Source organism: Pyrgilauda ruficollis, unplaced genomic scaffold (assembly GCF_017590135.1).
Source record: "Pyrgilauda ruficollis isolate IOZ18807 unplaced genomic scaffold, ASM1759013v1 scaffold65, whole genome shotgun sequence".
NCBI classification, from domain to species: Eukaryota; Metazoa; Chordata; class Aves; order Passeriformes; family Passeridae; genus Pyrgilauda; species Pyrgilauda ruficollis.
In genome coordinates, this window is record NW_024528266.1 from 3681044 (window position 1) to 3825222 (window position 144179).

At 41.9% G+C, this 144179-nt stretch overlaps 2 protein-coding genes across 2 annotated transcripts; one reads left to right on the forward strand and one right to left on the reverse strand.

The window, feature by feature from the left end:
• The first annotated feature begins 18069 nt into the window (after nucleotides 1-18069).
• On the forward strand, nucleotides 18070-21914 carry LOC121362616. The gene is made up of 8 exons (XM_041484256.1): nucleotides 18070-18143; nucleotides 18911-19005; nucleotides 19404-19458; nucleotides 19953-20056; nucleotides 20469-20523; nucleotides 21172-21223; nucleotides 21338-21438; nucleotides 21821-21914. The coding sequence occupies exons 1-8, from the start codon at nucleotides 18070-18072 to the stop codon at nucleotides 21912-21914; spliced, it is 630 nt and encodes a 209-aa protein (XP_041340190.1).
• An 11905-nt stretch (nucleotides 21915-33819) lies between these two features.
• EMCN (endomucin) lies at nucleotides 33820-87453 on the reverse strand. Its single transcript, XM_041484293.1, has 12 exons — nucleotides 87305-87453; nucleotides 70645-70704; nucleotides 68285-68386; nucleotides 67779-67886; nucleotides 60750-60872; nucleotides 54836-54868; nucleotides 52086-52157; nucleotides 50454-50549; nucleotides 48762-48786; nucleotides 47715-47776; nucleotides 36784-36846; nucleotides 33820-35542 (listed from the first exon to the last, which is right to left on the reverse strand). The coding sequence occupies exons 1-11, from the start codon at nucleotides 87363-87365 to the stop codon at nucleotides 36788-36790; spliced, it is 801 nt and encodes a 266-aa protein (XP_041340227.1). The 5' UTR covers nucleotides 87366-87453; the 3' UTR covers nucleotides 33820-35542; nucleotides 36784-36787.
• Nucleotides 87454-144179: the final 56726 nt, after the last annotated feature.

A 144179-nucleotide genomic window follows, 5' to 3' on the forward strand; every position in this document is an offset into this window, starting at 1 on the left:
AAGGCTGATGGCACCTTAGGGTTTATTTTTTCCCCTTTACTTCAAGAGGACCACTAGAAAATCAAATTATTGTGCTTTCCTTTGCTGTAGCAGAGCTTAAAGGGGAAATTAACTTGGGAGCTCATACATTGCTCACTGAATTCAGCAGGACCTTTCCTGCCAGCTTCAGTGGAAGTTCTGGAACCGGCTCTCTATCAAAGGTGACTTTGATTTTCTGCGGTTGTGTGGGCCTTTCCTCCTATTTCTCTGTGGGGAATAGCTTTGGGAGGCTTCAGAGTTCAGATTAAATATTTGCTGTAGCTAGCCCTCAGCTTAGTTTCTTCCTTGCATCATGGCTGTTCCTCTCGTTTACAGCTGGCAGCTGTAATCACTGCTGGCCTCCTCCTGCTCTACATCCTGCTGTGCTACGAGGATTTCCATTTCCACGTGGCTCATGTGTATGCTCGCCTGGGGTACCCCAATGCCCAGCACATCCTGGGACAGAGGTATTTGCAAGGTAATGTTTCTCCAGTCTGTGGATAATTTGCTGCCAGAGTGTGCATGCTTATAAGCCAGAACCACAAACGTGGCTTGGTGGTACCAACACACTGCTGGATTTTGGACACTGTATCTTCTAACCTGCCTGTGACTTTGCTACTTTGTTTCACACCCAGGAGCTGGAGTGGAAAAAAATGAGGACATGGCCATGCACTGGTTCAGGTGAGGCTCAAAAATCCCCCAAGCAATTCCTGTCATGGGAAATTGGCTTCTTCTGGGGAAAGGCTACTTGTGGTACAGGAGGAAGAAAAAGCTGGCAGTGCTTTGGGGGGAAACCTGCACTGAGCTGTCCTGTGCTGGTGGGAAGGAGGTTCATAGGTGGCAGCAGGGACAGTGGCTGCTCCTGGCTTCTCACTGTGGGTTGCACTATGCTTTGCTCCACTTTCCCCACCTGCTACTGCTGTTGTTTTTAATCAGTGGGAAGAAAGGAAGTATCTTGACACTGGGAGTGCAGAGGGATGCTGGTGCTGCTGTGTGGCTTTTTGGGGAGGTTTGAGCTGCAGGTGGGCAGCAGGAAGAATGCACAGGTGCAGGAAGGGAGTGAGCCAGGAGCTGCTGAGGCAATGGGAAATCAAGTTACAGCAGTATGTTATTTTCCTGCTCTCAGCACACTCTCCCAAGAGGCTTCTGCCACATGAGTGACACAGCCATGCCTCTGTGTGCATTTGCTGTGGTACCCATAGTGGTTATACCTGTGGTGGGAACCTGGGCTGTGTCCCCTGAAGTCCTACCATTCTTGGTGAGAAATGGGAAGGATTAAGGACAGGGAAATTTACTGTGCTACCCAAAAAGCAAGGGGAGAGAGGTAGGCATATTGGATGGTATCTCTGCCTGCCCAAGGCATAGAACAGCACTTGTCACTGGTGGATACCACCAGCTCCTGCAGATCCCACACCATCAACATGGTTTCTTTCAGCACAGAGCAGCACAGAGAGACTGATCAGCACTCACTGATCAGGACACTGATCAGCACTCAAGCTGCTGGACTTTTAGGGTTGAAAGAACTATGTGACAGCAGGAGATGTAAATCAAGGAGGAATCATTAAAGATGTCCATACCAAGAGAAATGCTGAAGCCTTCGTGCTTTTCTAAAGAAGGATATTTCCCAAATCAGGGCCTGAAATTTCAAAGGAGTCACATTTCAAAAAGTGAATTATACATAACTTTTCCCTTATTTGCTCTGTCTTGCTTTAATCTCAGCTAGCAACTAAGTACTGTGCAGCTGCTCACTGGTTTCTCCTCTCATCTCCCATTCCTGTGGGAGGAGAATTAGAAAAACGTAAAATCCGTGGGTTGAGATAATTGCAGCGTGATAATTGAAATAAAGTAAAATATAACAATAGTAACAAAAGAGAGGAATAAGCCCCAAGAAACAGAAGTGATGCACAACACAATTGCTCACCACACTCTGACCCGTGCCCAGCCTGTCCCTGACGAGCAGTCAGCAGCTCCTGACCAAGCCCCCAGTTCATACACTGACCGCAAGATGCTCCATGGGATGGAATTGCCCTTTGGCACATTCAGGTTTGCTGTCCTGGCCGTGCTCCCTCCCTGCTTCTTCTGCACCTGCTCACTGCCAGAGTGTGGGAAACTGGAAAAATCTGGATTTAGGGTAAGCACTGCTCAGCAACAGCCAAAGTATCAGTGTGTTACCAGCATTATTCTCATACCGAATCCAAAGCACTGCACGGTACCAGCTGCTAGGAAGAAAAGTGACTCAGCCAAAACCAGCTCTTACCTTGCTTGAAAACATTCAAACTCCGGTTTTCTTCCCCTGTACTTCTCTTACCATTTTCTGTGCTTGTCTCTTCCTGGCTGTAGGCAGGCTGCGGGGCAGGGCCATCCCCACTCCTCCTTCAACCTGGCGCTGGGGACACTCCGAAACATGACCGTGCCACTTGAAGAAGGGTAACCTGAGATAATCCTCTTCCTTCCTACTACAGCTTCATTCTCAGCTCCTCTTGGGGAGGGGGGGAAACCTGGTGCTGTAGGTCCTCCATGCACAAAGCCACTCCAGCATTTCTAATGCCCTCTTTTTGTACTGTCAGTAATGCAGCCCTACCTGCAGCAGGGAAATGGAAACAATGACATTTTAAAACTTGGGTGTCACAGTACCTAAAATGCCCATGGTCTGATTACATATGTTTTTCCATTATGATTTCCCAATGAAGGCAAGGGACAAGACCTGTACTGGTATAGAAAGAGCTGTTGAAGTGACGTGGATTTTTTGCTATAAAGACCTGTCTTTCTCCTTTGAGTTCCCTTTTCACTCTCCTTCCATCCAGTGGGGTCAATGAGAAGCTTTCCTGTTGACTGCCTGGGGGTTTGGTTGGAACTTCCTGGGATGAGCTTCTCTCCCTGATGTGCAAGTGCACTTTGTACACCAGTGTTCCCAGCAAGGCCCACAGATTGAGAAAACTTGCCTTGTGCTTCGTACAGCCACTGTGGCAACTTGTCCTAGGGCTAAGTGAAGCTGAAGAAACTGATCCCATCACAGTGAAACCCAGCTCTTTTTTGATTTCATGTATTGTTTCATTTTGATTGTTTTCACTGGCTTCAAGCCTGAAAATTAGAATTGAGGTTGGATAGAGCAGTTGTTCACTAAATGAAGCTAAAAAAGCATTGTTTAGACAAACCTTGTGATATGAAGCCAGTGCATTTTGTTTGAGTCTCCACTTCATATTGCATGATCAGACTCACATATTGGGTGGTATTTCAAGAACTCCAAAACCATTTCTCCTTCAATGAAGACGCGAAAATCACCAAACCTAGAACATATGTTCTCAGACCACAGGAAAAAGCAGAAGGAAAATCAGATCATTTTCTGAATAGGGGAGAGTTAACTTTACAGATGTTTTCACATTCAGTAGCTGTGTTCCTCTTAAAAAAACCTGTGTAATTAAAATTTAGCTAGGAACGAATTTAGGACTTGCTCCTATATTTTCTTGAGGAAGGTTTCATGTCCTTCAGGGAAGTGGAGAAGCTCCTCAGTGTGGCAGCAGCCCATGGGCTCCTAGAAGCTCAGCAACTTTTGGAAAATATCTTCAAGAGCAGAAACCTTCCCTGAGTGACTGCTGCAACACCAGTGCTCATCCAGCCTTGCCTTCTTCTGCCCTCAGCTACCCTGCTGAGTGTCTAGTCTTCAGGAATTTGAGTAATTCACTGCACATTACATTCACTTTGTGCTGCATCTCCATGGTCAGCAGTCATGTGCTGCTGCTCCTTCCATTTCCTTCCTGGCTTGCCCCTGAAGACCACTGGAAAGGTGAGGTGGAGGAGATCAATAGCCTTTAAAGTTGTACTGATGACAAACATTAATATTTTTGAAAAATTTCCCATCACTGTTGCACCAACTCATCTGCTAATGCTAAGTTAGATCCAAATATTGATCTGGACTTGGTGCAGTGTTGCTTGCATGTTTGTGCCACCTTTCATGCTCTGCTTAGGCATTGTGATAACTGATCAAAACTAAGGCTTTATCATTGTAAATCAGCATGACATGCACGCATGATCCATTTGTACTGGAAATGACAGTGATTTAATAGAAAATATAAATGATGCTCTCACTTAACAGCTATTGTTCCTTATCAGCATTACCATTGTCATGCCAGTTCTGGGGAAAAGTAATTCAATTTAATGGAAACTGCCTTCATTTTCAGGGTGGTCGCAGTTTAAAACCACAGTGAGCAATTGCATTTCACGGGAAGTGCACTCACTAAACAAAGACCTGCAGAGTTTTGCTAGCAATAAAATTGTTTCCCAGGGCTTTTGTTGGTGTGCACTGTTTCCTTTCTTCCTACCATGATTATGCAGCTCACTTGTTGCATAACACAAGGTCCTGCAGTCCCCTGTGTGCATGAGGCCACACTGGTTAACCTGAGAACAAGGGGCTGCCTCCGAGGGAACAAACGGGACAGCAAGTCCAAGCTTTGGTTTCTGGGAATTGCTATTGTGCTATGACTTGTAGGCAAAGGCATGTACGATTTTATCCAGGTTTCCATTTTCCTCTCCCCTCTTGGATGTCAGCCTCAGTATCTTTCTAGGTGATCCTGGCAACCCCCAGGTGGTCTAGGTGGTTCTGGGGGGCATCCTGCAGGCACAGCATGCCAGCACCCCACACACTGGAGACTGGTGGAGGCTGTGTGGTGGCCACACATTAAGGAAGGGATGGCTGGGCTTTGCCTCTTCTCCACCTGGCTGTCCCCAGGCTGGGTTCCTCAGGGCCAGCTCTCTATCCTGCTCCCAACAGGAGAGGAGAGAGAGGAGAGCTGTGGCCTGGCTGTCCTGCCTCCCTCAGCTTGTCCCTGTCAGCATGCTGCACACCAATGCTCTCTGGCACTGCAGCTGCCTGCTCCCCACACTCGTCTCCCTTCTCCTTCCCTTCTGTGCTCCCTCCCACACAGCCCTTTATTAAATCTGGTACCACAAACTGCACAAAAGAGCAGAGCTCCAGGTGAGTTTCTCTGTTTCCTGCTCAAGCAGAAAAGCAAGACACCATTTGCGAACTCAAAAAGGAGCTTATTTCCATGGTCTCTCTGGTCCATGCCCTGAGCCAGGACCCTTTGGCAGGGGAATATTTCCCTTGATGTGAGCTTGTGCAGCATCACATCTCATACCCTGCCCTTTTTTTCTCACAGAGTAAACATGTATGAGCAGTAGCTCCTGATTTAGAAACCAGACCTATGCTTTTCATCTCATAAATAGAGAGATGCACCAATTAAGTACACCAGGCATCCTTTCCAGGCCTGTGGTACCCTCCTTTCTGTGCCTGTGAGCAGGAAAACCTTGTCTTTGTGTCCTCAAAACAGCACCCAATGGGCGAGTAACATGAGGAGCTGTCTCCAAGACCCCACTGAAACCCAGAACCAGAGTCTGCTGCTATTCATCTACCCCCAAAATCACCCTCCTTGTTTTCTCCCTCCTCCCTAACCACAGCAGCCAATGTCAGAGGGACATCCAGACGTGGTTGCAGAGAGCCATATCCTGCTGCACACTTCTGCCAATCAGTGATGGCCAAACTCAGGCACCTTTCACACCTTTCCTATTGCCACTGGGCCCAGGATGACGCTGTTGGTGGCCCAGATATGACATAAGCTCAATGAGCTAAGATGTACTCACCTGGGGATGTGAGGAGCAAATACACTGAGGGCCTGGTGAGCAGGGTCATTGCATTTCACAGTAAATTGCTGAATTGCCCCTGGCTGGATGCCAGACACCCATCAAAACCCTTCTCTCACTTCTCCTCTGCAAGTGGACTGGGGAGAGAAAATATAGCTAAATGCTCATGAGTTGAGATAAGGACTGGGAGACATCACTCATCAAATACTGTCACAGGCAAAACAGACTGAACTTGGGGATATTAATTAAATCTATTACTAAAAAAAACAGAGCAGAATAATTAAAAATAAGATAAAGTTTAAAACCAGCTTCCTCCTCATCCCTCCCTCCTTCCATGGCTCTACTTCCTCTCCTCCCAGCAGTGCAGAAAGATGGGGAATGGGGGTTATGGTCAGTTCACCAGAGCTGTTTCTGCCACTGCTGCCACCTCAGGGAGAGGAGTCCTTCTGCTCCAGTGTGGGGTCCCTCCCAGAGGACATGGTTCTCCACTGACTCCTCCAACGTAGGTCACTTTTCATGAGGTACATTCTGCTCTTCTTTGGCCACAATTACAAAAAGTTATCTGTGCAATAACTTTTTTCCCCTTCTTAAATATGTTACTACAAAGGCATTACTCTCATTCCTGACTAGGCCAGCCTTAGCCAGCAGCACATATGCCTTGCAACCAGCTGGCATTGGCTCTGTCAGGCATGGGGGAAGTTTCTGGCAGCTTCTCACAGAAACCATCCCATACCCCCCCCCCACTATCAAAATATGACCACACAGGACTTAAGAAATCACCTTTTTCAGTCCCCCAGCCAAAACAGAGAGCAGGTTTTTTATGCTGATCAATTTTTTCCACCTGAGCCATGTCATTGCCCAACAACAAAATGGGCATTAGCACCAACCCCCATAAGATTCTGCAGCTACCAGGCAACAAGTCAGCCTCAAGGTTCATTTTGCCTTCACTACAGTGACAGGGTGTAATTCTTCTGTTCCCCTTATCAAAAAAAAAAAAAAAAAAAAAAAAAAAGATGTTCACTGTTTTCCTGCAATTTACAGAATTAGTGCTTGCATTTTTACCCATACACACCTCCTCTTGAAACACAGGGGTCTCCCACCCTGATTGCTGTCCATACCATTTTGTCCTGGATTTTCTTTCAGTTCATGATTTTGCGCTTGAGGCTGACAGTGCACACATTCCCCTTCCTCCTGTTTTTTCCCTTTTTCTCCCCAGACCTGCCTTGCCATGGCTTTTCTGGTAGATGTGGGCACCATGTCCCCCCTCAGGGAATGGATCCACTTGCGGGGCACTTGTCCCACACAGCACTGGCTCCCCAACTGCTGCCAGCTCTCCCTTCCTTGGCACTGCCTGTACTCAGGCAATTAGAAGGATTTTCTTTCCCAAAACACAGCTCTAATTATAATCTAATTCATCTTACTTGAAGTACAGTTTGGTAGTCTTTCCATTATGCAAATATCAATTTATTATCCTCACATTATGTTTTGACTACAGTTGTGTTGCTAATTAGAGGTAATTTAAGTGCTTTTAAAACCCCCTTTCCTCTCCATGCACCCTTACTTCCTTGCAAACCACACAGTGCAGATATTTAGCACAGAGTCAATGATGAAAACCTGCAGTTATAAGCTCTGTTTGCATCACTCTAATTGACTTTCATTATGTTAGAAACCACTTAGAAAGCATGATTTTTTCTGATTTACTTGGGATTGGAGATGGAGATATGAAAGAGGAAGGTAACTTACTCCAGCTGCATTTCTAACATTTTTCTGCCCAGACTTTCAAGTGCTTTTGGTGTGGCTGTCCCAGTAACTGACCACTCTGTTGCCTTTGGCTGTGGGGGAAAATTAGAATTATATTAATGCTAATCTAGGAGAGAAAACACATGCCTGTCATAAGAGAGAAAAAAGCTGACGCCAGGAATCTGGCTGAAAAAATCCTAAACCTCACTGTTCTGGAGGTGTTTGTGTGTCCTGTTTAGCCCCACCAGCAGAGGCACCATGAAACTGGGATAAACCCCATGATAACAGCAATTCCCATCTGCTCTGGCTGAAGGCAGTGGGAAGACTGTAGGTTTTGGTCATGGAGACTGCCCAGCTTGGTAAAGGCTGTAGAAGGTGGGCAGTGGAGATTTTTTTTGGGAGGCGGGGCAAATAAGGCAGCCATGGGGAGAAGTGTGGGAATAGGGACTAGGCAGTGGGAGTTCATGGAGGGCTAACACAGTCTGTCACTGACATCCTTAAGATCCCTACAGGATTACTCCTCCCAACCCCTTTTACATTTTACAACCCCTTTAACCACTTCTTCTATCCACTTTTCTCCTGGAGACATTTCTGTTGGCCATGTTAGGTGTGTCTGCTGCCACAGCTCAGGGCAGGGAAGGATCCTACCTGCTGTGCAGGTGGCAAAAATGTTTCTGCCTCCCAAAGCATCTCCAGGACCATCTCAGTTTTATTTGGCTAGCATGTTTTCTGGCCATAGAAGTGTTGTTTTACCAAACGTTTTGAGGAGCTCTCAGACCTTCGCAGAAAGATGACTTTTAGTAGGGGGAAGGGAGTGTGATTGCCTGTAATAAAAGCCTACCAGAATGATCAAACCCATAGATGGCTAAAGAAACTGTGCAGCTCTGGCTTTGAAGTGCTTGCTTCAGCAGTAGCTGAACATTAGGGGTCCCCAGTGGACTTTCAAAAGCTTTGTTGGGAAAAAAAAAAAAAAAGAAAAAAAAAAGACTGAAGCTTTCCTGAATTTGTCTACAATATAAATCCCAATACCCCACCCACCTACCAGGCAAGCTCTGTTGATACCAGGGGCGAAACAACAGCATTAATGCTCTGACGTAAAAAGAAGACAGCAGCCGCTGTGCTGTGCCTACAGAAACCCAGGGCTCTCAGAAAGGGCCTTTTCTTTCTGCCCAAAGTCAAGCTTCAAAGCTTCCTACTCCTTTTTGTTCTTAATTGAAAGTGCTATTGCAGTGGGAAGGGTTGTTTTTGTTGTGCCAATCCCCTTCCCCGCTTTTAGTTTATTTTCCTCAGGAGATATTATCATTCATTTGCAGAGTGAATTCAGCGTCCTGTAATGGAGACTTAATGGTTGTGGGTGGGTTTAGGGGAAGCTCTGCTGTGGCACTGCCACACTGCACCAAACCTCCTCCAGCTGGGAAAGAGCTGGGCTCTTCCCATGGGAGAGGAGCCGGCAGTGGGGTTAGGCAGATCATTTGCACTTTTTGAATCCATCAGATGTTGAAAGGGAAAGGGCCACAAGGCCTGGAAGAGTTCTGTGTCTTGGGAATCCTGCTCAAAGCCCGTGGCTGTGTCATTGGTGTGGTTCCCATCTTTGGGAAGGGAGGAGATCTTGCCTACAGTGCAGACAACTTCAAGAAAACCATTTTGTTAAACATCCCACTACTGAATAGCAGTATTTTGAGGAGACCCCCAGAAAGGGAAGACACAATGGATTTGTCTTCCTGAGGCTAAAATAAGCATTATGATAAAAGTATCCGACAAGAGCTGACAGCACTTTAAAGGGCTGTCATTGCAGTGTCCCACAGCTGACAGCTCTGTCATTCAGCTCTCAGACACTATCACATGATACTCCACATCGCTTTCACTCATGAACTGAAAAGGTACAAGTACTCTAATACTGTAATACAAGTGTCCTTAGAGTGCTAAGGATTTCTTAAGGTAAGACAGATGAAGGATGAGCTTTGCATTCCTACTCGGTTCATGCTTTGCATGGAATACTCCCTGGTGGCTGCTCCCAGAAGGATTTAGGACCTTTTGCAAAGCCATATCTGCCACACAGTGGCACAGTGGGTACTACTGGGACAGCACCTAGCAACATCCCCTCTCCATTGGCAAACTCCATTTTTTTTTTTTTTTTTTTTTTTTTAGCCTGGATGGGAAGGTGTTCATTAAAGGTGGGTGTGAGCCCTCAGGCCTCCCTGGGAGCGCAGCTTGGCACAGGGCTGAGTGCTGCAGGAGGTGCTGCAGCTCGCAAGAGCTGGCAGTGCACTGTCAGCCCCAGCGCAGCTTTGCATCACAAACCCACAGCACAAGCCCAGCCTTAGAAGCAAACCCCGACGTGTGTCTGGCCTCACCCCCTGCCCTGGATGCACAGGGAAGAAAAGCAGTACAATGCAAAAATCCAGCCCATTTCTTGGTCCACCAAGTGCCCTGGTGCATGTCCTGTAGCTCTTTTAGAAGAGCACCGTAAGATGGAGGGGCTACTGGGTTGAAACCCAGAGAAATCCCTGGGAATGGGGAGAAGGAAAAAAAGACCTTCAAAGGAAAAAAAAGGAAAAACAAACTGTAGTTCTTTTTCTCCCATCTTTACTATGCTTGCCTTCAATATGGGATTAATAAAAGGCATTGTAATATAGTCACATTGTAACCCAAAATGAGTTCACAAAAGGAATTAAGTTGTCCCTTAGGAAAAGACAAATGCCTGGGCACTGTTTGGAAACTAAAAGCAAAATTATCCTCTACAGCTGGGGTACAGCAGCAGGTGGCTATGACAGAAACAAGGGGATTCCCTCCCACCCCACTTCCAACTTTCATCTTGTCTGCCCTGGGAAGAATTGGTAGATTCTGGGAGAAGATACTCTCAGAGGTGGAAAATGTTTTCTCAGAGTTCAGAGAAAATAGATTAATTGGGATGACAGCCTCTACCTGTGCTACTTCCCATGCAATACTTCTCCAATTCCCCATAAAACAACCATTTAATTAAGGAGTGAGCTTGACAAAATTAGAATAAACTCTGCTGGAGCTTAATGATGACCAGATCCTTTTTACTGCCAGTTTTCCTCCAAAATGAATAGCAGGCTGTCATGGACTCTGCCATAGCTGACTTTCCCCTGGCTCTCCTGTTTGCCACTCACATCAATATGGCTGACTGCCTTAAGAATAGCAAAATCAGCCAAATTTCCCCGTTTCTCCTATGACTCATTCAGCACAACACTGGTTGGTACTCATTTGTTTCCCAAAATGCCTGTGTGGTGGTGTCCAAGTTATCACCAACAGCATTTTTTATGAAACACTTTTAGTAAAATGTCAGTGGCTTTGCTCAAGCTCTAATAAATATCTGCTTGAGATGAGCTGAATCCAGCAGGGACTTTACTCCAAAGTCCCAATTCAGCAACACAATTAAGTCCACACTTAAATTATTTTATATTAAATTATTTCATAAAGTGGGATGAACAAATGAGTCAGGGCCTTAGGTCTCAGCATGTTTAGCATTTCCCAGGCTGTTTGCCCAAAGCTTAGTCACAAACCAGCGGTAACAACTGTAACACAGCTCACCTTTTCCTTGATGAGGGGAAAACCCACTTGCACGCATTTTCCTTCTTACAAGACATAGGAACCAGACTAGCAAGTAGTTTCCTGTAGCCATTGAAAGATATGATTTAGGACATTTCCCCCCCCCTATATATATAATATAATGGCTGAAAAACTGTAGAATGAAAAGCCTTATGTGAACACTCCAGCATTTAGAGAAAACTGACTCAAATGTATTTTCGTCACCCAAAGGATGAGTGTTCAGCAGAGAGGGGGAGGAAAGGCCCCCCTGCCCCTGAGGACTGGCACCGCACTGCTGGTGCAGCTGGTCCTTTCCTGACTGCCTTTACACCTGGCTCTATGAGGGCAGTAAGTTTGTGAGCAAATCTCCCTTCTTTCTGATACCCCAAGGGCAAGGACCGTCTTGTCCTACTCTCTCCAGAGGATGAGGAATTTAATTCAGTGTGAGAAGACAGACGAAGGGCCACCTATCCCGGTAGCCAGCTCAAACAGCAGGATTTGTTTCTCACTTCACGGCCTGAGGGTGCACCATGCTGGTTTCTGCTCTCCAGTACTGAGCGGGCTAATGTACTTCAAACGGAAGTGGGCTCCTCCAAGCTTAGCATGGCTCTGATTGCATAGCCTCTGCAATCTTGAGTAATTATCATTGCCTAGGGCTCTCAGAGTTCAGCACAAGGACCTCTGAAATTGCAGTGCTGCAGAGGAGTCCCCTCCCCCAAAACTCCTTCTGATGGTCTCTCGTGTTTCTGACCCCAAGTGCTGCTGGGAGAGTTGGGAAGGGAAGGACAGTTCAAAGCAAGAGGGCCAGGTAAAGAAAGAAGGCCTCCTTTCTTCAGTTTCAAGGGTGTAGCACTAACACACCATTTTTTCCTGCTGCTCACAGCACATCTCCACTCCACTGTTCATGGAGTAACTCATCAAGGGAGGAGATGTGGTCCCCACTGGCTGGGACTATGAAGCACGTCCTTGGTGGTGAGCAGGATTTCACACTGCAGACACCCTCTGTTGAAAAGAAAAAGCGTAGTCTTGAGTGTCAACACAGACAAGTTCATTTCTTGAGTTTAAGGGCAGGGCTATGCCAGCAACTGCCTTCATGAAACTGGAGAGATGAGGGTGGCAGAGGAGGCTAACAATTCATGGCAGTGCAAAGATCCAGCCCCTGCAAACGACCTCCCACTTGAAGACACTGCTTGACATTAAACCCATCATGAGTGCAAAACCTGCTTGCACTGGGGGCTGGGGTGGGGGGTGAGCACATTATATTTTCTCATAGCTTGAACCACAGCTCACTGTGACTCTTTTGCAGCAGCTCTGGAAAAAAAAAAAAAAAAAAAAAAAAGGAGAATTGCTGGATATTTCAAAAACTGAAGAGAGAAGACAAAAAAAAGCAGCCACCAGCCTGGGGTTTGGGAAAAAGACCATTAGCTTGAGCTGCCAGAGAAGAGCAGAGAAACCAGCAGGGAGGCTCTGGAAAAAGCCAGCAGAGGAAAGGCCAAAAGACTGATGCTCCACAGTGGAGCTAAGGGATGGATGCCCAGGGCAAAGCCACAGAAAAGCCTCAAGGCCAGAAGGTTCAGTCCCTCTGCCACAGGAGCTGCCTTTCTCTTAGTCCTGTCCCTGTGCAGTGACAAGGCAGACTGCAGGGTTAGGAAAGCCCCTCTCCCTAAGGGCATTCCTCTGCTGCTGCCCCTCAGGGTAACCCTCACGTTCAGGTGCTGCCTGGGGAAGCACCGCAGCAGGAATCTGCAGAGCCCTCCCACTGCCAGCATCCTCCCACTGCCAGCATCCTCCCACTGCCAGCATCCTCCCCCGGCCCCTGCACGGCATGCCCGAGCTAACTCACCTCTGAGCTGCACTTGGGTGAGATGTGCTTCAGCAGCTTAAACTGTTTATTACTCCATGCTTCAGGAAGCCATTCACCACTCAGGAGGTTTACCTGGAAAGCCTACAGCACTATACTTGTGGTGAGGAAGCTGTAGTCAGTGCTGGGAGCATCCCTGTGCAAGACCCAAACATATGCAGTGGCTCTGCCACTGCAGGCAGGCTTGCCACTGTCCTGGGTACAACACTCAGGCTTCACAGACATATTGGAGTTCTGGTTTTTTACAGGGTCTCTTCCCAAAAGTCTTTAGGCAACTCGATGATTCATAAATCTTATTCCACTAAGAGCCATTGGGGTGGATGGGTGGCCAGAACAGCTCCAAAAGAATTAAAAAAAAACATTAGACCATGGTTCATTAAGCTAGTATTACTGCTCATCCAGACCAGGAAGAGAAAACTCCTTATTTTAGGCACCAAAAGGCTTTCCATGCTTTCCTGCTGGAATAACTGCAGCCACTGAGCAGTAAAATCACTTCCAGGAGAAAACACTCAAGAGTCCACAGGGATTCACAACTGTATGGAGAAACGAGTGCCTCAAAAATTTACAGGTTTTTAGAAAAATAAATGTTTGTTTTGCCTCCCTCTTAGAAAGAGAAAAATAAAAAAGGAAACATTCTGGCAAATAATTCTATTAATATTTACGTAGAACATAGGTGTGTATTTGCTCTATAGTGTGTTAGCTAGAGAACAAACCATCTGCAGCCTTCCCTCCCACAAAGAAAAAAAAAAAAAAAAAACAAACAGAAAAACTCCCATGTGCAAGCACCAAAAAGTCCTGCTAAAAGTCTCCTGAGCTAGTACAGCCCCAAGCCAAGAAGAATAAAACCACCCTACTGCTACTCCCTTGGAAGTGGTTCATATTAGCACTGGGGGTTTTGCTCCTCCCTGAAGCCACCTGTGGACAACTCCATCAGAGCTGGTGCAGCTCACCTAATCACAAGGCTGGGTTTGTTCTCCTTTATTTGGAAACCAGCTTTGCAACTGGCTTGATTGGGCCCACGTGGAGCATTGTGCTGCTTTTACTTATGTTGCTGTTTTAAAGGCAGTCACAGTGACTGACCTGTGAATGATGTTGACTGTGTCCCACTAGTCTGCCAAGGTTTCTGTGCATGTCCTTGATCCTGAGAACGGAAGTGATAGGCAGAAGTGCCCAAGGAAGAAAAGCTCAGAGATTTGCTTCTTTTTTCAATTTTTTTTTTTGCTTGTTTTAAAATAAAGTTTCTGCTTAAACCAAAGGAAAATCCCAATTTGTGGCCTGCACTCCCTGTGTACAGCAGCAAACCTGGCCCTCTTGTGCACCACTGGGCTCAGGACATGTGGCTAGCTGCAATGGAACACAAGTTTCAGGATATCTTGTTTATCTTGTGCCTTCCCCAAAAACTATTACTGATATTTTGTCAAGTCTCTACGTATTTAAGAGATTGAAGTCATTGACCATGAATTCTGACAGGCTATATAGTCTCTCTCTGTGAAGTTTTGTACTGCTGAATTAGATCAAATGCTGATGCCTTTGGGGGCAATAAAAATAATTCCAGCTTATGACATAAAATGAATTATAATTCAGAATAATTATTGGTAGAAATAATATATTGTTTAATTACAGCCATAACAGCTATTTGATTTTGAGATGAGAAGTGGTTACCATAGTGACCTAGTTCTTAGAGACAATTTTTGCCTAACACTGTATAAAACACTATATGATACCTGCCTTCACAAGAAAGCAGTTTATGAAGATGAGTTTTCCTAGTGTTAGGTCTGGGGTATGAACAAGCAGCGTAAGCTATATATGGAAAAACATTTTCCGTTTTGTTACTGCCTGAAAAGCCCTATATGCACATTTCCCTGCAAGCACACTCATAGGTGCTGCCTCAGATTCAGAGCAAGATACAAATCTTGCTCAGCCTTCAAGACCGTGTAGACTCTGTGGAGGAATTTCAAACCTCTGTGGAGTATTAGAAAAAAATGAGAGAAGAAAATCAGAGCCATATTTGTTCTGCAGAACAAGCCACGCCTACTGCCCACCGTCAGGGAGGGTAAAAAATGTTTTTACTTTAAACAGTCTTCAAGGACACATACTCTGAAATCACAGCCCTTGCTAGAGTCAAGCAAAGGCATATTTTGACACAAGGAGTGAAATGCAATCCTCAGTGAGACCAGTACAAGTTGTCATTTGTCAAGACTATCATCTTTTTGGGGCATCTTTTGGTAATCGTTGCCTGTTTCACCGCATCCCTGTGGCGGATTTAGAGAGACTGGTCTGCAGGATTGCTCTAGGAATTGCAGACCTACCCTGGTGCCAAGCTGTGTGGGAATCTGGGTGTCTGGCTGCCTCCCACCAATAACATCTCCCTGGCAGCCCCTGAGGACGATACAGCCCTTTTTTGCTTGGGTTGCCCAGTAGTGAAACCAACTTGCCCATGGGCAGGACTCCTGTGGGCAACCACGGCCAAGGTCATGGGCCTGAAGCGCTGGGCTGGTTGCTGGACCTTTGCTGCCTTGTGGAATCCAGTTATTTGTCTACCCTCAGATTAAAATAATTTTGGTTATTAAAGATGGTGAGATGGAGAGAGGCAGCACTGATCCAGCTGGGGTGGAAAATGGGTTTTGTCATGTCATTGTAGGTTTGCTTGTCATCAGTGATCACCCTGCAGTGCCTTGGTATACAATATCCCACACTATATTCACCCTTCTTAAATTACTTCATAGCCCTTGCTCTGATCCTCAGGGTAGCCCTGATTTGGGAGAGTACAGAGCTGACAACCCCTGCCCAGTGAACCCTGGCTTTCTCACTCCCTGAGGTATCTTCTCCTCAATCTCCTTTTCTCTCTAAAAATTCATGGCAAACCATAGTTAATCATGTGAAAACACCAATGCTCTAACTCCAGGTGTTTAATATACCAAGCCAGCTCAATCTGGGCTTAGTTTAGGCTGTTAGATTTTTTTTTTTTTGGAAGTTAATATATGCAAACTTCTTCCTTCCCAAAATGGAAGAGCATTGGGTGTTTCAAAATCTTGCACCTTGCTTCAAAGGTGACCCACATGGGAGGAGATGAAACAGGAACATGGTCTTTGCAGCTTCCCTGGGATGTGCAGTGAAGGGGCAGGAAGTTTCTCTCCCTCTCACCACTGAGCAATGAATATTTTCAATAGCTGCTTTAATTAAAAAGTGTTGGGCTTTACAGTAAAGGTCTCCCAGCCCCTGCTGCCACTGTCCACCAGGGATGAGGGAGATTAGAGCCTTCAAATGCTTGACTTACTAAAATCTGCCCCTCTTCCTCAGTGCTCCCCTGTCCCTTACCCATGATGATACATTTTTGCTAAAATCCATCCAGTGCTGCCCCAAAACACACATGGTGCTGAGTCCACTCAGATAACCTCAGCTGCACCTGGAGCATGACTGGACAGGCTCTCTGCTTTAACACATGGGATCTCTCAGACTCCTGTAAATCCACTTCATCTCAGTTTAAACACTTTTGCTTTCCAAAAACATTGGGTCCAAAGGGCAGAGGATTAGATAAGAAAAATACTAAAGGAGATTTAACACCTCATATGCTAAGATGCTAAAGCAATTCCAAATATGCAATTAATTAATAAATAAAGTGTATGAGAAATGATGTGGATGTGATGACCAGAGCAAGACTTTGCTTCAATTCCCAGACACAAGACTCAAAATATTGGGAAAGTCATCCCCACCCATTCTTAAACACTCAGCACGTTGCAAATTACCTAAAAGCAACAACTGTAATAACTGAAAATTTGTTGTAAAAAATTATCTTTCTCATGTAAAGCATGAGCTGAAAATGCTCTTATTCAGCATTGGATGAATTTCCATGCCTCTTCCCACACCAGAGAGCACCCAATAGGACCAGGTGCCGAGGAACATCCCTGCATCTGGCAGGGCTAAGATGGATTCCCTGCTGCTCTCAGGAGCCCCAGCCCAGTCAAGAGGTCCAGTGGCACCATGTCTAGAAGGAAAACCAATTATTAATTCAGCTTTTTTTTTGCTGTTTCATCTTTCATAGCAGAGCAGGGCCTTAGGAGGAAGGTACTATTTCTGGGAGCACAGCAAAACTCCTCAATCCTGTTGTGAACTGCTGTCAGGGGAATAGCTGAACACCTGAAAATGTCAAGACCTCAGAGACTTGAAATAAGGATCTGAACGGTTAGATCCTTTTAACAGTTTAGGAAATAAAAACCCCAGAAACGTCCAGTTTTATTTTAGTTGCTATTTACTGGGGTTAAAAAGAGCAAGCTTTCTGATAACTGTTTTGGTTTGTTACTGAGCTCAATACACTGGCTGCTGGTGTGAGAGGAGCTGTGTAGCAAAGGTCCTCAAGTGCTGCTCAAAGACCTGCATGTGTGTTCTGATGAGCTGGCAGTCACTGCAGCTGCCACAGTGTAGGGTGGCAAGCTGAGTTTGGGATCTCCCAAACTGGATGAAGATGAGAAAAAACTGTCATTGGCTGTGGCCCATCCTTCAGGGGAACATGTACAGCATGATACTTTAAAATTAGGATCCCCTCTATGATTACAGTTTTGGTGGGGCTTTGTTTTCCCTGTGTACTAAACATTCCCCTATATGAAATGAATCATCTGTTGATGTGAACCTCCTGTAATCTGTTGTCATCCAACAGAAGTTATGAGGAGCGCAGCTGCTCTTCCTCTTGTTTTGCCCCTTCAGAGGGACAGGGCTGGCAGTGCTCCCTGTGGACTGTTGAGGGAAAAGCTTGAGTGAAATGTTGGACACATTCCTGATAAAAAGAGACCTAGAACACAGTAAATGCAACCTCAGCCTATTCCACAGTGGCAGACCATTTCATTCCTCTGCAATCTCTGATCTTGACTCTAATGTTCTCTTTTCAACTTTTGAAGAAGTCATAGATCTCACAGGTGAAGATAGCATCAATCTCACACGTGAAGACACTATCGATCTCACACGTGAAGATGACATCATCGATCTCACACGTGAAGACGACATCATCGATCTCACACGTGAAGACAACATCATCGATCTCACACGTGAAGATGACACTATCGATCTCACAGGCAAAGACAACATCATTGATCTCACACGTGAAGATGACACTATCGATCTCACAGGCAAAGACAACATCATTGATCTCACACGTGAAGATGACATCATCGATCTCACACGTGAAGACGACATCATTGATCTCACACGTGAAGATGACACTATCGATCTCACAGGCAAAGACGACATCATTGATCTCACACGTGAAGATGACATCATTGATCTCACTGGTGAATCTTCTGAGCCTGAAGTCATCACTATCAGTGATGATGAGTCTCCTTTGGTAAGTAGTGACTGGCACACTCCTCTCAATTTTGCATTCAAATTAGTTTCTCTTGAGGTCCTGGGCCTGTCTTCTGGCATCTATCTCTTTGAGCATTACTTGCAGAGAGTGGAAGAATAATCTAAAAGAGCTTGTTGCTTCAGTGATTTAAAGAAAAAGCAACGGAGAGGACAGGAAGTCTTTGACTTCCCAAATAAGAAGTGTTTTCACTGAAACATCAGTTTAAGGTGCTCTTATCACTGAGGTGTCAAGTGCAACTGCAGCTGACTGGGGTACAAACTAGTTGTATTTTTATTACTCCAAGGAGTCTTTAAAAATGTAACTTTTTTTTTTTCTTTCCATTTTTCCTGCTATTTGAAAGAATAGCCCTTGATCCAGCCCACAGCGTAGTTTATTCCCTCAGTTTTGGGATGTCACTGCTGCCATGCAGAGCAGAATATGCAGCAGGCATAACATAAAGGGTACCTCCTGACAGCATTATTCTTGAGCCTTTGCAAAGGAAAGCCTCAAACTTTACAACAGAACCTGCATGACCCAGTTCCAGTTCCACCAAAAACAGGAGTGGGTTTGGATTTGGGGTTCTTTCATCAGCAACTTTTAATCAAATACAAAATATTTTTGGATACCACAGTGCATTTGCCAGTTTGGGGGTAAGAGAGGGAAAGAAACAGCTCCAGGCCCAAATGCAATTAGGAAACTGAAATGGAGGAGCAGGGAGCAGACTGTTCAGGTGGTTCCTAAGTGCCTCCATTTCTACCCCACTGCAGGACAGGGAGCAGAGCCAGCAGCAGCCACATCTTTTCAGAGCATCACCTGAGTCACTGGCAATGGATGATGGAGAAGAACCAAGCGATAGTGATGAGTATGTGACAGATAAACTAACTCTCTAAAATCTAATTTCTGATACATAGCAGAAGGAGATTTTGCCAAGCTTTTGGGTTCTGCTTGATTCTGTGCCAAAACTTCAGAATTGGAATAGAGTGGCCTGACAGAAGTAATTTTAAAAAAGCCAACCAAAAAAGCAAAAAAAAAATCTAGTAGAAACCATTCTTCTCTGTGCATGAAGCCATTACTGAATGTTTCTTCAGCATGGCTTGAAATGCTTGCTGTATGTAAAAGCTCTGGGAATGATTGTTTTGCTGGACTGAGATATTGCTAAATCAAAATCAACATTTTGTTTGATGATAACTCTTGGTGCCCAGGAAATAAATGGCTCCATGTTTAAATGACTGCATGTTCTCCTGCTTCTGTTCTCTCTAGTGATTGGCTACGATTTGATTTCAATCGTCGATTTTGGTCAGATGAGGACTCAGAGGTGAGGGTCCACATGTTCTTGTCCTTTCTGGTTTGTGGGAGGGAAGGGGACAAAAGGGGAGCTGCACAACTCAGTTGTTCTATGTCGTGCCACGGGCAGCTGGCTGGAAGCACAGCCCTTGCTGGGAAGTTCCAACTTGCCCATCCCTCAAGTCCCTCCTTGGTGGTGTCCATAGAGGGAGAAGCCCTTGCCAGGCTGACACTGGCAGATCTCTGTGTTCCTTGTAGTTCTAGCATTGAGTAGCAAATTGCACATATTCCAAGTCCAGTTTTCCTGGTGCCAATAGAGCAGCAAACTGGAATTCTTTACTCCCAATGCTTGTTGTGATTTCCATTCTTCAGCACCTTATACTGAGTGTTTATGGATATCACATTTGAATTTTCCCTTTTGAGGGAGAAAAGGGAAAGAAACAGCTCTAGGCCCAAATCCAGTTAGGGAGCTGGAACAGGAGAGGAATGTGTTCCTAATCTGTTTCCATTTCTACTCCATTGCAGGACAGGGAGCAGAACCAGCAGCACCCACATGTTTCCAGTGCAGCAGGGAATTCAGCTGATCTGCTGGCAAGGGATGATGAAGAGGAGCCAAGGGATGTTGATGGGTATGCAAGAGAGAAAGTGTCTCTCTAAACTCTGATTTCTGATATATGGTAAAACCAATATTTTGCCAAGATTTTGGGTTCTTCTTGATTCTGTGCAAAACATTTCAGACCTGGAATAAAGTGGTCGGTCTGGAAAAGTAGTAATAAAAAAAAAAAAAAAGAAGAAAAACCCAACCTGCAAAATCCAGCAAAATCCTTTCTCCTCTGTTCATAAAGCCATTTAGCAGAATGGCTTCGCACATGCTGAAATTCTTGCAGTACATACAAGTTCTTGGAATGATTGTGTTGCTAGGATGGGATATTGCAAAATCAGAATAAAAAAATATTTCAGTAACAGAGTTTGTGTACTGGTAACTCTTGGTTTGCAATGAAATTAATGGCTGCATATTCTTTCTGGTTCTGTTCTCTCTAGTGCACGGCCAGCAAGTCCTGCCAGTTGTCCACTTGAGGAGGATGAGGACTCAGAGGTGAGGATCCACATGTTGATTTATTCATCCAGCATGAAGTGTTTAGAGCTGGACAGCAGAATTTGCTCTTTTGGGGGAGAATGAGGGAAAGAAACAGCTTCAGGCCAAATTGTATTAGGGAACTGAAACAAGGGAGCAAGGAGGAAGGTGTTGAGGTGGTTCCTAGGTGCCTCCATTTCTATCTCACTGCAGGAAGAGGAGCTCCCATCCTTTCTCAGCATAGCAGGGAATTCAGCTGAGGTACCTGCAAGGAATACTGAAGAGGAACCAAGAGATAATCAAGGGTATGGGAGAGAGAAACTGTCTCTTTAATTTCTGATATATGGTAAACCAAATTTTTCACTAAGCTTTTGGGTTCTGCTTGATTCTGTGTCAAAACATCAGACCTGGAATACAGTGTGCTAAAGAGAAGTAATGAAAAAACCAAGCAGCAAAATTCTTCTCTGTGCATGAAGACATCGTTAAATGTTTCTTAAATAAGGCTTGAGATATACTGAAATACTTGCAGTACATAAAAGCTATGAGAATGATTGTGTTGTTGTGTTGGGATGTTGTTAAATCAGAATAGGGAATGTTTCAATTTCTGACAGACTTGGTGCCCAGTGAAGTTAATGCTGCGTGTACTTCTGGTTCTGTTCTCTTTAGCAGATGGCCAGACAGTGTATACGTTTCTCGATTTTGGATGCATTATTACTCAGAGGTAAGGACCCACACCTCCAGCCCAAGTCCACTTAGGGAACTGAAAGAGGGGGAGCATGGAAGAGGGTGTTCAAGTGGTTTCTAAGTTGCCTCCATTTCTACTCCAATGCAACAGTGGTGGTATTTGCGGCGCCAGCCACATTTCGTCAGAGCAGAAGATAATTCAGCTATGCTAGTGATGGGAAACAATGAAGAGGAAGCAAGAGATAATGATGAGTACGTAATAGAAAATGTCTCTTCAAAGTCTAATCTTTACTATACAGTAGAAACATTTTTTTTCCCAAGCTTTTGGGGTCTACTTGATTCTGTGTGAAAAAATTTAATTTGGCATATAGTGGCCTGTCTGGCAGAGAACAAACTAACTTAAGAAAAGCGAACACCAAAGTCCAGAAGAAACCTTACTGCTCTCTTCAACAATATTGAATGCTTTTTAGAGAATGACCTGAGTTGCACTGCAGTACATAAAAGTTTTTTGAATGATTGTGTTACTAAGTTGGGATGTTGCTAAATCAGAATAGAGGATGTTTCAATCACTTACAGTTTATGTATCGATAACCCTTGATGGACAGTGGAATTAATGGCTGTATGTTCTTTCTAGCTCTCTTCCCTCTAGTGCACGGCCAGCAGGTCCTGCCAGTCCTCCAACTAGTGAGGATGAGGACTCAGAGGTGGGAATCCACATGTTCTCATAGTTTCTACTTTGTGGGAGGGGAGGGGACAACTCAGTTGCTTTAGGTGGGTGCCACGGGCAGCTGGCTGGAAGCACAGCCCTTGCTGGGAAGCTCCAACTTGCCCATCCTTCCAAACCCCTCCTTGGAGGTGGCCATAGAGGGAGAAGCCCTCTGGCAGAGGGCTCTGGCACTGGCAGAGCTATGTGTTCCTTGTAGTTCTAGCATTGACTGACAGATTGCACATATTCCAAGTCCAGTTTTCCTGGTGCCAATAGAGCAGCAAACTGGAATTCTTTACTCCCAATGCCTGTTGTGGTTTCCATTCTTCAGCAGCAGTTCACCTTATTCTGAGTGTTTATGGATATCACATTTGAATTTTCCATTTTGAGGGAGAAAAAGGGAAAGAAACAGCTCCAGGCCAAATCCAGTTAGGGAACAGAAATAGGGCGGGAGGGAGGAGGGTGTTCAGGTGGTTCCAAAGCTGCCTCTATTTCTACCCCGTTGCAGTAGTGAGAAGAGAATCAGCAGCACCCACTTCTTTGTCATCCAGGGCAGCAGCTCTTTGTGCTACTGCTTTGAATGTTCCTAGCTAAACACAGAGGGTGATAGCCTACCCTGCCTCACCTCCCTGCTGTAACTGCTTTCTGAGCTGAGGTTTGTGTGCAGCACCCCGGGGCTCACCAAATCTAATTGTATCTTCTTTTCTCTCCCTTTCCATGTATGTTGATGGAAGTTTCTTGAAGGTGAGTTGATGTTTTACAATTGGTAATGGAATTGTCCTAAACATTATATATATTATATATTTTTTTTTAAAGAAACTCAAGCAGCAGGGATTGAAGGTGCCTTTAGTGAAAGGCAAAGGACAGTGCTTTAATAGAGCAAGAGAGCAAATGTTTTGTGTTGGTCTGTAGCAGAATAGTCACAATGTCTGGAAGGGTTCAACCTTATCATTTGGGAAAGTAGTTTGTTTAAGATTGTTTTTAACCCAGCTGAATAGAGTCCATTTAAAATAGGAACCATTGCTGACTATTTATATAACTCATTTCAAGGGTAGCTTCAGGAAGAGAGAGAATAACAGATCTAACTTCTGAAAATTAAATTACAGTGCGTGAACAAGAAAGGAGAAATGTTACACTGAACAGACGTGAACAGGTGCATGGCTCTGGTAATGGAACAGGAGCTAATGATGCACCTGTGGCTGATTCAGCCCCTGCAGGACGGGGAGCGGAGGAGGAGAACACTGAAAGTTCAAAGTATGTATGGCTCATGCCCTTCCAAACACAGAATTTTGTGCCTTTCTTTCTTTTCTGTGTAGGACTAAGTTATACTGCTATGCCTGGTTTATCTTTGAGGCCTTCCCATACTCTCCCATGCTGCATGATGGTCAAATGATACCATTTGCATTTTGGGAGAAAAAGGCAGCCCAGAGCAGATGTACAACTTTGCACAGAGCCTTAGAGATGAGTGTGAGGGTATGGCAAGGAAGGGGGATTGGTCACAGGCCATAGCTCAGTATTGCATTTGCTTTTTCTGACAAGCTCTACTAGTGATGTTAGATAAGGAAATGCTTCCATTGTTATCAGTGGGGCTAGGCATCATGGAACTGGCAGGCAGCAGCTGGGCAAATTCCAGCAGAAATTCCCTGCTGGAATGGTGCCAGCTGGTTGCCTTTCTCCTGGAGCTGGAGCCCTTCTTCCCAAGGCAGAATTGCACACAGGCAGTTGTGGAGGTCATGCTTTTATGGCCAGCGCTGGAGGTCACAAGCCCTGATTTGTTTGCTTCTGTGATGGAGATCTTGCAGTTCAAGTTGAGTGCCTGCACAGTGAAATCCCCATTCTTCAGAGAAACTGGAAAGTTCTGCTGTAGGAGCACTTCATCAGGATAAGAAAGATGCAATTCGTTAGACTGATTAAATTAAAGTAGCTGTCTGTGTCACTAGGGAAGAAAAAGAACATGAGAATGATGGTATAAGGTTTTCGAAAGTGGTTTTTTGGGGTAGGTGAGGAAAGACACAGTTTTAATATAACTGGTGTGCTTTGAGCACACCTTTTGTAAAGGCAATATAGGAGAGAACTTCAATATGGAACTTCTAGGTGTCAGGTCTTAAATGTGCCATTAAAGGGCTTCTACTATTCTAAACCATGATGCATTTTGCCAATGAATTTGTAGATGTTTAAGTTTTGGCTGTTAAGTCTGTAGGTGAACAAATCCCAGCCCTTGGTTTATATAAAAAAGGAATATTTTGTTCCTTCAGTCTCAAGTTTCTCAGTGACTGAATGTAACTGATCTGTTTCGGTAAAGGCTGAAACAGCTCAGTGCTGCAGCATTTAAAATTGACCAAAGGCTCCTTCCCAGGGCTGGATCTTGCCAGAGCCATGTTACTTTGTAGTTTAGAACTGGCTCCTGGAATGAATATTCTGGGGTGAAGAGTTGCCAGAGGACAGCTGGGTGCTGTAGTTATAAAGCTGCTGTGACTGATGACCTGCTGGAAGTCAAGGTTGCCATACACAAACTGGCCAGTGCTAGAGACTGCTGTTTCTTCAAATCCCAGAGCAGGGTGACTGGCAGCACCTTTGTCCTGGTGAAAACCAAGACACCCTCTCCCTCAGGGCAGGGAGACCCCAAATCCTCATTAAATGCAGTAAACAGAGACTTAAAGACAGCAGGGTTCTTCAAAGGAAATGTGTCATGGCTAGTCAGTGCAGTTGCATGATTATGTGAGATTTTATGTATCAATAACCATTGAAGTGTGGTGATCTTATCAGCTGCATGTTCTTTCTAGCTCTGCTTCCACTGGTGCTCAGCAAGGAGTTGTCATTAGGTGTCCCATTTGCATGGAATTTTACTCAGAGGTAAGGATCCACCTGTTGTTGTCCGTTCTGCTTTGTGGGAGGAGGAAGCCAGAAGGGGAGCTGCACAAGTCAGTTGGATGATGTGGGATGCTGTGGGCAGCTGGCTGGAAGCACAGCCCTTGCTGTGATTCTCCACAAGTCACTCCTTGGTGGTGAATGTAGAGGGAGAAGCCCTTGCCAAGATGGCACTCGCAGATCTGTGGGTCTCTCATTATTCTAACTGATTCCAGATGCTCTAAGTCTCCTTTGCCTGGTGCCAATAGAGCAGCAAACTCAAATTCTTTCCTCCCAATACATGTTGTGATTTTCTTTCTTCCAGATTATGCAACGTGGACGACAGATTATGTCAACCATGTGTGGCCATGTCTTCTGCAGCAGATGCATCCCTATTGCCCTTGAGGCTATGCACATGTGCCCAACCTGCAGAATGGAACTCAGTCCAGAACAATACCATCCCATTTATTTATGAGTGCTTCTGTTTCTCAGGACAGACTTAGATGGATCTTGGAGAATAGGCGATATAGAGACTTATTTCTTCATATATGTAGTTCTTCCTTTATATAGTTTCATTTTTGCTGAATTCAATTTCAATAAAGTTTTGATTGATTTAAATATAGTGTGTCTGCTCTTCTGTGTTGCACTGTGCTGATAGACAGAGATGTTGTCTAACAGGTGGAAATAAGGCTCTTGGTTGGAGCAGTCAGAAGCTCGTTCTTTTCATCTCCCTGCAGTCATTGATTTGGGGGCAATGTGCTAAAGCCACAAGCTTTGTAGTTCTTGTGGCCAGTGTGTGTGTTGTACTGGGAAAAAGAAACAGGGCCTGCTTGGGGTGAGAGGGATTCCATTTCTCAGGGCAGACTCTGGTGGACGCTTTGGTGAAAATGTCATGATTTCAGTGCTCTGAAGATTGAAAGAACAGCAAGTTGTTCACAGATGCAAAGAAAACAGTTTTCTTTGAGAATAACTTGTAGGTATCCAGACAGCTTGTTTACGGTCCAAGCTGCTCCATTATGTTGTGGTTAAAGCATTCCATTGATGACTGCCAGCTGATGAGAGAAACACCGCCAGCTTCTCTGAAGCTCTTCACCCTTCTAAACAGCCTGTAAGCTTAAGGGCAATCAGAAGAATATAGATGTGTAGACTGCTGTGTTCAACAGAGCCCGCAAAACAGAAGGCAGAAGTAAGTAGTCAGGTAAAGAAACAAAGCAACTGCCATGAGCATCACCATCATAATCATCATTGTCATCACCATCATCATTTACCTTTCCCACTGCAAAAGCAAATTGTCTCCAGAGGGAGCGATGAGCTAGTAGCAGCTCCTAGACTCAGGGTGCTGTCGTGGGCTGGCAGCAAGTGGCCCCATCCACCACAGGGAGTTACATGGGACATGGCCAGTGGATGCCAATGGCACGTACCTGTCCATATGTTTGTGCTGAAGGCACAAATCTTTAACCACCTGCAGGGCTAAGCAAGACCTTCACTTCCCAAGCTCTGGTTTCAGTGCTGGTGAACAACTCCACCTGCCAGCTGGCCATGGTACTTCACAGCTCAAGAGCTGCTGAAATATCCTTCCCTGCATGAGAGCCCTGCCTAAGGCCTCGTCATTCATTTCCCCTTGAAAAATTCTTCTGTTTCATCAGTGGAGTTTTCACTTCCTGGGGATGGAAACCCCAAGGAAAAATAAACCATCATGGACTTCGCTACCTACCCACCACCACTGCGTGTGGTGCAGTCAGGGTTCATCTAAGGGCATTTGCAATCAGAATGCTGAATTTCTTGCTGCTTGAGGAGAAAGAAAATCAAGAAATATGTTTATTTTGTTACACTGATATTTCCAGTCTCTCTGGATTAAAAGATTAAAACTTACTGCAAGTTGTCCAATACAAAAAGCACTGCTTCCTTTTGTAAAGCAACTTTTTAACAGGTATTTTTAGGATAGGAATTCTTTAGTTCTCTATTGCAGTTTATGGATTTCATATGTTGTATATTTGGGAAGCTGTGCTTTTACTTTTCCCAACAGATCCAAACCACTGCTTTGATTTGTTTGCTTGTTTTACACCTGCTCCAGAAGTTTTCACTATTTCTCTAGTAATTTGCTATGTTGTGCTGGACATTGCAAGTCAGCTTAGCTAAAAGCAGACCAGTTTGGATTAATATGCAAGATGAAAGCAAATGGCAAGCAAAAGGAGTGGTTGACGAGGCACTGATGCTCTGAGGTGGCAAGAGGCAGTTTTGGAGGCTGATGTAACAAGTTTGCCACCTAAATATTTCTGGCAAGGCACCTGCTGTCACATAGCTTCAGGTAAGCCATGAAACCATGGAGGGGTGAATAATTAAAAAGTTAGCTTAAATTTAAATAAAAACAACAACAAAAAACACCAGGATGAGTTAACATTATCCCAATATTAGCTTCTAAAAAGATGATTGGCCCTTGCAATTTCCCTTGGTTTCTATTTCACCTTCAGGACTTCAGGCCTGAAATGTGTTTTCCTGGGCATGAAACCTGCAGAGCAAAACAGGAGTGAGCCTTGGATGGCTGCTGTCCCTGTCCCCACCAAAAGCATGTGCCATGCCTTGGCAAGGTGAAGCTCTTTCATTCTTGTTTTTCCCCCCTTGGTAATGTGGGAATAATATCACTCATTTTCTCTTAGAAAACACAGACTCCAAGTATTCATGTGCTCCATTGCAAAGAGCTGTCTAAAAGCTGTGAGATTATTTGATCCATAATAGTTAGGGTTTCTTCTTCCCTGAACACCACCTTGAATACCTAAAATTCTTTCTCCGGTACTTATGGTCATTAACTTTTCTTTATTTTGCTCTACCAGATATGTTGTTTATACTCTACACTGATTCCTGCTGCTTCCAACACACAGGGGCAAAATAACTAATTTAATATGTCAGACACAGCTACGGAAAATAAAAACCGTGTGTGCCTAATGACTGAGGCTCAGCTAAAGTTAGTGCATTGTCTCTGCACTGCAGCTGAATCCTAATGATTCTGTTCCTTAAACTGGCACAGTAAACTAGCACATTAGGTGTCCTCATTTAATGAGGAGGGAAATAAAAAAATCTGGAATATTTTCAACCAAACATTTCTGGATCTAGAAGTCACCTCCATTCTGCAATCCGTGGCAAGGCTCAGAAAACTGCAGTTGTTTCAAACAAGTGTTTTTCCAAGTGCAAGAAAACAAGACTCATTCTCTCCTCTTCAGATACACACCTCTGCCTTGCAGTCCCTAAGAGACAGCTGCAATATTATCAGATCACCTGGTGCAGTTCAGGAAAATAGAAGATGACATGCTTTAATTTTATTCTCCCAGAGGATGCACAGGTACATAAATTCACACCTGCTTGCCCCAGGGATGCAAGAACCCCACTGACATTTTCAGTGTCAGGATTCCTCCTTCTTATACTTTGGATTTAATTTAAGATCTGTGTGGAGGTAGAAAGCTGAATATGTGCACAAAGCACCACCACAGCTGACTCAGCTCTGCTTTGTTGAAAAGGGCAGTTTTTAACAAAGCCACGTGGAGAAAGGCAGGGATGTGTTTTCCAGAATACAGATGACACAGGAATGACTCCTGTGCAAATTCCTCCAAGGAGTATATGGTGCACACCCCACCAAGAGGACAATCCCTAAACAGCTCATTCATCACTGATCGGTAGGCACAGGGAAAAAAATGCTTTGAAAGCCCAGAAAGCAGAGATGCAGCCTATTGGCACTTTTCATTTATCAAAACCCATCCCTTATCTTTGCTCCCAAGACACTGCATGATGGAGCAGACTGACCCCTCCCTACCTGCCCAGCTCCTGTTTATGTTTCTCATTCCACATTTCTCCATCCAGGGAAAAGAATTCCATCAGCTTCACTGTGTTGTAGGTCCTGTGCATGCTATAGCTTCAGGCCAGCAAATTTCCAAAGAACTGCTAAAATGATGTTTAAAAGAAGTCCAAAAATTATGAGGTGTGAGGATCTGTTTGAAGGGGCAAGCATCACTCCAGATTACAGCTAGTACAGGTTTTGAGGCTGGGCACTGGGAACAGGGAGTTGGGCACCAACCTTGAACACTGAGCTTAAAAAGGAGTTTTGAACTCTCTGTTTTTAAGTACAGAGCTCGATGCTGGCTGTGTAGAAGGAGCCAGGTGTGCCCATCACAAAAGGCTCTTCTCAGCATGCAGACACCTTCATGGCTGTGTGGGGGCAGCAGACACAGTCTGGAGAGACGTAGATATTTTCCCCCTTGGAACAACGTGGTTTATAGAAAAGGCAAAACCAGAGTGCCTGAGGGAGCAGAGGAAAGCAGCACATCTCAAAAGGGAAGGAACATGGCTACAGGACAATAACAATTTTTCCCACTCAGTGAGACCCATCAACATCCCGTGCCAAGGACCAGGAATTGAAATGTACTGGGCAGATGAGGGGCTTGTATCCAGTAGGTGCTTTCCCTCCCAGCCTGCCTCCTGCTCCCCCTTCCATCAGCAGGGGCTCTGAACTGCAAGGGGGGAGCGTTTAGACATTTCTATAGCTGACCTCTGAAATTTGACCTGCAAGTCCAATGCAAAGACCTGATGGTCAGCAGAGCAGCTCCAGTACCCACAATCACCTCCTCTCTGCTCTTTCCATCAGGTGTGTGCTCCAATGCAGTCAGCTGCTAAATCCCAGGGAAAAAACATCTCCCTCCAATTACTTTTTTTCTAGTATCACCTCTTTGCTGAGCTTCCTAGTACTGAGTCTTCTTTGGAAATTTGCACGTGGGAGTCGTGAAGATAGGACTGAAAGTGAGCGTGATCAGACTGGCTGGCACGGCACACCTGCAGCCACAGCCTGACCTGCAGCACACAGCACTTACCATACTCTGAGGGCTGAAGGTCTGATATAGTGTTCTCCCTCAAATGGTTTTTTCTTGGGTTGAGGTGAGCAGCAGAGTTCAGCTCTGGCTCTGAACTCCTCCAAGTTATGTGGATTTCATGCTCTTCTCCACTCTTCCTTCCTCACTTTGCCAGCTAAATTCAGACAAGGTGCCTGTTTGCATAAGAGCTGTCAAAAGAATAACTTACAAGTACAGCAGCTAGAAAAGTCCTGAAGTGTAAAGCTGGCAGCCCCCAAAGACCTGCAGGGACTATCCAATCCATCTGGTGCTCCAGGGTGCAGAGCAAACAGGCTTTTGATTAGTTCATAACCGCAGCATATGCAAAAGGCTCAATTATTGCTTCTTAAAAAGCCCAAATTATCTCCTGGAGTTGGAGACTGACAGCCACACAGTCTCCACAGCGTTATGCATGACTGAATTTTTGCTGGCTTATTCTCTGCTGTTCTGTACTGCCTGTAATTGCATTGCATTTTAACTATTTAGCATCGTCAGAACTTCAGCCCCAGGGGCAGCGGAGGTGGTGAGAGCTCAATACATCAAATTACTACCCAAAGAGCAAGCAGACAAAAAGCAGAGCAGGGAGGGAGGGAAACAGACAAATGAGCCACATTCATTAGAAAAACAGCAGCCCTGACCAGGGAAGCGTCCTACTGATGTAATGAGAAAGGTGAAAGTTGTTAATAATAATAAAGAACACAGTAACACAGTTGCTTTTCTATCAGAAAGCACCAAATCTGGAGAAAATAAATGCTCTGTGGAAAGCAGAGGTGAAAACTGATGAAATGCTCCTTGCCCACATAGCCCTTTCTTTCTTCCCAGTTTAGTTTAGTGTATTTTTTCTATGGTAGTGAGTTCTGTAGCTGCTCTGTTTAGTGCTGCTCCCTTGAGCGCTGTGTTGTGGCCCCAAAAGCTGGCATTGCTGCTACAGAAGCCCTGCCATGTGAGGCAGTGAAGCACTTTCCCACAGGAGGTTTATGTTTCACCCTTGGCCAGCCAGAGGTCCTGAGTGCTGCTCCTCTCTGGAATTTTGCCACCTGTGAGGGTCCTGAAATGTAATAGAGCTCTCGGTGGGTTTGCCCTGCACCTCAAAGGCACCTCAGTAGCTTTGACCTCAAGTAACTGACTAAGCTCTGTGCAGCTTAACACCCTGAAACTACAGGACACTGTTCCAAGGAACAGGCCCAGCACAACGCAGGGGCCACCACAATACAGCCACAGAATGAACGGTTACCTGTGGATGCCTGAAGAACAGCATCAGAGCTGCCCACCATGGCACGGGGTCCCCAGGACACAGCAGGACCTGCTGGGTGTCCCTTGTAGGCCACCAGCAGGCTGCTCATGGGTCTTTGTCCTGCCTACCTGCAAAGCCATGGGAGGAGAAGATCACAGAATAATTTGTGTTGGAAGTGACCTCTAAGGTCTAGTCCAACCCTCAAGATCAAGGCAAAGAGAGAGGCACATCAACAGGCACACCCAGTGATGCCAGCAATAGAGGTGGTTGTGGCAGCAGAGAGGTGTCTGTCCCTGTCCCAGTGCAGCATGACAGGGAAGTGTCTCTGCTGTGGCTGTCCACCCAGGGAATGTGTAAAGTGGATGCGAGGGAGCTGAGAAGATCCTCCAGCTGTCTATGCTGAAAATTTTGAGGGTATTGACATTTCATGTCAGCTGCATTCACCAGGGTTAATTAAAGTCTGTGTTTTATAGATTGCCCTTGGCCATAAGCAGAAAAGCTGCCTCAATTGGAAATCAATAGAGTAATCTTTAAGCTCTTTTATTTTATTAGATATAGGGTTCTAATTTGAAGAAATTGAGAAGCCATAATTAATGGTGCCAGAAAGGTCCTGAGATATATGTTTAAAGCTTCCTGAGGAGAGTGCTTTGCTGTAGGCAGTGTGCTGGAGCATACCACTGAGGCTGGGGAACGCTCTGGTGAGTGAGCTCCCAGGAGCACTGCAGAAATCAATAGCCAGCACTCTGCCCAAAAATTGAAGGGAAGGCTGTGATGGCAGTGCTGCCACCACAAGGCAAAGCAGAAAACCCAAATACTGGGCTACTGACAACCAAGGAGTGTCACAGATGCTGCCGATGGCCTCCCTGTCCCGAGCCAGAGAGACTGATGTGCTTTATGCCTTTCTCTAAGTCTACTGTACACTGGTATGCAGTGAAATAATTTGCCCCTCTTCAGCAGGGATGGAGTCATTCCAAAACCACAGACGCCTCTGGGGGTTTTGGAAGGTGAAGTATCCTGACAGTGCTACCGCTCTCCCTTGCAACAGCCTTGCCAGCAGGCCATACAACTTTCCCACAACAAACAGACCAAGGAATATTTTTCATTTAAACAGCTTTCTAAGCAGTGCCTGTAAAATAATTCTGTCCACAGACAATGGAGTGTCAAGGGCCAGAATGATTCCTGTGATCCAATAAGCAAAATAAACCCCAAAAGACTGGCCCATTCATGAGCAGCCACCATGAGGCCCTCAGCCAAACGTGTGAGAAGGCTAATAAGCTGCTTGTGCTTGAAAAGCCCTTAATGCCTACCTTTTCAACTTTACCTTTTAAAAATCATTATTTTCAACTTTTCTACATTGTTTTTCTCATTTATAGACCTTTTCCCGGTAAACAGTGATGAAAGTATTTTTCTTTCTGTGAGTCAAATAACTTACTTGATAAAGCATCTTAGAGTAGAAAGCCAATTGTCAGTAGACTGTGGCACACCTTTTTTTGTCCTTCATTGACTATTTTTCTTCGGTGCCCACTTGTCTTGTTTGGGACTGCGTCCAAAATCCCTTGCATGCTGCAATTGGTCACTCCCAAAATATTGCAAATCTTTTTACTGAGCCGGGTTAGACTCTGGGAAGAGCTCAGGGAAATTTTCTGTGCTTGAAGGCAGTGACTTGCCTTCTCAAGTTAAGCCTGAGATAAGCAGTGCTGAAAACACTTTCTCCTGGCAAACTTGAGCCCTGCACACTTTGCTGGCAGTGATTAATGATACCCCAAAGTCTTTGCCAGCCAAATATGTTCTGTAGTCTTGGATTGTAACACGTAGATCAGAATCATATACTCGACCTACAAACTTGTTTAACAAGTAACTCATGAGCTGAACTAATTTGTAAGCAGATCCAGTTTAATTACATTTCTGTGGGCATGTTCATTCCACAGTGAAGTGGATGTCATTCACTTCTTTAGCAAATTAGGACACAAAATTTGAAGAACATTAAATTTAGATGGGACTGTCCACAGAAGATTTAGTCAAACTTTGGTAAGAAGACTTTTACAAATGTAGATCCATTTTCCTAGTATTCTCATATAGACAAATCTCACAATGGAGGATCAACTTAAACTTTTGGGATTTTTTTTTTTTTAACATACTAGTGACTAGAAAAACTCTGGTGGCACTTTTAGACACGTATTAATATTGGAGCTGTTGAGCCAGACAACCTGAAAGGATTTTTAATTTCTTTTTCATCTACCTAAGCCATTGCATGTAACTTCTTTTAATACTGAGTTCTCTCTGCAGACTGTTCATCACCTCCCATTAAAGGCAATTCCAGCATCTCCAACTCTGCAGAAGAAAAGCACCCCAAATATTCTTCCAAATCCTTTCTGCGCTTTACAGATATCCTTCAAGCAAAGCCGTATTCTCTCCTTCATACAAACATCAATTTCCTTGTGATTCTTAACAAGAATGGAAGTTCATATTGTCTCCCTTTACCACAAGTTTTGTCATTTCAGGAGTTAAGAGGATCTCAGGCTCTTATTTCTGCTGTCCAGTGAACTCACCTCTTTTACTTCAAACACACTCAGCACCAGCCAGTCTCTTTGAGAAATGTTTCCCAGCCTTCCGATGAGTGCTTAGTTGTCTGCCATGCCCCTTATCATGAAGAGCCCAAACATCTTTCCTGTTTTTTTGTTTTTCACTTTTCCAGTATCAGGATTTGCAGAGAGGCCTGTCCTCTCCCCATCACTGATTATAATGAGGAGGAGTTTCCACTTGCCACCTCCAGCATGCCTTCTGCAAGGTTTCACGGAGCCCCTGCCACCACCATGCCCAGAATATCTAATGTCTGCTCTCCAGGCTGGTCATAAAGGGTTCACCTCATTCTGTGAAACAGGAATGCAGAGTAATGGACAATAGCTGTGCTAGACATGTGCAATGGATTGCACTTCTGCAAACAGAAAAGGATAGCTACTTAATAAAGATAATAAATTTTAATAGGCAGTAATTTTTTTTTTCTTGACACAACATGGTAGTTTATGAACAGATTTTGAACAAAACCACAAACAGATATTTCATAATATTTCTCTGCTTTTCTCTACTGTCCTTTCACTATGATACAATACACTACAAAATACCTTAGGTTTTTAAACAACATGAAAATCCACAATGACTGCTTTTTTTTGAAGGAAACCTCATCAGTCAGGAACCAGAATAGTTGCAGATGCCAACTGCATATTTTAGATGGCCTGACCTTTCCAAAGTAGGCATCCAAGACTTCTCTGCTCCTGAGGAACACAAGTGATCCAGGAATACCTGAATGAACCATCTAAGTTCAGCTGCAGCATGGACACTTGTTAGTTTCCCATCTTTTATTGAGCTTCACCAAAAGTCTCTCATGGTGCCACTAAGAAAGAAGATTATCAGACCCACCAAAGCGGAAGCAAGAGCAACAGCCAAGCACAGGGAAAGAAACACTTTTCAGATTTGTCTATAGACATGAAGTAAAAAATCTGCTCAATCTCTCACTATCATGCTAGGCAAGTTTTAATATTTCAGAGAAGTAAATAGGAGAGAAAAGTTCCTCAAAAGCATTGTATGAATAGGTATCAAAACTTAGATGATTGTCCCGGATCTTGGCCCTGCACTTAGACCACCAGTTGTCTTCTTTCCATTTCCCAATTAGAAAAGGTAATTCTTGGAATGCTACAGTCAGTGGATTGAGACTGAGGAGATGCTCACAGTAATACAACTTTCAAACATTTATAGCTCTAGAAAGGTCGGATACGTGCAGGCAGAAGCACTACTTGATATTTTGGAACTGCCAGCTCTGTCCAGATTAAGAGTGTCCGTAATTAGCACTTGAAACACTCTTTGAACTTCCAGAATTATTCAATAACCTGTAGGAATCCCATGCATTACTCAGAACACAGGGAAGAAGGTTCCTCTGTGAAATTGCTTACCTTGCTGATTCCCACTGTGTGCCCCAGGCTATATGGGAGTCATATCTGCAGCACACATAATCCAATTAGCCAAGGAACAAGTGAAAACCAGCTATTGCCTGCTGCATTGCAAGGATTATGTTCAGTAATTTACAGAATTTCACAGAGCCTCAGTGCAAGGTATATTCCTCCCTTCACAGAAAAGAAGCACACACTTCAGCGTCTCAGCCAGGCATCCCACCCTGTAAACACTTATGACAAGCAAAGCATGTGCTACAGTGAGGAGTCATGTAAATCACTGAATTAATTTTCATAGTGGCTGTTTGCCCAGTCCTGTTTCAAGGGTCTGGTCTTGTTTGTATTCTGCTACATACAACTAAAATATCCCTAGGTATCATAAGTTCAACAAAGTATGCTGACATATTCCTTCCTGTGTGTGCAGAAAACATTTTTAGTAGCTACTATGCAAACATCACCAAATTTTTACATCATCTTCATTCATCTTGCTTTTACATTCTCTTCAACCTTGTTTCCCTGCTTTTACTATATGTGAAAATAATAAATATACGTGGTATACCAGTTATTAAGCCATCAAAAATTACATGTCATTCCAGAAGGGAAAGGAGATGCTTGAGATTTAGAAGTCAAAACCTGGTCATTAACACAAGTGTTCTGATGGTAAAAAGCTTCAGCTTCTCCACATTTCCCATTGAAACACAACTTTGGTGAGATGCTCCTGCATATTGTGATAAAACAGGCTGCTTCACATCTGAAATGACAAGAGCATCTCAAGATTATTATAGGTAAGGTTGTTCAGGAACATAAGAGTAAGCTAAAATGGAAGACAGAATAAATCCAGTATGGGACAGACAATATGGATTAAATTTATTGTCCAGGCCCTTGTCCTGGGTCCACACAAATTGAACCATTTCTGGGTTTTAGTAATGTAGGCAAAACTGTATTGTATAGGCAAAACTGCTGCTCTAATTCAAGGAACAAAGGAGGTCATTTTGTCCTTACTATTGGCATTGGAAAGCTTGGTCTCTACCTAGGGGAAATGAGAATAGGTCAAAACTATCAAAGATGTTCTTCACATTTCTGGTCAACCAGGCATTCTCAGTGGAATCTGGTGAGACCCATTCTAGAGGGGCTTTATTCTACAGCACTGGTGGGAGTCTGGGCTTCACCAGAGCCTCTGTCGGGTCCATCCCACGCGTGCTGTGACACCCAGCTCCTCAGGACATCCTTGTCCCCTGCCTCCTGCTCCACCCTGGTGACACAGGGCCCTTCCACAGCTGCTTCCTTCTCCCACCCTCAGCAAAGGACCATAGTTCTCCACAGCTCTCCACAAATGAGAAAAGCAGCTCCATGGGAAGTGGATATTGTGGTGCCTGAGAAAGCTTCATATACATAGGAAAATTCAACACCCACATCAATAACTGTATTTCAGAGTGCTCTGATGGTCTCTGCCCTCTCATACATAAAAATAGCACTTGCTATAATTTAACCACCTAGGATTTCAAGCCATAATAAACCACCTCAATAAAACTCCTGGCTTTTGCATGAAGTGAAAAAGATTCAGATTTTTGATGAAAAAAAAATGATTAAAAAATTCTAGGTACCAAATTTCTTTTTTAAAATAGGTATCTGCCCTTAAAAATCTATTATTTCTCACACAAACAGAAAAAAAAAAAAAAATCACCCAGGGGTTTACATCCAGGAAATGCTGAACAGTTAAAGTCACATGCTCTTCCCTATAAAGCTGTGTGAGTTGGCAGCTTCTTCAGCCCCTCAGTTTGCCTGTGAATCTGGTCACAATGGGGTGCTCCAGCTGAGCTTTGTTTAAGCCATTTTTCCTTGAGGCTGCTGCCAACTAAAGTAATTTCTCTTTTTGGCTTGCATTTTTAACCCTTTTTTTTAGTTACATGGCACAATACTGAGACTAAAAAGTATTAAAAGGATTAACAAACACTAATGTTACAGGATGGAAAACAAAGGCTATAAACTTACATATTTATTGCTGAGATGTGAAGAGTTGCCGAGTTTTATTCTTCCCGTGAGATGAGTGCTCTCCTAAGAAACAGAAAATACATTTGCATCAGATAAACATGGAAATGAGTCTAGCAGGAACACATCACTGACCAGTGTACAAACCATCCAGACTCCTTGTCAGATTTACTTCACAGCAAAAACTGTCCACAAAATAGATTTTTACCACTCTTCCTATTTTATAGATTATTTCCCCTGTGATTTGCTCATTAAGGCTGGGTGACTACCACAAAGTATTTTCCAAGACAATTCTCAAGGGGGTTGAAGAGGAATAAGAGTTTAATTAATTTATAGCTATGATCAGAACACTGAATTATAAAAACAAGAAGATAGAACTATAAAATTAATTTTTGCCAGTAACACTGACATCAGCTCAATTCCTCCAAAGCAGAAGGATGAACATTTAAGAACTTGACACAGTTCTCAATATTTCTTCCCTGGAGGAGCCAGAGCCACATGGAAACAGGCAGGAGGGCAGAAAAACCCAAATATCTCCTTCTGCCTCCTTGCTCACCTGCAGGAGACAATTTAATTCCTCATGCCCACATGAGAGGCAAGGAAGTGATATATTACACTCCAGGAGAAGGGAATATGTACTCAAAACTTACAAATTATCAATGGCCTAGGGTTTCAAATTGTAATACAAATTAGGATTATGAAAAAAATTCACTGATTAGGCATTTAAATAATTAGCAGCCAAATTAAACAGTTGCACTCCTGAAGCGAATGGAAAAGACTTATCAATAGTTTTCAGACAGCTTTGCTTCACAGCAAAAAAAGGCTCTTTAATTTAGTGCAGCTTTTTGAAGATGAGTAGAAGATTTGGTATCTGCTAAAAATTGTTCAACAATAGTGACCTGGAATGGTGTTCACTTCCCAAGTGTTCAATTTTGGAAAAAAAAAATTAAAATAATTTTGAAGTGTTGCTAACATGGAGTTTCAGGAGCTCTTATAATGTCAAATTTCAGGTAGGGCAAAGGAAAGCACAAGTTTCTGCTAGGAAAAAACTGGAACATCTTAACAAGACATATTTTTGGTAGGTGAAACATTTTTGCTAGATAAAAATCTTGTACTGAAAAGTTAAAATAAATTGAACCAGTTCAAATATTGCACAGTTTTAGACCAGCAAAGGAATTAGATTTTCAAGAACTCTGTTTTTTAAAAATTTTTATTTTTCCTTGTGCATGTTTCTACTTTCCTTCTTTAATATACAAAAATAGAAGATTAAATAGGGGACAGAAGAGAGAAATCGGCAAAACTGTTTAAAAAAGAAGGTGTTGGAGAAATGAATTGTGAAATATATTATGATGCAGAAAATAAAATCCAATAGCAGTAATAAATATCATACATTGTTATCAGTTCCACTCTCAGCTGGCTGTTCTGCAGACAGATTTACATGGAAGCACCCCAGGAAAATAACATGTCTAAGGGCAGGCTCCAGAGTAACTCAGCTCCCTGGATAACATCCCATTTGTGCCAATAGACCGTGGATCAGAGTATGGAGTGGGTGAGCAGACTGCTTGAGAGGCACCTGCCAACAGTGGCCCGGCCAGAGGGGTGACTCTGCCCTTCTGCAGACCCTGGGACCGCAGCACACACACACTCACACGCCCTATCCAGATGTCCTGGTGCTAAACCCCTTATCCCTGGAACAGTGAACTGCCCCCAGGTATTGCCTGGGGCAATGTACCCCTACAACAGCAGTGTCTGCTGAGGGATGGATGCAAGCACTGCAGTTGCTTTGCCACTGCACTTCCAGGAGGGCAGGAGCCTGCAAGCCTTGGGAAACAAAAGGAAGTTATGGCTATCCCATAGTTGCAAAAGTGCCTGAAGATAATTGCATGGTAAGGTCTGTAATGGTTAGTGCCAGCCAAAATTCAGTGATGAAGAGACAATGATGATGCACTGGAGAAAGAGGGGTCACAGATGCTCTCTGTTCATGAGATAAAAGAGTAGTGGGTGGGTTTAGATACAGGGCTGCAGTACACCTGGAGACTGCACAGAGAAGTGTCCAGATCCATTTTGGAGTTCAATGGTTCAGCAGTTAGATATTCTGCTGAATACCCAGTTGCAGCTCAAAGGGCAAACCAAGAAGAACATTCAGGTTAGCTGCAAGTAAGAAGACATTTATTTGATCTCAAAACAGCCTTAACTGACACAAATAGATTCCAAGACTGGGATTCCAAGAGGCAAACTTGTCCCCAAACCATCACCCACCAAAACAAATGGACTGAACCTTGCCTCCCATAAGGGAAATGGAAAACAAGTACTTGTGTTTAGTAGTTTGTTAGAACAGATGGCATTTTAATAGATTGAAGAAATCATTTCACACTGAATTTTTTTCTGATAGAGAAAATACAGTGTGCAGTGGAGGTGCTCAGTCCAGATACATTGCAAGGCCTGGAATGCTGTCACAGGATCATAGAATTGTTTGGTTTGGAAAAGACCTTTAAGATCATCAAGTCCACCTGTCAACCCAGCAACATCTCCATGTTCACCACTGAACCATGCCCTCAAGTGCCACATCCACACATTTTTTGACCACTTCCAGTAATGATGACTTTACCATTGTCCTAGACATGCTGTTCCAATGCTTAAAAACCCTTTTTGTGAAGAAATATTCCCTAATATCCAGTCTAAATTCCCTTGGCACAACCTGAGGTTATCATTGAAAGAGAAAGGCTATAGTTCTACAAAATATACCAACAAGAGCAAAATATACCAACAAAAGCAACATCATCAATAAAAAACTGGGATTTTATTTATTCTGGATTATGCACTTAGAGAAGGCTGACACACAAACTCTATTGTTATGCACCAAGAGATGGAAGATATCAGGAGAAACTTGAACCATCAGCTTCTCATGATATAGGTATTCAGTATCTTGCATAAGGTACTAGTTGATCCAATCTGATGGCTGCTATGGCAATACATTTCCAAAAGGGAATAAAATCTTGAAATCGGAGGACAGAGTTGAACAAACACTCCAGAAAGGAGATGTGGTCAATCAAAAAATGAAATTGAAGAGAAACAGAAGAATTGAAATTTCAAATGAAAAAACCAAAATCCCCTGATATGACGTGAAAACAAGGAAAGCCAATGGGATGACCTGAAATGCAGGAATATGGCCCAAAGCTTGCTCAATTGATCCTCATTGAAATTGCAAGATTTCATTGCCTTTCCTGAAAGGAAGAATTGAAAAATCCAGAAAATTTGAAATGGAGTGACTACAACTAATTGTACTGAGATGAAATATGGTGCAGGGAAAAGGACCAAAACTTGCCCGAATTATTCCCTTTGAAATCCCTACAATCATGAAAGAAAGGGAAACAAAGAGACAGAAGAGAAAGAGAATTGAAATTTCAAAAGAAAAAAACCAAAAACTGATGTGACATGAAAACAAGGAAAGTCAATGGGATGACCTGAAGTGCAGGAATATGGCCTGAAGCTTGCCCAATTGATCCTCATTGAAATCGCAAGATTTCATTCCCTTTTGTGAAAAGGAAAACCAGAAAAAATCAGATACTGACATGGAAGTTTTAGGTGACATGCCAAGCCTGACTTTACATCCTATACTCTCTTTGCAAGAGAATATAGGGTGTAAACTCTTCCACCGTTGCATCTCTTTGTTGATTTTGGTCTGAAATTGGATTGCAAAAACCAAGACATAAGCACCATTAAGTCTCTATTACTGTCATATAACAGGCAGATCTGTAGTTAAACTGTCAGGTTTATTGCTGCAGGAGGCTGCAGATACCACAGCAAACAAGACAAATTTGTGGAATTAAAAGCTACTGAAAAAGTATGAAACACCAAGGATAACTAGCCTGATTAAGGATGTCTCCTAGCCACATGCTGCTGGAAGACTATGGTGTAGGACATGTTATTGGACCCCTTTCCTGTTTGTCACACTTCATTTCACCTCATGTGATCCACTCTCTGACAAATCCTCTTTGACTTGATTTGAGGCTACAGAGATCCAGGGTTCCAGCAGGTACAGCTGGCTCAGCTGATGGTTCCTTAGCCTCAATACTAAAGGAGACAACTTGCACAATACAGCACTGGTCTTTCATACACACAGCCTCCATGTGGCACCCTTTGAACACTTCTGCCAGAGCCCTGGTCACTGATCCACCCAAAGAAATTGGCAGTGTAGGCACTGGGTCTGATCCAGTATGCCCTGCACACTTCCTCCTCTAAAACATGGTCATGTTCAAAAGGATAAAGACAAGGAAGATGTACAAGAAAAAAGAATTGTACTCATAAATCCTCATCCTTCAACATATTTGTTTAAGTGTATGGAAACTAGATTTAGTACCCAGCTACTGAGGGCTCTTCCAAGCTGAAAGATAACCAGAAAAGAAAGAGTGCTGCAGTGAAAATGCAGTATTTTCTTACTAATTAAAATTTCACTTGTGCAGTATTTGTTTTGATTTTTCACTCACAAATACACTAATTTCCAACCATTAATGTTGCATTCTGATGCCAGCATATGTGAATAAGTAATGGGTACAATCAGCTGAAATTACAGATTGCAATAAGATGAATTTTGAAGCTCTGAAACAAACATTACTTTGTCTCACTGTTGTAGAAGGATATTGTATTAATCTCACTGCATTTTTCTCTCTCCTCCTGCCCCTCCACATTTGATTCAGAATCTGAATATATTATTCAGAATACACACACACTGTAGAACATCATGACATAAAAGAGAGTACAGACTGAGTACTATGAGTACAGAAAGTCTTTGACCTGGGTAAAGACCTCTGACATTATTGGGAAAGCTGAAAGAAGAAGGATGTAAAAACAGTCTTTCATATAAAAATAGGCTGTACTGCATCTCAGATTACATTGTCTGTAAGAAGAAATTAGTTGTGCTGTTATTTCACTGTAATATCTGAGAAATTGCTTGTAAGTGGCAATCAGATTTGGAGCAAAGAATTAAAGCAAGGTTTTAATAAAATCTGATTGCAGAAGGCTATCTTTCATAAAAGTATAAAACTACCTCTGCAGACACAGGAATCAAAATGTCTATTTTTACCACACTGAACTAAAAGAAAGATGCTGGAGAGCAGCATTAAGTGGGAACCAGTGGCTGGGTTTGGTATTGGCCAGTGGGTCCAGCACCTGCAACGTGCTGCAGCTCCCCTGCCGCACACTTCACCATTTCCCTGCAAACTGCTCCTCGCCACTGCCAGCAGGCTAGAAGGATCTGAACAATTCACAATGGCAGAGAGAGGGTGTGTAGAAACGTTCAGGTGAAGGATGGGAAGGCAATTCCTGCTCAACAGGCAGGAGGTGGCTCCCTCACAAGGAGCATCTCAGAAAACTGCAGGCTGGAAAATCAGGAAGTGCTTCACAGGGAAAACATCACCTGACCCTCAGGAGGCTGAGTGTAAGAGACTGATTAAAAAACCCTTGAAAATATGCACAGCTCACAAACCAAATTAGAAACACAGAAGGAAACATATGCTATTTTGACTACAGTTTGACTATGTTTTTGACAACATTTTTGTCCAAAAGTTTCAGCTGGAAGTGTGTGCAGTCAGAACTTTGTGGTGTGAGCAAACACAAACAGAGTCCAACCACAAGCTAATAAAGTTTATTCTACACTTCCTGTGAAGAAGAAACAGAACTTCAGGCTATTATACATCACAAGCCTAAAAAAATAGAGTATCAGCAAATGAGAAAGAAAAGGAGAGGGAAGGAGGTACTCAGTATCTTACTCTGTTGCAAGGGGACCCTTTTTTATAAAGCACCTTCTAGGTGTTCTATGTGCAGGGAAAAAAAACATAAGACCCTGAAACCACATCTCAGACCAGGAAACAGAAATAATCAATATCATACCCTACATTAGCAGGAGCACCTGCTCTTACCACTCCTAAGCACGCAGCATGCCAGCAGACTGTTCTTCACTGACCTACACTGCTTATCCTGCAAGGAAGTGGAAGAGGGAAGGGAATTTCCATTGACAGAGTGACTCATCTAGTGACTCAGATTCTTCACCTGCTCCTAGAAACATCCATACAGATCCTAGACATAATGAGAAAGGGGTCAAAGTCCCAGTGCCTGTTAAGAAACCTCATGGCCCACTATGGAGTCATGCTCCCTCACAGAGGTAAATTTCCCTGGGCTAGGATTCCTAATGAGGTAAACCCTAAAGATTTCTTACCTTCTTATATGCCATGGCCCATGCTGAGACGTACTCTGCATAACAGCAAACAAGGTCTCCACCAGCTCCTGATTTGTCCCATTGTACCAAAACCACATCTCTGGTTTGATGAGTGAGACAGAACAACTAGTCTCAGCACTTGGAGGGTTATGGAAAGCAGTGATGAAGACATTGTCATCTGACCAGACAGTTTCAGAACACCACAGGATTTTCCATGTCCAAGCCCTAGCCCTGCAGTGGGTTGTCTTAAGGTACATTCAGCTGAAGCAGCAGGTAGCAGCTCTAAGGCCATCATTACTGTTGAACAGCAGCAGCTTTTGGAAGAGATGTGGAGCATATGGAGAATGCAAATTTTCCTGCCTCCTTGGTTCATGCTATCTTTGCACTGCACTGCCACCAGAGAGCACCTCTAGGTATTAACTGATCTCTTTCTCCAGTGTGATTGCAGTAAGTTAAAGGGGTTTCAAATGGGAAAGATTAGGTGTCTCCCAAATACCCATCTTTGCCTGATACATTTTCCCATTTCTGTTTAGTAACAGCACTTGAATTTTCTTTTTTTTTTTTTTTTTTTTTTTTTTTTTTTTTTTTGTCCACAATGGGCATCTTGGGAAGCCCTAATGCAGACACGTGCTACAAATCCTTCTCCAGTCACCTTCCATTTCAGGTGCCTCACCAAAATCTGAGCTACCTCAGCTCTGACACATTTAACACCCTTTCAGCAAATTCAGCGCAGAGCAGGCAATATCTCTACAAGCCAAGTAAGTCATATCCTACCCTTTCACCTCAAAACAGCTCAGTCTGGTTATAAATCATGATTTATTGGATCAGCTTATGCTTAGGTGCCAGGATTATACCTAACATGTCTGAGATATTATGTCACCTGGACATCCCTATGAGACTTTACATTGACTAATGAAATGGTGCGCTTCTACTAAAAAGGCCTTTCACACATTTTGCCTGCTCTAAAATAGTTATTGCAGGCTAGGGCCATGAAAGAAAATTCTGAAGTCAGGTATCAATGCTTCTATCACACATCATTCACCTGTATGTAGTAGTCTTACCCAAATTTCTATTCACCAACCTTTCTGTAACTGAGAAATTTTCATCCCTCAACATTTTTCATGAGTCCTAAAGAGGTGATCAATACATTTGCTGTTTTTCAGTGTAATACACAAGAACCCTTACAGAAAAAGTTAGGTCTCTTTTCAAGACAGGCAATACTTTAACCTCGTGGCTGATGGTATTGATCTCTTAGTCATCAATTAAAACCCTTCATCTTATATTCTCAGGAAATATAACTATCACTGACAAGCTAAGTGTGCAGTTCTGTGGGCTGTGTTGAATCACAAATAAATATTTTTGCAGGTAGATTTTCTAGAATGCTCTATTGTAAAAGACCATTTATTCTCCCCAAGGGGAGCCACCCTAAATTTGCCTGTACCATCAACATGAAATGGCTGCCAAAAATCCTGCATTTGTACATTAGTGTGAAACTTTTGAGATGATTTTTATCCTAGCTGAGTTTTCAAGTAAGATGCAAGAACAGGCACTTATCTTGCATCAGGTGTTGCAGCTCACTGATAAACATGCATGAAAAATGTTCTGAGTCTAGTTTAGTTTTCTCTAGTATTATACTTTACATCCATTCTACACCAGTTGTGCCTTAGAGCTCAAGGCCATTAGCAATTCCATCTTTCTAAGAAGAGTTATAAAAAATGACAATATTAAAGCTCCATTTCACCTAGTTCTCCTGATGATACTGCTCCATTAAAACATTACTTTAGTCCAGGTTTAATTGAAAACTATTCTTTTCCTGCATTTTTTCACATTAATTGTAGGTATTTGAAATAATATTCTTGATTAACTTTAATTCAGCTGTTCCTCTGAAAAAGGAGTCTTTCCTTCTTCTTTCATTTCAAATTCACAGCCTAATTTTAGAAGTCCTAAAATAGGATCCTTCAGGAGTCAATGGACTGCCACAGGTCAGCCCATTCCAGCTCAGATAGATGTCCAAGGCAGATGGGATAAACAGCCCTCTGGACACATACATCTCTTTCAACTATGTGCAGCTAGCATGTTTTTAGACAGATAAAAGAAGGCAAGACTAAACTCACCATAACTTTTGATCAAGATCTATGCACAGCACTGACACAGGATCAGCGTTTCTTGCTTGAACAGTTTGTAGGTCCTTAGTTGTCCTGCATATATTTTGCAAAATTATACAATCTCAAAATCTTCTGTTTGGAATGAAAAGCAAAAACGAAGGGGAAAAAAAATAGAATGTATACTTCTAATAAAGCTTAATTTAAATACATATCAAAGCAGAACTTCATTGTAGATATGTTTGACCTTAGGGAGGAGCTGCCTATTGATAGTGAGAGGATGATGTAGCCCTGCCTGTGAAGTTAAGGCTGCTCTTTAGATCTTTCTAATTTCAGCCTTTCTACTCACTGCTTTTTGTAGTTTTGTTGGTACGTACAGAGACAGCCACAACATACACTTTCTAAACAACTGGACCAAGGAAAAAGAAGAACACTTGTAAAGAAGTTTTATGCAGGGAAATTGTTGTCAGTAGTTGTGAGACGGCCCAAGAGTCAGACATTCTTGTGTCTATACCATGAGAAGCATCTGCTTTATGCCTGAGCTTTTAATAAAGCAAGCAAATCTGATTCAAATGGAGAGGCATCCTCACATATTTTAAATTCCTGTACGAGTGACAAATATTTCTGGAAGAAACAGACCTCTCTGGCAGAGTGCTTTTAATTTAAGAAGTAAAGTGACTCTAAAAACCCAGGCAAAAGCAGGACTTCAATTTCTGTGAAAGCATGTTTAATTTTAAACACTAATGATGTAAGAATTCAAGAGAAAATGGCAGCTAGTTTAAATATGAATTGTATTAATGAGAGGAGGGCAAGAATCTTGCCTTTTAAGTGGTTATGACTTAAACCTTCTAATTATAGCATGCATACATCATAGTCCAGTAAAAAACAGTATCAAGCATCCTCTGGATGGAAGATGCTCAGATATTTGGTGAACCAGCAGCTGATTAACAGGCAACAGAGCTTATCTTGTGGAAAAAGGAAAAAAAAACCTGAGCCTGTGTCTTTTCCCATTTACCTTGCTTTAAACCACAAACAATTCTGCTACTGTCAATGAAGTCACTTTGTTTTTGAAATGGCATGAGGGCAGAATCAATAAAAAAGTCCATTAATTAGTTTCTAACTTCATTCAGCTTTCAAAACAAACAAACAAACAAAAAAAGTGCAACTTTAAGAAAACATACACACAACTCCATACTCCAAATAAAGCTAAAAGTCCAGTCCCAAAGACATTCTCTAAAAAAACCAAAAAAAAATCCCAAATCATGAAGCTCTGAAGAGCAGCCTCCAAAGTGCCAAAGCATAGTTTGCCTTTACCCAGCAGCAGTGGGACAGAACTGATGTGTCCTGTGATGGAGCAGGCCCTTCCTGTCCCCCTCTATCCCCTAGCTCTGTGTCAAGAGGATGGGGACCTTGCACTACTCTGGTTTGCTGCAAGGGATGCCAGAGATGCCCTGTGAGTGTTTTGGATTGCACAAAAGCTCCTGGGAGTTGCAGGGAAGGCTGGAGAGACCAAACTGTGCCTCTCTAGCAAGCAGAGGATAGTTCAGATGAAGTGCTGTATTTCAGAGGACTTCCCAAGGATTTGGACAAAAGGAGAGAGCAGCTATTGGTCAGACTAAGAAATGTCAGTAGGAGAAACAGATGACCAAAAAGCTTAAAAACAAAATAAGAGTATTATACCTAAAAAGTAGAAAGTAAGACACTGTTTTTCTGGAAGGACTTTTGCAGGTGAGGTGGGACCTACATGACTGAGAAAGCATTGGGTGAAGGTGTGAAGTTTCACCACAACTAGCTCTACCATGAGAGATTTAGGGGTTTTGGTTGTTTAGCCAGAATTCTGTTCTGCCTCAGTCTTATTTTGTGCCACTCCATTTTTTTGCAGAACCTATAACTGCATCCATCTCTTTGCTTTGAGATTTTTCTTTCTTTTGTGTATGTTACCAGTAACCTTTGTTCCTTTAGGCTTTATTACCACAGATTTTGTAAGAACCTGAAGCACAGGACAGAGGGATTTGCAATGAGAGTAGGATTTTGAATGCAAAGGGTGACTGAGTGTGGGGCTGACTGAACACTGCTGACACCAACTCCAACAGAATCCTGATTGCATACAGCCCTGTCTCCCAAACCTTTTGATCCCTGGGATATTAGCTCAGTTGCTTGGAGCATGGTAATAATAACAGCAAAGTTGTGGGTTTGGTCTTCACATGGGCCATTCACTTAAGTTCACCTGAGGGTCCCTTCCAACTCAGAACATGCTGTGATTCTGATATTACCAGTCTTCAAACTTCCTTGTACAGCCAGATCTAGCTGATAAATATCATGGTCACTGTTATTCCTGAACATCCCTAGCTAGATCGCTTACCATCAATGATTTAAATAAAACATTTTCCTAAACCAGCCATACTTCTCACTCCCAAATACTGACAGCACACACAGTACAGCTGAACAGCAGCTCTACAGGATCACAGTCTGGGGATTTGCTCTGTAGAAGAATTTTTTGCAGTGACTTTTACCTGACAGGAACTGAAGATGGTTTTGCTATTGGAAATCACAGCCCAAAACTGCTCTTCTCTGAGCTCAGACAGGGAAACAGATATACACACAAATGAAACACTCACCAGTCTCAGAAGAAGCTGTCTTCACAGAAAGAAGTTTGACTCCTTCTTTATCTGACTGGGCCCTGTTGAAGTCAGAAAACATTTAAGCACACATGTGGGTCATGTCCAAACAAAACTCTAGGATTTTGGTCCTGAGGAGGCAGCACCTACTCCAGTCTAAACTGGCAGGCTTAAAATGGGCTTTGCATGGGGTCAGGTGGTGGAAAATACCATATGACAACATCTCTGGAAATATCTTTCTCTTAAAATATGTAATAAATCAGGTTTCATTACTCCAGTTTTAATCTAGGACTTCACAGAAGAGGAGGGAAAAGGAGGAATATTTTTTTCTGTCAATGCAAACCTTTTAGCTGTGTTGAATTGCAAAGAAGGACCACTTCAGACGTCCAGGGAGTCAGGGCTACCAAGTAAACCAGCAGCCTAAATGTTGCTTTTGGTCATGCAAGCAGCCACTGCCAGGCTCAATGGCCTTTAGTTTCTATCTTCTAATGGATCTTTATCAGCTTCCCTCTCCTCACACTCCTTAAGCCACTACTATTTCAACTACGCAAATGGTCTAGTGGAAACAAGATGGGACAGAGGAACATGATATAATGGGGAACAAGTGAAATATATATATATAAATAATCCAGAATAAAAAGGAAACACGTTAAAAAGAGAGAAAACATGAACAAAAGAAGCAGGGTGGGAAAAGATGAGGGGGTAAAGGAGAGGGATCAATGGAGTAAAAAGTGAAAAAAAGAAAGATAAAAGACTGGACCAGTGAGTTCTGTGGCACAGCAGAAGCTGTCTATCCATTTCAAAAGTACCAGTTGCAAAACAGTTGAGAGTCACCAGGTCTCTATCCATGCTGAAACAGCTGCTTATCATGCATACAGGTCTACAATAACTGCAAGTGCAGCACTTTCAACAGGATATTTCTTTTTGGGGTGGCAACTGATTAAGATATTTAAACAGAAGAAGATCAAAGAAAATCCTATGCAAAATCTGTTACATTTACAAGTGCCGCCTGATAGATCTCAAAGCAAAGAAAAGGATTCAACCTACTGTTCAGAGCCATTCTCTTGTCTCTCTGTAAGAAGAAAAAAAGTTAATATCATTTTGATTGCTGGAACTCAAACCCCAAATATTTAGATATGGCTATTGCAGTTGCTGGCAGGAGGTTCAGTTGTAATTTTGCAGTATTGCATTAAGTTCATAAACACAATCAACCAGCTTGAATAGTAATTGTTATTTTTCTGGTCATCTATGGAAGTGAACTGATGCTGCTTGTACCAACGCTTCTGGAAACCAGGGAGAATGACATTTGACTTGTCCAAGAGCACAACAGAAGCATGTTTTTCCCTGCAGCTCCCAAATCCCTGGGTAGCTGGCACAGAGGATGTGAGCATGCCATGGTTCTCAAGTACACAATAACTGAGCTAAAAGATGCAGGGTAAGGGGACTGAGGGAACAAGGGTGCTTCTGAGGCTGTACCCCCTGGGGGTACAGCCTGGCACAATGTCTGGGAACAGTTTGTCATCCCCATCGATGAGGAACAGGTTTGTCTCCAAAATGAATCATATGCTGAATGTATTTTATGCTTATGTGCAAGTGTGGGCAGATGGAAGGGGCCAGGGGGTCACATCAGAGATATGGAGCCAACTCCATGGCACCAAGCACAGGGGAAGTGCACTGGATAGACCTGGGCAAATCCTACAGGAAGCACTGCAGATATCTTTTCTATCTTCCAAATGAATTTGCAAACAGAGTGCCTGATGACATTTGTGCACAGGGGAGGCTGGTAAGGAAATGTTCTTCATCTCACGTCTTTATCTCCTGATTCTGAATATTCCGTAATTTCCTAAGTAAGGATCACACCTTCCTCTGTTTATCTGGGTCTGTTTTTCCATGTCATTGGCTAAATTGGTTGTGACATGCTGTTTGTCTTGGTTTACAGCTTCAACATCCTGTTGTGATTTTGTATTTCCAAGGCCTGGTGATTTCACAGTTCTGCACAGGTCTCCTAACTCATGCCAGCTCACAGGGAAAGAAAAACCACAGTCTGGATCAGATCTCCATTTTCACTTAATGGAAATTTACACTTACCTGTGCCCTACTTGGGTGATCCTGAAACATTTGGCAAATGGACTTTAGTGGACTATAACCCATTATCTTGAGTATTTAATGGACAGCAGAGAAACAGATACTGACTTCAGCTGCTTTGTCAAAATGACTATTTCTGAAAATACTGTTTGCTCAGGGATTTTGCTCCATGCACATTTTACTGTAACTGGAAAATGTTACTCATGCATCATGTGCCTGTGTGTGTGTGTGTATGTATGTATCAGATATATCCCTAAAAACCACACTGATATTTCTTTGCCTATATCTAGAAGAAAGATAAAATAAATAAAGTAATTTTGTTGAATATCTTAGAATTTAGTTTTCACTGTCCATTTCTATCTGTTTGATTGTGTTAGCACAGGTGCTTGTTAGCTCTTTGTAGCTGCAAAAGCATGAACAAAAAGCTTTACAGCATTATTTATTCTCCAAAAATCATTTTGGCTCACTCTGGTCTTCCTACTGATTTTGAAAATGAAGTGTTAGTTTTCTGCTTCAGGCAAAACACAAAACACAAAAAGCTTTCCCATCAGACTAGCACAACAGTGATGGTTAAGGTAATTCAAAAGAGATCTTTTAATAATAAAAAGCACATTGATTTCCCCCTGCTCCCTGCAGAGAAAGAAAACCAAATACCTGGAGTTTTCTTCTGGCACATTTTGTACAAAGCCACCAGTGAGAAGACAGAGAGGGTAATGACTATCAGGGTGATGACAATTGGCAAGATAACATCTGCAAAAGAGGGAGAACATCATTTTGGCTGCTGCCTCTGACTTAAATTGCCTCTGTGTACAGGTGCTTGCACACACTAAGGTGAGAGGCACCTCCAGCTCCACTTCACCAAACATTACCCATTTTTCTGGAGAGGATAACCTACTGCTCCTGCTATTCTTCCTGCAACCACTGAGCCTCAGGCTTGGGTGCTTTGTGGAGGGAAGACAGGCTTGCTCCTTCTCCCACCTTTACTCCTTCCCTGACACTCATGCTGCCCTGTGGAACTGGTTTCACCCATTTTTCAGTAAAAGAACAAGGTTTCAGCACCTGCTCTCCTGGGCCCACCTTAATTTCAATGAAAATTGAAATTAGTCTCATCATTCAACCCAGTGCTGATGGCCTCCAAAGGTTTTGTGAGAAACTCATGTTCTAGAAATAGTTTTTTTAAACATGAAATTTATTTTTCCTCTTTTTTGAAAAAAAATAGGAAAAAAAAAAAAAAAGAGCAGTCTGAAATTCAGCAACTGAAGTGATTATTTTGCTTTTAACATTGTGCACCCAGAAAGACACCAAGGAATTACATAATTCAGTAACATTCCCCACAGCACTTAAACCAGGGATAGAAAATGCAAGATCTCGTTTTAAAATGAGGACATTTCTTTCCTTTTATTATTTCCCACCATCTGTCATTTCCTGACAGGTGTTTCCCAGCCAAGAAGCAAAAAAAGGAAAGAATTATGTAATGAAGAGAAGCTTTCCTTAGGAAATATATAAGTCCAGCTTCTCCCTTTTTATCATTTCTCTGGCAGCAACTGGCCACATTCAAATTCAGCAGGCACCCTCCTGCCTGCTGGCCTAAGCCCTGTGTCAGGGGGAGGCTGCATTCAATGGCTCTTGATGCAATTAATATTTAATGTTAATATAGATGCATCCTTGCATCTATGGAACTAGAGGGAGACAGTTTACAGTGGGAAAACATCAAACATACTTTGCTTAGTCAGTACTCCGGCTTGGAAATGGCAAAGCTGCAGCACCACTCTTGCCCCAGAGAGGCATAATATTAAAATGAAAGATTAAGCAGCATGCATCACACAAATATCAAGTGCTTAAAGAGTCTGCAGAAGACTGCCTCCTAGGCCTTCTCTCCCATGACAATATGAATAATATATTCAGATCATACATTCACAACAATACATTCATATAATATGTACAACATGTACATGAGCAACTTTTTCTTATGTTTCCTTGTGTCTTCTCTCACAGGGGATGACTATTTTTGGTTTGTTTTTTTTTTTCAATTTCACCACTTTGAATCAGTTCTTGGGAATAATTGTGCTGCTCTACAGTGACAGCAGTGTCAGCTTATTGAGCTATGTTTCTCTTTGAGAGGAGTTTTATAACCAGCATTAATATTTGGCTTGTAATAGGGCCTAAGTCTGGTAAGGCTGGAAATAAAACTGCCAGTTTCATTTGTCTGCTACTCCAATCACTCATCAAAAGCAAAACTGATCAACTGAAAACTCAAAAGCCAGACAATTAAGTAATAATACTCACTAGAATAGCTGATATTACTCCCTGTATGAGTCTGGTTTCCAGAACTGCTTTTAGGGCTTTCAGAAGTTGGCTCTGCAAAAGAAATAGTGTCTTTCAGGTAAAAACGCATTGCCAGAATTCCCCAAACAACTCCCTCTGAAAAATTACCCTCACAAAACAACTTCTTCGTCCCCAGCTCTGGAGCTTCACTTGGTGCTTCCCATCTATATTTCTCCTCAATAACACTTGGATAACTTGGCAAGAGGAGTGGAAAATTTCATCTAGCATGGCCTAAAGAAACAGGCACTTTGTATGGGTGCAGATTTCCCTAAGATCCTCTGCTTGTCTACTTACAGGTTATGAGCTACAAACTTTTTCACTTTAGGAGGTTATGGTACTGTTCAACATTACAAGAGAATTTTTAACAAGTAAATAAACAAGAAAGAGGGTGAAAATTAGACCTGTCTCCAAGAGAATAAAGACCAAAATATTTCACTGCTAATTAAAAAAAAAGAAAAGTGCTAATAGTAGATGAAGAAGTCTGAGGTGCAATATTAGTAGATAGCAAGTTTTCTTGAGTGTTGTTATAGAGGAGTCTGCCTGTTCTCTGCCCCATTTGGAGAGAGCAATGTTGTGAGCCTCTGGGGCATTTTTTAGGGCTAGGTTTAAAGGAATGCATTTCTACCTTCAGGTGCTAATCTGAATTTGAGTCAGGTATCAACACCGCAAAATATTTATTACCTTGCTGCATACAGCCTATGAAAAAACAATCACTGAACTTCCAGAGAGAAAACAGAAAATGCAAACATTGGTATTTCCCTAGGTACATTATATAGCACATGGGATTGCATTCCATATTGGATGGAGGCTTGAGTAGACAAGTGCTCACTGTCTCTGAAGGAGATGTCTGGCTGGACAGATGTGATGCAAGGTCAAGCATTTCCATTGACTGGCTAAACATCAGAAGTGCTCTCAAACAAAGGTGTCTGGGGAAAGTGATCTGTTAAAAAAGGGTCCTAGCAGAGGCTATAGCTCCATATATATGTAGTGAGAACATAGTGGCAATCACTGAAGCTTTGTTGGTCAGGTACTTACAATCCACACCTGTAGGATTACATGGTTTCCCTTCCCAAGAATGGAAGAGGGCTCAAATTGTAGGGTGGAAGCTATGAAATTAGTTAAGTCATTAAAACAAATAACCTATGGCCATTTTGAGGTCTAGAATACAATTTTGTTCTACTAAGTCTCTGAAAGACATGTCCCAATTTTTACAGAAACTTTTATGTAGGCAGTAATTGTAACTCTAATCCATGGAGTTACAGTAACAAATAAGGTTTGTTTGTCCTAACCACGTAGGAATTCCTCTTCCTTGCAAAACGGATTTTAAACTCACACCCACTATTCAAAAATGTTTTGGTGGTTTTTTTTCTTTCTCCCTTCTCCACTCTTCTACCTTCATTTGTCTGGACACAGACAGAAGCCTCCGGGGAAAAATGATCACTTACTAAGTGCTTGTGGAGTTCCTAAACAATACAGTCATAGCTGAGATATTCTGATGCTACAGTGCAGGAAACAATCATTGTCCAAGACTTTGTCTCTGAAAAATCACTGTTTCTTTAAAGCAGAATTCTCTTTCCCTTGGTGCCTGTCTGCTGAGGGGTGATAGTGCAAGGTTGGAAACTGAGCCATCACCAAGCGACTAAAATATTTCCTATGCATTCTTAATTCCATGTGATTGCTTCAGATTTCCCAAGGAACTACTACTGCCTTTTTGTTACCTTATCTGGTATACTACCCATTGCCAGGGCAAGCAGGCAATTATCACGGCAGAGTTACCCTGGATACTGACTGGAAATGTCAACAGAAACAAACTGCACTGAAATACAGGAATGTGTATCCCCACATTTGTGCAGGAGATGTGTGCCTCTCCTCAGGAGAAAAACTGAGGACTGAAATTCACTGTTTTTTTTTTTTTTTAATTGTTTATCTGTTAATTGACCAAGATGTGAGTAATAAAAGAAAGAAAAAAATCCATAGGTTAGCATTTAAACTACTTGTGACCATCAATAAGAAATATGACAGCTGAACAAAACATTACTGAATAAAACAGAGTAAGGAACTAAAACCTTAAGCTCATTTCCCCACTTCTTTCATTAAAGTTTCTCACAAGTCAGCCCCTCCTGTCTAGTTTGTCTGGATCTGGAAGGTATTTTCCAGTTGTGGAATAATTTGGGATCAGAATAAAAATGAATTGAAAAAATACATCCATCATGGTAACAGGAGGGCCAAGATTTTGCAGGCAGCAGCAAGAACTGTGCAGAAGAGACTGTTTCCTGATGAGCCCAGAGAAAGGAAAACAGGACAATACAGGTTCATTAGCACAGGAAACTTGCCTTACTCTGGAACTTGCTGCTTCTCACTACAGGAGGAGGAACGAGAGCCACTGACAAGAACAAGCTCCTTGGTAAACACTCTATTTATAACAGCTTACCATTGCATCATGTAATATACCAGGCCTGATTTTTTCTGCAGTCCCACCCTGTTTTCTTTCCAGTATCTGCCACTCCAACATGGTATTCAGCTGAATTCACAGCAAATTACTCATGCTACAAGCTGAACATCACTCTTCCTCTATACTGTGTTTCAGGTACATTATTCCCCTAGATCCTTCTTGCTCCCTGAACATTTCCTTTCCTCAGGCTGTCCTTCTCCCGCCCCACACCGGCCTTTCTCATCAGTGTGTATAAAGCAACCTCTTCTATTGCTCTTACTTGCTGAATTTGTTGGAGAGCTCGTGGGAAGGCCTGCAATGAAACAGAAAAATAGGTTTGTTAGTATCTGTTTTAGATGTCCAGAGTCTTCATATCATGCAAACTGACAGACTCCAGGAAGATGCTCAGTAACACCCACAACAAATGCTGCCCCAGAAGTGACATGCTAACACTGTTCCCAAGCCTAGGAAGTCTGAATTGTAAAAGTCTCCAGCCATCCCTTATAGATGGGAGCAGAATCCAAAGTCTATACTAGGTTATTATTCTGCTCAAGAGAAGAAAATCCTGAGTTAATTGATACATTCCTTAAAAACTCCTCCTTCCAAAATTGAAAAAAAGTGTCTGGGAGTGAATAGCTGACATATAACTGCCAAGTAAATGTTTTAATAAAAAAACCTAATTGAGATACATCTTCAAGAGTCCCAAAACCTTTTAAAAAGAAATCTTTGTTTATTATCTTGGTGCTTTTGGTTAGCAGACTGCCAAGCAGCAGAAGCAAGAGGCACTGCTAATGAGGAAGAAATTGACCTTACAGAGCACTGGGCACAATGCTTACTGGCTCTACTGTCAGCTTCCCCCAGCTACTTCAGAAGTTTTTGGTGCACAACATTTTTTTTGGTTGTTGTTGTTACCATGCTGCTGTTCCTGCGTGTTTAGACTGTAGCAGGCTTGGAAATTAGAGTGGCTGTGTCCTCTGTGTCCCAGCTGTGCCCAGGATGGGGGATCACAGAGGCAACATCATGAAGGCAGCTGTAACTCCAGGCAGGCATTAAGCCTGTCCCCTGCCTGCCCAGGTTGCAGTGCTCATCTAAATCAGTTTCCCCAGGGAGCACAAATCCATTCTTATACCCTCACTACACCTTCTGTGCTGCGCACAAAGACAGCTCCTACCAGCAGAGCTGTAACACACATTGTTCTATTGCTGTGAACATACTCTTTGAAAACCAGAATGCTGCTCTTGTTTTTCCTTCTCTCTAAATGCAATTAAAACCATGGATCACTTCAGCTGCTGGGCTGCAAATAACTGCTTTTGCTAATGGTACATGTGACAAAACTTAAACTGCATTTTAATCACAAACCTTCATGAAAAGTATGTTTAGGTTGAAAAGCTAAGTACTTAAAAGTCAACAGTAAGAGCTCTTCTTGAACATGCTAAATATTTGTAATGCTAAGTGTCACAAATGTATACAGTTACCTCACCCTGGCTTCCTAGAATGCAAAGGAGATTGTTTTCCTAAGCTTGTTGTCGTCTCATCAATCCATCTGCAAACAGCAATATCACTGTTCTCTAAGAGGATCTCTGTGATGAATCATTAGGCAATGTTTATAGCATGGTTGGACAACATTACCAAGCAAATGCCTTCAGGAAGTTAATAAATCACTTGTCAAAGGAGCAACACACAGTACACAATGCAGGAGGACACATACCTGGCATTAAGGAAACATCCAAATATGATATGATTGCTTATTACCAGAATACTGCCTTTCCTTCAGCCTATAAGGTGTGGGATGCCATGATAAAAACACCATGTGATCACACATCACGTGGGCAAACTAGCAAACTGTAAGGCCCTATGTGTGCATATTCTTGAAGAAAGGCAGAAGACTTTGTCAAGTGTTACAAATAGGTCACTTCTCTATGAAGTCACTTTGAACCTTGTCTCTCAAGTCTGTGGAGCTTTTCTTTGAAAGAGCTCCAACATTATAACATAATTGAACATTTTCCCTTATATTCACTCTTACAAACAAGATGAAGCATCAAACATCTTGGCTCAAATTAAAACAAATAAATAAATAGAAAAAGCATATGAAGCCCAAGACTGATATCCAAGTTCACCTCAAAGAGTTAACAGCTTTTCAAACCTGAATGCAGGTGACATAAGCACAGGTGACATTAGTCTCTGCAAACAGGAAGGGCTGGGGGACATGTGCTCCAGTACCCACTGGCACAACCAAAAGCCACGTAGCTGTCCTGGCCAGACCTTGCCTCTTTGATAAACCCAGAGAGCAGAAATGATCCCGGAGGGAAACATGACAGCAGCCACCTTCCCTTTCTTTTTGGGCCTCTGTTATTTTTTAAGAACTGCACACACCTACACACAATAATACTACCAGCATCTTTCCAGAAAGTATCTCACCCAGATTTTGCTAGAGCATGAAAAAATTAAATTGGAAAAATCTCATGCCTTCCTCTCCCTGTCTTCAGTATGCAAGCAAGACACCAGTTCACCCTCTGTTCAGATATCAGTCCTGCCACACAAACAAAGCTGTGCTTATCGGAGGGATTCAGCAGGTGCTTTCAGTTTGCATTTTCCAAATAACCATCCAGTGCCCTTTTTGGTGTGGGCTCACCTGCTGCTGTTCTCCAGAAAGAGAAGAACAGAAGGAAAAGCAGCATTTCACTTGGTAACAGTTACTGTAGCTGCTCTAGCTGCCTGTACAGAGCTTGCTACCTCCTTTGGGGCTGCTAGCAAGATGCTCTGCATAAATAATCTGGGAAGATTTCCAGATTCATCATGAAAAGTGAGGTGTGCAACACTGGCTGTGCTGGGTTCCTCCTTGTGCAGTAAGGAGGACAAGGATAAAAATTTTGGCACATGACCACGGTTTGATTTGAAATTACCTGTCTGAGTCAGTTCAGCACTGGTGAGAAGGTCGACAGATGGAGGAAGAGACCAATAACTAAACTCTCCCCACTCTGTTCTCCAACAGCCACTACCTAAGCAGCCTGGATACCCTGCAGTTTGCTACTTCTGTTTTTTGGAGTGCAGCCACATCCAACTGTGTTCACTGGCAAAACAAATGAATACATTTGGCTGATTACTCAGAGGGGATATACCACAATATAAATCAAAGCAAAATTAAAAACTTGAAAAAGCCTTTCTTGCCTTGACCACACCATAGATCTGTAATAGTGTTAACTGAGGCTTTGCTATGCTTTCCATCTCCCAGGAACTTCTGGTTTTGTGTCTCTCTCTTTGTGAAGGAGCTGAAGATACAGTGGGTAATTTTTATCTAATACCAGTATCCAGAGTTCCTGCAGTTTGTGTACAGAAAGAGTCAAACCCTACTAGTCTTACTCATACAAATTTTTCTTAGGGAGATGCCTCCTGTGAATCAAGTGAGTAGGATTTATAATTGGAGGAGTGCAATAAAGATATCAATAGATGAAGCAGGTTGATTCATCTGACAGTTTATTATAATAGATCATTTAATCTTACCACCCTGCTGGGTGAACTTAAGCTCATACTGCTTTATGGATTTTTTCGTTGTTTAGATCACAGAATAAAAAGCCACAATACTTGCAGTTTCTCAGATGTATTTAGACTCTAATCTCCAATTTTTCATTATTTAAACAAAAGGAGAAAATGAAATATTAGCAAGCAATCCTCTGTGGAGGTGGAGGAGGAGTGGGAGGTATATTCTGCACGACAGCCAAAGTTAAAGAAGTGCATGTGTCAATGGCACGCATGCAGGTGGCTCTCTTTGCTAAAAACAGTCCTCATTGCCTCCTCTAGCCTGGGTGAGCACTACGCAGCACCTCCTCTGTGGCTGGTGCTTTCAATCTCCTTTAATACAGCAATACTGTTCTCTGATGTTCCTACACGTTCTTTCCCAGGCTCCCCCACTCATCTCAGTCGCTCTCCAGCTCTCTGTAGCACTCCTCCCACACCCTGATCTTTTGATATGGCTGATTGGAAATTTCTCTGTAAAATGTGCTTTCTTCTTTTTCTGCATCAAGAAAGGAAACTTTCACCAAAATGGCATTTTTTTTTAAAAATGGAAAATGGTCTCAAAATTAAACATATTTAGCCAGTTGGATTATTTTGGTTGGGCATACCAAATAGAAATGTTCTGGTTTGCATCCATTTCACATTAATTTGTCTTCCCCTGAGCTCCCACGCAGAAGACGTGGCTCAGACACCTCCAGCTTGCAAGCTATTCTATCCCCCATGGGCTGCAGCCTTGGCACACACCAGCCCCTGCTCTGGTGACAAAAGGCACCCAGCCCCTGAATGTGAAATTCTGGGGACCTAGGAATAAATAACCTAATGGCAGAGAGAAAGGTGGCATTTCCTCTAGTCTCAGCACAGGATGAAACAACTGGCTTCACACTTGCTTTGCCTTATAGTCATTAGGGTGCAGCATATGGCTTTCCCTAGGCCTGAGCAGAGAGGAGAAAAAATCTGTTTAGTAGGAACAAAGACATTTTTCTTTAAGCTTTTAACACATACAGAGAATAAGGGAGCAAGGGTGGTCTAAGGCTTAACCATTTGGGATAAGCTACCTAACACATCAGGGTGAGAAGGGATTTCTTGCATACACAACCTTCAAGAAAGAAGCCAGGGGCTGGTGCTGTGAGGAGACAGGAAAGGTGATAGTGTGGAAATCCTGGTGTGGGCAGAAGTGATTTTGAAATGGCAGTTTTATGGGAACTCGGAGTCCTGGCTATGCCAATGATACCTAGACTGACTGCCCCTGGATGGATGGGTTCTTTCTGTCCCAGCCAGGCAATTATAGTTCTGGCATCTTGGGTAGTCTCTGAGCTCAAGAAGATTTACTGGTTTTGCAGCAGAGTAAGCTGAGTAAGATGATGACTTTTGCAAACAGACCCCAGGAAGGTTGTAAAACTTTCTTGACAAATTTTAAGTGTAAGATGTAATTACATACACAGCATAGTAGGTAATTCAATACACATGATGCTCAGTCAGATATGCATTACAATTTAATATTAACTTGGAGAATTTACCTGAGTGAGAGACCTTTTCATTAAAAATGTTGTAATTTACTGATTTATATTGTACAGCAATGGTGAGGTTTCCATACTATGCCTGTATTTGCCAAAAGACATGAAACCTAACAGGAAAGTCAAGTAACCACAGGTCACAGTATATGCTTTATGGGGATTGGACTTATTGAAATAATTGCAAAGACTTCTCTCTGAATCAGTGGCCTTGGGTTGATTTTAACTTCCTTAAAATGCTTATAATATTTTTTTGCATGCTCCCAAGCATTTCAGTGCATAGTGAGCATATTGCTCCACTTTTATATCCAATCCTATCCTTTATGAGGAAAAATCACAGTACACACATGTGCCTATCTCCCACAAACACAATTCAAAGGTTGGCAAAAAGGGTCTTGTATCCCTTGGGGGATGTTAAGCATTACTATTAATAACAGGGATATGCAAACAAAGACAGCGTCCTTGTTGGATTTACACACATGTAGCTAAGAGTATGTACTAAATGAAGGGAAGACCCAAGAGACCTTAAGCAAACCTGAATAAGTGATTCTTCAAAACCTAGGAAAGTTAAGCCAGCTAGAAGTATAATAAATGATCATTCATATGACCTGGCATCTGCATTCACCACAGTGTTTCTTAGTGAATACATACACCAAAACACACTCAGAAAAACAGTAAGATCAGACTGGAGTTGAGAAGAATTGATACATTTTTGACCTTGGATGCGACCATGCTGTACTTTAAACAACATCATTTAATTGGTAATACGTATAAAATTTTTCTCCAGATTTTTTAACAACTGCAAAAATTATAGCTGTTTTCTCCTTTGTCTCCTCTGCCTTGCAGCCAGGGAATTTATCTTGATGACCTCCTCTGACAGCCAATGCTACACAATGACCTCACACAGCATATATGAAGATTACTATTATCACTTGTAATTTATGTATTTCTGTAATGACACCATGTATCTCAGCTGAATGTTTGGAAGTTCACCTATCACTCAACAGGACTTCAAGGCTAGGTGACATGGACACAGTGTACCCTTCATGAATAAGGAGATGTGGTCCTTGTTCCATCACAATGCACAGCAAATGAAGAAAACACTCAAAATTATTTGCATCCTTTTAACTGCTTGTATAGAGGAAGAAAGTGCATGTTTTCAATACTTACCTGAGGTTCCAGAAGCAGAAGTGTTTGTTTTAGGAGAGACCGTAGAAGAAAAAGAGCGTCCCGTAGTAGATGCAGCATCCAAACTCTCATTTTGTGCTGATTGTGCTCCACTTGCTTGTGTAGCTGGAAATGAGGGAGATGTTCAGGTAAGAGGCACGTGCACAAGCATTGTCTTAGATCGCAGACCATCCCTCAGACAAATGCCCTGGCCATCACAGAAAAGACTAAATGTAAGAAAGCACTACATGTTCTGGTACTGCCTCTCAAGGAACAAACCATCCCTATGGAATTGTTACTACTGGCATAGCTGAGGCACCTTCAAAGCACATTGTAGCAAGAGAAACAGCCTCATATCTATGTAGAAGACAACCCAGAGCTCTGAACTGGGACCCTAGAATAGACATTGTTGCACAAAAAGCAGCATGAGCAGAATAGAGAAGCTCAACTTGCTGCCCTCTATATTTTCCTTCATTTTAAAATCAATCAATCAATCAATCAATCAAGCTTCAGTAACAACTGTCACATAATGTGATACTGTATAAATTTTAGGGATTGTAATTAAGCAAAGAATTAATTATTTCATTCTGTGCCATTAAGCCCTAGGAAATAACATATCCCTGAATATTAACACATGAAAAATAAATTGTCTTATTTCTCCTCTCACTCAGTCAACAGGAGATCAAGGCTATTGTGTCACAAGATTTGCAGCCTAAGGTGAGGCCAAGACAATGGTGCAGGACATGACCTGAGCCCATGGAACTGAAGGTCGTGGAATGACCAGAAAAAATGTAAGATATTCCAGCACTGCCCATAATTCCTATGTCTGTACTCAAACCTCAGAATAACAATAGGCAAGAGAGTGCTTACTGAATAAAACATAGAGGTGCCCAAGAGTAACCTTCTACTTCCTGTCTGATATAAATCAGAGAGGCTACTGAGATGTAAATTGTTTTTAGTGCTTCTTCATATGAATTTTAAACACTGGAACTAAAACAACTTTAAGACATGTTTCAGTCAGCGAGCAACATCACACACATGCAATATGTAAATCTTGAGGAATGCTTCATCACACACTTTATCTAGAAACTGATTACCAGTTTGGTAATCAAAGAACCCAAAGCTCCTTATTCTACAACTACACACCTTTACCTGGGCTTTTCCCTTCCCCTCTTGTTCAGCAAGTGCAGTATCTTAGAAAGGCAAGCTCCAAAAATCAGTAAGAAAAGAAAGAGTGAGCCAAAGCCACTGGAATCAGGGGATTCACGTACTTTTGGAAACTGAGAGAAGCTGGGCAGCCAGGGATGGTGTCTTTCAAGGTTGAGGCATGAAAATGATGCAAAATAACTTAAGTACCTAAAACTTTCACTGGGATTCTAGTGAGGAGAAGCAGAATTTCATGTCAGCTTCTTTCAGCAACTTCAGCATTGTACCCCTTCAATACACAGGTCTGCCTGCAGTAGAGAGGAGCATAAAAAGCCCCTCTACCTCATTTTATACTATGGTATAGTGCAAGGATCTGATAGCATTAACAATTCCTACATTCTCTTCATGGCAGCTTTGAATCAATCTTTAGAAGCAAACTTTTTTCACATTTGATTCTTATTGTCATGGCTTCAGAGTCAAATTTTGTATGTTGAATTTTATTCTGAGATCAATTTTTTAAAAAGGAAAAAACCCCAAAATGAGGTACCTCCCTCTTCCTATAAGATGCACAGGCTTGTAGCAGTACCAGCAACCATCTTGTGGCTCCCTTGTCATAGGTTAGAAAAGGATTGCATGGGAAAATGAAAAGAAACTCAGAATAACAGCGCAGAGATACTCAAACACAAATATGCTTTGTGAACACTGCAAAACAATCAGGTGTGTGGGAGAGAGGAGGAGGGAGGCAGCCAGTTACCCTGTAACCCCACAGAGGGCTGTTTTCCCATGGGGATCACTTGTTCCACACATCCTGTCAGTCCTGGCAGCAACCCAGCCTTGGGTGCTCCTCTTGTGTTTGGGAGCTGTGAGAACAGATTGTTCTCAGGAACACGGGCTGTGCACTGGATATGCCTTGGCAGGGGATCGGGAGAGGAGGGGTGATAGCATTTCCATTTTATTTTATTTTTTAAATTTAGCCAGGATGAGATTCTCCCAGTGACCCAGGTAGCACCAGATATGACTTACACCTTTACCTAGGGCTTGGCACAAGGCTTGTTGCATTTATTTTGCCAGACTGCAGAACAGGCTCAGTGCTCCCTATGTCAAGGGGCAAAATAGATGTACTACAGGGCAAAAACCCGTGTGCCAGTTTTCACCACTTCCAAGACGGAAAACATGACCTCGCGGGTAAGGCTCCCTTAATTCCACTGCAAGATTAAATCCTAGCAACCCAATTCTCTGCTGACTTGAGGCTTTGAAGCAGCATCCAAGCCTCACGCCTAATGCACAGCACAGGCTCTACCACCAACACATTTAGCAGATGAGACAGCTTCAGCATCAAAAGCCTGTGGGAACAGAAGCATCCATACCCAGCCACTGCTCGTGCACTCAACAAAGATGTGCCTTTTCGCTGAATCCCCTAACTCATACCCATGCGAGCTTTAATTCGGTCTCGGCGGCAGGAGACAGCGCAAGCCCTCGCCGCGGTGCCCGTGCTCCGCGCGGGGACAGGCGGGGGACGCGGCGCGGGCGCGGTGACTCAGCCCTGCCAGCCCCGCTGACACATCGCTGCAGCAATCCATCACGCCTCGCCTCCGCCAGCTGCAGCACCGATCCCTGATCCCTGCCCGCTGCCAGGGGGAGGCCTGGCCTTGCAGAAAAGCAGCACAGCGCACAAGGGCGGCTGCTGCTGCTGCGGCTGCTGCAGAAGCGCTCGCATCATCGGTTCATGGATTTGTTGTTAACAGCTGATTACGAATAGAAATGGAAAAGCAGTACAGAGAGTAAAATAGCTGTCCAAATGGGGATGATGGCTGTGCCGGCAGAACTCTCTGGTAGTGATGCAGCTCTCCCTGCTGATATTTTGATAGGATAAATGACAGTGTGTTAACACATATTTGGCAAAGGGATAATCAACAACAGGGAACCTGAAGCTGCCTTGCAAAGCTGCTGTCTGAGCTTCAGGAATTTGCTTACTCTCTATGCTTTGAAAACCCTTCATTTTCTTTAACCAGCTGAAATTGGACACATATCCTCACTTGATCTTAGCATGGTTTTCTGCTTAACCTATGTATAATCCACATATATTTTGGCTTTTCCCGACAGTACTTTAAATTTTCTTTACAGTAAGCTGCTACCTAATTAGTTTTGACATTTTAAGATGCTTCAAGTAACCCATAAACACCCTGCATATACTCTGTGCTCTGCAAAGAATATGGACATCACTTTGTGTGTTGAAACCTCCCTTGACCAATAAATCAATCAAGGAAACACTTTGAAGGGGCAAAATGAACTCCACCTAAACCATGTTAAAATACCAACACAAAAGCTTTTTAAAATAGAAAACTAAAGCTTTTCTTTTGAGCTCGTATTTTTAGCATTAACACACATATAGGCCTTGCCCCCATAATCAGTGGCCTGAAAAGCCATTTGCATGAGTGAGTGCACAAAAGCTTTGAAAAATCCCATTGCAGCAATCCCAACGACATTTTTGCCTATTCAGAGGAATGAAACCTGACTAGGGAGGTAACCAAACAGATCTCAGTTTTAATGTTTATATCCATAGTTGATTGCAAGTGCTGTCTGCAGCTTTGTTTTCTGGTAAGCAAAACCCCATAGTATTTCAAAATACATATTTATAAACTTCTCTCTGCATAAAATGTCTCAGCAGCCAGTGTTCACCTATAGCATGTGCTAACAAACTGGGGAAAACTGTGCAATACCTGTTACAAGAATGCTTTTCTGGTACTGCTCCTGAGGTAAAACTTACTTTTCAATTACCAGTAGTTTGATTAAAAAAAAAAAAAATCCTCCACTGGTTCCTTTTGCCACTTTTTAATATTTATTATACTACTACACCATAATGTATCATCATCCAGGAGAATGGCATAACTCAGAAAGACAACAGTCAAAAATCCACTCCTATTTGTCACATAACACCTTGAATACTGATCTTACATAAGACGCTTGCTTTATATCCAAGGGAAGAAGAAGAAAAATTTTTGTTGCATTTAATTTCTTATTCTATTTGATGACTTCAAGTGTCCCAGGATAAGCAATCCTGATTGCAGATGCAATTTTCTGTGGTGTGACACCATACAAATTCTTCTTTTAAGGGTCTGAACCGTACAAGCGAGGTCACTGACTAAATGTGAACTCTTGCATTTGACACCTTATATTGATAAATAAGAAGGCGAAGGAGACCAGTCTGATGTTGGCTTCTAATGCAATAAACAGGGCAGGAAGGCAAGCAGGAGAGATTGTACTTGTTGCCTGCAGAGGAGAACACTGAAGTCTTGGGAAAAAAATAAAGGACAAAGATGTTTGCATGATTTCAGTGTATGGAGCACTGGGGGCTTTTCCTGAATCTATAATAAAATGTGACAGCAGCCACAGAAATTGCAGCAGTGACAGGAAGCCCTGTCAAATCTCAGTTGTGTGAATGCAATGGTTTGCTGGAGTTTTTAGCAGGGATTGAGGCAGAGAAAGGGACGGCTTCCATTACAAAATGACAAAGGTGCCTGCTTTTTATTAAAAATCAGGTGTAGCAAAAGTAAATTTCCAAGTGTCATAAAGGCACCACCAATTTCTGCCTGACACACCCAGTACAAAGACGGGGAGAAACGAGTGCTAGTGAAAAAGAAAAGTGACAGCAGCCAGCTTTTCCCTCCTGTCCATTCTGAGAGCAGGAGTGTTGCTGTGCCTGTGCTGGCTTCAGCCCCGGGGTTGCGACAGGGGCCAGGAGGATGCAGGGAATAAAGCCAGGGCCACCCGGCTGTGCCCGTGCTGGGTGGGAACGCAGGGGTGGCTGTAGCCAGCAGCCGGATGGTGGCCAGGGGGTCTGAGGGTTTCCTGCAAGGCTGGTCACACACACAGAGCCCTGGTGCCACGCCCTGTCCCAGCACCAGCAGCGTGTGCCCCTTCCCACTCCTTTCTGCTGAAGCCAAGGCTATGATTTTCTTGAAATGTAGACCACAATTTTATCTTAAAAAACCCACTAAAATTGGTTTTCACACACAGATATTTCCAAGTACTACTTCTGCATTAAAAGATGATACAATTTTTGTATCACCAGGCATTTCCAATGTCCTGGATATGCTGTGCCAGTTTTCTTTCTTACAAAGGGGACTGAGAGGCAGGAAGGCCGTGTTTTTAGGTTAATTTACCAAAAAAAATTTTTATCACAAGTTTGGAGGGGGACGAGGGCTTAGCTAAAATGAGGAGTTTTAAAACCAAACCACAACACAAGCAGCTAGGGACTGAACTCTACCTGATGGGAAGAGAATGCAAGAGGAATGGCAGGGAAGCAAAAAAAGCTTCCTGCCCAAGCCCATCACACCTCCAGCAGCAGTTTTTCAGCGCAGAGCAGTGGCTGGAGCTAAGCTGCACTGGCAGGCATGCCTTTCCTCATTAGCTTTCCTTCCCCTGCTGGGAGCTCTACCTGTCACCAAGGTTTAGTTCCAGGTGGCTGTGCTGCTCTGGTAGCCACAAGCCAGGAATCTCTGCCAAATTGAAAGGAGCAGGAATTATATCCATAATGCAACGTGCCATGCTGTGGGCTTCTGACAGGCTTGCAGTTCCACAATTGCAAGTTTTAAGAGATTTTTTGGGGCCTTTGGTATCACTTTGAGCAGCTCATGCATTGGCCAGGCTGTGTGTATTCTGTGCTGTGAGTCATTGACAGTGGCATTTAAAAGCCAAGCCAAAACCCCAAAGATTTTGGGCTGACAATCAGATCACTCCTTACACAACACGCAGTGGAAAAGCTGCATCAGTAGAAAATGAAACCATGAAGTGAAAGGGGAATAGTTCTCCAGGAAGCTTGGCAGGCTTGGGTCCATGAGGGGTGGCTTTAAAGGAAAATTTTCACAAAAAAAGCATGCAGACTGCTTCACAGGAGTACCTTTTCAGACAAATACACCAAAGGAAGAGAAGTCACGTTCTAATAATTTGTAACAGTTTAGTATGCTGTAAAGATCAATTCTGAGTACATTGGTGTATCACTGACTGCTGAGGTAAATATCTGGAGGATTTTATTTTTTTAGTCAATTAAAAATAAAAAAATGGAGTGTTCCAAAGCTCTGGTTCATCAGAAGACTGGAGCAAATATTTACAGTGTATATCATAGGCAAGAGAGAATTAATTTCATCTTAAGTTTACTGAATTCCTTTGGTATGTTATTATACTATTTAAAATTAACCCAACTACTTGTTGGATATGTGGATTTAATTTTTTTGTTTGGTTAGGGTTTTGCATTTATTTTTTTGTTTGTTTGTTTGTTTGGTTTTTTTTTGTTTTGTTTTGTTTTTTAGGGAGTTTTTTTTCCTTATTATTATTTTTTTCTAAAATCCAATCTGATATTCCAGGCCAACACACATGCTATTCTGAAGATTTATGGGAAATAAAAGTATCTCTTTAGATTGATACAGAGTAATTAGTACCACCTCTCTTTCAGTACTATGGCTAGCAATTATATGAAACATAATAAGCATAGTGTTCTAACACATACAAAAGTAAGAAACAAAGGGATGTTGTTCTGATAGCATTCTGATCACATAAAATAATTTCTTTCTTATTTCATACTTATTGAAAAAAACCGAAACAAAGAACAAAGTAAAAAATTAAAACCCTTCCAAATACATCTCTCCCAGTTACTGGGAGATGAACATCCTGTGTAATGGCTTCAGATCACCTCCATTATAAATTAAAGGTATAATATTCTTTGTGGAGGATTCCAGGGCAAGCTTCATTTAAGATAAATAATATGATAGGATGAACAGCTCTGTTTCCCTAAACTACTCTTTTTGACCTCCTTTTACTGTTTTGCAGAGTTTTACAGAAATGTAGCATAGAATGACTCAGAAATGGTTCAATGAAATCATCACTTACTGTTTGTTGTGCTGAGACTTGTACTTGCTGCTGAAGTCACAGCTGGTGGTTTTTCTGTTGTACCTTGTGCTGTTTGTGATGTAGCATTAGGTGTAGAAGACATGGGACCTAACACAGGAAAGACATTCAATTTATTTCCTTGATTTTGTAAATGCTCATAAAATACATCTACTGCCCTGCTTGCAGACTAATTTTAAATTATCAAAAGGATATTTAATTGAAATTCAAGATCAATAGGGGCAGGGCCCCATTGACTGCAGGGAAAGCCATTCCCTGTCCCATAGGTGTGTCATCCCACTGCAGACAAGCTCGTGACAATGCAGTTGGAAGGCACAGCTTGGAGCTGCTTTTAAGCCTGACCAGAAGGGAGCTCCTGCACACACCTGTAAGGTTTCATCAAAGAGTACACTCCCTGTAAAACAAATTCCCACACCAAGAGGCACTGCTGCCTAATTTCCTCAATGACCACCAGAACAGCATCAATTAACTTTGAGATTTTCACTTACTGCTTGTGATGATTTCATTTGTAGCTCTGACTGTAGCTGTTGTCAGCACTGACGCTGCCAATGTTGCTGTCTGTGAAGTTGTTGTAGTCACAGGTTCCCCTTCTGCAAGAAAGGCATTCACATCATTATGGATTTATTTTTTCATGCCTAAATAAAGATCTCAGTGCTCTAGCAGTGTTCTCTTACCAAGGCAGTGAATTTCTGTTTAAAGGCTGGCCCTCACAGGGCTTTATTACCCACACATTTTGAAAGAGGATTCAAAGTACATATGGTTGGTTTCAGAGGGGAGGTTTGGCCTGTGAACAACCTGCAATTGCCTACTGAAAGGTAGCAATTGCACCTTCCAGCCATCCCCTAAAGGAGAGGCACAGGATCTTGGGGGATTATACAGAGGTGCTTGGCTTGACTTCCAAGGGAAGAAGTGAGGGGAACAGAGCCTGGTGTGGATGGATGGGTTCAATGTGCTGCCCCTCTGAGCAGCACTTTGCTGCATACTTGTTTAGGAGGAAGAGGGATGTAAAATGCCCATAAAGAAGTGTGAGTGACACACGGGAACACAGCTTATAGATCATAGGTAAAGAGCTGAAGGGGAACAGACTCCACTAGCCTTTGGGCAATTTTTCTCTGTGTTTGCCCACTTTGAGACACGTTTGAGTTTTCTTCATTGGCCAGCTTTCCCAGACCTTCTTCCTCTGCACCCAGATTTCTGGGAAAAAAGGAGCACCCAGCAGGCCCTCCTCTTTGGAGTACAGTAAATCTTAGGACATTGTGGATTATATTACTAGTATTCTCTAGTAAATTATATTCCTTGGGGTGAACTGAGTGCCCTTTGTAAGGTGACTCCTAGTTCTGTCCTCAAGAGGAGTAAGACTTGGAGGCTAAGGAGAGGGGAAAGGGCTCTTGCAGGCAGCAGGGATCCCTTCCCAGCCACTGCTGGTCTGGAGAGATGGGAGCAGAGTTGCCCAAACATCACTAAGCAATAGCAAGGTTTAAATCATCTTGTCTTGCTGTGCATGGATGGCCTACTGCAGGTCCCCCAGCACTTGCTCAAAGGAATGGACTTACCAAATTACAGCAAGGGAATCCAGACTAAAAAACCCTATAACCAATCAATTTATGAGTTCAGCTTTCGATTCTTTGATCTAATGCAAACAGAAAGTGCTACTGTCAGCTACGGAAGCTCAAATAAACACCTGACTACCATCTCTACCTACATACTACCTCTTCTGGCATTTTTAATGGATGACATATGTGAAAGAATGGGAATAAATCATTGCACCCTCTGTAATTTTCTCTCATAAGACTCAAGTATTTCTAAATGCAGTGTTCACACTAAAACTTTTGAAATATACTTTCTTTCTGTGCTCTCAGTTTTCTGGCTGTTCACCTGGAATAGCAATGCCTCAAGGAATGGGCCTCCTTGTTCCATGCTCACAAATTGTTTTAATCTCATATTGGGTTTCTAAAGCTTTTCTCATAGTGGCATAAATACCAGCACTGCTTTCTCTTCCATGAAAAAAAGCTGCAAGAAAAATTTCAGTGAAACATTCCAAGAATTAACTCACTGTGAGGTACATTTATGAAGTGTCTTTTAAACAGACATAAACATTAGGATTTTTGAGAACTGCATAAAAGAGCTGCAACACAATTTGGATAAGTCAAAACCTTTGCTGTAACAAACATAATATACAAATATTTCACCTGGTTGCATCTTATTCACCTCCATTACTAGCACTTCAAGTGTATACTTCATAATCTCAGGGCTTTCAGCTCCACAGCAGACTCATTAGTATCCCCAGTTATCAAAAAACAGAACACTGTGTCCATGTTTTCTTCTCTCATATGTATCACTAATTAAATGCAGCAGTCTTCAATATTCAGACTAATAAAGGAGTTCACATGATTGAAATATGGTCAATATTGATTTTTCATATATTTGCATAACAAAGCTGCACAATAAAGAGAACTGAATGTGACAGTCAAAGATGTAGACCAGAATCACAGACTTTTAACATCTGAAGCATGTATTTTCTCCGTTAAGTCCTCTTGAACTGGAAATCTTTGGTAATTTATGAATCTCTGATCTCATCTGAACGACTCCTTGAGAGCACAGGAACTCAGAGAACCTTTTTCACCTGAAACAAAAAGTGCAGCCTGTTCAAATTAAGCATCTCCATACTAAGATACTTCAACCCTTTCTTTGCAACAGAGTTTCATAAGAGATTCGGGGAAATACATTGTTCTGTGATCACCCTGGATGAAATAATTCAGCTGGTTTCTCCCAGAAGCTGGAAAAGCTGAAAGCTAGAAAGACAACAGGATCTTCAGAACACCAGATAACAGCAAATTGGAAGTCTTACCAGCTTTTGATGTTACTGCAGAAGTGGTTTTCTTGACAGTAGTGGTTTGAATCCCATCTTCTGAAAGAAACACAGAAAGAATCACATCACTTCTGTACCTTCCAGATCTATTTAGCACCACATAGCCATAATAGTAGAGAGCACCATGGACCTTCCTGGAAAATCAAGTTCAGAAGCTTATCAGCAGAAGCAACCAAATCATATAACTCTGCTAGCAACATTTTCAAGCTATAGCCTAAATATCTTCATTTTGCCCTGACTACTCTAATGGGAAGCATCTGCTGCTGCCTCCCATCTTGGACTGCATGCTCTTTTCCCAGATTAGTTGGGAGGGGGGAAATGGAGACAAAGTGGTTTTTGCTATCTCCTCTTCTCCTTGAATACAACCACAGTTTGCTCTGAGTCTTCAGGGTGGAGGATTAACTAAAATAACTGGTCACAGGAGTAAGCAGCCCTTCTCCTGCCTTTAAGTAACAAAACTGTACTAGCTCTCTGGCTAGTGCAAGCACTTCAGGAGGGCTTTTCAGCATCAACCTGATGCCTAAATGTGAGAGGAAGAGGAGAATTCCCAGAACATGGCTCGAGAAGCACCACATTGAAAGACTGACTTTTTCCACTGCCCTCAATGCAGTGGAAAATGCTCCAGCTATTGGGGTTTTACTGCCATAAATGATGCCAGTCTTAAAACATCATTAGTAGGTGGCACTACAATATTACAAAACAAATAATTAATCCAAAAAAGAAACTTTAACAAACAAAAAGCAAAATAATGTCTCTTCTTACTGTGCTGCAAGGTGGTAACATCATAACTCAAAAAGTGTTTCAGCTTCAAACAAGATTTTCAGTCTTATTGCTGCGGTGTTCATATTTTTCTACTGAAAGAAGTTAAGGGGTGTTGAAAGGGGTGAAAAAGCTGCACTGACTCAGAAACAGGCATTTCTCAACCATTTTAGACTGCTATGAGACAAGTATGGGTACATTTGTGGAGGAATAGATCAACTCTGTAACTGAATGGGAGAGGAAAATGGCACAGGCTAATCCCCATGTGCTGTCAGGTTTGAAGCGTGACATCCTGTCAGGCTGCATTAGCATGCTGTAATACAGACATGCTAAACTGAGTCAGGACAGCATGTCAGTATTCTTGTGTGACTCCATTCATGGTAATATCTGCTGGCATTCTCTCTTTTTTTGGCTACAGGGCAGAACAGTCAGTTTTGTTCCCTTTGCTCAGTGTACTGCGCTCCGATTAAAATTTCATGAGCACCACCCAAAGCCTGCGAGAGCCACAGATCTAACCTGGAAAAAATCCCCCAAACAACGTAATACTACTGCAGGGGCTTTGCAGAAATGTATTAAGGTCTAACCATATGAGCCCTTACAATTCCTCTCCAAGCAGTGTGTTATCAGTCCTCTTGGCACCTGCATGTTTCTAACAGGTCTCAGACCTTTCCCAGCGAGCCCCACTTTCTTGGGCATCTTTTCTAGGTATGCTGCTGCCTCCATAATGCCTTGTCAGAGCACATGCTGGCTCAGTTTGACATGGGCATATCCTATATACCATTAAATGAGTCTCCTGCTGGCCTGCTGCTGCCCCAGCTCTACTCCCCAGAACACGTGGACACAGCCACACCATGCACAGACTGCATTTAAAACACAGGTTTTCTTGCCATGTGGTTACCCAGTCAGAGTAATGCTTCATAGCCCACACTTGAAAAAACTTGGAAAACAAATTTTATCCAGAGAGACCTAAAGGCAATCTCGTTTCCCTAATGGCAAGCATTTTTCCATCTCTTCATTCTCGTTATGTACTGCTGACAAAGCTCCTGTAATCCCCCACACCACAAGGCCACAGCACTAGAACAGAATGTTTTTCAACAGTGCCTACATTTCATATGGTTCTGTTTTAATATATCTCAGTAGCTACCATTGTCTGTAATGCCAGCTAAACATACTAGCTGGCCAATCAGCTCGTTTCCAAACTCACTCTTCCCAAAACTCTTCCTCTAACTCAGCAGGACTTTGTAGGAAGCTCATTGCAATACTTAGATTATTCATCCTTTAAAGGTGTTCCATTTAATAACCGTGTTGATAGGCCAAGGTTTCCTCAAAACTAAAAAAAAAGTGAATATAAGTCATAGTTTTATTATGACTCACTATTTGTTGATTTTATCACAGGTTAGAGATAAACTAAAATAAATTCAATTAACAGCGTACAATAGAGTTTTATGAATTAATTGGTTTTTTTATTTTAAATGGTGAATAATTAACTATACTTTAAAAATAAGTTGAAAACATAATGAAAAAAATGTTTAAAACTTGACAGGATTGTGGGGTGAACTGTTTGATTAAAATATATGATAGAACTGGTGGCTTATTATGCTCTTATTTGCAATGTTAAATTGTAACTAAGGAAAATCTTACGGGGATAAAAGCAAGATCAAAAACATGATAGGGAAAATAATTTTCACCATTAGAGATGGCTGATAGACAAAAAGAGGAACAGAAATCTTCATTTTTCTGCTCATGTTAGGTTGGCTGCAGGCTCAGATGAAGGACAATTAAGTAAAGTTACAACAGCCTGGTTTTTTAGCAGATTTGAATGCAGTGATCCCTTTAATATGAGAGCACATGGATGTACTCTGACACAGGAGTAGCCAAAATCTACTCTACTCAGCCAGTTTCCACACAGAAACCATTGCCATTTGCTGTGTTTGCTGGCAATAAACCCAGCTAAAGGAGCATGGGCAACCCGTGATGCAGCACCCTTGTGTCTGGAGAACACACAGGGAGCTAAAAGGCTCTCAGACACAACACTGCTCCGAGTAAAGAGAGGATGCTGGTGGTGGTAAGATCCAAAAAAAAAAAACAAAACCAAAACAAAAACAAAAAAAAACCCCCAAAAACAAAACAAAAAAAAAACAAACAAACAAAAAAAAAAACAAAAAAAAACCAAACCAAAAAAAACCCAAAACAAAACAAAAAAAAAAAAACACAAAAAAACCCCCCAAAAAACCTCCCAAAAAACCCATGTCTTAAAGCAGATAACAGGGCAAGAAGAAATCCAGACTGGGAGAAACATAATAAGAGAGGAAGAAGAGAAGGGTAGAAAGGTCTAGAGACAGTAAGACAGGGTCACAGGGAAAAATACAAAGGAATTAAGATCCAAGAACATGTGACACATGGCCACAAGACCAAACTGAAAAGAAAGTAACTGCTGTCGCTTGTTTTTTTTTTTCCCCAGGTTCATAGAATTTCTATTTATTGTCTTTTCTAGGTTGGATTTAAATGATATATTTGTTCTAAAAGGAAAGCATTGGTCTTCAGATTTTGAAATGGATGAACCGAAACACTGAACTTACTTTCTTCTTTTAAATTCAGGAGTCCTTGAATTTAGACAGGACTGACTGATGGCTACAGTTGTCCTCAGACTGCAGCTTTTGATATCGGCTTCAGTCTCGAAGATCTGAGCCTGGAGTTCTCAAAACCTTTTTTCTCTCTCTCTCTTATTCTTTTTACCTTTATACTGGAAAGACAGACAGGTTCTGACCTCATGTTAATTAGGTGCCTGTTATTGCTATAGTCAAGACATTAAAAAAAGAGAACGATTGCATGTTTATCTGTTATATATCTGTTTACACCATACAGGATACCACAGGTTACAAACCACAAAGTTTAAAATGCCACGTGAAACAGATAATACAAAACCAAATGCCAAAGCAAAAACATGTTTAAAGATTAATAGTTAGTTCAAAATAGAATTGATTACATTCATCACATGAATCACTAAATTTAAGTGCTGTCTGGTTTGGCATCAGTATCTAACTTTGAAAAGAAAATATTTTTATGGAAAAGTCACTCTTTTTACAGATAACAAGTGAAATGGCCTGTTTGATATTTCTTTCACTTGACATTGCACTAGATAGACAAAACCACGTGGCTAAAATCCTTTCATTCAGATGAAGTACTTGGTCCAGCTTCAGAAGTGTGTGAAAAAGAATGTGGATTCCTGGAGGTGGGGAGTTAGTGGAGAACCATAAAAATCATCAGGAGTCTAGAGAAAAATGCCCTCTCAGGAAGGATTGCAAAAATTGCATTTGCTCAGCCTAGAGAGGGAAGGATTAATGGAAGGCACAACAACAGCAGTCAGTAGGTGCTGCAACCAAGACAAAGGAATAAACTTATGTCCACCGAAGTCTGAATGAGAGGTAATGGACAAGGGAAATTTGGACTATAAACTCTGCAGGTGTTTCAGTGCCTGTGTCAAACTGTTGGTGTAACAGCCAGCAGCTGGCGTTTTCACCATTTTGCTGGTGAGGATGTGATATATTCCTACCCAAAACCTGACCAATGCTCTAAAGGCTCTACCTGGGAACAATTACCAAAGAGGTGTCCTGAGGAAACCTGCACAGGATAATTCCTTTCTTCAAGGTTATAAAGCAGAATCTACAGGTGTTTATATTATGTTTGTCTATTATGTATTATAGAATCACAGAATGGTTTGGGTTGGAAGGGATCTTAAAGATTATCTAGGTCCAATCTCCCTGCTGTTGGCAGGGATATCTTCTACTAGACCAGTTTGCTCAGAGCTCATCCAGTCTGGTCTTGAACACTTCCAGGGAAAATGCATCCACAGCTTCCCCAGGCACCCTGTTCCAATACCTCACCATCCTAACTAATTCTACTCTAATTCTAGTAAAAAATTCTTCCTAATAGCTGATCTAAACCTACTCTCTTTCAGGATGTTATATGATGGGTTTTTTGAGTGGCCTATGCAACTATATACAAGTCATAGAGATGTCAAAGTTGCTTTATTGATTTCTGTTTTCCCACACCATCAGGAATAAATAGTGATCCCTTTCTAGCCCATGATAATTCTGCCAGCCCTCATGACCATGAAAGAGCTTCCTGTAACCACTGTTCCAGCAGTACCCATGTAAAGATTGTACAGTTCATTAAAAAAAAAAACAAAAAAACAAAACAAAAAAAAAAAAAAGTCGGGAAAATGCATCCACAGCTTCCCCAGGCACCCTGTTCCAATACCTCACCATCCTAACTAATTCTACTCTAATTCTAGTAAAAAATTCTTCCTAATAGCTGATCTAAACCTACTCTCTTTCAGGATGTTATATGATGGGTTTTTTGAGTGGCCTATGCAACTATATACAAGTCATAGAGATGTCAAAGTTGCTTTATTGATTTCTGTTTTCCCACACCATCAGGAATAAATAGTGATCCCTTTCTAGCCCATGATAATTCTGCCAGCCCTCATGACCATGAAAGAGCTTCCTGTAACCACTGTTCCAGCAGTACCCATGTAAAGATTGTATAGTTCATTAAAAAAAAACCAAAACAAACAAACAAAAAAAAAAGTCCTTTTCCAAGAAAGTGATAGCTGTCCTTGTAGAAAATCTGGTACTGATCTAGGAACTCAGAGGTCCCAAGAAATAGCTGCTGCCTGACACCAAGTAAACAACTTGTTTACTCTTACCTTGGAGCTCTGTTGTCTGTTACATTTTCTCTTTCATTTAATGCTGCTTCATCTCTATATTCTCTTATATGATCTTTTCTCAGGCCCAGTACAGTCCTTGCACTTCTCCTATTTCTGTTTTCACTACTCATTTGTCTTTCTTTCCAGTGCATGACCATTTACCCTAAACCTTGCGATAAATTTATTTTTTCTTTAGTAGTGCATTTTGTGTAAAGGTTCATACACTATCCAAAGAACAAAAATACAGATGTACTAATAGAAGAGGTTTAAGTGCGATTTTAACAGTGCTGTTTGGAACCATCAACTCCTTTCTTGTTATTCAAGGATCAAAAATAAAAAAAAAAAAACATTAATGAAATACTCCAGAAATAATTTTTTAGAAAAAAGGGAATAACCCCCCCCAAATATTTTTTCTGAAAGAATTAATCTTACAGCAGTAATACTGTTTCTAGTATTTAATAGTTTCTAGCATTTCATCCTTAAGGACTCCTACTTAAGATTTTCCTTCTATAGTCAGATGAACTAGATTTTAAATGGGAACCAAGGTTCTGATGTAATCCTGTGAATGACCAAAGCTGATAGCAGCTGACACAGCAGGTAAGTGTACAGAAGGATACTAAATTAAACAAAGCCATTTGCAAATTTCATGAATTTGAAGCAAACTCAAAAACCCCCACAAACTCTGTGTTTTCATATTTCTTTAGTATGCAAAGCAATACCCAAAGTGTGGCATGCCTCACACCCGCATTCGGATGTGCCTGTAACAGGAGGTGCACACAGCCACTCAGGCTGTGACAGCCCCTGTGAAAGGAAAGCTGTGTCCCCTGTAACAGCCCCATGCTGGTCACTGCCACTTCACTATCACCAAAAGCCAGAATTGCACAGTGTTTTTCCAGCCTGGTCTTACAATGGCTTTGCACTGCTGCAAGAGCTCTTAACACAACCTCCTGCTACATAATGCATTTTGCACCTCAGGATTTTCTCTGCTGTGAAATTCTCACATTGGCAGCTGGAAGGACAATGCAGACTCTGATCATAGTTACACTGGCCATGCTGAAGGTGAATCCCTGTGAGGTGTATTTAGATGCTACAGGCAATCCTAAAACCATAAAGCATGGAGAAAGGCCACATCCTTTGCTGCCTGATGCCAACCAGCTGGAAGCCTGTGATTCCCGCTGCCTAGGGAGTTTGCCAAGCTGTTACCTTCCTTCCAGTCATGTCTCTCTTCAGCAACAAACTAAAAACAAACTATACAAATCCTGTGTGGGGAGATTTTACACTTAAGGTCAGCTTTCTACTTCTTCTCTGTAGCTGCTGGTCCTGGTTTGCAGGCACATGACAGAGACAGCCTGCTGCACAGGAGTGGGGAAAACTTACAGGCACGAGCATAGGGGAGGACACAAAGGCAGGGAGAAGTTCCTGGGCCAGAGACATGAAACATTCTCCCCACAAAGGGCAAAAGCACCTGAAAACAGCTGAAAGAGGTGGATATTAGGGAAGGGAGAGCATAAATGTGAAGCCCCATAGCTGCAAAAGGAGACAGGGACAGGGCTCCTCCTGCATTGCATGGGAATGGGCAGCAGCAAGTGGGGCAATGTGGGATTTGGTTTCTGCAGAGGAAACAAACTGGGTGGACTGGAGGCAGCCGGCAGCAAGAGCTGAGGGAAGGAAGGAAAGGGAGGTAGCTGCCACAATTTTTCCAGCAGGGAACAGAGAGAAGGCAGGAAATGCAGCTTTGGTGCCAGCACTGCCCCAGAGCTCCTCCTGCTCACCCAGGCATGGGGCTAGCATGTCCCAACACTAAGCACTAGCAGAGAGCTCCTGGCAATCACCAATCCCCAGCAAAAGGCTCCCACAAAGCCTCCTCACAGCACCCAGCAAACAGCTCCTGCTCAGGAACCTGCTGCACAGAGAAATATTGACAAGGCAGATGCCAAGGACCAGCCACAGCCAACGTGGCTGTAGGTTGGTGAGGGCTCCCCTCCTCAAAATATTAATGAGAAATGTTGGATGAGTGCCCCTGTGTTACTGAGTATTTGAAACAACCCAAGCACAGCATGATTTGCCTCTCTGCATGTGTGGACACAGAAATCTGGGCACTTAAGTAGCCAGTTTTAAGGGATTTTTTTACTGCCTTAGAAGAAAACAAATTCCCTATGAAAGGTTTTTAATCACAAGTTTTCTCAGTGTGCCCTCTGCTCACGTGAAGGTTGGTGGATATCTCTATTACTGTGTACTACAGAGGGATCAGTACATTGTTTGCACTCCACAGAACAATAAATGTGCCCAGCATGCTCATCAGCACTTCTGCCTTCCTTGAATTAAGTCTCCAAGCTCTGCACTTTTCTTTATTTCAACCTGTTAAAAGTATGTAATAGGTTTTAATTAAACCCTTTAAAGCTATTTAAACCACCAGATTGCCACCCTTTGATTGTGATATATTTGTTTGTCCATGTGTAAGATAAAAGGTAGTAGTTTCTAAGGACTATATTATAGTACAGAAAATGAACTGCTGCCGCCCCCCACCCCCTTGTGTTAGTCAAGCTAAATACATTTGAAAAATTCCCTTAGAGGGTGCAATTTTGTATAGAAAGCTTTATACATATTGTGCATTGCTGAGTAGAAGAAAAAGAAATAAAGGAGAGCCCCTTCCCTTCCAACAGGAAGGAATAAGTGCTGGTGCAAGTCACGCCCACCCAGAAGGCAGAGAGAAAATTGTAATGCTTACAATGCTTTTTCCTTAACATGCTATTGGCAAGCCTATTTTTGTTTCCCATGAAAGAGCACGTTTGGGTAGGGCAGATACAAACCAGCCAGAGCGGAAGCTGAGCCCGGGTCTATCAGCAGCTCTTTTCAATGTACTGCAGAAGTTAGGAAAGTCATATAGCTCTGTGCTATGTTTGTGACCCAAGTGCATCTCCAGCAGCATGACTAATTGTATAATTCAGGAAAGGGTCACTGTAGTGTCTGCTATGATGTATTTATTTTTAGAACATCCAGGATCAGCCTAGACACCCATTTTAGCCACACCCGCCCATGCCACTCTGTTCCTGACAAAGCTCTGAAAGCCTCTGGAACATCAAAAAGCAGTTCCTGTCCGAAAACTCTGTGGAAACACTGTAAATTGCTTCTATAATTAATGTAATTCCATGCTCAATGGTCCGTTGAGACTCTCTTCATCTTTTCCACACTGCTTGGAACAAAGGTTAAATGGTACAGAATATCCCAAAGGGAAGGCCCCAAATGGGCTTTGCAAGCCCTGAGTGCAGTACAGCCTCACTGGAGTTGCTTTATAAGCAAGGATGAAGGGTATACTTCGAAAATATCTCATTGCTCTAATTGGCACATACAGCTGATGAAGACCTTCTCTTGCCTGTCTCTATCTTGCCAAGCTGATTATAACTCATGTTGTTCTGAATTTCTACCAATCTGATGCAACTTCTAAGGTCAGAGGCAAAACTGAAACTCTTCTTACAAGCTTTATGTAACGAAATATTCCCATTTAAAAACGAAGTTGTTACTACAAAGAGCACTTGAAACAGAGTGTCAGCACTGAGGACTTATCCTATCAAAGAGCGGTGGGAACTGATACATTAGCCACCCAGCTCCCACTGAAAAACAGCTTCCTAGGGGAACAGAGTGGCCCACATTCAGGATGCTCAGGCCTGCCAAAAACCCAGCTCCCAGTTAGTGCACTGGGAAGCCATGGTAAGCTGATCCCATCATGCTGGTGAAAAGCTATAGACATCCCTTGTACTTGTATTGGCAATTAGAGCAATTGTATTTCCATGACAATTACAACTATTACATTACAATTGTGAATAAGCTGTTCCATTCCTACACAAACCTTTCTGCTCTTCTTCAACCTTTCCTCCCATGAATGATCAATCCCCAGTTTCCATTTTGCATCTGGAAACAGCAGTTTCTGCTAGCTCTTAGAAATGCAAGGTGAAAGCAATTAGGGAAGAAGCAGACAGTGCACTACAAGAAAGCATCTCAAAGCCAGTAAGATGAATTGTGCACTAGTTCACCTAAATTCAAGAGCATTAAGGCATACCAGCCACATGACTCCATTAGCACTGGGAATGGCTTGCAAAAGTAGTAGAATCCTCTGGAGCCATTTGAACTAGACAGGATAAAATGTACAGAGAACCAAAAAACTGCCATGCACTGGGAGGATTTTTTTGCCTCTAGTACGTGTGCTGTGTCCTTCCCTTGCTCATCTCAGGGACTAGGTTATTTGGCATAGATCTCAAGTAAGTCCTGTTTATTGTTGTTGGCATGTTAGAAACTAGTGAGTTGTTGCAAGCCCAACAGTTTCTTAAATACATTTGCTATCTTCTGAATAACAGCAAATATATTTACAAACTACTCTTATAAGAAAAAAAACGTCCTAAAGAGAACCTAAAATTGCTCTGCTGGAAGAGCCTTTCTGGGCAGCCAGCCTTTGGTCTAGCACAACTTCCAAGGGTTATGTGATCTGAGTCAAAACACAGGATGTGCAGACTCCATCTGGACTCCACAGAATGTCCAGAAAGCTCCACAATTCAAAGAATTCAGTAGTTTTCAGAAAGAGGTTTTAACAGTCCTTTGCAAGAATGAGTAACAACAGTGGAATTCCACGCTGGTCCTAAACACTTCCTTCAATACACCACACATTTTTGAATTTATGAGCATCTGTAGGAGTTAGGGGTAAATGAGGTTTGACAACCTGACAGGAGTTTCAGAGTGTCTAGAATTCCTGGGTAAAGAAAACCCCCAAATTATTGCTTTTCTGGACTTCGAATGGCCATGGAAGCATTAGCCATGTATCATGTCAAAAGCTGCCCCTCTCTGCTGGACATGAGACCTGGAATTTGGGTGGAAAGGATTTGAATTACACATTTCTTTGCAGAGTAACCATCACCTATTTTTGCCATTTTGTATAGAAATATTTGGTGATATTTTTGCTTCTATAATAAATGAGTTTGCAAACACTTATATTTACATCATCTATATTGTTGTGATATATAACCCATGCTGAGATGAGGAGGAGTAATTCATCTGTCTAGGAAAGATGATTTCAAGCTATCCTCACAATAGGATAGATAAAACCATATAATCGTGTTTAGAAGGTTATCAACACTGTATTTCAAATAAAACTTTAGACTCAATGTTAAGCATGAGAAAAAGTAGGAAAAGTATTAAAAAAGTAAGGAATAGATGGGGTTCTGATCATTTCATGTAACTAATATGCAAAGGAAAGACACCTCAATGAATAAGTATTTTATAGAGGAAAATAATGCAAATTGCCCAGGAAGGCTAGAAAATCTCCTGGCACTGTTTTCCTCAGACCAACTAAAATCCAAAGCTTTTGCCATTCTTATCAATTGTTGCTTCAATAGCTGAATTTCTCAAGCCCAAAACCAATATTAATCTCCTGCTAAAGATTATGAAAGAAGAAATCTGGAGGAAGAATAAACATCTCATTAATATAATGCTAATTGATTTAACCCTAAAGTTACACTGACACTCCTCAAACCAAGTACCACACTGAGAAATCACACCATTAAGACAAACTGTGTGCTTTTTAGAATGATTACTTATCTTGTAGAATTCTTCAGACAGAAAGGCTGGTGTAGCACTCCCATCCCAGCAATACACATGATTTTGTCAGAGTGATTAGACAAGGCAGAATGGTTACAGCAGATAATTGTGATGCAACATTTTCTGCCACCTGCTCTGTGGTTTCAGAAACCTGAGATGCATTGCTATCTACAACATGCAGCTAACACCCAGAAGCACGTTACTGCCATTGAAAAAAAAAAAAAAAAGGATAGAAAGCATTCAAAATTGTTGTAAAACTACTCTACTGATCAACAGTATAGAATTTCTATACTGATAAACAATACAGAATTGTACCAAAGGAAAGTATCCACCTTCCACATAAAAGCAGTCAGAAAATCCTTGCCCTGTTCCTAGTTTGAAACATAACCTTTGGAAACATAATCAGCTAGTTAGTCTGGCCTGAAAGGGGTTCTTGGCTACTCTGACTGCTGAGAAAAAAAGTACTTTGAAATTAATTTGGACCCTTCTAGACCAACCTCTAATACACATGTGGGTGGCAGCAGAAGGCTTCCCACCCCTTCCTACAACACCCCAGCAGATCACACTTCCTGAATTTTATTCCAAGTCATCATATCAGCAAGTGATCTCCAGCTCTGTCTTCTCTCATGGGGCAGTAGGGCCAGAAGGCAGAGTGTGGAGATAAGATCATATTAAATTGTGTCAAACCCCTTTTCCTATGGCAGGGAGGTCTGGCTGATACCACATACCACTGTTAAGGCATCCAAGGATCCATTTTCACAAGAGGAGTGCCAAGGTATTGCTACCTGATATGTCAGCTGCTGGTACAATGACAGTGACTTGCAGGGCAGGATGTGGTGCAAATCAGGGGTTTGACCCTTCTGTTTTAAAGGGTGACTCATTTTAATAGAGAAACCTATTTTTAGAGTGCTAGTTGAAACAAAAAGTAGTTGTTTGTCTTCCAAAGGAGCCAGGTATTTAATTCTTGACTTGTATTTGGAAATAACACCTGATACACACAAATCCAACTTTGTCTCTTTGTTTACAGAATTGCAAAATAAACCCATTAATGAGCCTTCCTTAAGCTGCTGCAGCAAAAATTACAAACACCACCACCCTCTCCCCCCAACCTGCCCCCTCCATAAGTGCCATAAATAAAAATGATGGTTTTCCATGAGATTTTACTAATTTTATGAGTTGAACTTAGTCTGGCTATGAAATAGTACCAGTTAAAAGTACTCCCATCCCAAGGTTAAGAGATTCTTAAAGATTATTTTCAATTTTACATTTGCAGTACAAATTACAGTACCAAAAAAAAAAAAAAAAAAAAAAAAAAAAGTTCAAGTACTTTAGCAGGTTTTTCCACAGAGGACTCAGATGTATAAACAATCTGAGTCCAAATTTGAGGTACTTTCCTAAATAGGAAAAAAAACCCCACAAAACTAAACCAAACCTCAGCAGATCTTTTTTCCTAATTTATAAACTAGTGAAGATTAAAAAGAACTCTAGGTTTGAACACAGATAAAAAGAGTCAGCTAAAGAAAAGAGAAAACATTCTGGTAAATTTTCAGAAAAGACAACCAATTTTTGGGCATGTTATACAGCATTATGTATTCCCAGGTTTGGAGCTGAATGCTGTAGGCAACTTGCCCTTCATCCTCAGTTTCCATTTATTTTGGCTGTAAATCATAACCAAGCAGGTATCAAGCCATCTGTTTCTATCCTCAGTAAATGCAGTAAACTTGCTTTCAGGTTTGGGGATGCAACATGCAGTTTTCTTCTGTCCAGTAAAAAATACACCTTTAAACTCCATTACTCAAAAGCTGCCCCAATTGGAAAAGGATCTAATGAATGAAAGGAATGTGGCAGCAGGGGAAAAAAAAAAAGAACAAAAAAATCTGCACAGGAAGAATAAAAATTCAATATTCCATTAAAGGCTATCATAAGCTCCAGCACTATAATTTGATTTTTCACAAAGCTAATCTTGGCAAACTCCTAGAAACAGTGAAGACACCAAATACAATTACTTTTTTTTCACAACAGGCAAATTCTCAAGACATCCAAAGTTTTGGCTCAAGCAAGTTAAAGGTGTAAGAAAGTAATATCTAAAGCTTATTCACATTTCTCAAATTTTCAGAAATGAGACAATGATCCAACTTGGACCATCTGTGCCTTGCTGGTTGTCCAGAGAACAAACATGAATAATAACCCAGAGTGAGGTGAGACCATTCTCAAAAGCTTTCACTCAAAACCGTTTAGTTAGTATTTAATTTTAAAAATTAATTTTTAAAATACTTGAGGGCTTGTGAGTGGAGAGCACAGAAGCTGGAAAAGGAAAAGGCTATCCATCTCCTCTAATTTACATCAACAAGAGCACCATTCAGACAGCTGCAAATGTATCCAGTAACTACAGGAGTCCTGGCTTAGTGGAGCTTTTCTCAAGCTATCAGCCTGGGAGTCGGGATTAATCAGCTGTGCTGTAGGTTTGGGATGCTACACAGCATCCCCATAATGAGGAAAGGGGCTGTGGAAACTCATATTTTAGGCTGATCCACAGTGAAACAGAGCAGCTCCAAATTACTTAAGGGGCATTTGGCCCAAACTCTAAATGCCAAGATTTGCTCCTACCTTTCAAACAATAAAAACACCCTTGTTTCTTTGTAGCACCATCAACATGGACAGAGCACTCGGATAAAGCTACTTCTGGCTGTCAACAGGGGTCAGCAGTCGGGAGTTAACACCCCACCCCTGGACATGTCCAACACAAGGTGACTCATTCCAGCCCCTCTGCTCAGGTGCACAGCCTGGACACGTCCAGCCCGAGGCCAGGAGGAGCACAGCCCACTGCCCTCTGCCACCAGTTCTGCAAGAAGCCAGCCTGGGTGTCTCAGTGAGAAGGATGCAGGGCTGTGCTACCAGCACTGTGTGGAGGATGTTTGCTGTGCTGTGCAGCCACAGCCACTCTGTATTCCAAGACCAAGGCACAAGAAAATGCAACATCTAAGCACTTACATTATAAGCACATGCCAAGGCTTCTCCTCTCATCTTTTAGAAGGAAACAAGTTCACCTTTACACATTTTTAAAGTAATTACATCCTGAGGCAGACTCAAGAGCATTCATATTTGATTACTATAATTTGACATTGTATTTTTGACACATCCCAATGCTGCCTGTTTAAAGCTGAAAATGCTAGGAACCGACCTAGAAAGCATTTTTATTCGAGATACATTTTGGAGCAGGTAAGAATAAAGGGCAATATGCCAGGAGAACTGAACACCTTGAGATGAGCATGAAGGAACTCCTGTTCTAAGCATGTCATTTAACTCCCAGAGGGTTGAGAGAAGTCTAGGCAGAAGGAACAAGTTGTCAGGGGGCTATCAGCCCCCACATCTGTATGTAACTGAGCCTCTAGAAGTGTGCTGACAGAGGGCAGACTCCACCAAAACATTACAGGCTTTTGAGGATGAAAGATCCCAAGACAAGGTAGAAAATTGCATAGAAAATCACTATGAGCATACAGCTGAAGAAAAAGGATGAAATTTGAAAGCCCCACAGGAGACCAGGTATGTGCTTTACTAACCACAGTGGAAATGTCCTAGTCCACTTCTGTATGATATACAAAAAATACACAGACAAATATCTTGTGTGCAGCACATGAAAAAGTTGGAAGCCCATACATTTGTCTTGGTGAGCTTTGAAAGCAAACTACTCCAAAACCTGGGGGAGGGAGTATTAAAACACTGGGATGTGATTTGACCTTCTCTAAAAATTATATTATACATAATAATTATATTATTATTTATAATTTTAAAATACTAAAAACAGCTGGAGGAAAGTCTTGTTGCTGTCTCCAATGCTCAAAAAATGGAGACTGGTGTGAGTCTCCTCACCATCACTTCCCAGCTTCAGATTATAAGAGTCTGCTGTTGCAGTTGAGATGACCAGAGCACTTTAGAGATCACAAAAAGTGGAAATCCAAATACTTTGGTCCAGCTTTGCAAAATAGACAATAAAACCACTTCTGTCTTAACATGGGGCTGCCTGAAGCAAGCTTGACCAGAGCATATAACTTAACTTTCACAAGGTAAGAAAATATATACTCCAAATATCCCCATAGATTTTCCTAACTTTCTAATGTGAATTTGCCAACAGAATTTCACTACCACATCTACCTTGCAATTAAGTGTTAAAAATTATATTTTTTTCTGTTTTTACAGAACAAAAATTGTTCAGAACAAATGTATCATATACAAAATCTGCCTATTCACTGTCATCGGTTCTGCCATGTTCATATCATGCAGAGGAGGAAAAATCCTTTCTAAAGAAAGAACTGTACAAAATTAGCAGGATTCCTCCCACCTTTGCATGTTGCTTTCTGGTAAGCTTTATGGACTGTTGTGTTAAATATGCTCTTTTTGATGCAACTCCACTTTGCTTTTCAGAAATTGTGAAATTAAAGCTTTGACAATGACAGGAAGACTATTTTTACAAGGAGTAGCAGACAGAGAATAAATAGTACTTCAACACAGACTTTTGGGGCTTGTACTTACTTAACATAACTTTAAGAGCAGTTCTTTCTGTGGCACAGGCTTATTTTTAATCTCCTTTATTGATTTGTTTTCCTAACAGCAACGAGCCCAAGCAATAGCATTAGATATACCACAAAAGACTAGATTTCAACACATAACCTGAGCAAAAGTTGATTAACTTCATTTAGATCAGGTAATCTAGTGTTATCAAATTTTAAAATTCTGGTTATTAGATCCTTTTAAGGCAATTTATAGGCATTTGTGGAAGTTGCAGCCCAGAGAGATGGGAAATGAAAGTACAGATAAAAGACAGATTTTACTTCAAATATATCTTTTGACAAAGGTGATGACAGATTCTGGCTCTTGTTACAGGTTCTTTCACCCTTTCAGGTTTTACTAGTTAATTCCATTTTAAAAGCATGATCTCTCAAACTGAAGAATAATGAAAACATCAGTTCAGTGACCACCTGAACACCAAAAGTTATATTAAATCTGTGCATTTAAGAACCATATCTAAAAGATACTGCACTCAATCACCAATATGACCCCTAGGCTTGCACCCCTCATTATCTGACACTTGACAAATGTTGTAAGCCCCTGTACCTTTGGGGCCAAAACTAAACTAATTTCTTAGAGACATTCTTGGCCAAACCTATTGCTGGAATAGTGCCAGGGAAATCTATCAGGATAGATCTAATTTGCAAGAGCAAAACTCACTTGCAAAATCTTTCATTTCAATTGTCCCCTTAAAGCCATCTTTGCAAAAAATGCTTTAACATGTAGAAGAAAAACAGAACTGCAAACTTTTGTAAATACACCTCTGCTTTTGACTCCTCTCAGATTTAGAAGCTTCATGACACCTAGAAAGAAAGCTGTCACAAAAATACAATGGCAGGAAAGTTTTTCACAGAACACATATAACTCAGCTGCCAGTTAGTACCTTCTCCTCCAACACACAGTCTTTCAATCACTGCAGTAGAAATGAAGAAAAAGCACCCAGCGACTGACAGCTCAGCTTCTGTTCACAAACCACTTGAGAGATGTGACAAGTCTATCCAAAAAAGCCAAAGAACTTACCTCCTACAGTGCAAATACAGAGTACAGCAAGGAAAAAGAAGGCAGTCCCCAGGAGCTTCATGCTTGGTGGTAGTGCTGCCAGCTCTCCCTTGTGCAGCTGGGCAGGGAGTGCTCTCTCACTCTGGGGCAGGCCTTAATTAGTCCATGGAAAAAGGTGTGTGGTAACTGTGCCTGGTCACTGCCCATTCCTGCTTATTTTGGGGACTTTGATAAAGAACAGGAGGAAACACAACATACTCCCTCTGGGAGTTCAGTACAGAGGAGATTTATTGTTTCAGTCCTTACAGGAACTCCTTTTCTTTGGCAGTGAACCATGTTTTTGTTAATACATTATTTTGTTCTTCTTCAGTCATGAGGTCAGGAAGGTTTCTGAACAGAGGCAAATCTTTCCTTAGGATATGATATACATCACCAGCTTTCACACCAGAGCTCAGGATACTTTTAAAGCACATGTCTGTGAGCAGTGAGTGAGCCCAGGTATAGGGGGATAATACAGCAAGGAACAGAGGAGCAAAACAAGCAGCAACAGTCCTCATCTGGCTCTTCACTGGGCTGTGTGAAGTGGCCCTGCTGAAAATCACAGCTGCTTCATGTTAAAGAGAGCCTCCCTGAGAGAGCTGCTATCCTGCAACCAACAGGATGCGAGACCCACCAGAATAGGGAAAGGAAGTGGCTCCAACAAGGTGCCCCAGCAGCAAGAGGCTCTGGGCTGTGCAGAGTAAGGGTTGGGGTGGGAGTTTTTCCTTCACATAAAAATCGGCCCTCTTTTTGTTCTTTTCCTTGTTGTTTTTTTTTTTTTTTACTAGCCTTGACTGTATCTACTCCATTAGTAATGGAAAGGTTTTTTTATTCTTCTGTTTAGGTACTTGCTGTGCCATGGGATGGGAGTACAGACTCCCAAAGCAAGCCTCTTACCTGAGCTGTCTGATCAACCAGCACAGACTCTCTTCTCCTCAGGACACTGCAAAATTTTGGTATTCCTCCTTCTTACAGCAATTTCTCCAACTTCTGTGGAAGAAACCTTAGCAGAGCTGCAGTGTTAAAGGCTATTAAAACATGATCTTGTAATAGTCCTGTACTCTGCCCCTTAAAGATTCAATGTAGCTGATGACAATTAATCACAAACCTTCAACCACAATGAGAATGAAGCGCAGTATGTTTGCTATTCTCCCTGCTTGCCAGCTCTCAGGAAAAACTCTGGAAAAACTGACCTCATAAACAGTCTGACTAATTAAACAGTCAACTCTACTTGTTTCAGTAATTAACATTTTTTTTTTTCTTCATTGCAGGTTCTAGCTATAAGGGAAAATTTTGGAATGGCTTCACATGCAGGAACTTCCCAAGGGCTAATCCACAGTGCTTCCAGCCACAGTGCTGTTTTATCCATGGGATGAGGAAAATGGTAGCAGCTTGGCATTATGTGTGGAATCATAGAATTGTCTAGGCTGGAAAAGAGCTTTAAGATCATTGCACCCAACTACTAACCCAACATTGCCAAGGCCACCACTAAACCCTGTCCCAAAGTGCCACATCTACACATATTTTAAATATCTCCAGAGATGATGAATCAACTGCTTTCCTGGGCAGCCTTTTCCAATGCTTGACAACCCTTTCTGTGTTGAAATCTTTCTTATATCCAGCCTGAACCTCCCCTGATACAGCTTGAGGCCTCTTGTCTTATTGCATGTTAATTGGGAGAAGACTGACATAACTTTTGTTTAAAGAAATTACATTGCTGCATGTTAAGACTGACACATCCTCTGCAGGTGACAGAAGCTGGTGCTCAATAAAAATCTGATGGTAGACAGCTAATTTCTGGTACTTCATTTGGACAAACATGCATATTCGCACCCATGAGAGACGCAAACATGTAAGTTCTCCATAGCTGGACAGTGTCCTCAGCATTATTGAAAAGGATCCCACAGAAATAAAAAACTTGACCCACAGAGTGGTGGGCCACACAATGACACTTTTGCCAAGTTCATCAGAGCTTATGCAAGGGAGTTGTGCCAGTGCTCTCTTTTTATGCTCGTTTTCTGCCGACGTAGGACTTCAAGTTAGAACAGGCTAGGAAAGCAATAACTGCTGTAGCAGAGAGCCTTCAATAAAGATGACAAATCTGAACACAGAGTGAATTCATCCCAGGTTAGTACTGTTCCTAATGTAATAAGAGGGACTCTAACCTTTTATTGCTACCACCTGAAATGTTAATGCTGAAGAAAGATACAGAAAGGGATATTATTTTATTGACTGAAATGAAATCTCTGCAAGATCTAAGAGGCAAGAAGGTATGAGGACAGAATAGCTTCCTGTGTTTTGAGAACCAGAGAAACTGTCTGAGTGCCCAAATGAGTAATGGTTTGCTGTTCATGTGAACAGCAGCACCACAAGGAGTTGCTGCAGCTTAAGATGGTGACTGTGGTGGTTCCTTGCACCTCACTGAAAGCAGGAAGGGCACAAAGTCTTGCAGCCCTGCAGTAGCCACCCATATCGTAGGTAAAAGTGTGGTAAAGCCTCCCCAGCCTCACACAAGGGGTTGGGAGGGAAAGAAAGAGAAAGTGTGAGGCAAAGACACTTGGCTCTATGTCATACAATTCAGGTTCTACGTCAGAGAGCCCTAAAAGAACTTTCTGCTCCCTGGAACATGGAGAGAACAATGTCCCTCTCAGATACTCATGTCAGTTTCAAAGGCAGCTAACTTCTGCTAGATCAAACTTGGGCAGCAGCAGGAGCATGCACGTAAGAAATAATAGGAACAGAAGAGGGACAGCTCAAAAGAAAAAATTCTGGCTAAAGCCGAGTTGTAGGTTCTGGCTTGGATTATCTGAGCTGCAGAAGAGATTCTCACAATTCTTGTCAATGGAAACAGTTTTTTCCTTCAACAAGAAATAATTTAAGGTTTCAAAAGCTTCTAGAGATCTTTGCAGCAAAAGACTATTCTTCTATGTGTTCACTGAAAAGAATTATTTTTTTCCTTCCTATCAGCTAGTAAGTTTTCCTTTCTAGGAAAGGAAATGTTTTTCTTTCTTTCCTCAAACTGTTAAACTTAGCTTCAGTGTGCTTTGTTTCACAGAGAAATTTGGTCATCGGTACTCCTGCCAGCTGTGGTGTTACTGCCAGTGTTGGGATATCTGGAGTTTCACTTCAAGCCCCAGAACAAGTGACTGTATGACTCAGTTTCTACATCTTTTCATGTAAGATTTTAGCCCTCCTAGTTGCAGAAGAAAACTTGAAACATGACCAAAGAGCACTCTAGAGAATGAAAGGACTCTCTGTTTTAAAATACCATTATTTTGTAGTCCAATAAGGGTTGGGGTAGCATGAGTTATATATTCATTTTTGCCAGTATGGTATTCCATTATTGAAGGGAAAACATTTACAGCCACAGTGGATTTGCAGTTACAGCTTTATTGGTCTCCGGCTGTATTTATATATTCTTTCTTAGTTCACACTGCTTGGAGCATAACGCTGCCTTTTCATGCATGGTTTTCCTATGAGGTTCAAATAATCCCCTTCAGATTTAGAGAAAGTAAAAATTTTACATATTGTTCAATATCCTTGAAGCACCACTGCATAAAACAGGTAATAATGTGGACAGCAAAGTGGTACCTTGCTGTGGGCTGCCGACAATTTCCAGCGTGGGTGTGAAGAGTCAATTTGTCAAAGTCTTTACAAAAGCAAAAGTAAAAAGGTACAAAGAATACACAGTCCTTGGTGTTTTACTAAAGTGAAGAAACAAACACACTAAGTTTTTCAGCCTTTCCCACTGATGCTTGCTATCCTTTCCATTGATGGTTATTTTAACTCTTATAGCAGAATGATAAAAAAGAGCAAACTACCACAAACTCTATTGTTTTGTTCCATCTGTATTTTAGCAAACACACCCAAAGTAATATTGGGTGTGTTTGCTAAAATACAGAAATTTGCTAAAACCAGAAATTACCTATGACTTGCCTGTATATTTCATTATACTTACTTCCCTAAACAGGGTAAATTTGCATTGAAAAATGCAGTTGTAACAGTGCAGGAATATTTTGTTTAGCTATGCTTTCTGTAATTTTAAAAATTGTTTTTAAAAGTACTTGGGTTTTAGCCTATTACATATATAAGAGTAGAACTTCAAAGAACTTGAATTTAGCAGTAGAAAACCAAGATATTTTAATGGCTATGTGTAGAAGTTTCTCTAAAATTCGTGCTGTGGGACATATTAAAATGTAGATATTTTTTTCTGAATTTTTTAATGGAAACATTGGAATATTTCATAGAATAGAAATGTCAGTATCCAAATCCTGCTGCACAAAATAATATTAAAAATATTAAAGACCAGGCTCATAAATGTATTTAGGTGCTTAAAAACCCAAGCTAGCCACCTTTTTTTTGTAGGATGGAACTGCTTCAATCTCATTGACTTGATTTAGAGACAGCTGCTAATGTGAAAAATTCTACTAAATCTCTAAGTGCCTTTATGTTGGCAACTAAAGACAAAAACACATTCAGTCTGTTGGCTTTTTTTTAACAAAAGATTTTTTCAAGGCCAACAGAACTACTGCATCTCTGGCTCTCAGAGGATTGTTTATTTGCTCTACCAACAGACTCTGTAACAATATCCGTTACCACAGAGCATGTTTTTCCTGCTCTTTCCTACTACATGCCTTTCCCAGTCTTACGCACCTGGAACTCTACTGATTCACCACGGGGACTCAAAACGTGCTTGAAGGATGTGGCTCAATGTTTATTCACTTGCAGTAGGTGTAACTCGGGCCCATATTTGTAGAAATGGAGTTGCAATAAGCATCTTAACAGCCAAGGTCCTTCCAAAGGCACCATCCAAGGTCCGTTCTTTCACTATTGGTGAGGTACTGGTGGGTAGATATTTGATTTTGTTAGTCAGAGGGAAGCTTAAGCAGGACTACTGCGGCTGAAAGAAATAAGTTACAAAGGAAAAGTTACTGCAGTCCTAAGTAATTTTTCATGCTTAGATATGGGCAGTCAGAAGAGCTGGAAGAGAGAGACCATAAACAGTTATTGCAGAGATATGAAAAACAGTAGGTTTGCAAACTTAGAGCAAGGAACTTCATGTCATGTAAAGCCTCACACGGAATGTGTTTATAGGATCTGCATCCTGTCCTGAGCTAATGAAATGGGAAACAGTGAGTCAGTCTCAGTTTCTCATGTTATTCGAAGCGCATGGAGTGATTATTATGGCTGGCTGTCTCAGAAGAAACAAAACACAAATATGTGTTTGAACCATGCCTTAATTTTCCAAAAGGATGGATAAATCCAACTGCTATCTATCCAGAGAGATAGCTCATCTTTATTGTGGTAAAATGCAATGAGCTCATTCCTCTTGAGTCTGGTTAAAAAACAGGCAGTGGTATGAGAGTGCAGTGGACCCCAGAACTGAAAAGCAAGATGTGTTTTCTGTTCCAGTTGTACTTGTCATTTTTACTGTGCAAAATGTTGCTAGACATTAAGCTGCTGAGCTGACCTTCTGTGGTTTCTCTTTTCCATTTGGTTTCCTCTGCACAAGCAATGGAAAAATGTATCAGATTTCTCGTCAGTCTTATGAGGGGATTCTCTGTGCACTGGTCTGTCTAAGCTACAGTTTCTAACAGTATCAGCTTTGTTTTTAGGCCACTAGCATCAGAAACATCTTAGAACATTATAAAATATCTGATTATAAAGAGCCTATTGTACTTAAGTACAAGCATTTAGAGCTTTCCTAGCAGCCAACACTATTACTGTGTTAGTATCCCAGCATGTACTATATACCTAAATTTTCATCCACTCATTATAGGAATCACTGATAAAAATGTGTCCAGATTCCTCATTGCTCAGTTTTGTTCCTGTTCATAAATGTGGTGAGATTTGGAGGGCTTGGGCTACTTAAAAGACCCTGGGAGCTTCTGAGCTGCAGGTCATGGGACTGGAAAAGGGAGAGTTACAGGAGATTTGGCAGCTGCACAGAATTTAATGTTGAGCAGATAGAGAGTACGCAGGAACAGCTGGGCCAGAATGCTCATTTCCTGCATCTCTTCTTCCATCAAAAAAGTGAGGTAAAGAGATGTTTCATAATGAACAGCTTCTTCTGGAACTTAGAGCAAAAAGCCAGAATTCACATATCATGAATCTAAGTTATACTCCAAGGCAATATCTATCAGACATTTTTTTTAACAGAGACTCTCAAACTAAGACAGCTCTTCTCTGCTTGGCATTTTTCCTCGTGCAATTTTTTTGGTTTGGTTTTTTTTTTTTTTTCTGCAGCTACCTACAATCTCCTGCAACCAACTTCCAGCATTGATAGGCTTGAACTCTTTGTGGCCTAACCTCCTTATCCAGAACAGCTATTACTGCTGCTCCTCTGCGTCTGGCTTCCCAAGCCTTCATTCCTTTGGTGTATTTCAGACTTCCTGTTGTCGCTATCAGAATGAGTCCTGCTGGCAAGCACTTTTTGACACATGCAAAATACAATGCATGCCTGGTCTGATAAGGAAACAACGTTGCCAAGAAAAGTAGGTAAAATCCCTGTGCCAAAATATACCCCCAGCATTCCAGCTTCCTAGAAGACTGCATATCTGCCCCTTCACAGATATCAAACATTTTCCTGTTCTCTGCATTTCTAGTTTCCAATTCATTCAGCAACTCAGATGGGAATAAATGCTTTCCACAGCATTTAAGAGTTAGGCAGTAAGTAGCCAACTGAAAATAAAAGCATCTTGGGCACCTGCTACAAGCAGGTATTTTAGATCATCCACAAATATCTGGAGAACACACAAAAAAATATTTCACACTTCCATGCTCTTGGAAATCTCTTATACTACTGGGCAGCTTGTCATCAGGAATGCACTGACTGACATTCATCTGTGCTTACACTCATCTAAACTTTTGCTCCAGACAGCTGGGATAAGACTACAACTTTTTTAAGGGAAAAAACCCTACACCAAACAATAGAAAAAAATGAACTACCAGCATGCTGTGCTTCCACATACTGCACTTCAGGCTGTCCAGTAGCAATGAAAACTGCCTGTAGTAACAAAAAGCTGTTAATAAACCACTATATATTATGCCAATCACCTTTTAAAATGAACTTTAAGGTATACACTGGCAGATATTTGGAGTTATAAAACTATGCTCAGGGACATTAACATCATGGGTCTTTGCAGCAACAACACCCTACCTCAATTTAACATTCAAAAGTGCTGATTTACAGTCAAAACCTATACAAATTAGTTTGGGGTACCATGAGAAGATGGCTAGGCAAAGAACAGTTTTTAGAAATTGCTTCTTGCCTACATCTCTCCATGACCACATACAACCTACAAGTAATGCTCCAGCACGTTAAGATAATTTATTTTCCTTTACAGCTGGATTAGATTAGGAGACTGTTAATTCCTATGGCTCATCTGGAATGCAAAACCCCAGTGACTTCTGGTAAAATAGGAGTTACACTCAGAAGTTCAGCACTTTGGACACTGAAGTTTGGACACTTAGCTTTCATTTTTGTTCGGTGCTGGGAGTAGCAGGTGGACAATAATTACTTCTGCAGACCAGTTATTTTTGTTCCTTGAGGGATGGGCAAAGAAAGGAGGAACAATGTCAAGGCCTCGACAGTGCTATTCATACAACCATCATTTCAGGCTGAGTACCCTCATCATGTTAATGAAGGAAGTAAGCACTCAATAAAAGCACAGCATATTGTTTTCATCTGACTTTCTGCTGTCTGAATTGTTTGGCTGAAGATGGAGAATTGCCATCACTGGGAGCATGTAAAAGCAGGTTAAGTGTCTATCTGAGATAAAGCACCATGGTTTCAAGCAGAAATCTGACTTGTATTTCCGTAGAGCCCTTGCTATTCTCAGAATCTTGAGGTAGAATCTCAGTCTGGAAAATGCATCATTTATCAATTTATTAATCCACTACTTATCTAACTTCTGTCATCGCCCACAGATATGCAGAGCCATTTTCAGCCTGCATTTGCAGACCATAGCTGGGGATCCTGGGGGTTAGTCCATGACAGTAACAAGATGTAGTGCAAAGTCTACCTTTGTCTGCCCTTCAACATGGTCTGTCAAATCCATGTGTTAGCAAAAGATGGGTAGAAACAGCCCAGACCTGTGACATGACATCCTGTATTGTAACATTTACTGAAGTGGACATAATGACTGCACAAAACTCCTCCTCTGCAGGAGTATTACTGTACTGACAGAAAGTTCACTTTTGCAGAGTATCTTCATCTGCATTAGGAGAAATGTAAAGTATTGGCACTTGTTCAGTACTCTGAGGAAACCTAAGATTTTTATTTCATTTAATTGGTATAACCATTTTCTGTCATCCTCACTGCAGAACAGAGCTTCATGAGAAGAGACTGTTTCAACCTAGCTGATAGCTGCTGGAAATCACTATATAACCACTATATAACCTGATACTTGGATCAGCTTGCAGCTAGGACTGGATCAGCTCAGTACCTGAAAGCAAAAAAAGCATTGGAAAGTACATATGTTATAGAACTAATTTCTAGACATTCCAGCTGCTCCGGCAGAACACCAATGAGCAAGGGGTAAGAGGAGCAACACCTCACTGCAGCCACAGCCAGCCCCTGCTCTGTGGTTTCCTTACTTTGATTGAGAGCATCTTTATAGCAATCATACCTTCCCTTTGTTTGTTTGGGTTCTTTTGGAGGGGGAAGGGGAAAGGAGAGCGCCTGCACTTCAGTCTCTTGGTAGCAACTGGTGTTAGAGGTACTTCCATTTCCCTGGGATCCTGGCTGGGAGGCCCTTGGGTGAGTCACTGAGCCACCCACCACAAAACAACAGGAAGAGTCACAAATTCTTCAAGAACAGCAGTGTCTGGGAGGTGTCTTCATCCAGGCTAGATTGCTGGTTGCTGACAACTTTTGCAATTGCATTAGAAATATGCTTCTTTCAGGCCCTATTTTTATTTTATTCCCTCTTCTAAAATGGATTTTTTTTTCCACAAATCTTTCAAACAGTAGGGCTGATGGAATACTATTTATCAAGCTTAAAATTTAGTGAGTTTTTCTACGTTTTGCTAAAAGATCTGTTTGATAAAGGATTCCTTAAATATTTGATCATCTTCACAGCTGGTGATATATATGCTTTCAATGCATGTTTTGGGGAGTAAACAGCAGTATTAGCTGAGGAATTTAACTGAAAATAATGTTTTCTGGTGCCCAACCAGACCAGATCTGTGCTCAAGCCAGGCCAGATCTGCTCTCTAGATAAAGTTACTGGGAAGAATTATCAGATCCTTCCAGACTGTACTCCCAGTGAAATCAATGAAAAAAATCTAGAACCATCCTTTCAACAATTTTGGTGAGCAGCAATAGGACTGATTACTTTGGAAAAAATCTTCTCATGCCTATTCTATATTTACTTCAATGACAGGTTAACAAATCCATATTTTGAGTGTGTAATCATTATTCCTATTAAATTCAGCTGGACATCTTAATGCTGAAAGTTACACATTCAAGTGTTCATAGAAATAGGCCCTGGAGAAGGAACAGTGGCATGCAAACAGCAGTCCTGTATTTCTATTTTCTGCAAATCTCCAGAATCCTACTCCAGTCTCATTGCTTTCCCATGCACATTACTAGGTTGGCCTCACTCAGGGTGGGGATTATATGGAATAGGGATAATCCTTATTTCCTTTGGGCATTAGCCCAGTTTATGTGACAGAATGGAACCTGCAAGTCAGAAACAATACCAACAACAACAGGAATTTTCTATAACAACAGGAATTTTCTATCAAATCAGATCTAGGGCTGAGGTTTTTGTGAACTCAATGAACCATTAGCCTGTGACATTCACTGGGCATGAAAAAAAGCAAGCATATGCAATTCTAAGTATCAGGGCATGAAATGAGAAGCATATATCCCATTCACTTGGAAAGGTGAGGCAGATGTGATCTATACCTCAATAAAGCACCTGATATTGCCGTCCTGCAACTCAGCTGCTCCTTGTGCAGGAATCAGCTCTCTCTCATAGCCACATGTGACCTTGCTAATGTGACCTGCAGATACCTGAGTGCCCAGATGTAACCAAATATACCCCCTTGCACATAGACTTGTCATGGTAATAAAGAAAGCACTCTAAGGTGGCCAGTTCTCCTGGTTTCTATACCTCCCATAGCAACATGGAGCTAAAAGCTTGGCTGAACACCTCTTTTTTCTTGCTTTGACTTTTGCAAGACTTCTAACATTTTGTTTCACAGTTTTCAACAGTTTTGACATGCTTTCCATTTCCCTGTAACAAATGTTACTTCTGTTGGCTTTTCCCCACTCTGTTGCACTTCTGTACATTCTTCTCCCCTTTGCACTTGCATTGAAAATAAGCAATATTTTTCCATGTTTATACAACAGGCAATACAGTTCATACTCAGCTGGAGTGGGTTCTGGCCATATGACTACCTGGCAGACTGACACAGCTAAGGTCTCCCTAGCCAAATTATCCTCTTGGAGGTCACAAAAATATGATAAATAATTGGCAAGGATAGAAAAAATGAAGATAGCATTCACATTTCTGCAGCTGGCTGATATTCCTACATAAGTTACTAAGGAGAATTATATCAGATGTGCAAAAGCTGGGGCTACTTTACTGTTAACATCCTCCTTCAGTTTAATGCAGTTTTCACTTTTTGCCAAATGCATTTCCTTGGTCTGTAAAGCAGGGAGAACTGCTGGCAGACTTCAGTCAGTAAATCTGAAATCCTGTAATATTCAGTGATGGTCTCTGGGATAGGTTTGGGCAAATGTATTGCCAACACTATCTGTTAACACAAGACATTAAAGAGTTTCTTGTATTTTGGAAAAAAACCCGGACTTCACAGAAATAAAAATACATAAATCAGGAATGAGCTAAAACTCTGTGTCAGCATGCTCCAAAAATGAGTGCCTAATGTTAGGCTCCTAAATCCTTCTTAGCCACCGGGATTAGTAGCTTGATCTTTGCTACTGGTAATTGCCCAGCAGGTTCTGGGAAAGTAGCTCGTTTAGGCACCTAAATGTCAGGTTTTGAACCTAATTTCAGCTTCTAAAATAAGAGCATCAGGATTTTCAGTTACTATTAGAGTTTTTTCAGGTCAGACAAAAAATCAGAAGGGCGCTAATTTTCTACTTCCACTTTAGACACAACCCCAAATGTCACCACTTCCATAATATTCTGTAGGTGGACGAGAGGAATGATGGCAGGGCCCGTGGAGGAACACCGAGCACCAGAACAACTCTGGTGCCACAGCCTTGCTTCCCTTCCTCCTTCTGGCTTCTTGTGAAGCGCTCTCAGGTCTTGCTGTGTTTGCCCCAGTTGCTTCCTCCCTTTCCTCTCATTATCTGTGCAAAAGGCGCTCATGGCTTATCTGCCTGCCAGGGCTCCGGCAGGGCTACACAAGCTCTCACGTAGCTTCCAGCCCGTGCAGTGGCACCATTCCCACCTTCTGCAGGACAAGGGACCCCTGAGGTCCCAGGGACCTCCTACACTCCAGCAGCTGAAATGACCTGCCTTTTTCTGCTGAAGTAGTGGATTTGCCTCTGCTATGCAACTGGTAACAGGATGCTCTATATGGAATTGGAAGAAAAAACCCCAAAATATGATATTTTTTAAAGAGGTTCTGTATTCCTTCTCAAAACCCTCCAGAACACAAAAAGCATAACTCCAGAGTATGCTTGAAATCAAAACCAAGGCTAAACTTAAGCAGAAGCCAGAGCCAAACCAGAGGCACAAATCAAAACCAAATGTATTGCTCTATTCCTAGAAAGTTCTCTTTCAAATAAAAATGTAATTATGCTCTTATTTTGTCGTGTCTCGCCTATACACAAAACTGTAACCATTTTACTAACCCCTTTTAGAAACTGATTTTTATTTTAATTAGTACAGCCCTTTTATATTCTTATGGTTATCCTCAGAACACCTTGCACTGATTTGTCTTAATTTATTCCTTACAGGGCGGCTTTTGTCTCTGACATGCTCAGAGTGCACATACTACACATTTTCTGTTTTGAATTTTTTTAGTGAGTACATTTGAATAATTTTACATAGAGCAAAAATCCTTCTGAACTTCTTAATTGAATTTAGTGTAAGATGAATTCACAAAAGTCATCCTCTGCAGGACTGCAACACAGACTGTAAGATTATAATGTTGACTGGTCATATACAAGTAGGGAATTAATCCAAAGAGGCACTAAAAATAGCATGAATAAGAAGATTTCTTAAAACTGTAGCCACCTTAATCAGTGAGTAGAGCAAGGTGGCAAATGTTTTTACTGACAGCACTGAGAAAACAAAGATCAGAAAGGCAAGCCATGTGAATCTGACGAGTTTAAAAATCTCTGGATAAAAATATTCCCTGGATAAAAGAAGAAAACATTTTTGCAGGAGATCCTTTTACGGGATCTCCAACTTTATAGAATGACTTTGGGTTTATCTCTAGAAATGCTAACCCTCTGAAAAAGGGCAGAAAGCAGGGTGAAAAACTAAATAAGGATGGATAGGACAAGGTGGGATGGCTTTAAAATAGGGTAGATTTAGATTTTATATTAGGAAGAAGTTCTTTACTGTGAGGGTAGTGAGACACTAGAACAGGTTGCCCAAAAATGTTGTGGATTCCCCATCCCTGGGAGAGGTTTAAGGCCAGGCTGGATGGAGATTGGAGCAACCTGGTCTAGTGGAAGGTGTCCCTGCCCATGGGGATGGAGTGTTGGAGATGGATCATCTTTGAGAAGACTTCTAACCCAAACCATTCTATGACTGTGGCAGTGGGTGATAACACTGAGTGAACAATTGCAGTGCCTTGTCGAAGCTGTACTTTCAAGAGCTCACCCAGGCACAGTTGCTTCAAGGATTTTAGTGTACACTTGTGCTCAAGTACAATGTCAAGAAACTTTGCAGACCAGTTTTCAAGGGCTTCCACTTGGAGCATTGCCACGTGTGCAAGACTCAGATCATTAATTCAGGAATGGCCAAATCCTAGCTTTATTTTCACTATTCTTGCTGCTAAAATAAAGTTAGTAAACTGATAACAACCGTTTAGTGGTAGATACCTGCAGTAACAGAAATGCAGAATTGGATTTGCCCTTTCCTAAGTGTCTGATTTGGTTGTGATTGAAGAGTAATTCAGTATTGCAGCAAAGGAAGCTATAAGAGCAAACATTATGACAATTATGAAAATATCCCACCTATGACTTGCTTAAAGCATAGCCCCACAGTAATTAACAGGGTCTCATGCATTTTCAGCTCTATCATTAGTCAAAGGCTTAACGAAATGTCTCTAATGAAAAGAAAGCAGGAAGGGCTGTGCGCAGATTCCTGGTGATTCATTAACTTCCTTCCTTCCATCCCCAGCTACTGTTTCACTGGACAAGCCTGCACAGTAACCAGTGTGGTGCTGCACTAAGTCATGCCCAGTGCAAGAGAGACTCACCAGCTCCCCACTTGCCTTCAAGCACCAGCACTGTCCCACAAACACCCCCAGTGTCTCCAGGTGACTCACTGGGCTCTCTGAGGAACAATTCTCACTTCCAGGGGTACCCTGCAGTCCCCTTCAGCGAGCCCTGCAGCAGGCAAGCATGCCTGTGACCACCAGCCCTGTCTTGCTTTTGTGACCTGACAGACCTCTCCATCCTGTGTGCCTGAGAAACAAGGGAATTGATCACCAGCTCAGACTATCTCCCACAAAAGCAAGTTGTAAAATAAGAAAAACATAAATTTTAAATAAATGTGAAGGTGTTTTCTTCCCTCAGCTGTCATGCAGGATTTCTCCAAGGCATCTCTTTGCTGCACTGATTCAGATAAACACGGTAAAACCCTCCCACAGAGATCTGGCTATTTCAGTGAGATCAGAGATATCTGGTAGGATGTTACTATGTACAAGTATTAGCTCTTGAGTCCTGATTTTTTCTTCAAACCAAAATTAAAAATAAGTAATTTAATCCGGGGGATCTCAAATGTGTGGCATGGCTTACATGAGTCTGTGATGTCTGCAGGGGTATAAAGGACATGGTGTTCCAAAGGGTCCTGGAAAGGTCCTGCAATAAACTGATTTCTCCAACTGTACCCCAATGCTTCTTAAAAAACACCCCAAAAAACAGACAAGGCTATGTTTGCCTATTTCATGACCATGAAACACACCAGGATCCTCATGTCTCAGCTGAATGGCTGCTGGATAGTCCAGCTGTGTGCAGGGAATTAAATTACGTTTTGACCTGTGTTTTTGGGATTCCTTGATTTTTATAGGATAACCTCAAAAAAGAAGGTCAAGAGCCTTTCAAGGTGGTTGGAATAACTTTTATCAAAGTTTTTGTACAGTAAGCTCTAACTAGCAGCGTGTTTTTATTACTGGTCAGACTAATAGCAGTAATTACATGTACCACTGCATTCAACCATAGAAAATTTATATAGAAATGCTAACCTTCTTTAATTTTTTTTTCCATTAGGAATTGACATTGGGGAAGGACTTCCACTGGACTAGGGGCTATAAGTGGGCTTTGATTTAAGTTATGTTCTCTCTATAAAGCATTTCTCTGACCTGCCAGTGTGAAAATCCAATTGACTTGAGAAGGAAATCCCTGTTGAAAAGGCCATCCTTAGTCTTCTTTTTATCTTCAAAGAGCCCATGTAAGATCAGTGGGACTATTTCAAAAGGAAGTTTTAACATAAAAATGCTAAAAGCAGCTCTTCAGTTTCACTGAATTGATGTTTCGACTTGTCATTCCTCATATATCTTGACTCTTTTCTTGTAGCAACTTTTGCACAAAACAAATAGGCTAAACATAATTTATGTGTTACAAACAAAGTGGCATAATTCCCCACTTTTTAAAGTCAATTGGAGTTTTCTCAGTAATGTGGAAAGGCGCAAAACCTGATTTCTCATGGCTGTAACTCCTGCTCTATTGAGAGCCATGGCAAAACAGCTACAGATTTTAATGGAAGCTAGAGCTGCCATTAGGTTCCTACATCCTCTCTTTGCATTGCAAGAATGATTCACCTGCTCTATTTTCCTCTCTCTTGAAGAGGATTTCATTACCTGTTCTTGTCCAGACTTTTCCCTCTATCAAAGTTCTGTATATTCAATTTCAGAGTCCTGTCACTGAGTTTGCAGTGGCATGATGCCACCCTATCTTGTAAAAGGACTTGGCTCAGCTCCCAGCAAAATCAGTAAAATCATTTCCATTTCATCCTGCAAGCTGAATCAGACACAAGTTCGTAACTTCGAGGTTTCCTCCACGGCCCCTCTGCTCTTTAGCCTTGAATTCCCACAGGCTCTCAGGAATTTGCTCTGCTTTTCCTTCCAAAGCTTTCAAAACAAAACTGATAAAGTGGTTTTTCTCTCTGCACCTCTTCAAGGTTCTTTAGACAGAGCAAAGTGTGAATGAGAAAAAAAAAATTTGGCACAATGTTCTGCAAACAGAGGTCTCAGGAATGATGTTGTCAGTAAGATAGGAATTGCTAAGCCAGGATACATGAGTGGTGCCTTTGGTCCTCTGTAATTCTGTGGATTTCAGATCACACAAAACGGACAAGCATCATATCCTCATATTTTCCTCCAAATCAATATCCTGCATACTGAATTAGCAATACATGAGAGGGTGTTTTCATGGCTGTGAAAGTTAAAGAGCAGCTACAGCCCTGGCCTGAACAGGAGGGTAGGACACAAGGAAGAGCCATTTACCCCTGGATTTTACACAGCAGCAACAGGACATTGGAGCCGCTGCTAAGATTCACAACTGGTTTGCTGCCCATCTGGGATCCAGCAGAGCAGCAGGGTTTAAGACAATACTCCTGGAGCTGTTGAAGGGGGCACACAGACCCTACTGCACTGCACAACTTCATATGCTGAAACTCCTCACTCATGGGAAGGAAAGCCTTGCTCTATTCTTCTGTCAGACTGACACAACCAGCCTTGGAAAACTTGTTCAACGAGCTGGTAGCAACACTGTCTATCCCTATAGGTGCAAGTTGGGTGAGACATGTTAAATCTCACTCATGTTCAAATCCATGTCTTTTCTCATTGCAAGTGGTCCAGGATGTTATAACACATGTAGAGAGGATGTGCATAATTTTAATAATGCTAATCTATTTTTAATTAAACTAACGTTTAAATACAAAATACTGTAATTCTTTTCAGTTTCAAAGGCAATTAAAAAAATTTAAAATGCTGGTTAAGCTTCATTCTTTTTCATTCACTTTTCTTGTTGCAACCCTTCCAATTCCAAAGTCAGAGGTGCCGAGCTGTCCTGAAGGAACTTTCTTAACAGAATTGTGTTCCAAATACTAATAGTATTAGTATTGTCTAAACTAGATAATTGGCAATCCCCAAAGAACAGATAGGATCTGTTGCCTATATATTACTAGCTCAGGGCTATGTAATGGCCAGCACTAATTGATTTTCTTTCTTTCCTGTCATACAAGTATAAATCACAGTTAATAATTATCTCAAGTCATTTCTAAGATAGTGTCTATAGTAAGCATGCTGCCACCACGAGTAGTATCTTTGATATGCTTTCCTCCTAGGAGAGACAGAAACACACCATTCTTCATCCTGTCATTAAGTACAGACTGGAGATTTAAACATGTTTGGTACATGATGTATAGTAGAAGCGACTGCATATATCTGAGTTCCACCAAAAGAAAAAGCAAGCAGACACTATTAAATGTAATGATCAAAATGCAGCCTCCCTGGCTCCCACCACACTCAACTGCACTTAACAAGTCACACAATGCAGCAACAGCAACCCTCACAAACCTTTGCACAGAAAGAGTGGCATAACTGCATTGTGGAGTTCCAGACTGCTAAAAAGCTGGTTAATTGGACCTTTAAAATGTATTAAATGTCTACTGAAAAGCCAACTGTAACAGCCCCTAAAGGAGAAGGGCATTAATAGCTTTACATATTTATGTACATATGTGTTTAGGTGCAATAAATATATAATAGAAACATGGCTATTTAAGCATGTTAAAATAGGCACAGGATGAAAAACACTTTTTGCAGAAACACATGAGTACGTGGATGCAAGAGCAGCATTGGTGAGCACAAGGTTTAAATGTACAAGAGTCACATTCTTCAGGCAAATTAAAAAACAAAGCATCAATGCTTTTTGTTTAAAGACATTCTGCAACATCCCTGAAAAGGATATAAACACCATAGCAGCCACAATGCTCTATCTCCTCAAACAAACAAATGACGTTAGCTAGCAATTGTGAGGGACTGACAGAAACTGAAATAATGTCCCAGACCTTTTAGAGCAGTAGAGCTGTGCTGGGTGCATATCACAGTGGGAAAAGCAAGCAAATCTGGCAGTAACACAGTTTCCTTCACTTAGAGCTGGCTGGTAGTAGCAGGAGTGGTTCTGACATTGCCCTGCACCACGTTGAATGCCCACTGCCCTCGTGGGCCAGAACAGCAAGGAGAAACCATCTGAACATAAAAATCCCTCCTTCTTTTCACCAGATTTTAACACAGGACTCCTTGGCAGGTATAAGCAGGAATCAATAAAGCAAATGCATCCCACAGCACCCACACAGGTGTAATCATTACCCTACATATAATTAATAAGCTTCTTTAGGCTAAGCTCCTTCCATATTTAAAGGGAAATGTTTATGGCAATTGAGGCAGGTGGACAATGCCTGAATAAATCTAGAATACACAGTCTCAGACTGGACATGGCTTCACAATCAGTGAAGCTATTTGTTTAACTAGAGGTGTGTTACCTTGCGCAGCCTTTTTCCTTTTTTTCTTTCTCATTCTTTACTCAAGCAAAGCTAGCGGGAGCTTCTCCCAGGACAAGAACTGAGTTGAGTGCTAAGTCAGTTAAGCACTCCTCTGCTTCAGGTTCTATCAAATCAATAATTCTATATTAATAAGACTTTCACACTGCATAGACACACTGATGTATGTAAAAATTACAAGTCATTTTGTCATGGTTCATCTTTCATAAAATTTCAGACCAAAAAACTATGACACTGAGAATTTTCAGGTGACTTGCCTCAAATTGGTGGAATTAGTTAGGATAATATGAAAATTGCCTCTCATGCAGTCACCCTGAGATTGGTGCTAAATTGCATCCCACTTCCAAATCAGGAATGAAGTTTCTGGAAGGGGTTCCTGCCACAGAGGGGTAGCATCTCCACCCACTGATTTCACAAGAAGTCTGGTCAGGGCCTAAGTCAAATGAGGAGAAAAGTGGTCTTGTGTACTTTTGAAACTCCCTTTTGCTTTGGGACATCAGGATACAGAGGTTCAGATGGGTGAATAGGTGGACCACAAACAATGATCTGTGCTTCCATATTTACTTGGGAATGCTGTACTTGGCAATGCACGTTTCCAGCGGCGGAAATCTCACTTCCTGATGTAAATACAATATTTGGCAGCAGTTAACATATATTCCCCAAAGAAAACCCTGCCACAGTTTGAACCCAATGTGCAAGGGACTTCAGTGTTCAGACAAACTGGCTAAGCTCTTATTTTTTGACAAATCTTACACCACAATGTTCAGCACAGAAGGGAAAAGGCTTAGGCACAAAACCTTAACAGACTTCAGACTGTTGTTCCAAAAAACACTGAACACCAACTATTGGAATATTTTCTTTGCATACGAATGAATTGCAATAATCCCTGAATAATAGCAGGTCTTTAGTTATTTTGTGGAATAAATAGTTTCCTTGTGTAATACTGCCCAGTGGATTAAAAATCAAATGAAGTACAAGCCTGTGCCTACATTATCTAAAGCTCCAGGATCCCAGGAACCACTGTCTTGCACAGCATCACATGCACAGAGCATCATTAAGAAATGTCAAGGTCATATTTTTATTCTGTTTCCTTCATACACGCAAGAGAAGAATTTTGGCCACAAAAAAACCCCACCTCCCTATTTACCCCAAAAGTATGAAGTTTCCTTGGGAAAAATAATGAATTCTAATTTAGTTTTGAAGGAAGTAATCTTTTTTCTTGGAGGATCTGATAAAGCAGCAGCCCATGATTACCTAATCTGAAGGTCATGTCACATTCAAATAACTAAGCTATCCACACAGTGGATGGAAAATGTGCTGCCACCACCCATCATGACAACTGTCAGCAAAATAAAAGCAACGCCTCTCCCTGCCTTCCTGGTACATCCCAAACTGTCTGGATGATAATTCCTAAGAACAAACAAACAAAAATCTGTAATGTGTGGATATACCAGTAAACTTTCAGAGAGGAGATAAAGAGAGGTCAAGAGGAAAAGGAGCTTAAGCAATAACCACAAGTTTGCAGCTGCAGGAATTTAGCCATGCTCGATTTAGGCAAGCAAGAGGGGAGGATGGTGTGGGTCTGAGAAGCCAACACACCAAACTGTGAGATGTGTTAGCAAAGCCTGGTCTTCCAGGAGCTCGAGCAGCTCCTCTCTCTCCTTTCCCCCGCTCTTGGAACGCTCTCATTTTCCCTATTCCAACCCCTCCCCACGAGCTCCCAGGATATATCCCTTGTAGCAGCACTACCTTCTGCCTGGGCTGCTCTCCTCAGCCCAGCTTCCAAGCACACGCCCTGGCCAGGCCGTGGGGAGGGCAAAGCACAGGTCAACAGTGACAATTTCCCTTTGAGGGTAACCCTTACCAGAGGCACAGCTCGGGGATGTCCCTCCTCTCTCCAGACGCCAATTTTCATTTCATGCTTCAGGAGTTCCTGTCTCTGAGGCCTCTGCTCTCACTGCCAGGCGTCGGTGACTTCAGCCCAGACCCTGCTGGGTGAGGAGGGCTCTGGGGGAGCCGGCATCCCATCGGCCTTCAGCCAATCCTCGGGAAACAAAACCACAAAATACCTACATGGTCGAGAACAACCCTTGTTAATAAATCCTAGTGGTGCTGGAGCGCTCCCTAACTCTGGTGGAAGCTGTGAATAACCAAAAGTGCCCAGGCCTCGCTGCCTTTCCAGCCATCCCAGGAGCGTGAGCCTGGGGTTGTTCCCCCGTCCCTGTGCTGCCAGGGGAGGGAAGAGGGGACAGCGACCACCCCGGGCGGTGACACACCGTGGCTGCCGAACCGCAGGGGATGCTCCTGGCTCCTCACGGCAGCGCGCAGGGAGATCCCTGTCACTTCCCCGGCCCTCACCAGGTGGCACCAGCATTCAGCCGGGATTCAGCCAGGATTCCAGCCGGGATTCAGCCAGGATTCCAGCCAGGATTCAACCAGGATTCCAGCCAGGATTCCAGCCGGGCTGCTTCTGCTTGCCCCGGCGGCCAGCCGGCGCTGGTCACTGAGCCCTACGATGAGGCCTTCTGAAGTGAATGCAATATTTAAAAAAACCAAAAAACCAAAAACCAAAAACAAAAAACCACCAAAAACAAACAAACAAAAAAAACCAAACCCCAAAAAACCCCCAAAAAAACAAAAACAAGACTACCACCAGACTAAAACCTCCAAACATTCCTTGCCTATACCTGAAAATCCTGGTTTTATTAAAACTACATGTTGTCTTCTCCCTTGCAATGTGAAGGGAGCCAAAGCCAGCAGCTCTGGTGACCAAACGCTGATTCCAGGCTTCATTTTCCATGTGCTTACTGCTCTTAGTTCCCTGCTGCTTAACCATTCTTATATTGTTAGTGTGATGCAAAAGGAAGGCCAAACCTTGAGTCAGTCAAACTTTTTCAGAGCAAACCCAAGAAATGTAATTGTTAATTAAATCACCTGAACTAATTAAACTATTTGGAAAAATTAAAGAAATTGAAAAGCAAGTGAGTAAGAAAAACCTTCTCCCTTAATGTTGCTCTACTGAAGAGTGCACCTGGAATCGTGGATATGTTTTCCTCCTCTGAGTTTTTGCAGGTTTAAAAAGAGTGTAGTCCCCAGATCCTTTGTCTCTGCACTTGAAAACCTGGCAAGGAAATAGCAAATGAGAAATAAAACTTCTCATGGTTAATACTTACGTAAACAGCAAGCGTTTGCCACAGCTGCAGCAGCAGGGGCTTTGTGCGAGGGCCCACTAAGTGATGTGTCCAAGGCTGGACTTGGAAGTGTGCTGGAAAGGCAGATTTCTTTCTGTTACAGCAAAGGCTGCATGCAAAGTAAAGAGAGGAACATAAGTAGAAAATTAATTAAAAAAAAAAATCACTAGCTCATCCCTTAGGTCCTTTTGCCAGACTGCTCAGATCTGAGAAACCTGAGCCCAGCGCCCTGAGCAAAGCCCTGGGGAGGAAAGGAGAGGAGATGCTTCCCTCTCAGTGAGGATCCAAGCAACTTCATCTCCACTGGGAGCTGCTGGTGCTCCCCAGCCCCCTTTATTGATCAAACCCCATGAAGTTGGTATCAAAGCACAGTGGTTTACATTTAAATGGTATCTTTACACACAAAGGCCTCCACATGTCTTTACAGTCTTTGTAACTAAATTACATCAACTCCTGCTGAAATTCGAACAGATATATTTGATATGCAAAATAGCTGTAGTCTAATTAACAGCACTGCAGCTACATTGCTCTGCATGTCATACTTGGACCCAAACAAGACTTTATCCTGCATATTTTATGAGTTAAACAGCAGTTGTATGGAGGGAAAACCACATCATAAGGACACAAATGAAAGGCAGAAAGCAAGATGATGATGATGATAATGATAATAATGATGATGATGATGATGATGTTGTAGCAATCTTAATGACTTTGTGATTAATTATAAAGCCCTATTTGGAATGAGACCACAACAGTGCTATCACAGCTATGTCTCAATAAGAATTAAAGGTTCTGCTAAGGTTTTGAGCATCTTTTCTTAGTTGTCAAAGAAACTCTGCAATTTCATTTTACATCCCATTCCATCTGCTTGCAATATATAGTCCCACAATCAGGTTAAATTTGTATTCTTCTATTAGAAGATCTTCATTAAGGTTCTACTATTAGAAATTATTTTTTACATTAAATAAAGACTGTACATTTGCAGTTTCTAAGACATTCTGAATGTAGAAGAGAAAATAACAAAGAAATTTTTTTAATGACTGAACACAACCAATATTTCTTCGAAAATGAACTTTTAGACTTTTGTCTTTAGACTTGGTGCTTTGAAAAACAGGGCAGGTTTCATTCATGATGAAGTTCATGCAAATAGATTGACTGAGGTAACTGCAATGAAGAATTAAGAACTAATTACTACCTCATAAATAATTTTTTCTTCAAAAAGAACCCATATCTTCACAATATGACCTGACCTGAAGGCAAGGGTAACTCAGGTTCTCCTTAATAGATCCCTTGGGGTGAATTAGACTGAAACAACACTGAATGATCAGTGTTCATAAATAAATATATGTAGGGTTTATTTTAGAACACTTTGGTTGCAATGGAAAGGAGATATGTAGCCTTTTTGGTTATTACCTGTAGGAATACAGCAATATAAAAGCATAGAAACAACAAGAAAATGTGTAAAAAACAAAGGAAAGAAAGAGAAAGAAAGGATAAGAGTAGAAAGATGTCACCACACACGGATCCTGTGATGAGTTGTTGGTTAAGGTGATGGCTGCAGTCCTGATTCATCAGGGGTGGGGATGAAAGGTCCCAGCAAGGAGTCTGTTGGCACTTTGGGGGTCTTTGATGGTTTACAGCCCCTTCTAAGACATGACAGCTCCTCTCCTGTCAGCATATGTGAGCCAATTACTCACCTCCACAAATGGCTGATTGTTTTGAGTCATTAATCATTATTAACATTTCAGTCTCTCATGCAGAGTGAAGCAGGAACAGTAGAAAAGATTTTCCTTTCAATGCAATTAACTCAATGTCTGTTAGGGAAAACAAAGTTACCTTAATAGAGATATCTTTTTCCTAAAAAAAAAATAATAATTTGTGGGACATTGTAATGGTTTTTTAAGAGTTCAATATCATTTGTATGAAGATTATCATACCATGTGTATATGCTCATACTTGAATCAGGAAGTAATCTGGTATTTCACAGTTTACAGATAACTATAAACTATTGTTTATGTTTCCAGAGTTTTCCTGTCTTATGCTTTATATATTCTTTACATATTCCATAAAATTTGTGGAATCTTTTCTTATGTCTACATACCTGGACAGACCCCAGAAAACTTAATACAAGCTCTCTGAAAGCAGAGTGCAAAGCTGAAGCCAGCTCCAGCCATTTCTGTAAAGAGCCCCATAATACATATATATGGTTTCAGTGAACAGAGCTATCTGAAATATATTTGAATTAATAACGCTCTTCACAGGTGAGCAGAGGAGAGAGGGAAATAGAAGAGAAGGACACAAGACTACAGCCCAAGGCACACTTAATAAACTAAGATGTTGGAAGAGCAGCGTTAGGAATGTAGGAACTAAACTAAACTAAAGCAGTTAAAGTCACTCTGGTGAGCTTTGAGACACTCAGTGCAGCAGCCCACAGCTATCACAGGCCATCTGCTCTTCACAAAGTCAGGAGCCACTCAAGGCAGATGAATATTATGTTCAAGTACTGAAAAATATCTAATTTGGATGGATAGGAAAAGAGTTGTGGCTGCTCCTTGTAAGGGCAGGACCACAGAAGAAATAGAATTTTTCATACAGCTAAGATTTTCTTCTATTTGTAGCTTCTGTGAAAAGGCTTTTTCCATTTTAATTTGCCAGTGAATGAGCTAAATAAATATGTGGGTAATGGGTAATAACAGCCCCTGTAATAGTGGGGACATGCTGGGAAATGCTTTTTTTTTTTTTTTTTTTTTTTTTATAATGCAGGCAATTATGGCTCAGTGGAACAAAAATACCTTTAACATCTTAAATGTGTCCTCACAGTTAAGAGGCCACAGAGTTCAGTCACATTTGACCAACTTATTGAATGCTGATTCAAGCCTGCTGAAGACAATTTGTTGCAGTCCAGTAAATACCTGACAAATGACAGTGATGCAGAGTAAGTGCCATACAAGAGCATTTTTCAGATGAATTCTTTGGTAGTCAAAAATTTTCCATTGTGAGTGCACCATGGTCACCAACATTTTCCCAAAACTTCGTGGCCATCACACCTGATGGTCTAAGCTCTGTTTAAACTAACAGGGACTTGAGTGCTTTGAAAGTCCATGTTCAGCTTTTGTCTGACACCCAAAAGTCACAAAGTGTGTTGCCTTTCACAGCACTTGGAGCTCTCTGAAGCCGAGCAATGGTACGAGTATGGCTTTCAGGAGCAGCTGCAAGTTTCTGTTCTACAGCAGACAGTAGAGAATGGGAGCTTAACATCAACCTACCTATTGATCTTTCCAAAAAGAAGTCACCAGTGCCACAAAGATTGCACCAGTGTGTCTAGCAAAGAGAGTGGGTACTGTACTCAGCCTAAAGCTGCAAAGAGCTGAAGAAAACTTTATTCTAATTTTTAACCATCCCCATGAACAACCCTTGGATATGAACTACACTGGGCTGGATAAAGAAAATAAGCATTTGGCATAAATGTAAAAGAAGAAGGAGAAGTTCTCTCTTCTCTTTTTCCTTTCCTGTTCTGTTAATTTCTTGATGTTGTTACTTCACTGTGTCCCAGCAGTCATTGCCCCTGTGCCATGGCCCTATTTTAATATGCAACTTGTTGGCTCTCTTCAGAGCTCCTGATTTTGACAATCTGCCTTCAGATTTTACCCAGCAAATCTCCCTTCCTCGCAAAATCTCCTTTGTCATCTTTGCTATCTTTTCTCCATCTCTCCCCACCAAACAGATTGTTTCCCAAACCTCCCACTCCCGGTTGCCTGGTGTATTGTACTGGTGCAGTGCTTTGTTTGCAGTCTGTCATCCCACTGCAGTCAGCCCCAGCTCAGAGGAGGCATCGCTACCTAGCAGAGAGCAGTCACATTTCAGCTCTGGTGGAGGCTGCCCAAGCTCCCAGTTCTGCTCTATTTTCCACTCTCTAGCTGTACCTCTGCACATAACCAAGAGGTGCCTCCTACACTGCACTCCAGGCTCAGAGGACAGGTTTGTGGGGAGAAGATCCATACCCTGCAGAGCTGTAAGTTGGGGGAAACCAACAGGACACATCTATAAGAAACAAATCCTTAAGCAATACAGTCTTGAGAAACAAGTCTCTGCTGAATGCAAGTGTGGTCTGCTTGTGCTTTAAAGGCTTATTGTTACTATTTTTTTTACTTTGGCTAAATATGCTTGGTTTGCCATATGTTCAGCAAACAGCCTTTTCACCTAATGGCTACCACCGCGCCAAATCTCAAAGCAAAGAAATTGCAGTGATCTTTTAATATAGAATAAAATATTGCCCCCCGCCCCCTCACTTGGCTTTGATCTGGAAAAAAATTACATCACTTTTTTTTTTAAACTTACATTTCACAGGTGCAGGCCTGCGCCATCCCAGCATGGTCAGTCTCATCCTAAATGGTTAATGCTTGGCTAAAATGCAAGCATCTAAAAACAGGATATTACAGCAGAAAACCGGATAAGTGCAGTAACAGTAGGAGCTGCAAGGCCCTTCCCAGCTGTCCCCTCTCTCCTGCCCATAAAAACAAATAGAGATAACATCTCAGTGCATTCCTGTCTACTTAAAACCCTGTGCAAGCGAATCGACAAATTTAATGCACATTTCTGACTTGTGGCAACTTTTGTTTGTGATTATCAGTACTACAAAAGTTGACACAGACATTCAGAACTGTGGTGGAAAGAGTACTTCTCTGAGACTTTCTCATCAATACCACAGAAACAGCATTTCCCTCCCTCCCCCCAAAACAGGGAATGGCCATGATGGTACCGAGTGACTCCAGCCATGACGTGTCACCTCCTTTCCCACTTGCATTTTTCTGGCCAACTGGTGGGTTCACCTTCACTGTGCCCTGCAAGGCAGAAGGAAAACAGGCATCCCAAGAGGGGACCAGCCAAGGAGTGAGATGATAAGAAATGACAACTTCTGCCTTCCACACCATTCATTTGTGAACAGAGGAGGAGGGGACCACACCTGCCACTGGTCTGTGCAGATGGCCATGCCTGTGTGAGCAGATTCACGCCCAAGATGAAACCAGCCCAGTATTTGCAGTTGTGGAGTCAGGGACACAGTAGCTTTAACTCAAAAAAGTTCAAATTCTCAGTTCCCTCTGTGCAATGATGCATATAGGACAATGAAGGGGAATGTGTTTCTCTCTGACTCCTTTCCGACCCTGAAAGAGGCAATCTACTTTTCAGCCTTTACCTCATCTTTCTGGACAGCAAGTTGTTTACTTGCATGTGTTCAGAGCCAGAGACTCCTGTGGTGGCATAGGAACTGCTGGCATAGCAGTGGATGGGAAAATATAAATGTCACATCAGAACTAAACTTTTTCTCCAGCAAAATTTTTATTTTATATGGCTCAAGTCATGTTGGCTTTTGCTGTTCAAATCTGTTTGTGTGTTCTTTATGTCACCAGAAGAAAGGGAGAAAATTTGTCATTCTCTAGAAATTTAATCTTTCCATGAGAATTCCTGAAGTTCCTGTCTTTATTAGATTTCCATTTAACTTTGTGTTTTGTTTTGTTTTAATGCAGATGTGCCTGGAGCTATAAAGCAAGAAACTGATCTGCTTTTCCATTGCATTTAGCTGCTTCTTTGCCAAATCTCAACATGTCCCAAGTCATGCACACTTTTTCCCTGCTTTAAAAGAAGGAATCCATGTTTCCCAGGAGAGTAATGAAAAGAGGGGAACCAGTTTGATAAGTCACATTTCTTCCTGAAAGGGAGAAGTAGCAGAGAAGGGAAGAAGGAAAATCGCTGATGTAGGATGTGTTCATCCTATTAGCCTAGCAACAAAACACACTGGAAGGCAGCAGCGCTTTTGGCATTAAACACACTGAAAGTCTTTATCAACAAAACAAAACAAAACTGCATTTGTGATGGGGAAATTTCACCTTCACTTGATGGATGCAATTTTGCCAGTGCCACCACTAAGGAAATAAATCCGGCAATATCCATTTTATGTGAGTCTCTATTTACCATAACAAGATAGATTTGTTCTGGAAATTTTTTTGTCAATATATCCTTTGTTAGGCATTACCTTCATCTCCTAGCAACAGTGTGGGAAAATCCATCAGAGACATGGAATTTAACTGCAAAGTAGGATGGCTCACTGTAGCTTGTACACTTTTGGAAACCTACACTGGCATGCAGATACTCTCATGCACTTACACTGTTTATGTCCATTGACGGACTGATAAATCAAACCAGAGCATGGAAACTGGAAAAAAAAAGAGAACAAAACAACCCCCCCCCCCCCCCCCTTTCTCTCATTAAAAACAAATTTACCAAGGCACCTGAAATACTGAAATAACTGCTCTACCTCTTGCTCTTGGGAAAATTCTTTTACACTTATACACACTGCCCACACTTTGTGGTACATTGGATACACACACACACACACATCACATTTAAAATTTTTGTGATGACAGTTAAAAAGTTTAAATGTCACCAAAACAGAGTTTTTCCAGCCTCAGAGATTTGTGGAGTAATTTTCCTAAAGGTACAACAGCAATAATAAACCTCATGCAAACAACACAGTCACTGAGCAAACAGGTAGAGAAAATGGCAATACTCCTCAGGTGCCTGCGCATTTCAGGGCATGTACCAAACTCTGCTCTTCTTTTTCTTCCAGAGAAAACCTGTGCTCCATTTCAAGGAAGTTAAGGGTGAGCTAAAATGCTTTAAAAACTCTCTAAGGGATCTCTTGCAGCTGAGCTCTGCAATACCCCTTTGATCTGCATGTCATCCTGCTGGCTGTTTTTCAAGGTTGGATTTGTCCCTCAGGCTGGTCCCAGGAGGTGGCTCCTTGCCTGCAGTGGAGCTGACATTACTGCAGCTCAGCCTCTGCAAGCACAGAAAAGAAAGGGATGGTACTGCAGCCTTGTGGCTTGTCTGTAGCATAAGAAAATGGGAATTCCCTTTCTGTCCCAGCCTGGCCATATCTGGAGCCTTGCAGCTGACAAAGCTCAGCCATGTCTCAGGAGGGTGTGAGGGCGTGAACTTGAATTCATTGGCTACTGCTCTCCAGAAACACACAGGCTGCAAGAGCAGGTCTAGGCTGTGGAAATACTTTGCAGAAGGGACATTGCCAGAGACTTTGGGGGAATGACTGAGAGGATTTCCTTTGCTCCCCACTTCCCTGAGCACATTACCACATAGAGAAGCCTCCACATAAGTAAGGGTGACTCATCCTAGTGATCCCCATGAGACAGCCCTCTCTGAACCAGGCTGTCACCCACAAGAAGTTCTTATGGACACCATTCAAAGGCCAGTAAAGATTCTGGAAGTCTTTGTGGGTTTATACCCATACTCCATGAGAAACCTGACTTTATAAGTAAATTACACAGTTTAATCTCCTACACTAGCACAAAAGCAATTTGTTGTCTGCCAACCAGATTGCAGGATTATTCCTGTGCCCTTTTCCACGTCTTCATAAAGGGGACACTACAGTAAGAGATTGCCTTTATATGTGTATAGTGTCCTGCAGATGGGAAATCTTCCATACATTGTAGAGGGGTTTTTTAATAAAAGAAGATGTGGCCCAGAGGTACAGCCAAGCATTCTGAGGGACTGAGGTAATGTGCTGTTCTCAGAGATCCGTATGAGCTCAGCTGGGGAGAGAGGAGGCAGCTGAGGGGACACCTCCATGTGACTGAGCCAGCCTGAGACTGAGGCTGCTCCTAGGAGGACATTAACACATCAAAAGGACTTTATTAACTACACCTTATAGATGTGCAAGGGCTTTAGGGGAGAGTTAATTGGCAGCAAGGCAAGTAAATAGCTCCCAATACAAAACCTGTTATTCAGATATCTGCTGAACTCTGAAAAGGCAGCTGGGGAGACAGGTGGGGGAGAAAAACAGTTTTGTTACCAAGGGAAAAATACCACCCAATGATTGGGCATTGCTGCTGCATGGGGGAAATCTGAGCAGTGACCCAAACTCCCTTCTGCCCATCTCTGGATTGAAAAGAGTTTTGCTGCAAGGAAATGGCAAGGCCTCTTTTCACACTGCCTGACCCTCAAACACTGGTAGAAGACACAAGAGACATGCCAAGTAAAACTTCTCCTTTAAAAAGACATTTATATTGTTTCTGACTTGGGCATAATGATTTCAGTCAATTTGAATTTATTTCCATCTAAGCTGTGTTTGTTCTCAAACTTTTTGCTATTGACTCGCACACATGTTCAGTACACAGAGCAAACACTTTGGTGTGAAACAACATCATACACAGTGAGTCATCTGAGCTCTGGTCCACAGCCATCCCACAGAGAGCTGGGGCTGTCAGTAGCTCTGTCAGTTGCAAACATAGCTACAAACACTCAGAACCAGACAGTTTTTTCTTGTATAACACCTTATGGAGACTCTGCCTTAAGCAAATAGGAGCCATGTTAATGTATTTTTGGAAGAGCTAGAATAGAAAGATAGATTATTTAGTAAGGAAGAAGGTTTTGGACAAGTCCTGTCTACACTGATGCATCTGAGCAAGATGATTTTAAAAATAATTATAAATTAACCTTTGACTTACAGAAGAACCTGTCCTGGTTTCCATGGTGATGTGCAGCTATCATCAAGCTTTAGCTTCAAGTGTACAGAAAAAAATACATTTATTAATCCTGGGGAATAGCACTAAATAAATTAACAGTGTTAACTCCAGGTATCCTGATGACACAGGCAGGTGAAAAGGGGAGGAAAGGTGTAGAGAGGGGCACAGGAAGGCAGGGAACAGCAGAGAAGATGGCAGAAAAGAAGGGAAAGGGAGTTGGGGGTATGGCTATAGTTATGGTTTTATAACACAGGGGAGAGCAGGCTAGAGGAGGTGAAGAAGGACAGAGAAAGACAAAAAAGGGATGAGAGCAGTGCGTAGAGATGGACAGGCAGTGACCAAAGGGGCCAGAAGGTGTGGAAAGAGTAGAAAGAAGGGCAATAAAATCAAAGAATGTCAAAAAAGGGTAGAACAGGGCAGAGCTGGGTGAGTGCTGCAGAGAAGAGCAAAGGGCAAAAGATTGGCAAAGAAGGGTGAAAAAGGAGGAGAAGAATGGCAGAAAAGCAGAAAGAGTGGCGATGGGCAGAGGTTAAAGAAGGGCAGAGAAAACAACAGAAGTGAAGGCAGAGAAGTTCAAAGTATGTCAGAGAAGGTCAGAGAGAGCTGGGCAGATGGAACAGAACACCAGAGAAGATGGGTGGAGATGAAGGAGGAAGAAGGACAAAGGATCAGGAAAAAAGAGAAGGTCAGAGAAGGCTGAAGGAGGGCAGAGACAGGAGGGAGGCAGAGAAAGGAGGGAGAACAAAAAGAAGGGCAGAGGAGAATGAAAGCCAAAGGAAATGGGCAGAGACAGATGGGCAGAGGGGGTGGAATGGGGACTGAGAACGACAGAGAAGGGCAAAGGAGAAAGGCAAAGAATGAGTCAAAGGGAAGAACTCTCAAAGATTGTAAATTCATATACCAGTATTGGCACTAAGGGTGTACCAAGGAAATTCGTCCTGTGATTTATCAGAGTTGGATCCATGACAAACAGAGTGAACCTCATTTCCCTCAATAATATGCAAACACACACACATACACACACCTGTGTCTAAATCTATATCTATATGCATTTTTCAATCTGAATGGGAGACGTGGGAGTTTTGCTCTCCACTTTCCCAACCCCATTCCTTCTGATCTGGGAACAGAGAATTCCAATTCTACTCGGCCCTGTCACTGCAAACAATTTCCAAACCATCTGCTATCTAATAAAACAACTCATCTAGACAAACCCCAAGCCAGACAACAAATCTGATATTGTACTTGAAGTCATCTAAGTATTAACAACCTGCCATTGCTAACCTGTCAAACTTCTTCACTGGGAAAAGGACTCACATTTACCATCTCAGGCAGAAGGACTGGAAATGGGGAAAGATTTTTTTCCATCGTTAGATACAGGAAAGCTGATTAGAAGATGGGACAGGATCCAGCCATCCCAGCCTGAGCACCATTTATACCCACACAGTCCATGCCTGTGAAAGCAGTGAGAAGTGCAGAGAGATGGGTGCTTTTGAAGGGACCCATCTGCTCACACTGGAACTCCTGAAGTAGGTTTGGTGATAGTTACATAGCTGGGGCCAATCAGTCTTGCTTACTCCAATAAGATGGAGAGCCCAGCGTATTCAGGATTTGCTAAGAAACTGCTTTTGATTTGCTACACCTGAGAGAGTGGAAACAGATCCCAGGTTCACTAAACTCAGACTCACTTGTGAGAATTAGATTAAAAACATTGTCCGTCTCCACTGACACTGCAATCAGCTTTGTGTTGTGTGAGCTGAGAGGTTATCTTTCCTGTTCCTCTTGTGTATTTTTTTTTTCTCTGAGTTGATTTGAAAAGAAAGTTCTTGTCTTGATGACAGAGCTCTTAAATAAGCAGAAGCACTGACCAAACCTGGTTCCAGTATCTGAGCAACAATTCAGAGCCAAAGTCAGAGGGTGGCAGTCTTTCCAGGGAAGGGCCACAGGGGCAAGAGATAAGTTGAGTTCTAGCTGCTTCAGAGAAGAGGTTTTTAAGCTACTTTTTTCCCTGAAACCAGGGAAATCAAGTTATGGAATTATGTAAGCTGTTAAAAGGCTTTGCTGAATCTTATTTTATTCTGTTCAGAAAGAGTCAGTCAGGAGATAAAAAAGGCAAGAAATAAAAAGCATGGTGCTATAACACTTAGACACTTAACTTGTCTGGAAGCTCTTATTCCCTAGTCTTTATATCAGTTTGGTCCAGTAGAGCTACATCCAGAAAGAAAATACCTCTGGTAGGGTTTGACCCAACAACTTCTTTAAGGCTTCCATCACTCGATCTGAGCAGCAAGAGAAATTAAATTAATAGGAATTAGGTGTCTATTTTCAGTAGAGCTTTTAACTAGCCTACAGTGCTGGTCTCCCTCAGGATGCCATCTTACCTCTGATCAGTGGCATGGTGTTTATGTATCCAAGGTTTTGCTCAAATGTGCGAGTCCAAAACTCCCTCTCATGTGATGGCTGTGAAGGCAACAAGGGAGGGTTTGTGAGAAGGAGAGAAGTTGGTCCAACTTCTTTTGGGTCCATTTGGGCTGAGCAGTGGCCAAGTCCCACAGTATGCTCAGAAAGTGCCTGGCAGTTTCATTGAGTGACCTATCCCAGAAATGTCCTGGTACCGGGTGGGTGAATTTTCTCCCCACAAGAGGGCAAGGAGGATATAGTGAGTAGGGAATGGTGCCCTCTAATATGGGAGCAGCATGTGCCTGAGACACGCTTAGGAATACACTGGGGTCCTTCCATGAAACACAGTCAAACATTGACAAAGAATGATTATTCAAGGTGCAGACCATCAACTCCAATACTCTGAGAATGATCTTCATTCTAAGTACTGAACTGAGTTTGAGCTGCAGCTCTTCCCACTGAAATTGAGCTTGGTTTTGAAAAAAATCATGGTGAACTGGTAGACATAAATTGGGAACAGAGAAGCATATTTGGACAAGTGTAGTGAAGTGAGGAGTTGTTATCACCCTCAGATATCACTCTAATGGGATGATAAGAGAAAGTTTATGATTCTCAGGGGTTAAAGAAGGAATCAGACAGCTGTACCCACCAGCAGTATCTCCTCTGCAGAAGGCATGGATGTGTTATAATGATGATGGATTGAGTCATTAGACATTTTGAGATTCTTTCATGATATAACATTGCTGCTCATTAAACCAAGCCTAGGTGAAGAAAAGGCACTGGGAAATGGGAAAAAAAAAAAGAAGAAAAAGAGCAAGTAATTAAGTCTTGCTGGGTTTGGTAACTGGAGTTGGAATGAAACAATCGACTGTTTGGAAATGGATTCTGCAGCAGCTGGGTGACAAATTGCAGGACATCCATGTCACCTTTAGCAGCACAGGCAACACTTAAAAACCTATTTAAATTCTAAGAATGATACCTATATTGATTAGGAATTACAGTCAATTTAGCAGTTTCCTTGTAGTAAAGTGGAAGTAAGCTGTTAATCTAAACTGTGGTAAGTGTTATAAACACATCCAATTTTGATCGAACTGTTACTGATGTAAACATATCATTATAATGAAATTTAAGTAGTAGCAAGAACAGTGGTACAAAGTTCTGGCCAGATCTCAGTGATTCCAAGATAATTGATAGAAGAGCAAAAAGTATTGATCTTCCATGACTAATAGGCTGCTTAACACAGGGAGAAGGACTTACACAGCGAACCACTGAAGATTAAAAAAAAATTATTAGCAAACCTGAAGTGCTGCTTCAGTGCATGCTTGAAATATCACAAGATTTTGGAAAAACTCATTTACAAATTAATATTCTTTTCATATGTATGAAGTATGAGAATCTAGTGTACTGTATCTGGTATTGGTACATAGAACATTGTAATGATATAAATTAGACATAACTATACCGTGAGGGTTCACTTATATCAGAATATAAAGTAAGAATGCAATTCTGTTTAGAGAGAGCAAAAAACATGGTTTTTTCTTTCGTTTTTCACTTAACACCATAAATCATGTGTTTATGTCCTTCTATTTTTCTTTTTGTAAGTTGGAGCTAATATTGCTGTGACATTTAAAAGGACTGTTCTGAGAAAAGAGTCATAAAAATAACAGAGAATTCAGCTATTGGAGCACTGATTACCATCTTAATTATGTATTTTTTCTCATTACATCTTATAGGATGGAAACACTTGCTGTTTATTTTCCATCTGTGAAAGCTATGCCCAGTTCAAATTCAGATTTCTGCCCTGAAGATAACTCTGGAAGAAAAGCTTCCAGCCTCTACATCCAGCAAGTGAGAAGTGAGGGGACCCTTACCCACTTGTAAATACTGATAAATGCTCTCCCAGGCTTCACAGTGCCAGGTATGACCCAGCTGCAAGTCACTCAGCCACAGCAAGACAATAACTGTGCTCAGAGGAAGCCTCAAAGGCTTCCAAAAGAAACCTGCTCTGAGATGAAAGAGAAAATTATTACGGTAATCAACTCTGCTAAGAGAAAAGGAAAGCTGTTTCTCTTTGGGAAGATTTCCAGTGTTGAAGAAAAGCGGGGGGAGAAGGCAAGAAGGGAAGATGATAAGGTCTCACACGTTCGATTGATTGTTCACATCTAACAAAAATAGCCCCAGCCTGTTCCCATTGTCCTGCAGCTGCTGGCCTCATCACTCTCATTGTGCATTTCCTCATGGCTGAGAAGTGCAGTTGCCCAGTTTCCTCTCCTTCATTTCCTAACAAGATCTGTGATGAACTGTAGGAAAAGCCAGCAGCCCTTCAAAACAATGCCTTTCAAGTTTTCCTGGCTCCATCCAGAAACCCAGGCTACTGTCTTAGAGCAAAGCAAAGCAATTTCAGACAAGCCCCAGTGCAGGTACCCAGATCCTATCCTGAATCAGGCTCCTATCACTTGCATATTTTTATTTTTGATTTCATTCCTGGGGCACATCTGAATTTATGTGGACTTTAAGCTTGCTCATAAAGTGACAGGAGAAGCTTCCTGCACTCAAGGCCAAAACATCTTGAGAAAAGAATGTGCACAAAGAGGTGAACATCGTGTTTAAAAGGTCTCTTTTCCCTCTATGTATTTAACAGCGACTGTTAATTCTCCAAGGAGAGGTTCCTGTATATGGAAATGGGTTTCAGATATAGAGGAAGACGTAAGAGGTGCTCCTCCTCATTCCTTCAGTGGTCTTGAAGCCATTTAAACTGAAACAAATTCACCTGGTATGGCCAGATTGGTCACAAACCTCCTCAGCCATTGTGGAAATAAGCTACAGAAATCAAATTATCATTCCCAAGAAAGGTATTTTTTGCATACAGAAATTAAACCTCAAAGCATCATAACTGAATATCATAAGATTGAAAGGTTGAAATAATTCCTACAAATATTTTACAGTCTATTAAACCCTCTTTATCTGAATTTCTCTCTGCCTTTCATTCTGTGCCCAGGAAAATAAGGAGCACTTTTCTATAAATAGTTTACAGAGACCAGTATTTTGTATCTATACTCTCCTTCCAACATGGATACCAAATGAAAGCTCCTTTTCACGCCATGTGATGCTTCTTTTTCTTTAAGAAGTATTTTCTTCATAACTTCAGCAGAAATAACATCAGATGTTTCAGACAAAACCAGCTGAGAGAAAGATTTCCTCTTTCATAGAACCATAGAATGGTTTGGATTGGAGGAGACTTTAAAGACCATCCAGTTTCCACCCCCTGCCATGGGCAGGGACACCTTCCACTAGAACAGGCTGCTCAAAGCCTCATCCAACCTGGCTGTGAATGCTTCCAGGGAGGGGGCACCCACAACTGCTCTGGGCAACCTGTGCCAGTGCCTCACCACCCTTGCAGTAAAGAATTTCTTCCTAATGTGTAATCTAAATGTACTGTCTCAGTTTGAATCCATTCCCCCTTGTCACATCACTAAATGCCCTTGTGAGAAGTCCTTCTCAAGCTTTCCAGCAGGCCCCCTGAAAGGACACCATAAGGTCATCCCAGACTCTTATTTTTTTTCAGGCTTTCAGTCAGTGCTTTGTTGTTATTCTATTCCATGTGGTTATTCTTTACTATTTGTCAATACCTTAAATGTCATACCTTAAATGTTCTGGATTAAATCAACGTGAATAAAATCCTGAGGGTGAAACAGTATTAACTTCTGGTGAGAAGTGCTGGATAAAAGGTCCAGACAGATACAGACCAATCTCAAGGCTATTGTGAAGCTCCCTGCCCTGATATTTCATCAAGAAATGGCCCTTTGAGTGCAAATTTCTGACACCCAGGTGCGGGTGAGCCTTGCACATGGCTGAAGGAAAGAAGCTATTTGGGAATAATTGTCAAAAGGGAAGAACACCTGTGAAAGTACTCTCAGTGAAAAAATATTTTTCCATCCCTGCTCCTCCCTCGGGAATCTGTACACTTCCTGGATGAGGGACTTGTTAGCCCTGGAAATCCAGCCAAACAGATAAGCCGCACTTCGGTTCACCTTATTTGCTGCCAGATCTTCAGTCTCAAAAACACTCAGAGCTCAACAATTCTTAATCCAAATGTCAGCCTTCTCCTCTTTCCTCTGCTCAAATATTTTGCATAGCTTGGAGCAAGGAAAGCCTTTGTAGGCAATTTTAGAGCCGCTCATGGGTCCTTGTTGCAGACCTTTCCTGCTCACACTCAACCCTTGAAACATTTATTTGGACTCTTAAAAAGGAACTTAATGACACATCAAGCCTTTAAGAAAAACTGAGGGGGTGAATAAATGCTTTTCTGTGTCTCAAATTTAAAATTAAGAAGGGATAATATAATGACCAGTCTGTGAATTATCCATGACTGCAGGCAACACCTCACAGAAAGCTCATTCAAGTACCTGAAACCCACAAACTAATCAGGGTCTTAAAATCACTCATAGGCTCTATTCAGAGCCTCTTTTTACTGTAGTTTGACCTAAATTCTCTAATAGTCACCAAAAGAACCCCATTTGACTGGAGAGAGCATAAAATAAGCTCATTTCAAATGCTGCTACTAATGCTCTGGCATGGATTTTAACAACTTTTCTAATACTTTATTTCAACGTCACAGCAATGGAATCATTCTACCTGCATTAAGTCCCTTGAATTTGTATTCCAAAAGAAAGATGAAATTAAGGAAAAGAAGAAAAAGCATTAATTAGATAACAACAGGGGGAAAAAACCCAACAAAGCAGTTACTGTATCTAGCTCATCAGCTTTATGGTTGTTTCAAACATGCTATACTTCATTAAGTTGAACTAAGACCACTAGAGATCAATTAATATTGATTAAATGTGTGGAAAAAAAGAGATGACATTAAATAAATGTCAGGTTCATTCCTACAGCATAAAAAGTGAACTGTGCTGTTTAGGCAAGGCATTTTCTTCTGAGTTTGTCTAAGTCTAGTTAAAGAAGGAAGCAAATTTGTTCAATAAACAATCCCTATTGATCTTGGGAGATGTAGATATAAGAGCAAAGAACAGGTGTGCAAACGGATAGGGACTGTGGCTATGTCATGATGTGCACAGAGAAATACCATCCAGAGAAGTAATCCAGTATGATCTCCTGCTAATCACTTCTTTCTTGGATATTTCTTGGACTAAATTATGCATTTGTTGTCCCTAAAAATCTCTAAATCCTTATAGATATTTTTCATTACTATGGTAACTGTTTAGAGAGGAGCTGGTGATACAATCGGAGGCAACCATCACTATACAAACTAAATCAATCATTGTTTTATTAGTTTTATTGGCTCCTTACTCACAGAGCTAAAATTGGAAAACAGAGTCTGCTTGCTCCCCGGCCTGAGGGAATTTGCACTTCAAGTTGGACAGGCTGTCTAATGAGACGAACTGGGCTTTATATCCCACCAAAACCAGCCATATCAACTGCCTAAAAATATTGAGTCCTCCAACAGAGCACAATTTATTTAGTTTTCCCGCTACACCTTACTTTCTCAGGCATGCCAGGATAAGCCTTCAGAGGGCTGTGCTTGAGATTCAGTTCCAGCCAAGAACTGGAAACAAGCCTTGTGCAAGGAGAGGTTCATATCTGGGCATTGCACAGCTGCTGTATTTTAGCACCTTGTGCTTATGCTTCCATTAGATTTAGGAATCTAAATAGGGAAGCTCCAGAATGAGTTTTGAGGAAGACATCTCCTTTTCATGCTTACAGCTTTGCAATTACAAAACTCTTTGGAGATCACAAGTGCAGCTTTAAAATTTCTTAGGCTGGCAGATTTGAATTACACACTTCTAGTATCTGCAAAATGCCTTCAAGTAAGAGCTACCACAAGCCCCCTTCATATTTTGCAAGGCAAGAAAATCCCTCTCTGCTTTCTCACAGACCCAGGGTGGGGGAAATCTGCATCCTCAGGAGAGGCAGGAGCTGCTGTTGTTCCTCACAGTCCTGAGAACACACCATGGAAACAAGAGTGATAGTAGATATTAAAACCAAACATTTGTTTTTCCCAAGGACTACTCTGTGCAGTGTTACTGTAACATTTTCAATCAGAACCCTAACTTGGGCATGCTGACATCTGATTGTTCACTTCTTACTATAATTCTCCAATTTGTTCCTTTCCTTGCTTGCATATATGAGAGTTTTAAAATAATTTTGCAATTTTTACACAGGATGCCTCCTGGTATCTTACAGGATACCACCATCCATGGATCAAAGCCTGAGAAACACCTTTAGTAGGATTTCCTCCTCTGATATCTGTTTATTCATACCAAGATGAAAAACACTTACCCTGTCCCAGATATCTAGGAGTCATGCACTGCAGTGCCTGAAGGTATTTAGGCTGGTTTTTGCTCTAGTTCTACAACCATCACAGAGGAGTTTTCAGCCCAAAACCCATACCAGTATGATTTCTGCCACCCCCAGGAGCACCAGAACTTTCTCAGGCATATTTTGGAAGGAATAAGTATGTCTGACTGGATACAGTTTGATGAGGTTTTGAAATACTATAAATGCATTAGGAAACCCTGCTACTGACACTCTCCTTGTCAGCAGCTACTCATTTTTGCACATCCTATGACAACTCATAAAACTCCTGCACTGCCATTTTGAGGCTGAATTGAGAATTTTGGCTAGAGACAGACTGTCTCCCATTCTTCTGCAGGCAGCTAAATAAAGCTAAAACACACATGTACATCCTTTTTGAAGATTTCCATGACTGTAGTCATACTTTGTCAACAGAGAGGTTTTAGCAGTTTTCTGTTTGGGTCTGCTGCAGATCCCTGCAATTATCAGTGCCACCTCCTGGTACAGAAACATACTGAGATCCAGCCACTCAGGAATGGTAGGATGAAGAAACACAAAATATCCCAACCCTCTCTTCCTGCTTAATATTTGTTGTTCTCTACAGCCTTTTATAAACAGCTGTCTATCCTACAGGAAATCAAAAAGTGAAATACTTTTGTAGCTATATGTATTGAATGAAAGGGCAGGGGAGCTGTCAAAGGGAAGAGGTTACCATGGATTTTCCTTTCCAGGATATCCATAACAAAGCTAAACCCAAAAAAGAAATGTATATATATGCTCATCAAACCAGCTGCAGCTGAACAAGAGAAAGCTTGTGAATTTAAAGTTTTATTCAGAAATGTCTGCATTCATTTCAGGACTGAGGAAATAATTCTTGCAGCGTTTATGAACCTTGGATACAAAACCTGAGATTTTGACTGAAGATTCGAAACCTGGGGGGGATTCCATGTCCTCACATCTTAGGTATATAATTTCCACTAATTTATCCAGGCAAATGAAAGTGAGAGAGGCAAGACTACAGGTTAGGACACAGCTGCTGGCAGGAGGTAGCAGAAGGGGGCTAATTTACTTTCTAGAAATGACCAAGATGTGCCTTTTCTTACCACAGCAAGTCAGATATTTTTCTTAGCTCCTATCTACTTCAGTAACCTAATCCTCAAGCAAAATGCCTTCAGCATTATTCTTCAGTGCCCCCATGGGATGGGTCACTGCCTACTTTACCAGCCTATTTACAAGAAACCAACTCCCAAAAATGCAGGTGAAGGGGAAACATATATCCAATGAAAGCAAGCATTCCCAAAAGTTGAAGCACAGGATCTATTTTTTCAGTGATACTTCCCATCTGTCTCACTCAGAGCCTCAGAGCAAGAGAAATCGCAGGCTCAGGTCTGGAAAAGCAGCAGTGCTCTCCCTGCGCTCCCAGTACTAAATACATTTTTGCTGGTGTGAGGGTACCAAAAAGGCCTCGAAGGCAGCAGAGCAGGCAGCCTCTCACTCCAGGAGAGGGCAGTGAAATACTGCCCTGGTTTAACTTGTCCAGGAAAGGGCAGATGCATCATGAACTGCTCTGCAGCGCCTGCTCAGTCAACCCAAACGCTGACCTTGGCAGCACAAACGGGCAAATTCAACAGTGGGGTTTCAAGAGTGGGGTTTCACGTGTCACAAGCTCCGTAAATTCACTTGGGTCACGATTTCCTAGGAAAATAATTATGCCACCACTTGTTCGCTCCCTGTCCACGAAGAGGAAAATTGTCATTAGGAGGCAGTGTTTTCTTGTACTTAGGTTAATAGGTCTCATTTTTTCTGCCAGTGTGGAGGGAGGCAGAACCAATGGAAGAACTTGTAATTCTCTTTTCTAATTAAGATAATGTGCCACGCCAGCCCTCAATCATATTTTTGGATGCTGCAGTGTCCATGACACATCTCGGAGACCGCAGCTGCGATTAAACATTTTTGATAACCCATAAATATAACATTAGTTGCCTCAGTTAGGTTTCTGATAACATCATTCATTTCAGATCATTCAATTAGTGTAGACAAAAGGGCTCTTTCCAGGAGACATAATGTCATTGTCTCTGGAAAGGAACGTACTTCCCAATCACTGTTTATCACTCTGTAATTACAGTGCTGTAGCAGCCATGCTCTATATTACAAGGAGTCCTTTTTATGCTCAAGGATCCAACAGTTCTTTGTTTTAATTTATTTTCCTCTTAAATACCTCCTGCTATTTAAGCAATAATTCCCTGTAAATCAATTGTTAGCAGCAGTTAATGACTGGTTGGTTAATTAATAGCTGAAAGCAAATCTGAGAGTGTTTGCCACTCTTAACAAACCAGCAGACATTAACTGTGGGGTTATTGCTCATGTACCCTATAATCAAGGACTTCTCACAGCCTATGTATAATTTAAAGAAGGGACTGTCTGGGTTGCAATAGGTGATGGCATTAGGGGTGTCTGTGTTTTGCTGGAGAGCTGCATTAAGATGTTTTTTTAATGCAACAGCCTGCTCTGTTGCTCTCTCCAAGGGACAGATTCTCAGATAATCTTTTTCACAACATTGTCAATTAATATTTATATAAGCCTGTTTTGTCTCTTATCTTCCACGAAATAAGGTTTGGAGTGATCCTGCCATGGAGAAAGAAGAAGAGTCTAAAGCAGGTGGTAATTGATGTTACAAAGGGGGTATGTGTAATGGACCAGCTGGCTTATTATGAACTAAATTCTGCAGTATCTTCAATGCAGAGGATGGTAATGGGGAATAAATGTTGACATTTTCATGGTGAGCAATGCAAAACCATCAAATCAAACAATTTCTGGCACATAATCAAAGCAACATTTAAATGGAAACTTGAGAGATAAGAACATTTTTTCATTTTTTTTTTCTGAGTAGAAATACGCAGCTGTAGGAGAAACTGCATGGCATGAGTTCCCCACAGTGACACAAAGCCAGGAGTTCCTAACAGGGACTGTCTGACTTTTCCTAAGGAAAAGAAAAAAAAACAGCAGCAAGGAGCATCCTTGCATGACTGCACCAGCCCTTCTCCCCCTGACATCAACTGGTAAATCTAGACAATTTCTACTTGCTGTCCTCTCCACGACCAAGGAGAGCAATTGCTCTCTGTTTTGTTCACAGCCCCCACCTCTGCACTGGACATCTGCTGCCATGCTATTGTCAGCCTTCCCTTTGCTAAAGTGAACAAAACCAATTCCCTTGGCATCTCTTCACAGCTTGTGCTTCTCATTGCCCTGTGTTCTGTCTGATTTACCTGGATTTTTTTGTCCTTCTCTTCATCTGCAGGGAAAGGGAGCACCTGGCTGCAGTACCCCAGTGGAGAGAGGAAAATAAATATTGTCTGTATCTCGAGGATGATGATTCTGAACCATAACCCAGAACATTTAATTCATTATTCCCTTCAATACTCAAGTCTTCTACAAATATGCTGCTGCCTGGTTATTTCCTCCCGTTTCACCCACCCCCATCTATCTACATCTCATTTTCCCAACCACAGAACTCGGGATTGTTCCTGAAGGAATTGAATTTAAATATTTGGGAGTAGTTTCTCCAAGTTGTGAAGATCATTTCAAATTCAGATCCTCACCTCCAAGGACTTCTATCATCTCCTAGTTTTCACATCCACAGATTGACTTTGTTTGCTTGTTGTTCAGTTGTCAATAAAAAAAAAAAAACTATTTAAAAGAACTGAGTAAAAGGAAACTGCTGAATGACCTTCTTGAAATATCTTCCCTGACAGTGATCCAGTGACAGCTATTGCTGAGGAGCTATTTATCAACAGGCTGTGCACCTACCCCATTGTAATTATATCTATACCATATTCTTTAGTCTGTCATGTATGTCAAAAAGCGTTACTAAAAATCAAGCACCAGTGCATTTGCTGCTTCCTCTTTATTCACAGACATGTTACTGTGACAAAGAAGGAAATTAGATTGATTTGACATCAAACATTCTTGACAAGCCTATGTTTTCCTGTATCAGCTGGCTACTTCAAAATTGATTGTTTAATGATTTGTTCCTGAATCTTTCAAGGACTTAAGTTAGATTGACAGGTCTGTAATTCCCTGGATCCTCCTTTTGCCTCTCTTTAAAATATAATACACTGTGTTTGCCCTTCTCTTGTCTTCAGGGACCTCCTCTCTCCTCTGTGAGTTCTTAAAGATAATCACTAATGGCTCAGATTGCTTCAGACAGCACCTTTGAGTACTCTGGGGTGAATTTCATCAGTCCCTGCTGACTGGAGTACATCCATCTTACCTAAATATTCTTTAATCTATTCTCCTCCTCTTCCAGTCTGTATTTCTGCCCCCTTGTAAAAAGTAAGTTTAAACAACTGGTTGTGTACCCTGCTGACTGATACACTTCATAATTCAAAGCAATTGAACATTTGTCAGTACATTTAAATTTTTTAATATTTACCAAGCTTTCTATTTCTGTTCTCCACATTACAAATTCTAAAAACCCAAACTCCTCAACCCCTATTCACTGGATGCTAAACAGACACACCACTCTTAAGGACAGATTCATTGCTGAGGATGGAGCAGAAAGAGAATATGTGACTGAAACATTGTGTTGTGTCACACAGAACTTCAGCATTCACCGACAGACCTTTGCTGATTGCAACAACAGGTTCCCATTTCTGCCCAAGCTGTTCCTAAAATATAACTGACACCTTCATATCTGAGAGTGCACCCACAGCAGCATCCATGAGCCAAGCACTGTCCTTTGAATTGGTGAAACTGCTAGGGCTGTTGTCTACATTTGCTCTAAATTACAAATATTAAAGCCATGTGTTGTTTGGGTTTTTTTATATTAAACATGAACATCTGCTGCAAGTCATGGTGGGTTTTCCATGTAAGTACCATGTGGAGATCTACTTCCTGTGCTCTGTCAGACACCTGATGCTGTAGTACTCAGGGGGAAAATAATTCAGGTTTCTACCTGTGATAGCCACGCAGAGCAATCTTTATTTCAGTCTTTAATAAAATCTTCTTTTGTCCACCTCTCCCCTCAGTAGTTCACTATCATTACAGACCTGAGTGACAGTGTTTGCATACCAAGGCTCTCTCTAAAGCAGGGTATTTGTACAGTCAACACTCTCAGGTTTGCTTTTACTAGCAGTTCAAGGGCTTTCTGCCAGAATAAAGGATATTTCATAGGAGAAATGAACTTTCTAGAGGTCTGTAGGCTTAAGTCCCATCCCATTCCTTACAAGTCAAGATGATTGCAAAAAGTCAGCTTTGAAATGAAAAGCACTGAGCTCAAGTGAGTTTGCTGACAAGCCAGTCATCAAAGGAGGAGGAGGAGGAGAAAACTGGAGAACCACTGAAGACATTCACTTGACTTCTCCACATGGCTGAGTCTTGCAAGGCACATTTGCTATTTGACCCAACAAAGCCTGGATAACCAGGTAGCATATTTTTTTGTGTGTGTCTTGAAACCCTGATCAAACTCTCATTTGAGAATTTGCCCACAGTGACCCTGATCCATGTGACCCCTCTGCAAACACCCTCTTTACCTGGTGCTGCATGTGAAGAGTATGAGAGGGTACCAGCTGGAGGAAGTCCAGGGTTGCTCACTTCTTTGCCTTCTCTGTGTCTAGAGGAATACAAGGGGTTTGTCCTGAAGCACTTCTATTTCTTAGTTTTACCTTAGCGTGGTTCAGACTTTAAACTCGGAGTTCAGCTGTGCCAAAGTCTGAATTTTAATGTATCATTACCAGCAGCTGCTCTGTGTTTCCAAAACAAGGCAGCCATAAAAAATCTAGGATAAAGGTTGTGGTGGCTCAGAATAAGCATTCTCATTTGAAGGGATCTGTCTCTGGGAATGCATATTCGGAGGAAAAAGGTAAAACAAAAAGTTAAAACAGCTTCCACAAAGCTTTTCCTTTATAGAAGGAATGACACTGACATTTGAGATAAGAGCTGGTTTGAGAATTTTCTATCAAAAATTTTTCATAAAGAAAAAAAGCACTACAAGTCAAAACTGACCCTTGTTGCAGTAACATATTGGTTTTAATGAAACTCACTGGCAACACTGCTCAAGTCTAGGACAGAAATTATTTGACATTCAAGAAAGGGAGAGGGAAACCACAGAGGTGGCAATTGCCAGTTGGAAGGGCATTCACCCAAGACACAGGATACTCCCCGATTTGCACTTCTAATTATCCACATCCTCTGTGAATACCATCCTGGTGTTCTGTCATCAGACCTACCTTCTGACAGGCAGAAGACTTTACACACAGACCAGTTCACTGCCTCTTAAACAAAAATAGATTTGCAATTCTCATGTCTGGGATATTGTCCTATGGAAAACAACTTTTGAGCCATATTTGAAGGAATTAACTGCCAGATACAACTTTCCCATAATGCCTCAGACTTCCTTTCTCATTTCCTTTTTGGAAACAGCCCTGTTGGGCTCCTCAGCTGGGACAGCTGGCTGGAATCTGTTTTCTGCTACTTGTGGAATGAGTCTCATGCTCAACTCTATTTTCTGAGTTTGGAAAAATCTTATAAAGGGAATAATTTTCTTCTCATATCTTATCTGATATAAAAAAAAAAAAATGCTGCTTAAATGGTCTTTTTCTTTGAGCTTTACTGCCATCCTCCTTTCTTAACCCATCCTCATTCTTTCCACTATTTTTCCAGATATTTTATTTTGAAGGACCCTTAGCAGTCTAAAAATGTTCAGTTTTTTTAAATTGAAGAATCTCTCCAACCTACACTCAGGTTATTATCTTGAATTTTGCATTTTTATAATATATTTGAATTTTCATGCCTAATTTTAAACTCCTACTTGTAATTTTGACTTTTGTTACAAAATCCCCTTCATAACTCCTCTAGTGAGATGACAATAAGCAATAGTCTCCACTGCCATCCTCCTCAAAGTTCAGTAACTCAGCAGGCCAGATTCAGCAGCCAGCTTTGAGTTCTGAATTTTCCAGTTCTTCAAGCACTGGAGGAGCCAAGACTATAAATCAGTTTAAGAATCACTTGATAATGACCTACCAAAGATTGGCAGATTGTTGGTCGACAGGCTGGCCTTAACCAAATGTTGAGTCAGTTTAGAAGCATTCATTACCTTTTTCCCATGTCTAGAATGGCACTGAACCTTTGAATAGAGGTTTTCACAGTAAGTATCAGTAACAAAAACAAAAACAAAAACATCCTCATCAGAATGAAGAACTTTTCCCTGTTTATTAATATCTTCAGAGAGCAACATTATTTTTGGGAAATTAGTTGTCCATGGGACTTTGTTCCCCACTGAAGACTCCCTAGACAGGCCCCTTATCTTCTCTGCATGAATTTGCTCATCAGCAGGAGAAGGAAAAGCTTGACTACACTCATTGTCTTGAGTAAACAGCACTGCTGCAGTGATTTTTAATGCTACGCCTCTGGTCCTTAGAAATGGTAAATTTTTCACTAGAATAAATTCCATAATACTGCATGAAGGATTCAGAACTTCCCACTGAGCAGCTCAATAAAAGATTTGTTAAAAAGTAGGGGATTCACTGTTATCTTTATTGGGAAGAAAAAAATATAGCTCTTGGATCAAGCTGCTGTCCATGGCATCCAATTATTTGTTTCCACTGCACAAAAGAAAAAAAAAAAAAAAAAGAACAAAACCAGTAAAAAGAAAATTAGCTACATTGATTGCTGGCTGGGGTTTCATTTTGGGTTTCCCCTGTGACTGCAGCATCAGCAGGAATGGTTACTTAGTCATGAATGTGCTGCACAGCAAGAAATCAGATTGCTCCATGTGAGAAGCCTGGCTTTTTTTCTGGTCTCTCAGTTGTGAGAGGAGGAAATCCAGCTCCCCTTAATCACAGCCTGCCACCACAGAGGACACATAACTCACTGCTACAGCCTTTATTATATGGCTCCCCAAAATGAAAAGAGCCTGTAGATCTTGGCTGTGGGGTATTGGAAATTAGTATTATCCAAAATAAAATTCTAGCAGATAACTTAGTCTGCTTTTTAAGCTTTTTTTGAAACCAGGACATTTTTAACTGTATCATGATAAAACTCTACCTCTATCTATAATGGATTCCTGATTATTAAACCCTTATTATAATATAATCACATATTTAAGCTGCAATCATGCTTAGCTTCCCCTTGTGCCAGAAGCCCTACAATAGAGGGATAGGACCTTTTTTCAAGTAGTAATTACACAAAAACATAAATCAAAAAATACAATACAATAATAAGTCATTGGGAGGAAAGGAAAACTCTGGGTCAAGCCAGAAGAAAACATTAGAGCAGATCAGAGAGGCAAAGTTACCTTGTATCCTGGTCCCTGTTTTCAGCTAGAAAATGGCACAAAAAAATTTCTATTCATTTAAAGGTTACCTCCCCAAAAGTGAGTTTGCTACTATTTGTATGAACATATTTCATCCAGCCACCAACCAGAAAAACAGTGATTATCAGAACCTTGTGTCCCAAACCAATCATCAGTGATTAGAGTGCACCCGGGCAAAAATCTGAAGTCAGATTTTGTTTCTATGCCACAAACATGAAATTTCAGTCAGTGCTAACCGTACAGCAAATGAAAAATTTCATTTGCATTTTCCTTTCTACAAAACCAAAACTCTTCCTTTGTAAAAGCTTGATTGTGGAAGAGCTACATTTCAATGTGAAATTCCTAATGGACAGTATTTACAAGCATATAACAGGACTGAATGAGCCTAACAGGGGCTACTCAGTTATTCAAATATCCAGAAACAGATTAACAATTTTTCATAATCAGAGCAGCAATATCAAGTGCAAGAGGGTTAAAAAGATGGAAAACTGCCGAGCGAGGCGGCGCTGGCTCCTAGTCCCTTACACAGCTCCTGCAATAAAGATTTTTTTTTGCCATTCCCATGAAATACTCATTACTCCTTAAACCCTCCCTGATAGCCTCCGTGACATCCCACTCCCTGGTTCCTCTTACAAAAGGCCTCACAGCCAGCATGCTGAGGCTAAATAACACCATCATCTTTTCTAAGGTAGCCTCTACCCTGCAGTGTGAAGCAGTAATTTTCCACTTTACGAGCTGCACGAAGTGCATTGCCTACAGCAGCTTGTTTAAGCACCCTGTCCCTCGGAAGAGAGATGCTCAGAGGGTAACTCCTTGTGCTGCACCACAGTCCCTCCTCCTCCTCCTCACTCGGCTGAGAGGAGCCAAGGGACCCCCGGAGCAAAACGGGGAGGCTGCAGGACAGGCACAGCACCACTGTGCCTCAGCACCACATTGTCCTCCAAACTGAAAGGAAAACAAACACAAGTAGCACAACACATCTTAATTTTCACTGCTGGTAAGTGACAGTTTTACTCAATTTTAGTCAATTATCAAGTAATCAGAATGAATTAAGCAGCAGAAGGAAGGACTGTGCCAGGAGCCAATAAAGCAGCGTGCACTGGAGTGCTTCAGGGAATCACTGCACATCTTCCTCTTATCATCATCCCCCCGGGTTCCCCATCACTGCCATCAGACAGCATCTCTGAGCAGCTCCAGAGCACCAGGAAAGCAGCACCTCCTGCCGCTCCTATCACCAGCTTTCACAATCAGCTGGCAGTCCAGCTTGTCTCTGTGGGACAGCTCCACACACATGCCTGCCTGTCTTTATCTGCTTTGAAGAGCCTAATAAGAAGGCTTGAAATTGCTATTAACCCCAGCAAGCCCCACTCACACCTTTAACTGAGAGCAGTGCTTGCACTTGGTCAGCACTCACGACCCCTCCTGTGTTCCACCAGCAGAATGGACATGGTGGGTTGAAAGGTTTCATTGGAAGGCCAAAGGCAATTTCTCCTTCAGATCTCCCAAGGAAAGGAGCAGTCCTGGGGACACTTCACTCTGTGTTTGCACTTCTCTAAATATTATACCTGTTTTCAAGGGCTTTGGTCTCAAAGGTCATCTCAGGTGCAACCTTCCCATTGTAGGGATTGGATATTCTTGGCAGCAGTAAGGAGGGTTTTTTTTATTATCTTCCCGTGGTCAGAGATCGACTTTCAATCCCCAGTTCTGTGTTTTGCACACTGTGCAAGCCACGAGGGTATTTACAAATGCAAACTTCCAAGGATGTCTTTTGGGCACAAATTAGAATGACTCTGGTGAAATCGGTGACTTAGCTGTGTTTTACTACTGCCATTAAGCTGTCACACAGGGGCTGTAACCTGCAGTGGTTCCATATATAACTGCACACACAAGGCATGCGGTTAATGGCTCCTTCCTAAATCCTGACAGTCCAGCAGTAAGGAGGCTGTGGACACAGCCTCTGTGAATTTAGTCAAGCACACACCTTCTCTTTACAACACCAATAAATAACTATTACCCTTTGGGACAGGACTGAAGGCACACAACGGAAAAATGTCCTGGCAAGATAGAAAAGGACATCTAAAGAAAAGCAAGTTCCAGCTCAAGGTGGCTGTTCCTCATGGCTGTGGTACCGTCCCTGATGCAGGGCGATCCTAGCCCACATTAACTCTGGCTAGAAAATAGATTTAGCCAGATAGTGGTCAAATTTATACTGAAAGGGATGGAAAACACTTCTTCTGTTGCATGAAGAACATGCAAACAGCCTTTAATTATGGAACATTACAAAACTACACTGATCCAAGACCCTAATTATTTTTTTTTCTCCAACAGTTATTTGCCTCCTCCTACATGAAACACCCCCACCTCTCGGCAGCTCCTACTTCAAGCTCTTTGCAACATCTCAAGAAATTCAAATGCCTGCTCTTAGAGGAAAATAGTTTCTAATTAAACATAGAGTGTGGGTGTGAATGAAGCTGGGCCCACTCCTTGCCTCGCTGAAGTCAACAGAAAAATGTTTTTCTTTTTTACCACGAGCATCAGCAAAGACAGGGGTGATGGGTCCTTGCTCCCAGGCACAGTCTTGAGGAAACACGGGGTCACTGGTACCGGCAACTAATCTGGATTTTCTTTAGGTTTGGCAAAAAAAGTCTGAAGCTTCCTAAATTTCAGACTTAGGGTGCAGTCTTTGCTGGAAATGTGTACACAAGAGATTGGAGCATGCCCAGTGGGCAGCAGCAAGCCAAGAAGATGGAGTGCTCATGTAAACATTAGCTACTTATGGGTCCAATCCAGGTGTGAACATCAGAGAAGATCATCTTACAAACCTTCCTCTGCACCACATCAGAGCATGGTTTTGTGAGTTTTGAACCAAAATTAGGTATTTGGGAAATGTTACTTGTCCTTTTCATGGCAAAATAAGGTATTTTGCAGACTCAAAAATCTACTTACATAATTTTCAAATATATTTTTTCATTGATCTGAAGTCTAAGTTCAAAAGGAAATATTCTAGCTCATAATTTATCTCTCTCTACTATAACTCATACATAGAAACATCCAAACGTAGAAGAAAGTGTTGGAAGTGCAGACAAACACAAATCTTGCCAGCATCACAAGATACAGAAAGACAAAGACAGACCATGGTTTCTGTTCATCTAGGTGGCAATCCTGTCAGGCCAGAGCAGCTGCAGATGGTGTTCAAGCTCCTGATGATTTGGTCTCCACTTCCTCAGTTCCTCCCTAATCTCCCTCCACACCACTTACACAGTTCTGCTCCTCGAGCACCACAACAGCATTTGACCAGTGTGGTTGTGGCTTCCATTTGGTAGTGACTCCACAGAAAATACCCACTTGGAAAACTGGAGAGGAAAAGATAAGAAGCTGAAAGCTTTCCCTGACACCAATAGGACCTTCGTAGTTTGTTTGAGATAATTTCATTTACAACAGCACAATGGATCCTGGTGGTGTTAGAAGTGAGGTTCTGCCTCTACTCCAGAAAACACTCCTTCACTCTGTGCAAGAAAAGCTGAGCATGCTGACGGATTATAGCACCTCATATTCCATTTAAATTCTCAGTTATGAACACTCCAGTTATTTTTGCAACAGTAGCTGGTAAAGTTAGGGCCTGTGTGAAGTAGGAAGAAATGAGAAATTGATTTTATTTCAGTAACACAAAATTACATTTTCCTTGTAGAGCTACTCAGACTCTCAGGAAAAAAAGAAAAAATCAGTAGGTGATCTCCAGAGGTCCATCCAGCCCTATATGCTCATCAAAGTTCATATTCCTGCAGCTAATGATATATTTTCCTTTAGAGCTTAGCTTGTCTGGAAATGGGAAGAAGAGATCTGTTTTTTTCGTTTTGATGAGGCTAGCACTTTTCAAAGTTCACCTATGCATAATCTTGGCAGGGAGACGTGCATCTAGCTGATTTAGAAGACACATTTGTGTCAAAATCCATCTCTCCTGATTTTCACTGAAGTGCTTCAATATGCTGTGGTACTTCACAAGATTGAAATAAATGCATTTCATAGCTCTCATCTCCCCCAACTCCCACTTTCCCTATAACTGCATTTCCATCCTTTTTAGCAGAAATACCTGAGGCTGCTTTTGTTTTTTTTTTAACACCAGATTCAAACTCAGGGTGATTTGAAGACTTCTCTCTTGGACTTGTTTCCCCACAAGGCATAGCTCATCAGCATGGCAGCATCTCTTCTCCTGCATAAGAGTGGCTCCAGGGCTTTTCAGGTGCTGAGTTTGCCAGCAGAAGAGAGCAGTGCCAAGACAATCTTCCCTTGCATTGATTATCCTTCCTCCACCACCGCCCCCCTCCCCACAAAATGTAAACATGTCACAATGCTTGCTCTCATTTAAGGCTCAGATGGGCTTTTGGGGGGAAAAAATAGTGTTTTCCCTTGTCTGTAACAGACACCATGGCAAGGTTTTTGAATTTTCACAGGATATATTTATACCCTTTAAAAAATCCTGCAAAAGATGGATCACCTTCAGGAATACCCTGAAATTGTGGCTCCAGCTGAATTAACTTCCTTCTCAGCCTCTTAGAGGAGTGATTAAAGCCAAAATTTGAAAGATTTCGATGCAAGGCTTAAAGGTATTCCCAATGTCAGCTGCATCCCAGCAAGCATTGTTTTTCTTGCAGAGAAGGCACGAGCCCAAGCTGTGTGACCACCCTCTAGCCACCCTGGTTCACACTCTTACTGCGATGCAGAGCAGTGATTAGTGGTTTCACACTGTGTTTTCAGTGTCTGAAATGTTGGAACATTTTCCTTCCCCACCCCTGGGAGAGGGCACTGTAGGGGCCGAGAAACAGAAGGTGATGAAGGGGAATCTGCTACAGGTTGTGGTAAAACATTGGGCAGAAAGCACAAGCCCTGAACTGCAGGTTCCTATTCTACTAAACATGGAAACTCTTCTCCTTTCTGACCCCTGTGCAGCAGGAGGGGACCTCCAGAAGGACTCAGTGTTGGGGGCAAAGCATCCTCCAACCTCAGGTTGTCAGCAGCCACCACTGTGGCTGTCAGTGAACTGGGCCCCATTACCTGTGCTCAGGTACATTTCACACTGACTGCTCAAACACCACAGGATGTAATGTTAATGACTTTCGTACTTCTTATTAGAATAAGCTGAAGGACACAAGTGGAATGCAATAAATTTTTTGACCTGAAGGGTGTTTTTTCTGTGTGTAAGGGTGAGCCTTTACATACAGCACAGAAATGCTATAACGATATGTGGAAATGGACAAAGATACTGATAGCAAAAGACAAAAATTTTTCTGTGTTAACTGAGCAGCATTATTCCTCAGACTTATTTAAAACTGAACCAGTTCCATCTGGCTTAAAGAATCCCCCAATACTATGTTTCTGTATCATGACAGGAAAGATTTGCTGTGCCCCTGGGACAGTAGCTGGACTCCTACAGATGTCATGCAGGAAAGCAGAATAATGAGTGCAATGGGAAGAGTGAGAGAGAGAAAAAGAACAGAGGATTCTCCAATCCTTGCTATTTTTTTTAACCTAAATTTGAATTTTACTTATGTAAAGGCATGGAACAGATCTTGATTCACCTTGGATTGCTGTGACCTTGTCACAGCAGAATGCCTGGCTTTGTCTATTTGCTGTGTTCCAACAGTAAGGGCATAACGAGTATCAGAAATCCTAGGGGATTGAACTTGGGGGTCTGGAGGTTGAAATATCAGAATATTCTTGCCAGCTCAAGAATTTCAAATAACGACTAGAGCTGCTGAATTCCTATTCAGCTTAAACTTCAAGGGGATGACTACTGGCTTGCCACACTAACAGCAGCCTTGTAGGGTTACAGGCGCACTGCATGGAAAACAGCTCCCCATTCCCTTCCCCATATGTCGGAGCTGCTCCCAGCCCGACATACAATCTGTCATGCTGATCTGAGAGGAGAAATTTGCCCTGAGCACAGAAGATATTACTTTGTCCTTCAGTAGTGGAAGATTCTTTCCTTTCTGATTTCCTCAAAAAATGCGGAGATCTGGGGTTGTGATGTTTCGGAGCCTGAGTACCACAGATCTCTCATGCAATAGCATCCAGGCCTCTCAGGGGGTTTTGAAGAGCACAGGCTTTCTGTCAATGCTAGACCATAAAAAACCACGCAATGCATTTCTGAAGAACATGAGGTTTCTTTGGCACTGCTGTGAATTGAATGTGGAAGGGCCTAGGAAAAGGAAAAAAATTACTGAATGGGGGAAGATTGACAGCTGTGAGAGTTCTACCTGCAATGCCTGAGTGACCCTCAGATAAGCTGGATTTCCTGAAAGAAAAGAATGGCATGGAGGCAGAGGGGCCATAAGGAACCATCAGAGGAACAGGGTCTAGTCCCTGTTTGTGCTCCAGTATCCCAAGAAAACACAAGGATGTCTTTCATCAGGTTGTAGTGCTAAGTCTCGTTATTTCTCATTCTAGCAAAAGTTTTGGCATGTGAGTAAAATGATTGATGGCATACAGTGCTCAAATTTTGGTCTGGTAAAAAAAGCCAAAATGATACAGTGGTGATTTGATCTGAAGCAGCATAAAACAGAGACAACCCACGCTCATTGTCCTTTACACAAAGCACCTTTTTTTCACTGCCCCGATTTTTCCAGAGGATGCAGCACACATATGTCCTTGTCATTATACCCCCCCTGCCAAGGGACAGCTTTGTAAGACAATTTTCACCCTTCCACATAGCTGTCCAGTGCAAAACTGCTGTATCACATATGATCCTCCACTTAAACCTTCTGGGACTAAAGATATCCATAGGTTTTCCAGTAAAATGATGGAGAGGAATGAAATTTAATTCTGGCATAGGGTCCGTTTTGGCATTAGTCCCTCCCAGTTGGTAACTTCCTGCTCTTGCTTTTCCCCTCTCTATGGGGGAAAAATAGCCCAAATAATCTACACAGAAGTTTAGCTGTTGAGTGAAATTTCACAGCTTTTTATGGGTTTCACAGAATGACTCAAAGAGCCTATTAATTTGCTTTTCAGATTTTTTAGGTTTAAAAAAGAAATGTCTAGCAAGTCCTAAAATCCTTCTACAGAGCCCGGCTGGTTATGTTCCTCTTGGAGGCAAATCTTTTTGTTCCTCTCCTCGGCTAGGAACCCACCACCTCCACCATCTTAATTTAGATTTTACTTCTAACAGAGCAATGTGAGTTTCACCACAGCTTCCTCAAGGGACTGCATGCTGGTCCCCATGAAAAGTGAAATCTCCAGGATTCAGGGAGTGTGAGGGATAAGCTCTATGCTGCATGGGATGGAGATGTGCTCTATCCCTTGCAGACACCTCTATGCCCTCTCAATTTCCTTGGTCCAATCTCAGGACCAGTACAGCTTTATTTTAACTTACATTTCCATGTCAAAACTAGACTAAGAAAACACAGAAAGTCCATCCAATCCTGGAATTAATTTAATTTTACTTTGGTGAGAGAAGGTCGGGGGGGAAAAACCAGTCTGAGAGTCTCTGAAAAATGCTGATTAAATGCAACTTGGCAACAAATCATCATGGAGCATCTCTTGCCAAACATGATCTGGTGCTTGCAACTTCCACTGAATTTCATTCCTATTGTAGCTGAACCTGGGGGAAATGACAGGGGAAGGATATTAATATATTAGGAGCTGAGAGAGAGCTGTTTTTCAAGTGAGACAGGAGCAATGACTGTTTCGAACCCCTCATACTTCAGTGAAATCCAATTTTCTGTCACAAATGTCACACTGAAGAAAGAATGCACTTGGAAGTCAGAACACGGGATGCTAAGCAGCATCTATAAAATGCCTAGGAGATGAATACTTTCTGTGCCCCTGTGGCTTGCAAATGTACCCTTCAGCCCGCAGCAGGAGCAAACATTAGCCACTGGTGCAAGGCTCGGTACTCAGAGGGCTTTGCAGAGAATCCAAATTGCAGCTTATAGTTCCCTGCAAAGGCTGAAGAAAGTGTCTGTGAATTCCCATGCTCAGGAGTAATGTGTGCCTTTAAACATTTCACAAAAGTAGGAATCTCTGCTGAGACAACAGCTCGTGAAGGCAGGCTCAGCCTTCAGCTGACATAAGCTCTGGCCAGCAAATTTCTGTGCTTAATCCTTGGAGAGTCCCCCTGTCATGCCTGCTGGCAAGCTCCAGTTGGCTCCGAGTGAGACCCAAAGGGTAGATGGAGGGAGTCCATGTGATGGGTTACAAGCTCAGATTGTTTGGGATGGCAATCTGTAATCTTCTGACCAAATTTGTCCTGCCAAAGGACATGATAATAATAACAGCCCTCTTTAAGGATAAAGGCAAATCCCAGCACTGAGATTGGTGGGATCTCTAAATTCTTTGCAGCTTAATCACAGCAAAGCAGTCAACCATGAGGTTAGTTCTTAAGGGGTATGTGACAAATGTGCTGGCCTTGAAATACAGCAAACCTACAGCTATTTATTATCTCCTGGCTGTTCTGCAGGCAAGAGACCGTGGTGGCAGCAGCAAGATACTGCTGTCCCTGCTCCTCAAATCCGACACCCTGAAAGCATTAATGGAAAGATTCCCATTGTCACCCCCACTGAGAGCAGTTCCTTAAGTCAGAGCCTTCTTGAACTGAAATATTTCATTAGCTTGGGCTGAATTGGATATAGCTAAGCCCTCAGACTGTGTCCAGAAGAAGTAATATGCATTTTACCTCCTGCCCAATTCACCACTATAAACAAATTAGAGATACACTTTAAGCATGTCATAAACCACTCCTGGCTTAAATTTATGCAGTCTTAATAGCACTGCATTCAGAATAAACTTCCAAGTGAGATAAACACAGTTAGAAAATAAGGCTTTTGCTCTCCTGGAAACAAAATATATTCTTTTGTCACTACTAAATAATGAGAACATTAGTTCAAAACATCAGGGAACATTTTATACGACTAGGAGAAGGATTTAGTGAAAAAGAGCATGTAATGGCAATTCTTTTCTATCCAGGGAAAAACCACCTGGGTGAAGCCATGCCACACCAGACACCAGCATGTGGCCCTAGCTGTCACTTCTGCCTTCCCATCCTAGGAATGGGAGCCATGGACAAGCACAGAAGCCTGTTTCTTAAAATAGGGTCGGTGACCTGAATGCAGGAGCCGCTGGAGCTTGAAGCTTTGTTTTATTAATCAGTTTTCATGCATTTACTTGAGGATTAGCATAGGCTGCCAGCTTTATCAGCATTAATTTAGAGTACCTTGAGGTATTGAGGACAGAGCTGTCTGCTGCTCACACAGTGTCAGCACACCACCCCTGCTCCCCTCCCGCTCCAGATTAAGACACCATTAGGACAAGTGAACACTCCAGATACACACTGCTTGCTACAGCTCTGCACTGTGACACAGCAGAGGGGAAAGGGAACATGCCAGAGGCAGCACTTGCAGGTTATTTTGCAGCCAGAGGGTGCTGGGGCTGTGAGGCTGAACGAGCAGCAAGCCCTGTGTGCTGCTGTCCCCCTGCAGCAAGTCTGGCGCCTCCACAAGAGAGCACAACTTTCCAAGAGCACGGAGGCCCCCAGAGCTCAGTACCTGAAGCATCTTTAAAACACAACACTAAAAAGAATAGGATATGTCCTCTGGACTGTGGTACAGAGGCTCAGCAGGCACCCCTGCAGCTCACCCCCCTCCTGGCTGCCTAAACATCTCTTGCCAAAGCCAGCCCAGCCTGGAGGGGCACTCACCCCCCTTCTGTCCTGCCTGTACTTTCAGTGGATCTCCTGCCATGGCAAAGGTTTCTGTGCTGCAGCAGTCCACATGGACACCAGGAACCATCTTGGGGGTGGAAGGTCCTGTGCACAGTTTGTTTACAGCCTCAACTAACCAGCTGTAGCTGTAACAACGCAGCAATTAATGCCTCCCTAGCTGAGCAATTAATTGTTCTCTGCTTCAGATGGACACCTGGACACAGATGTGCTAGAAGAGATGAACATCTCCAGACATTACCTAAATCCAAGGGCCCTGAATCAAGGACCACCACCCACACCGGGAAACATCTTCTCCTGACTGAATCCAGGCATCAAGTCAGGTGTTAGTAAAAAGTCTGTAACAAACCTCTGACACTATTTAAGCAGTTCATACACCTGTGGAGTTTAATTATCTAGTCTTAATCTTAAGCACCTGTCTGGCATGGGCCAGAAATACAGACTGGGATCTTCAAGCAGGACTAGGAATTGTGATCAGATGAGAGGGACGGTTTAGGCTCTGGGAGCAACTGAGCATCCACAGAGGCCTCTTCTTGGCAGAACACATGGCAGACCTGGAAGAGCAACTGTACTCTTGTGTGTGTCTACAGTAACTTATCATTTCCTCTGGGATGCAATCATGAGATGAGAAAAAATTAAATTCAGAGGTACATACACCAACTGCACAGCAACATTGACACCCT

Bases quoted from the DNA above. Each gene is read 5' to 3' on its own strand.
- LOC121362616 (XM_041484256.1), top strand. From the start codon at position 18,070: ATGACATCATTGATCTCACTGGTGAATCTTCTGAGCCTGAAGTCATCA. The intron at 18,144-18,910 runs GTAAGTAGTGAC...ACCCCACTGCAG, and splicing joins GTGATGATGAGTCTCCTTTG to GACAGGGAGCAGAGCCAGCA. The intron at 21,439-21,820 runs GTACGTAATAGA...TGTTCTTTCTAG, and splicing joins GAAGCAAGAGATAATGATGA to CTCTCTTCCCTCTAGTGCAC.
- EMCN (XM_041484293.1), bottom strand. From the start codon at position 87,365: ATGAAGCTCCTGGGGACTGCCTTCTTTTTCCTTGCTGTACTCTGTATT. The intron at 60,873-67,778 runs GTAAGTGATGAT...CCTCATTTCCAG, and splicing joins AAGTCTCAGCACAACAAACA to CTACACAAGCAAGTGGAGCA. The intron at 54,869-60,749 runs GTAAGTATTGAA...GTTTCATTGCAG, and splicing joins TTCTGCTTCTGGAACCTCAG to GCCTTCCCACGAGCTCTCCA.